At 41.8% G+C, this 113,491-nt stretch overlaps 6 protein-coding genes across 10 annotated transcripts in view; 3 read left to right on the top strand and 3 right to left on the bottom strand.

The window, feature by feature from the left end:
* Positions 1-1,298, top strand: part of LOC308121977 (transcription factor COE1) — a 93,995-nt gene extending 92,697 nt beyond the window's left edge. For all 4 annotated transcript variants that reach the window (XM_080483554.1, XM_080483550.1, XM_080483553.1 and 1 more), the window contains one exon: positions 1-1,298. This exon is cut by the window's left edge and continues 1,555 nt beyond it. The gene's annotated coding sequence lies outside the window, so the exon portion shown is untranslated.
* Positions 1,299-57,372: 56,074 nt separating this feature from the next.
* On the bottom strand, positions 57,373-63,388 carry htatsf1 (HIV-1 Tat specific factor 1). Of its 2 annotated transcripts, none has more exons than XM_080483561.1 (10): positions 63,015-63,388; positions 61,207-61,368; positions 60,046-60,280; positions 59,498-59,545; positions 59,217-59,371; positions 58,903-59,066; positions 58,682-58,778; positions 58,499-58,588; positions 58,238-58,375; positions 57,373-58,060 (listed from the first exon to the last, which is right to left on the bottom strand). In XM_080483561.1, exons 2-10 carry the CDS (start codon positions 61,366-61,368, stop codon positions 57,806-57,808), a joined length of 1,344 nt encoding a protein of 447 aa, XP_080339687.1. In that variant the 5' UTR covers positions 63,015-63,388; the 3' UTR covers positions 57,373-57,805. The 2 variants fall into 2 exon arrangements, with proteins under 2 accessions (XP_080339687.1, XP_080339686.1); XM_080483560.1 differs by lacking the exon at positions 63,015-63,388 and adding an exon at positions 62,413-62,649.
* On the top strand, positions 63,030-65,733 carry bod1 (biorientation of chromosomes in cell division 1). The gene is made up of 4 exons (XM_080483572.1): positions 63,030-63,262; positions 63,342-63,466; positions 64,595-64,809; positions 64,908-65,733. The coding sequence occupies exons 1-3, from the start codon at positions 63,113-63,115 to the stop codon at positions 64,806-64,808; spliced, it is 489 nt and encodes a 162-aa protein (XP_080339698.1). The 5' UTR covers positions 63,030-63,112; the 3' UTR covers position 64,809; positions 64,908-65,733.
* Positions 65,734-70,667: 4,934 nt separating this feature from the next.
* Positions 70,668-75,638, top strand: LOC308121987 (stanniocalcin-2-like). Its single transcript, XM_080483568.1, has 4 exons — positions 70,668-70,884; positions 72,117-72,259; positions 73,579-73,790; positions 74,630-75,638. The coding sequence occupies exons 1-4, from the start codon at positions 70,746-70,748 to the stop codon at positions 74,955-74,957; spliced, it is 822 nt and encodes a 273-aa protein (XP_080339694.1). The 5' UTR covers positions 70,668-70,745; the 3' UTR covers positions 74,958-75,638.
* On the bottom strand, positions 75,492-80,884 carry bnip1b (BCL2 interacting protein 1b). Its single transcript, XM_080483570.1, has 6 exons — positions 80,783-80,884; positions 79,653-79,745; positions 79,456-79,547; positions 78,972-79,079; positions 77,870-77,988; positions 75,492-77,743 (listed from the first exon to the last, which is right to left on the bottom strand). Exons 1-6 carry the CDS (start codon positions 80,864-80,866, stop codon positions 77,547-77,549), a joined length of 693 nt encoding a protein of 230 aa, XP_080339696.1. The 5' UTR covers positions 80,867-80,884; the 3' UTR covers positions 75,492-77,546.
* Positions 80,885-90,604: 9,720 nt separating this feature from the next.
* On the bottom strand, positions 90,605-110,242 carry crebrf (creb3 regulatory factor). The gene is made up of 10 exons (XM_080483548.1): positions 110,092-110,242; positions 103,092-103,342; positions 101,668-101,793; positions 98,502-98,677; positions 95,282-96,480; positions 94,904-95,101; positions 93,610-93,799; positions 93,371-93,444; positions 93,079-93,198; positions 90,605-92,351 (listed from the first exon to the last, which is right to left on the bottom strand). Exons 2-10 carry the CDS (start codon positions 103,098-103,100, stop codon positions 92,233-92,235), a joined length of 2,211 nt encoding a protein of 736 aa, XP_080339674.1. The 5' UTR covers positions 103,101-103,342; positions 110,092-110,242; the 3' UTR covers positions 90,605-92,232.
* Positions 110,243-113,491: the final 3,249 nt, after the last annotated feature.

The raw sequence follows: 113,491 nt of genomic DNA, 5'->3' as shown, positions 1-113,491 counted from the left end.
AAGTATCTTTATCTTCGTCCTGGTATACATTTAGATCGTTTAAGTTGGTGACAATAGATGCTGATACTCTTTCAGCGTGTCAGCATCGGGCCATGTCTTGACCTGAGACGACACAGACCACAACAATAGTCAAAGCCGAGCTCGCAGGTTATGTTTACAGGCTGCAATCAGGCAGCGTCTTCTGTGTGAGGACCTCTTTAAATGTTTCAATGCAGTTTGACTTCAGGTCCGAGCTCTGGTTCCGGTGTGGCTGCTCTGTATACTCGCAGGACCTGGATCAGCTTTCAACCACGTTGTCGCCGATGTTTGTCCAACCGTGTAAACTCAGATTTCAGTCAACCGACCATGTTTACATGAACTTTTGAAGTTCAGCGCAAGTCAGACCCGCCCAATAACTCGGTGTTTTAATAGATATCATGTAGACGTAGTGCATAAGAAGTCTTGTCAAAGTTCGTTAAAAGTTCAAATTTGCCTTGAGGTGCGTCTATGGATTGCCAGAAGATGTAACCGCAGGATTGATGTTTTCTCGTCCCATATGACAGCTTTGTATTTTTTAGCCAAAACCACACTCATACCTTAACGCCAACTTGTCTTTGTGCCTAAATCTCACCACTCAGCAATCTGACGCTCTTCTCTGAAATCAAACTGTCTAGATCAGACCGATTACGACCAAACTGATGTTGTCCTTTAATGACGAGCTGTTGGTGCAGTTATTATCTCCACAATCATTTTGAGGAAAAAAACAACACAATTGTTTTTTTGTTTTTTTTTTGCAGTGCAGCCCAGTGAGCCAGCGACAAGTCTTAAGCACCGTGTGTGTGAAAACTCGCTGATGGTGTGTCGTGAAAGTTACAGCTTCTCTTTACCCGTCTTAATTAAATCATAATGTTTATATTTACCAAGGCCCTGATATAAGACATGAATGCCTAAACAGTCTCACGCCACAGTTTCTGTCTTTTTTTTTTTAGTCACACATGGTGACACAGCAGCGGTGCCATGTTATGTACCTCAATCAGTTTCATTTAAATGTTATTTTCACAGCAGCAGCAAGAATTGCTGGCAAACGTGTTTACTCTTTGTGCATCAGTCAGGTTGATAACTTCATTTTTTTTATTTTATTTTTTTTAAATGGAATGAAAACCAAACAAGCATCATCTTGACGGAGAGGGATCGTTTGACTGGACGTTATTCTGTGTGGACAATACTGCTCAGAAGAAGAAAAAAAAAAAAGCAAATAAACAGTCCTCAGTGGTTAAAGAAAAAATGAATGAAAGTCAAACTGAAGCCAGAATAAAACAGCCTCAGCCGAAGCTGAATATAAGTCAGTAGTCAAACTTAGGATGAAAGAAGACGGGACTTCGTCAAAAATATTCAACACAATGTCGTAAAAATGGGGAGGGGGGGGGGAGTGACACCCAGAAAAAAATCTTCCTGAAAATGCTCAGATGTGCTCCTTGTTTTCTTTGTCTCTCATGTCAGGATTTATCAAGACATCATGTCTGTTTTTCTATTCTAGTTGAAAGCCAAACGTCCTCTGCTAATTTCAATCAAACTAAAATAAGCCATGGTGGTTTTTTTTGTTTTTTTAACCCAGAAAAGCAGAACGATGACTTTTTTTTTTTTTTATTCTAATTATTCGTCATGCTTGTTGTTCATATCATTGTTGTTCAGAGTTTAGCATCCTTTCGTTGCATTATGTAGATGTAGATTTTGTGCGTACGTCATTATGATTATCTGTGTTTGTCTTCCATGTGATGGATTGTTGAACGGAACAAAATTGCTCGATGAAGAAAAAGTTGCTCTTTCTCCTCTGATCATTTCCCCTCCTGCGATATTATCATTAATGTCTATATGTTTGCCCTGTTGTTTTTCTTTTCCTCTTCACCTCATTAGTTCTTGAGCCACCTATTTATTTTATCTCAAACATGGGTCTGCAGACCACTTTAAGTGTGGGAGTGCCTGTGAGCGTGAATGTAATGAGCGTGCGCCTCTCTGAAAGACAAATGTGATGTAAGCTGAGGGATTTTTTTCTTTTTCTTTTTTTTTTCTTCTGACAGTACATATATAAATACGTGTACAGGAAGGAGTAAACAGAGGGTTTTGCTGAAGGAAGTGAGATCCAAAGCACTTGTCTAACAACATAAATAACTTCTTTCGTGGCTTGTCTGCGTTCAGGCTTTACAGTGGAGGGGCGTCGTTCATACACACATTATCAGCTATATCAGTGTGGAGGGAGAACGTGAAGAGGAAACTACTGTAAAGATGATAATGTTGATTTTTTTCTTTTTTTTTTTTTTTATTATTGTTTTGAAATTTGAAGTGTAAAATAACTTTTTGACTCACTATATTTAATTAAAGTCCTTTCTTCTCTGTGAAATGTGTCTGGTCTTTGTTGCTTTCCTTCACACGTGTGAGGATTATATGCAGCTGATATGAGGGTAAAGGGGACACAGCAGCCTCAGCGTCTGCTGGGTTCCTCATGTAAACTCAGGTCTCCTCCCAGTTTACCTGGATTCAGTCAAACACAACCAACTTTCAGGTTGTATTAGTTTCTCTGTCATTTAGGTAAAACAACCTGGATTCATTTTAAATGAATGTAAACTGTTGTTATTCTTTCCTCCGCTGACCAAGGAAGGATAAAAATGCATTTTTACAGGAGAGTGTTGATAACTGGCTCCAAGATTGCTTCCATTCATAAAAGTTAAGGCCGTTACATATTCTGCAAGTACAGAGAAATATGTTCTCTCTGTCCCACTGCAGCGAGGACAGAATGACGTCCTTCTTTCCTCTTTTTCCTCTCAGTCTTGCTCTTAAAACAACTTTTTTTTTTTTTTCCTCATGTGGTGTCAAACAACTGTTGTGTGATTAATCTGTGGTGGCCAAACGCCAGCTACGTTCACTCGAGTTTCTATCTTTACAGCAGAAGTTCTATACTTTTGCATACTTAAAAGCATGTTGCCGCTATGGGCAGATGAGTTAAAGTTTGGCCCAGACACTTTACCAATCAACTTATCATGCAGGCCAGCAGGCTGCAGCATGACTGGGCCGTCTTGTGACTCTCTGCCAAGTCACTGAAAGACGACGATCAATAACTCTGACATAGTGGCCATCTGTAAAACTAAATATCACTTTAATTGTCGTATTGTGCAGCTTCCCACACATGTGAACCCGCAAGATTTAAGAGCTGTTGTTCCCTTTCAACTATCCCACCCACAGCTGTGGCTCTACAACTTCCGCAAATCACAATCACTGCAGCAACATCCCCAATATATTCGATTCAGGGGCGCAGGAAGCTGCAGCTGACAGGGAGGGCGAAATCAGAGTGCAGCCTGGACCGATCACGAACACAGACAGACAGACCAACAAGCAAATTTGAAAATGAAAGTTTCCAGTTTGTGAAAAGTTTTTGATACATAGGAGAATGTCCAAATACAGAACGGTGATTATCGATGCATCGTGTGGACCAGCAAGGAAGTGGAACGTCTGCTTCGGTTCACAATGGATTATTACAAGAGAAGGTGAAAATTTGTTATCAATATCATAACAACTCTGTCGCATCTGTAGCACGAATAATACAACCCCCCCCCCCCAATGTTGAGTTGTTGGATGGCAGTGTGAGCACAAACAGGTTCAGTGAGCAGCGAAGCTGGGATGTTGTATTTGAGCATTTCTCACTGTAAAGATGGAGACACTGAGCGTTTATAGATTTCGGCCCCGTCAACACGACCCAAAACCATCTTTTTTCTCCCCCGGCGTTCTCAATAAACCACAGGTCACTATGAACACGGTTCAACAGAATGTAGTGCATATGTCAGGCCTTTAGGGGGCGCTCTGCCTCACCAAATACACCAAAAATGCAGAGGAAGACACAGAGCTCACAAACACGGAGAAGAAGAGAATACTCCTGCTCGGGGGATAATGACATCATCGTTTTCCACATGTGCGCATCTTTGACCGTCCGAAAAAGCTGCGGCGTGTGGAAGATCGGCCAAAAACGATGTATTCTTTCGTGAAAGGGCGTTCTCGTGTGGACGGGCCCTTCGTCACTAACTGAGCCTCTTCCACATCTGTGTAGATAGAATAATTATCTGATCTAAAACAAACACTTATACAGAATACAAATAAACTGCTCTTAAGGTAGACAGGGCCAGAGCAACACTTAACTAAAACTAGCATGCAGGTTTTTGGATTTTGGGATCAAGAAAATGAACCTGAAGAAAGCCTGAACACCGACAGGGATAAAGTGCAAACTCCAACCAGAAAAACCTCCAACCTGGAATCCCGAATAATAAAACATTCAAAAAGAAATTTTTAGAAGAGGGACTTATGACCCATTTTCAATCAATTTAACACAACACAAATAACAAAGTAAGCTCCAGTCATACATCAAACTCACTGAAATGTTTGAATGTCTTACCTGTACAAGAAACTAAATTCTCTCTTCCTCAGTGGAAATGTTTAGTTCTATTCCTGTGAATTGTTGAGAGAACCCCCAGGCTCAGACTGGGACATATTGAGAAGTAAAATCAAAGAAGAAATTCATGCAAAGTGTATCTTTGTTTTTACCTTCCACTGGCAAGTCAAAGCATATTTGATAACATTGTGATTTCTTTACATTCACATTAAGTTGTTTTGCTGTATATTGGAACAACTATATCTTGGGTATTAGTATAACAATTTGTGAAAATGATTACACTTGTCTCAGCGTGGCAACTTTTATAATGTATTTTTTTGCGAATAACATAACTTAAAATTGTATCAGTTTTGACTGTAAAACTCGATAACTAACTATTGTTATAAGAAATGTATCAGAGTTACATATTTAAGCCATATGTTTTGAAATAAGTGTAACTTTTAAACTTTAAAATGAATTATATTTCATGAAATGATCCTAAATTGGTTTAATTGTCCCTAAACTAAAACCTTCGCTGTTCTGATGAGTGTTCCATAAACCATGAAGCTTTTTCTTTATTTCCTTCATCATTTCACTTTTCACATTCAATATCATTTTTTCTTTCTCAAGCAGGTCTGACGTTACAATAATGTGGTCATATGCAGTGTGTGTGTGTGTGTGTGTGTGTGTGTGTGTGTGTGTGTGTGTGTGTGTGTGTGTGTGTGTGTGTGTGTGTGTGTGTGTGTGTGTGTGTGTGTGTGTGTGTTCATCAACAGTGCAGGTTCTCCAGTGAGACCTGTTTGTGTAATGAGACAGATGGGCCCTGCCTGGAGTTTGCTATCAGCATGGCCACAGGCTGTGAGTGTGGGAAAGGGAAAAGGAGTGTGAGGTGTTATTCTCTTATTCCTAGCCTGCAGGCTTAATCAAAGAAAAGCCACAGATGTCTTATTGACACCAATTAGTTTCTCTCATGGTGCACACACACACACACACACACACAGACACACACACACACACACAGACACACACACACACACACACACACACACAGAGTCATACACATGTATTACGAGTGTGAAAACACATCCATGTTTATATTTCCTGGAGCTCATGTGAGATGAATTTGGGATTATTTGTGGCCTCTTTGCTCTCATTCACTGAAACGCACCGTTTGGATGGCTTGTTGCCTGCTGTGTGTATGTGTGTGTGTGTGTGTGTGTGTGTCTGTGTGTGTGTGTGCGTGCGTGCGTGCGTGCGTGCGCGTGCGTGTGCGTGTGCGTGTGCGTCCTGACGAGACAGGACTGAAGACATCCATTAGCTAATGGATCGCTCGTCTTGTGTCTTTTTTTTTTTTTTTCCCATCCCTCTTCTTCTTTTATCCCTCTCATCCTCCCATCACTGCATCACACTCCTGGTGCACTTAACCCCATCAAGAAAAAAAAATACGCACGCACGCACGCACGCACACACTCGCAGGCACACGTTTGTATTGCATTAGTTGAGCGGCCCTCTTATTGATGTGAAGCATACTCCCGCCCCTTACAGTAACCCCGAGCAACACAAGTTGAGGCAAAATCCTAAACCTCAAAACTTTACAGTCACAAAGTTGGAACCTCGGACTTTAAATGCCTCAAGAGTCACGCTGAACGTGTGGTGAGAAAGAAATCCCTTTATTTGTCACATGTACAGTGAGACTAATGTTCAGGGTCACTTTATGAAGAAACAGGCAAAAATAAGCCTTCATTCATTCGTTCATTCGTTCGTTCATTCGTTCATTCATTCATTCATTCGTTCATTCATTCCCTGCATTCAACCCATCATGAAAGAGCACTTGGCACCCACCGTGCAGGACCTGGGAAGCAGAAGAGACGTCTTCAAGGACCACAGTAGTGGGCTGGGGACAAGCAGCCTTTTGGACACATTCCCATGTGGTGTTGACATTGCACTGATTCACATTAATCATCTGGAGCCTTAATCAAATTTAAAGTTGTAACTTCCAGTTGTCCAAACCAAACATGAGCTATTTCCATGGTTAGTCCAACCATAAAGCATTTCTTCACCTCGCAACTGATTGTTTTCGCAGTTTTTGTCCCCATGACGACGTGCTTTAGAATTCAAACTTTGCTTACATGAACTGTAAAAACAAAAGGTTGAACTTTTTAATATAATAACAACAAAAGTTATCGCAGAAGGAATAATGGTAAATAGAATTATGTAAAGCAAAAATGCGTCTCATGTAATCTGAGGAATTCAGGAGGCGTTTCCCACCATTTTATTCAAATCAATGAGCTGTAAACAAAGTAGGGTCAGGAGTCATCTGAAAGATTTAAACTTCATCTAATCAAATCCTAGAACTTGATGCCGTACCTTTAACTTAGAGTAAATCGCATTCTGGATGTGTTTATGGTGAAGTGAGATTTCTCCGCAGTCGAACTCGGGTCTGAATCTGACCCAGTTTAAGACCTGAGTTCATTCTGGGAATTCGGCCACGTTTCTTCACCAATGACCTGCCTTATATTTGCTTTTGAAATGCTTTTTCATAAATGTGAATTATGTTGACAAACCCAAAGCAAAGAGCAGCAAGTTAAAAAATCAATCAATATTGGACTTAAAGAAAGTATTCAGGTATCTTTTTACTTTCACCCTTTCAATTTTAACAACCAATGGCATGTTTTACTTCTGACCTTTTAATGCTTTAAGCGTGTTAAACTAAATGGGACAGTACTGCCATGACAAAAAGCCACAAACAGCATAAAATACGTAAATGATAATATGAGACACTAATAGTATTTATCTAAACAAGTTACCTGTCTGTGCAGGGTACACCCTGAGACAGATCAACCATCCATCACAGGGCAAACACAGAGATCCAGGGTCACCAATTCATCTGAAGCACATATTTATGTGCTGATGGAGGAAACCAGACTGCATAGAGGAAACCCGCGAGTACTACCCACTCCTCCACCACGTGACCCCCACCCCCCCACGTACCACCACTGAGACCTAAAAGTGACCAGCTGATTGCAGAACAATGCTGCAGTGAAAGGCAGCAACCCTTTTGATGCAAGTGAAATAAAAGCTTCATCATGAAAGTCATACTGGGAGAGTGAGTTGGTGATACGCTCCTGCAGACCAAGAGAAAGGTTTTCCCGACACGTGAGTAAGTCCGAGAGGAGAATCACAATTTCAGATTCTACCATTTTTAAATTCTTTACTGGGCACTCTTTCAAATATTTTCAAATATATTTTGTTTCCCTCCCCTTAAATGGTAAAGTTTCCTTTAAAAAACATTTCTATATAAAAGTCAGTATCAATAAACGCCAATGAATGTTATTTATATAGAATACAGTATTTTGTGCAAAACTGACCAAAGTGAGATTATATTTCACAATTTAAAGTTTAAAAAAAAAAATCTTTAAAATGGATCAAATTCTAACGGGATGTCTTCAAAACTCTCTCAACTCTTTTATCATTCTACATGGTGTCCTCAGATAGTGTTACTCTCTGAAAAGAGATGCTTGATAACGTATAATATAAATTTAAAAAAAGAAAGAAACTTTCATCCTTTTTCAGATGATTTGCTACATTTCAGGCTGTTCATAATGGGTTCTGCACAAAGTACATCAACTGTGAATATTATCTGAATGTACTCACTACTTTGCTCTGAAATGAATGAAAGAAACTTGCGGTTGTTCCATACAAGCATCTTTTCACGCTGCTGAACTGCGATCAGTCCGGGGCTCCATGTGGCCGCTGAGGGGAAATGAGTTTGACTCCGGTGCTTTAAGTGATTGGGGGCGACAGTTTGTTTAAGACAGAGTGAAGGCTGAGAAAGGAAATCGTGTCGGAGGAGAGCATCAAGTTAACAAGATCAGAGGAGAGATCAATGGGAAAGAGGAGAAATATGAGGATGAACAGGAGACAGGAGAGGAGAAGGTAACAGAAATGGGTGTGGATGGTAAATGGAAACCTCTCTGAATGGAAATGTGATGCAGCTGTAGGGCTTAGCAGTCCAGAGATGAAAAACAATAAAGTATAAATGTGTGTGTGCGTGTGTGTGTGTGTGTGAGTGTGTGCGCATGTGTGTGTGTGTTAAAGGTTTGGCCTTTGCATTTGAATGAAGCATGCTGAAGCTAAGTATAGGCGATGACATCTTTTACTGGTGCCACTCCAAAACCACTTGTAACACATTTTCACACATGGTGAAGCACACTCACACACACTCACACACACACTCGCACACCCACTCACTTAAATGGAGGGCTTGAAATTGAGCTGGGACTTGAAACGAATACTCCAAACAATTATCTTTCTTTCCTGCGCCTCCTAGTCTATTTCCCCGTGAATATATTCACATCTCCCCCCCCCCCCCCCCCCCCCCCCCCCTTTATCTTTTCCCGCGCCTCCTCCCTTCACCTCCTCCTCAGTCACACATTATCACCTCCCTCACAGGTGAGGCTCTCGTTCCCCTGAGCTTTGGACCAAATGTGGTGACACAGCGATCGTACTTATCAGGACTGATTTATGGCAGCAGATGTTTCTCACATAATGTCCAGACTGTGGTGAAACACCATGACGGCAAAACTCCCTTCAGGAACACAGATGTGATATTTACTTAATATTACAAAAGGGCAGCATTTAGTCCATTTATCACATTGTCTACTCTTTGAAAATGTTTAAACACTTCTGTTTGTTCAGACCCTCATGTGTACACATATTACAATGAATGTGGACTGGAAATGTTTTGATGGAATAACTAACAGCATTTCTGATTTCTTATCAAAAAGAAAAAGAAAGAAAAAAGTCCTGTTGATAAAATCTCCCTGACCTAATTGAACCTCGTTGGCACCTCGACAACAGAGGCTCACACTTTGAAAACCTTTGGTCTCTTCAATAAAACTGCAAATTATATTCAAAAAAAATAGTTTCAAGTAAGTTTACTAAAAGTAAAAGAGCCCAAAATATTAAAGTTTAAATCAGAATCCATCAATAAGGATTTGCAATATGCAAGGAGTTCTTGCATTGATCTCCTTTCTTCTACTGGCATATTTATTAACAATAATCCTAAATGTAGTTTTTATTGATTGCACTAATCTGGCCAGTGACTCTTTGGATATATAATTTTTTTTTAAATCACATTTTCACTCAACATCCACCAATTTTAAAGAACAATTGTAGATTTGAACTCCGTCTTTCATGATTGTTTTTCTGCACATGTGCTTCACTCTTTCTGTTTGTCATATCTTCCCAATCATTTCACATCCGCACACTAAAGCTGATCTCGTTTGGCATTAAAGGTTTTATTCAATATAGTAACATACAGCAGGTATTTCCTCAGCTGAAACAACTGCAGCTGCGACCTGCTCTGCCACTTCATCTGCGCTTTTAATTTGGTTCTCTGACCTCATCACTTCCTGCCTGATGCCATCATCAGCCGCTGCCAGGAAGTCTTGGAATTGTGGATGCGGCCGAGGAATGTGTGGAAATCTTCAACGATGATTGAGTCTGATATCATCCTGATAATCAGCACGTGAATGAGGAGACACTTCTGGTGCGTGTGCCGATGATATCAGACTGTGTGTGTGTGTGTGTGTGTGTGTGTGTGTGTGTGTGTGTGTGTGTGTGTGTGTGTGTGTGTGTGTGTGTGTGTGTGTGTGTGTGTGTGTGTGTGTGTGTGTGTGTGTGTGTGTGTGTGTGTGTGTATTTTTCCCAGCAGGGTGTGATGTCATTCACATTTTGAAGTCTGACACACACACACACACACACACACACACACACACACACACACACACACACACACAGACCACCCGCCGTGCTCTGAGAGTCCAGTCACTGTGTGAAAAGCCAAATGTAAAACTCAGATGTTACAGTCATTAAAAAGTGTTCACCTCACAGAAACACTGAATCTGCCCTGAGCCGACCGAAGCCTCGGTATGAACCCTTTCTGAAAAACAACCGACAGAAAAAGAACAAAGAATACACACAAAGTCATGCTTGCTGCAGAATAGATGATGATACTGGATGATGAAGAGTGTCCAGAAGAGGTTTGGAGAGATTATTTCATATCACATACACTAAGAAATGGCATCAGTGAGTAGTTCGCCTACACTTTCAAGTCGGATTTGAACATATATATAGACAATAGCCACTCCTAATGAAAGAAAGGCGTTTAAAGATTATGGTCCTGGTACTTTGTTTTATCTGTTCACCAAGTATTGAACAAGCAAACTTAACACAGAAAGGAACCGCCAAGGCCGTCTTGCAATCAAGTTATCGTATTAACCACTGCATCAACGGGCTGTCCTATAATACCCCAGCATGTGCACGAAAAGAGACTTAAAGACCGGCTTAGATACCATATAAATGCTTGAATGACTCAGACTTTCAAATAAATAGGAGAGTGAAAGCTTAAAGGTCAACAAACAGTACACAGTAAACACTGTTTCTCCTGCCCACTTTTTGTCCTCAGATGTTTCTGTCTGTAACCTTCCTACAAACATTTTCTACTGTTATGTAATTGTTTAAATTTGTAAGGCTGCCAAATCTGGTGAATGTTGTTCGAAGCCAACGCAACACCAGCACAAATCAATGCAGGAGAGAGTAAAGTCACTCTGCACTGGTAACAAACATGAACAAAAACAAGACTGATGGACTCAAAGGCTGCTTGGTGTCTTACACACTTTGTAATCTTCATCACCTGCACATAGCTTCCAGTAAACGATGGAACGCCTTGGAATCAGCACCTTGGACAGCAGTCCCGACACTGCTTTTGTGTGTGTGTGTGTGTGTGTGTGCGTGCGTGCGTGCGTGCGTGCGTGCGTGCGTGCGTGCGTGCGTGCGTGCGTTCATTTGTGTGTCTGTAGCGCCAACTTTCGTAAAATATACATGAATTCTTACAGTTACGTGAGGACGGTTCATCATCTGCATACTTCAATGACCATTTGTGAGCAAATTGACACCAGCCTACCAACAGTGACATGACTGAATGACCTGCTCCAACGCTTGGCAAAAAGAAATCTATCTCATGTTTATTCCAAACAACGTGTTTGTTTTGTGTATTTTGCCCAGTAAATGATTCAGCTTAGTTTCCTTAAACTGTATTGGATGGGGTCTGTACAGTTTTATCCAAAATTTCACTCCAAACAAGAGTCTACTTTGAATCACCACCACCGCGTGTTATCTCGACTGACAATGAAAAGAAGCAAAAAAGACATTTATTTACAAGAAGTATGCATCACTTTAACCTCTCAGGGCAGAGCACACTCCTCCATAATCCTTTATATCTCTCTGAGTGGTGGAGTTGAATCCGAGCCAAGTGAATAATGCTTCTGCCCAGTCAAGACACTGTGTGTGTGTGTGTGTGTGTGTGTGTGTGTGTGTGTGTGTGTGTGTGTGTGTGTGTGTGTGTGTGTGTGTGTGTGTGTGTGTGTGTGTGTGTGTGTGTGTGTGAGGCTTAACTCCTCATATTAGCCCATTGTACACACACACACACACACACACACACACACACACACACACACACACACACATACATAGAGTGTTTTTGCAGTTTCTCCACACATAGCCAGCGCTGCCCTCTGTAGCGCTGCTCTGCCAGCCGAGTGCTCATGCAGGAGGTCCGCAGCCTCTCCTGGCCCCTACAGCGACCCCTGGGAGCCGCTCTCAAAAAAAGCCGCAGCTTGAACGTGTAACACCGAGTACTGTGCAGGGTTTGATCTCCTACTGTGCTCCTGCTGTGGTAAACACAAGAAGGCTCCACCAGGGATCGAAGACTTATCAATATTTCATCAGCCATCACTGACTTTAACCCTTCGGTGCAGCGCTGTGCTCTTTCAAACTTGCTGCCTTTTTTCATCATCGTTTACCTTTTTTTGGGAGGTTGTTTTTTTTCTGAAAGAATCAACAACTATTAACAGTTTTCCTCGCTAGGATTTCATTGACGATGACTTTTTATTGCATCTGCTGCTTCAGAATAAGTCTCAAATCTGGATTTACAATTGAAAATGGCCACTCTAACATTTGACCTCATCACCCACAAAAAAAAATAAAAAAGCAAATGGATTTTATCATTCAATGTCGTGGATCTGCTCAGTCTAAAACCATTAACCATATGAGAAGTGTGCAGCAGGTCACACGTTTCACACACACACGAGAAGGATCTGCAGAAAACAGTATTGTTCGCTGCTGTCAGCAGGACTGAGTCAGTTCAGGAGAAATCAATTGCTATTCCTCCAGTAGATGGGAGTTTAGTGAAATAGTAAAAAAAAAAAAAAAAAGTCATGCAACAGAGTGGTAAAAAAACCTTTTACATCCTGGTACATCTGCCTCCATCTCACCATATCCCCTCCCTGCTCTACTTGTACAAGAGTGGAAACAACAACTTTAACCACTGACACTAAAGCTTAGACAGAAAGAGGCAGCAGCTCTGGCAAATCTCAACTATTCATATTTCCATAACAGTAATACATGACTGATGCATTTATAGTAGTTATCATTACAATAGGTCATCTTCATACCTGAGTTACTTTTGTATGGCGGCGATTGTCTGAATAATTGTGTGAATGGGTGAATGAGTGAATGGGAGTGATCCATGTAAAGCATGTTGAAGTAGATGAAGTGGTAAAATATGTTATATAATGTCTATTTCCTAGAGAAGTGGTATTTTCACAACTTCTCAATTTGTGCTAAGGCTCAATGCCTGGTGCCAAAGAGCAGATTGCTATCAGGAGACACACATGCGCACACACCCACTCACACACATACACACACACACACACACGCACACCCACACACACACACTCACACACACCCACAGTCATGTCCAACTGGGCTGTTTTTCTAAGGGGTGTTTATGTAAAGGAAGTTGGATCCTCAAACTCACTGCATACTTCACATTTATGAGAAAGCTGGAAACGGCCAGACTGCTGATATGATTACACCAAAAAGCAAGCAGAAAAACACTCTCATACATTCTCATGTGGAAACTATTATCCTTCTCCACATCGCTTTCTTTTTCTCTTTATCTTCACCTCTTCTTCTAACCCCCTTTTTATTCTGACTTCCTCCCCCCCCCTTTGTTCACGCTCATTTCACTCTGCTCTGAGCCCCTTGCACAATGTTTCGGTGTGTGCGCTTGTGCGTGCGTGTGTCCATGAGCCCACTCCACCCATCACTCCACTCCCAGATGACATCAGAGGAGTGAGAACACAGTGTTTGACTGACAGAGACCAGGACAACCGTGCGCAGGACGAGAGAGAGCTCTCACGCCCTGGATGCTGTCATGACACAGTCATTTCTGGCTGAGCAGAGTCGGTGACGATAGAAGACACAGACATCAACCGCGGCGCACGCATACGCACACATACCCAGCCTGACTGCAGCCCCGGTTTCCAAACATTGCATCAAATTCCCAGAAATATGACAACAGAAACCTGAGAAGCCAGAGCGAGTCCGTCGCTGACCTCAAGTCCAATACTGACTGTGAAGTTGCGACTGAATGTGTTTCCAGCTCATTACGAATGGATGTTTTACCCCCCCCCCCCCCCCCCCCCCCCCCCACGATGACACAGAGTCCGACCTCCTAATATCAACACTTAACAGATTCTAAGGAGTAAAACGTCAACAATTTTAACAATTCTGTACACTTGATTAAAGGAGGCTCTGATTCATTTGAAAAAATTTGGTTTTCATTGTTATGGCAATCAAAAAAAAAAAAAAAAAAAGTGCTGTGATCCGGCTTTTTAGACTGTATTATATAGTTCAACTCTATTTGAATGCACTTGCTTGTTGCAAACGGTTACATTTATATGGCAACAAGCAAATGTCAACAAAAACATTTTCAACATTCATTCAAAACCTGATTTGTAAAGTTTATTTTCATCTTTTTAATACATTTCTCTGGGGCCAAGCTTTTGAAAGAATCACCATTAACAGGTTTGAGTACATTCAGTGCATCAAGTAGCTTATTTATTTGCACACTCAGAGTTAACCTGCATCATGTAAATTTAGAAATGAAAAAAAATCACTGTGAGTAAAATACATACGTTTGCTTTCCCAGTGCTCGCGGGTTATCCGACCACTGAATTGGTTCCCTTGACTTCTAAATTGAATTGTAAAATTGCGAAAAGGAACAAAAGTTGCTCAGTTTCCCCTAACAGATAAATTATTACCATAACTTTATCACATTTTATAGTTTCAAAACAATAAACGTCAAAAATATCGAAAGCAAATTCATAAGGTTGTGTTAACTTGAATTATCTACCACATTTTTATTTTTTATTTTTTTTGCACAACGTTGATATAACCAACAGTACGCACTATCGAAGGGTAAACAATGCTCACCGAATAAAAGACAGACGCAAATATATTGTTCTTGTAAGAAAAACCTGGGTCCTTTCTAAAAAACATGCTGTGGTCTGTCAGTGGCCCATAAATAGAATAGACTGAAGTCTATTTAGGAAAACTTTCACATTCGCAACACAATAGTCTGAGGTCTACCACACGTCACTACCAGGAAGGACTGCGACCAAAAGAAAGACAGACTCGGAGAGCCGAAGAACGGAGAGACAAAATAAAATGAAATCTGGCGAAGGCAGAGGGGTCATATGCCTCCAGGACTCGTGGGGATCCCTGAAGTCCCTCATTGTTTTCCTGCTGCGGTTTTCAGCCGCAGCGTCAGGTTCTGGTTTGGGTTGGATCCGATATGTTGCTTCACTGAAACATTGGCAGTGCAGCGGGACAGCCTGAGAATGCATCAGGGAGAGCACAGGGGGAGAAAAAAAAAAGAGCTGAGAAATGTTTCTTTGGGACGGAAAAGCAGCAACGTGAAACCATCCGAGTTCATCTTAGGGGAAAGTCTGTTCTTTCATTTTGCTCACACGCTTCCCTCTCTCTCTCCGTTTGTATTGGTTTTCCTCAAAAAGTGCCTTTTCTGATTGTGAGTGTCCACCTGGAAAGAAGGCGGGCCTCTCCTCGAACCGCCCTGCTGTGTGATTGGTAGTGAGCTGTCCTCGCTGATGGATTGATGGAGTCTGATCTCCTGCGGTTGGTTGAAGAGTTAATCCATCATTCACCTGTCCAGGTGCACTGCAGACATTTTACACACATGTCAACCTCACACAACTAACCTCTTACACTCACTTTTCATCTTTACTTTTTGCACCTAAAACCTTGGTTTTCTAATATATTTTTCCAATATAAGGCATTAACACAAATACTTCATATTACATGTGATGAGCAAATAATACATAGTTTTAATGTGTGATTATGCAGCTGCCTATCAGAATATGCCGTTTTTAGCTTTATAATCTAAAAATATTGACTTGCTATGGACTCATATGGTGACAATGTAACAACCATTCATAACTATTTTGTTTTACCTGCTGCAAATTGTCAGAATTAACCAGCACACGAGCTAAACAAAGTTTTTATGTAACTCACTCCTTCAAAATAAGCTGACGACAGCCTGTAAAGATGATTTTTATTTTACATCCTTACAGCATATTCATCACATTCATTCACAGCAGTCATACATACTAAACGATCAATCTAGTAACCACCTAAGTCACATTTTGAATAAAGCATGATAACAATTAGTTCATATAATTTTTGGTTTATTAATTTCTTTCAAAAAGAAAAAATATATAGAAATGTGTGCATAATGAGATTATTCCCTCGAAACAATGTTCACAAAAACTATAAGGCAACTAATAGAAAATCTGTTTTGAACTGAACAATAGAAAAAAAATCATTAAAACATAAAAAAAAATGACAGATTTAATATGTTGTCATCATTTGTCATGTTTTTCTTTCTTTTTTAATATGTTCACTTTGTTAGACATAATCCATTAAGTCCACTAATAAAGAAAAAAGCAAAAACTACAAGTGTTTTTGTTCTACTGGGAATGTAAATCAGATGTTGTCGTTTCCTTTTATACAGCCCAGAATAATCAGTGATACCAAAAGGGCTTCTCAGGGTCTTTTTCATCTTTTATTCTGTAAATGTTAAGAACTCATGACAGTTAAATGATAGAAAAATGAAAAAGAAATAATCATAATCAATAATCTTGCAATGTATTTTCCTGGATTCATATAAAAATGTATGTGATCTAAGTCTACCTCTTATTTCAGATTTTAAGCAGTTTACATATATATTTTCATGTGTCTCCACTCCAATAAAAGCACACTGGGGCGTTTTTGTGAGAAAATATACTATACAAACAAAACTGAACCGTGCACATGCTGTACATATTTTGTGGTCTTGTGAGTGAAGCAGGACATTATTGCTGCCAGCAGGCAGCTGCACTGAAATGTAAAGTCTTTTGGACACTAGTGTCCATCACATGGTTTACATTACCGTGTTGGAATAATCAACGTCTTATGGTTCAGAAGTACGGGCAAGTCAGCCCTGAAGTGGACAAACAGTTTTGGCCTGCGCAGCTGATGTCAGAACTCAGCCTTGCTTAACGTGATGGAGCAACTTTTCCTCGGCTTTCTTTGGCCTCTCTTGCGTTCCAGCTTTTCTTAAGAATGATTGCAATGAATGCTGATAATCCCACACCTTCCCCAGGTCTGAGATTTGTGCTGGATTACAAGTGCAGCTTTTCCTTTCACTTTTGTTCCCATCTGTATTGTTCTAATTACAGTTTTTGGGGTGAATGATACGATCTTTGTTTACACTTTTGCAGCATTAACTCATTTCAGCTCGATCCCAACCATGTTTACAAAAACTGAGAAACTGAACTTGTTTTGTGTTTTAAATTTGACACTGGATGACTTTAATTCCATTATATTAACAATGCAAACAGTGCCTGGAAAAAAAAAAAAAAAAGATCCTCTATTCCCCTTCTACCAACAAAGTTCACAAACTCTCCTCTCACCCTTTCACCCTCTCACCCTTTCACCCTGTCCTTCACTCTCACCCCTTGTCCGCTTCAATACATGTTGTGGATCAATGTGCTGAAGGCAGCAACACTGGTGGTGCTGCACAGAGACGTAGCGACCACACACACCGTGAGGGTGGTAATCCCACTTTCTGTGAAGCATGTGGAAGCTATTGCTCTGTAATGTGTTGTAATTGTGTTGAATTTCAGACAGACCTGGACTGCATTACTTACTTCATTACCAGTGTGTGTGTGTGTGTGTGTGTGTGTGTGTGTGTGTGTGTGTGTGTGTGTGTGTGTGTGTGTGTGTGTGTGTGTGTGTGTGTGTGTGTGTGTGTGTGTGTGTGTGTGTGTGTGCGTGTGTGTGCGTGTGTGTCAAAGGAAGTACACAGTTGGGTACAAGAAGCAAAATTATTATAAAACTAAGGATTAAATAAAATAATGGCTTTTTTTTTTTTTTTTGCAACATTTTGTGTTTGTTAGTTTCCTTCTTTCAACCAAAACTTCCAAGTCCAGTAAAAGTTTGGTTTTACCAAAATGCAACTTACCACTACTAAAATCAGTTACTTTATTTGTTACTGCTAACATCTGTGCGGTTGGAGGAAAGTGTTCTTTACGACAATCTTCACAATACTAAGGTAATTCCAATTAATTTGAAAAACGCATACGATGCACACAACACAGTACGTAGTTTCAGTCCTACATTGAGAAATGAACTTTCTCAGGGCCTTACATAATTAGTAGGTAGTTTGTAAAAAATAGCGGATGTATTATTGAACCTGAGATTCTCCTGTTTAGTTTGCTATGTAACATCACTACATTTCTATTTAATCACCTTTGCTGTTGGTGGCAAGGCTTTCTGTCTCCGCCTCGATCGAGGGTTAGACATTAGACAAGTATCTGTACTTTTAGTACTATCTATTTTTTGAGTGAACAACAAGCACATGGAAATGGAAATGAAGTGGACTAAACATTGTATCGCCTACACTTTTTTTTTTCTTTTCTGACTTGGGCATTTTTTTTTAATCAACATGTCCTGCACTGAACAAGGATTCACTACATACTCACCAGAAAAGATCCAGTAGAAACTGTGGGAATTGGTGAGAATGTGGCAGAAATACTATAATCCCACTGTAAATCCAAACACCCACACCTGCAGTCATCAGGTCTGATGACTATCCCCCCCAACCCCTCCCCCTCCGTGCTCGCTGCTCTGTAAACATTCAATCAGAACTCGGTAACGCAAAGTTTGTTTCTTGGACAAACTGTGAGGAAATGCAGCGAGTGAAAGTCAAATCCACTGGTGTGAAGTTCAGTTTGAAAAGGAGAGTCCTGCCAACCACCTTCCCCGGTCGTCACTGGGATCAGGCCTCCGCGGCGAATCGAGAGTGGAGCCTCCTAGTGGCATCGCTCACCAAACTGCTCAAGCGCTCAGCGGTGATGGATGCACCGAGTTACTGGCCGCACACTCACCATCATCCGTCCTGAGGAGAGAGCGGAGCGGCGAGGAAGACGGAGATGTAAACATCAAGAGAGAAGCACTGCCAGAGAAAAGCAGACAGTCAGATGGAGAAACGTCCCGTCTCTCAGCGCCCAGCGGCGAGAGATAAATAGGAAGGGCAGTCTGATACACGAGCTGATGAATGATTGAGCTAACACCTCCTCCAATAGCCTTCCCATCACCTTCCTCTCCTGCACATCTCCTCACTCCCTCTGTTTATTTATTTACCTCGGCGGAGCAGCGTGGGACCAGAGAGGAGAGGTGATGAATGGAATGGAAAGTCACACAGGGCAGCGGCAGCACTTGGACGCTGTGCGCATGAGTTTGTACTTGGATCCTTGTGAGAAACCGGCTTTCTGGCTTCTTGGAGAAGCGACATCCAAGCAACGTGACGTAACTCTGTTCAGATCATGCCCCTTGACTTGTTTACGGTTGGTGATTTGGAGTTTATGTTTTAACAACGGGATCGGGACGAGGAGGAACCAACAAAAGCCAAACGCCGAAGCCAAGCGAACAAGTGCACAGAGAATCCGTTCCTCCAACGAGTCCAAGCCGTTCTTCCACTGACGTCAGTGGGAAAGACCCCGAAGTTTTCTCTCCAAATGAAAAAAGAAAAAGTCCAAAACAACTTGTGGCCCTGCTGGTGTGTTTACTCAGTACTTTTCAAAACAATGAGGAGGCAATAAATTGAGGCCTGTGTTGTTGAAGACTCAAAGCAGAGTGATTATAGTGATGGTAGTGATATATTTAAAAAAAAATAATAAAGAAACCATGAAACCTCGGCCAATAGGAATACTGCATTTGTCTAATTATTCCATGAAACAAGTGAGATCGATGAGTTGACAAGAACAACGAGTCAAAACAAATCCCCACATCTGCCTCTGTTTCACTTTTTTTTTTCCTTTATTGGAAGGATGAAGAAAGCTGCAACAGTCAAGGCTTTTGCGCTTAACTTAAAACTACATTTGCGAAGCATTATTTGGTGAACTGACACCACATGTCGACATCCCAGAAACCGAGCAGCATGTAGCAGATATCCAGCTGCCCTCCTCCTGTGCTTTTCTTGTCTCACGTTAATGAGTCAGAATGAGAATTAGAGTTGAAAAAGAAAAGGCCTGGTGTCCAAATAGAAAACACAACATATGAGACAAAAAACATTAAAGAGAGTGTCAATGTGAGTAAAAGCATTACGGTTTTACTAATTGACGTTTCGGGGAAAATGGACTAAAAAGTGAAGATTGCAAAGCTGCTTTTGACCGTGGTTTTGTGTTGCAGTATCAATTCATCACCGCGACGGCACGAGGAGTTCCGCGTTTCATAAATTCATGTTTCTGCAGTTCTGTCAGGCGTGATCATTCACCTCTTTATTCCAGATCAACCCTCGTGGAGAAAAACTTAGCCAAGAACAAAAAAACGTTCATTTTACCAACTGTGAAAAAGTGCTGCTGGTAGACTCTTGTCCTTACTTGTATTTTCCCAGAAAATAAAACTCATGACAGTCGACTGCAAAACAGCATTGATTTTGCGATTCTGTTTCAGAAAGGTTTTGCATTTAGACGTTTTGGAAACGACCGCCATTCAACATGGAAATGCCAGAAACACTGAAAACGTTGGTGAGTTGGTGCTGTTGTTGTTGTTTTTTTGTAATACAACCACCCACACATGCACACAGTACGATCATAACAACAACAACAGTGTTTTCAAAGGTAGAAAATCACATGCATGTTTTCTCTTTTAGCATGAAATTCGCCCAGAATTTCACTCAATCTGGGGAAGAAATAAACTATATTTCATACTCATCAAGTCATCAAAGTTAAATGGTTTGTGTGTCATTTTGCACATCTCTCCGATTCTGAGTCCCGTTATTAGATCAGCTTACACGATATGTTGTATTTGCATCTACTTTTACGTGCACAAAGCTTTTATAGTCGGTCCCATGTCTCTTGATTGGATACGGGACTAAAGGTTTCCCTGGATGAACTGGTTGAGGCTGCTGGGGACCGAGACGTCTGGACGCCTTTGCTCTTTATGTTGCCGCTGTGACACCATGTGGAATAAACAGGAAATAAGTTGGCGGGAAAAAGCAGTGTTGTCTATGTTTTTATTATTATTATTTTTCCACTAGCTTTAAGACCTTGTGGACTAATGAGCTCGTGCATTTATGCTGAGCATGGAGGTGATGAAGGTCACTCAGGGCTCATAGAAAAGAATGGAAATTGAGATTATCACCTTCATAACAACTTCAAAACGTGTTGAATATCTTCTTTTTTCTAAACATGAGTCAACAACTGCCACATGGTATAAGACCTCACATAGATTATATTCTGCTTCGTTTGTGAAAACTTCTACGTAATTTTCACATGCTGCTCACTGATGCAAGAAAACTTCTCAAACCTTCGGATCATCTCCCGTCAATCCCGTCTCCCCATTGACTTGTATCGACACTTCCTCTTTACATACCTGACATAGAGGAAATTCCAGAAATCGACTATTTGCATTTGCGGGTTTATTGATGAAGCAGTCGACGTGTTACAAAGAATGTGTGTGTTTGTGAATGTGTATGAAGCAGATTTCATTTTTTTTTTCTTTTTTTTTTTTTTGCTTTGCTTGCGTATAAATGTTTACATGGTGCTGGAATGTTCTGAAACTGGATCTTCTCACCAGAAAGTGCCAACAACCACATAAATGTGCACGCATGCACGCACGCACGCACGCACGCACGCACGCACACACACACACACACACACACACACAGTAAAAAGAGTGGGAGGGAGAGGTTTTACAAATCTGGTGAACACTACTGGCTGGGTGTGCTGGTTATATGGTTGGTTAGATTCGTTTATTCTCTGCATTCCTCGTCCATCTGAAACTGAACACACACGGGGCAGAAACATCCTGCAGAAACGTATTCCTATTTCCCTCTCTCACACACACATACACACACACACACACACACACACACACACACACACACACACACACACACACACACACACACACACAAAATGGCATTATTGTAATATTGGTGTCATCAGTTTATAGCGACAAATAAGCTTATATAAGTTGAACTGACCTCCTATGAATTAAATGTTGTAGGGCTGCAGAGGCGCTACTTGATTCCAAACACCTCCATTCTCACACACACACACACACACACACACACACACACACACACACACACACACACACACACACACACACACACACACACACACACACCCAGGGCCAGGGGTGAGCACGCCTGCTCTGTTTGACAACTAATGAAGTAGGCCTCAAAGACAAGATGGCACTTTTCACTACTCACACACACACACACGCACACACACACACACACACACACACACACACACACACACACACACACACACACACACACACACACACACCACAGTCATTCATGACTGCATAACAATCAAAACAAATGAAAGTGGCTGTGAGGGGAAAACTTTCCTCATTGTCTGTTTTAATTTGAGTCTTATTTAACAAGTCGGGAATCAAACGGCGAGTAAGGGGGTGGGCGACGGGCAGAGGCGTCGCACAGAGACGACAACAGACGCTGAGAGGGGGAGAAGAAGAAGAAGACGACGACAGAGAGACTTCAGACTCCATCAGTCTGAAAATAGAGCAGTTTTTTGTTTCATCCGACAGAGAGGTGTCGATAATTAGGCTCTGTAAGGTAGAGTGGGGAGTGTGCGCGGATGTGTGTGTGTGTGTGTGTGTGTGTGTGTGTGTGTGTGTGTGTGTGTGTGTGTGTGTGTGTGTGTGTGTGTGTGTGTGTGTGTGTGTGTGTGTGTGTGTGTGTTCACGTCTGTGCACGTGTGGTGTGTGTGCAGACTTTTCCTGACAGTATGTGCTGAGAGCATTGTAAATGCAGGGGTAATGGTTGTCATTGTGTGACAGCTATAAATGGCCCTTTAGTTCTCTTCTCAGCACTACATTGACACACACCTCCTCTCACTCACTCTCTCTCTATCGCTCTCTCTCTCTCTCTCTCTCTCTCTCTCTCTCCCTCTACCTTTTTTTCACACACACATGCACACACAAACACAGTCAGCACCTAGACAAGTAAGTTAAAGCAAAGGATCTTCATTTTCATGTTCATCGATTTAATCATCATCAGCATCAACGCGCAGCAGCTCCTCCGCTCGAGGGAATAACTCTGAGAACAAAGAGGCTCGAGGTTCCCATGCAGTTTATGAACATCAGGAAACTAAGTAAGAAGACTGCGTTAACTTGTTTGACTGGTAAATTATCGCAAAGGCGTGAGATAAAAAAAAAAAAAAGAAATTACCATTTAAATTTTGTGGTGATCACATTCACTGTCAGGAGTACAATGCAATGCAAGTCAATTTCCAAAAAGCTTGGGACAACAAGTCAAATATGGTTTCTGAGAACTGGAAATTATTGATAATCTGTCCATCTTATTACTGCTTTATTCAACTCTTGGTCACAGGGTTCGCACAGGAAGAACTTGAAAACTTGCCTCGAACTCAAACCGTGGACACCTTAGCTTTGAGGAGCAGTGCCAACCACTACACCACTGTGTGGCCTTGGAAGTCATTGCACCCGGAATGTAAAATGTAGATTATATTTACACTTTATACTTTGCATAAACAACTATGTGTCTTATTTATGGTACATTTAGCAGATTTCATGTGCTAAAATTGCAAATGTAGTCAATTGTTGACATATTAAATAAATCTGTAGGTACTTTTATTTTGTATTCTCGAGGTCATTGTAATCATGACAGGTGCAATACAAATCAACAGTTTTATAAAAAAGTGTTTAAGGGATTCAAGGTAAATTTTTTCCTCATGTACGTTTATCAGAATATTGACCAATCATTGGGTCCTTTTTTACTTAATACACTTTAAATTAGTAAAATGAAAGCAAAGCGGAAACCTTGAGTAGAGACACAGGTGAAATTAAAATGAGCAAAAACAACACTGCATGAAAATGTGTTGTGTAAGATGGTAACTGGGTGGTGAGAGATGATAAACACAGTTATCCAAGCCAAAAGGTTAAGGGCTAATGTGTTGCTTTTGAAAAAGGATCCCTTCAAAAAAAAAAAATATCTTTGACTACTAAAATAGGCGTGTAACCTTTCTATCGCTCTCAGTGGGGGACGCTCACATAAACACACACCCTGAGCGAGGTCACAGTTCAGACAGCTGGATAACAACATTACAACTAATGGACTCTCATCTGTTTATTCATAAAGGTTTCCTCGCTCTCTTTTTCTTTGTGTGAACAAGTGCGGCGTGCGTGCGTGCGTGCGTGCGTGCGTGCGTGCGTGCGTGCGTGCGTGCGTGCGTGCGTGCGTGCGTGCGTGCGTGCGTGCGTGCCCGTGTGCAGAGCAGGCCGTTTGCAGTGGTTTCACATTTTGTCTCAGGGGACGCTGTGGTGACTATACCCAGAGTGCTCTGCTTCACAGGCAGACCTGTGTACGAGTGAGCTGGGAGCTTTATTACATTACAGTGAGGCACAGAGACCCGATTGTAGCGCAGCACTGTAGTTGTGTGCAAAGTGTGTGTATCCATACCTGCATATCAAACATGTTTTTGTTTCCGTGCTTCACCAACGTTTTTCTTCTCCCTGTGAATGCATTAAACAGATAAATGGTTTTGATTTGGTTGCATCAATCCTTCACAGTCATTTGTTTCTAATGGCCAAGGACAGCTGACTCCAGTTCTTTAATCATCAGCCGGTCAAAGGTGCCATCTAACACCCGATGATGACAGAACAAAGTGCTTATGGAAAACTGTGGTGCAGATAGAGAAGCCTACACAAACTGTTTTCTTGATGACCTCACCAGACCTCGACTGCTGAACTCCAGAAAGTCGGAAATTCTAACTCCTTGTTCAGAAAATGCAATCAAATAGCTATTTATTAAATGATGATTTATTTTTTTATTTGGTCTGAATTTCAAATAGGAACTCAAGATTTGTGAAAGCATGCTTACGCTTTTTTTTGTTGTTTATTTTTTCAGCAGAATGAAAGCACTTAATTCACATTCGCTCATTCACTGATGAAAAGAAGCCTGCAACAAGGAAAGCAGACACAACGTGGTGATCGCATGCAGAGGTTGGCATTAGAGTTTCAACATGCAATCAGAATTTGAGCCACTCCACCACCTGAAACGTCAGCAAATATGTTGCTAAATCGTCCTGGATAAATCTTGAAGAGGTTGCCCGTCAAACTCAGAGTCAGACAGTCACACGAACTCACATTCTTCTTTGCTATGAGGCGAGAGTGCTAACCACTACGCCCTCGTACAGCTCCCATCGATCACTAAAATGTTGCATCAGGTAAATAAATGGGTTGCAGCTGCCTTATTCCTTCTCCCATTATTCCCATTCGAACTGTTGACTCCAACATTCCAGCTGGGAATTAACCACTTTTAACTTGCTGACACTGTTCCCAGTTCCATTTCAGGGAAACATCACTGCCTGGCAGCAGAAAGTGTGAAAACACCAACAAAAACTGTTGGATTCATCATGATTTAAATCTCCGAGAGCTTAACTTGATCTGACACTTTTATAAGGGTCCAATTGTTGTGGTTGTTTCTGCCCTTCTAGCTTGAGACCTTCCTAAATGAAGTAAAGCTGATTCGCATTGCACTTATGAAGTCATTTTTATGTCCATTTGTTACTTGAATACTACTTAGCAGGTGGATAGGGTGAAAATATCAATAAACAAGAAAAAAACAATCTTAGATAGGAATAAACGGCGGAGGAAACAGTATTTCATGAGGCAGATATTCAGTATTGTTGTTTTTTTTTATCTTGTTCTCAAAAGCTGTACTTATTCTCACTATCATTCACAGTATCACAATCTGTTGACTTGTTCTATACAATGTTAAAATGAATAAATCCGAAAGTTCTTCAAGAAATAGTTGGATGATTTAGAATGTCCATAGTGCGCCATGCTTACATGGCGCACTATGGGATTTACTCCAACCCCAAGACCTCCAATTGGATAAAGAAGTTATGACATTGATACTCATATGCACCGTTAATTTTAATGATTGGCCTTTATTCAAGAAAGAAAAGAATATTTTATAAAGACTATGTTGTGGAGCAGAGCTCAGTTTAAACAGAATGACTTCCCCCGTTCTGATTTCACTGGCGGCGGCTCTGTTATTCTTTAGCTGGTTATGAAATCCGAATTGAAAATATTTATAAACTGTGACTAAGGGAAAAACGTGGAACTGCAGCCAGAATTGGACACCAAAATGTTCCTTGGTGCTATTTTCATCTCTGTGCCCCAGAATAAAAATGACTTATTCGCCCTGTGGGAGGAGCTTGTTCCCCCGGGTGACAGTAACTGTTCAGAGGCAGGTGAGCAGCGTGTGATAAAATGCTGACATGTTGTCTGAAGCTGCTCAGGCTTATCAGGAATGTGGGAAACAAGCCTTAATTGTTTATCAGCTCATTGGTCCACTATTGTTACAGCAGAGTTTTTTTCTGTTGTTATTTTTTTAAATAGCTGTTGGTGTTTTGTGGATTTACAGAAACACAGTGGAAGTTTACTGAAACAGCTCCCAGGCACAGAAAGCTATCTGTGTTTAATGGATTGACATTTATTACAAGCCCACTCTTTGGCCCCAAATAGCCTCGCTGCTGTTTGGAGCTGGAGTAAGTTAAGTTTTTCTCAGTTGCTTGAGCGGTTGTTTGGACTCTGACTAATGTGAGATGACAGGTAAACTGGTGAGCCCCGGCCTCATACCAGCACCCACCGCTGAGGCTCCGTGTGAGTGCGGGCGTGCGTTTGTGGCGCCGTGGGGGAGTACGTCCAGGCAGTAATCGGGTCGTAAACTCCATCAGGTTCTGTTTTCTCTGGAAGACTTAGCGGGAGGACCAAGGGGAAGGAGAAGGTGGGCGAGGAGGAAGGAGGCAGTAAAACTCTGGTTAGCTCTGTCAGCTCTCCTTCCATCAACAGCGAGCAGGAGAAAGAGGAGGGGGGGAAGGGGGGGGGGGGGGGGGGGGGTGGGGGGTGGACCAAAAGCCCGAGGACATAAAACATGCGCGTCGAAGTCAAACAGGTTGGCAGAGAGTGCAAGAGCAGCAGGACAAAGGGAATATATGGTTTCTTTGGGGTTTGAAAGTATTTGTAAAAATGTTTTATAGAACGTTACAGCCGTCTGTGGTGGCAGATGGTCGGGGTTTGACACATGTGACAATAAATAAAAATTATTAGGCTGAGCGTGGCGGGGGGCTTCTGTCAACCAGTCGCAGCCCTGCATAATCTCAGTCATCACTTGTCTCTAGTTTGTCAGTAGCAGCAGACACATGTGGTGCACGGAAACACACAAAGTCGCTGTGTGAGCGGCCGATGATAGGTTAAGGCCGCATGTGCATGTTTGTGTGTGTGTGTGTGTGTGTGAATGTGCATGACATTACGATGTAAATGGTCGGCTCGGTCATGATAAGCTGGGGCCACAGCAACTGTTGTGATGAAAACACAATTTAATTAGCTCCTGAACATAACCACACACACTGATATGTGGCTATTTTGTCCGTTGGAAAGTGGGGGGGGCATGCTTGTGAGTCCTTACTGGAAAGCTAATTGTAACTTGACCCTGTAATGAAGCCTTTCAGAGTTTCCTGTTGTGACTCTGTGTGACTCCAGCAAGGTTCAAACTCTTATCCGCTGCACAGAAACCCAAACAACGGAACAGCCATTCTGAAGCTGCAATGGCAATTTTTTGGTTCGTATGAAGTAGGTCTGAAACCAAGCACCACACTACTGTATGATCATTCCAAACAAATAAATCAGAAGTCAAATTCTTCATTATTTTGTTCTTTCTATCGACTGCATTAACAATCATTATCATGATTATTTATAGGTTTTATTACAGTTTAATTGCGTCTACTCACGGCCAAAATGTCTGCTCTGAAATTACATATATTCATCATGGTACAACATACAACAAAGCCTTGTTTTTATTCCATCCATCCATCCAGTTTCTGTACTTTTTTACTCTATTCGGTCTCTCTGGGGGCCTGGAGCTGATCCAAGCTGACCGGAACGTGTCGTCAATCCATCACAGATCACCACACTCATTCACACTCACACCTTAACCTCATATTGTTTGTACTGAGTAAAGCCATGCATACACAGGAGGAACATGCAAACTTTACCCAGAAATGCCCCCAACCAGACTGAAAACAGTGTTATCTTCGACATAGAGCACTCACCATTAAGTTAAAGTATGAACAGTTGTAATTGTTTTTGAAGAGTTATATATATATCTTTATGAATTTGTTGATTGTGTTCTTCTTTTTTTTTTACACAAATCCAAGTATATGACCATTATGTGTTTATCACATGTGTTGAAATACATGTGTAATATTATATATTTGAAGAATTGACAGACCTTCAGCCGTCCTCTATATTCAGGATTGTCGTAATCCCGGTTGACGATGAAGGCAGGTTTCACCGTGGACAGGTCACCAGTCACTCACAGTCACGCTGGAATAAAAAAAAAAAAGATCGAGACCATTTTTACCAGAGTCAGCTTCTCATACCGCATAATGTCTCTGTGTCAACTAAACATTGCAAATTAACAGGTTTACATTGTGATTGTGGTGTTACCTCCTTGTTCTACAGTGAAAGTAGCATGTACAAATAGCATTAACATAATTTAGTCAGATACCGTATAACACTAGTGAATAAGTGAGAGAATTGTATTTACTGGGCTCTGCCACTAAAGACTGCAAGGTCCCCTCAGACCCATTCCAGGAAGTGAGTAAGCCTGGTTTGATACCTGGATATACGCCACACATGATATTTGTATGGAAGAAAATGTACATCTCTAATACGTTGTCAATACCTTTGTGAAGGAAAACCGTCATTGCACTCACACAAACGTTTATATTCAGCATTTAAATGTTGTGGAACGTCCTCTGCTTGTTGACATCATACCGCTCACGGAAACACCCAGACTATTCCAAAGCGTTGCAACCAAGATCCCGATGGTGCCCTCGATCTCGATTCGCACTGGAAAAACAATCTTCGATCCGTTTCACACCATTTCACACTCTTCCTGTGGCTTGAAGACTCTTTCTCTGAGAAAGTCTGGCTTTTTTTGAGCTGAATGTTGACACTTTCGCCGTTCTTGATATCCCAGAAACCCGAAGATGACGTCAGTTACAATTACAGACACACAGTTTGGTGGCTGCAAATTCTGGTTCGTTTGTAAACAAATCGACTTTGGCGTGATCGATTTAGGCTACTGCGGGTTGGATATTTGTGGAAATGAGTGGCCATGGCCTTGTTTACCATCTATTGCTTTACTCTCTAGGCAGAAGTGATCCTTTTATGGGAAGTGTATTTGAAAGATTTTTTCTGGTAGAGTAACTTTAAGTTAGTCACATTCCCTTATTCACACACAAATGGCTGCCGTGCAAGATGCTCGTACACCACTGGGAGCAATTTGGGTTTCGGTTCTTGCCTGAGGACACTTTTGACCTGCTCTACTATGTCTTTGCGGCTCCAAATGCGATATTCCGCACACAGACTGTGAAAAGGGATGGAGCAAAATAACACACACTATCCATTTATTTTGCCAACTTTATTATGAGACATTTTCTGTGTTGTACCACCTTCCTCCATCAACACATCCATCTTTGCGTTTTATTGCTGGAGGGCACTCTGTGTTCTAGCCCTTTAGCCCATGGACAGGGTGAGTTGTGGGGATCAAACCACCAACCTTTGGATCGGAAGATGACCTCGTCTGACAACCGAGTCACCGCCACCCCAGCATTACAGTAATCAGTAGAATGACAGACCTCCTAATATAGCCCTATGATCTTCAGATTTTAAAAAAAAGTTCTTAATGACTCGAGATACAGAGATAAGTCTTTTACCTTTGAAATAATCAGACTCTTTAAATATAGCTTTCCATCGTCACACTGGCTTTATAATGTTGTTTATCCCATAACCTAAATTAGTCTTATCTATTTATTTGACAGCATATGGAACGCACACACTCCTCTGCACTGAGTTGCCGCCTTTAAATTTCGAAAATACACGTTTTTTTAAAACATTTTGGCCCACAAAGAAGAGAAAAGAAAGTAAACACATCTCCCTTCACTTCAGTTTTAAAGTCTTAAAATAATCAAAAAAAGCTTCACATTTCAGTGAAACTACTGACACAGAGCATACATACTTGCCTGAAGCCACTTTATCACTTTTCCAATCAATTCCTCACTTTCTTTGAGGCCTTAATGGAGAGAAAGAGACACCGACTTGCAAAAGACGTTGGCGCAGCCTTCCAGTATTGTCAGTGATCGCCTCGTTTATGGTAATTACTGTATATCAGTTTCCTGCAAATCAATTTGGTAATGATTTATTGTCTTCACAGAGGACATTATCGCCCCACCACTGTTAGTTTATCTATCTGCGGGTCAGCAGCTTCTCATAAAGATGTCTCAACAAAAGCCAATGCTTTTGGATGAGAAACAGCTAGTGCTGGTGCTAACCTCAGTTAAAAAAGAAAAACTTGTTGTAATTGCAGTTTGAATAGATACATGACACGGTAGTTGTTTTTAACCACACGATGAGTTGCTCACGCTGTGAAAACATTAAAAGTAAGCCCTGAATGCCGTTTTTTAATCAGAAGTGAAAATGGCTACTTTAAAAAGATAATTAACAAATGTAGGCCTTTTTTTTTCACGAGTGGTGTGAACAGTGGTTTTTGCAAGTCTGACTTCTCAGCTGGCAACTGTCAAAGGAAGTTTACCTTGGGAGATTCAGTCAAACACGATGGGACACATGGCAAATGTGAACGTTTCAGCTTTCAAATCAAACAGCGTGTCATTCATTCTTTGTCATAGGTGTTCGAAATCCAATTAAGTTTGTAAAAAAATCAATTTTCGCGTCTCCTCTTGTCCCCTCCACCACCAACCGCTGCTGTAATACACACTGATACAATAAAAATGTACACAGGCACAAATGCGCACACACTCCCTCATGAGATCTCACAGCCAGTGTTTGAAGCTGTAAAGATTGTCGGGACGCGTTTTTGCCCGAAAGCCCATGGGCCTCATTTTGATTTCTCATATTTAACAACTGAGAGGTGCTTTCACATGTTAAACAAGGTGTATATGTGTGTCAGAGACTTACAAACGCCTGATATCAACAGTTCAGAGTAGAAATAAAACATGTACGTTATGGCCTGTAGGTGTACAGAGTGACGGAGGAAAATGTGCTTTAAATAATGGAAAAGGGAGTGTAAGTATCTGCTGATAGAGGAAGAAAGAATATAATGAGTGCAAAGATGATTTATATGAAATTTAACACAGATAATTGGTGCAATTTTAGAACAGGGATAATCTCATTTCCTTTGTGGAATTTGTATTTGAATGTTCTCCCTGTGCATGCAGGGAAGCGCCGTGCACGCACATCTAAAAACCTGCACTTGAGGTTAATTGGTGACCCAAAAATGTGTGCAATGAACCGGATGCAAAGCGTCAGAGCTCAGTCTTCTCTCTGCCACATCAGGCGTAAAGAGACTCGTACCCAGACCGCAGCGTCACAGACATTTAATTAGAGATATCAGAAGAGCCCTGAATGACGTTCCGTCACTCATATTGTCTGTCATGCAGCCTCCAGACCGGTGTCAGCCGGTTAAACAGTTGTTTACTCTGCCCGTTAAACGAGTGCAGCTCTATTGATCGGTTCAAAAGGGCAGGGTCTGTATTGGTACTGCCACAGACGTTCAGGACTTTCACATCTTGGATGATGGATGGATTCGAACAAAATATTAAATTTCCATCACTTCAAGGAGATTACAGGCTACTAACTCCAAACAGAAATGACCGGCCAGGACTCCAGCCTTTTCGTTTTGAAGCCACAGTGCGAACCATTGTTACTCAATGTAAATATTGTTGGATCATAGACTCTCATTGTTTGAGCTATGAAACCACAACCTTGTTGTTTGCATAACTTACACAATATGAACCACATAAAAAGGTTGTTTTTTTCCTGAGACGTTTCAGGCAACATAAGTCTCTGACTCAAAGGGAGAAAACTTGACATGAACAGTTTATTTGAGAAAATCTTCAGCTGCTTCTGTGTGATATCCACTGGATAACTAAGGTCACATGACCCTGCGTGAATCTGAGATCAGCCTCAAGACCAACCGACCAACCTAAACAGTCTCTTTAACCAAATAAAACACATTTAGAAGTCCTGTGAGAGCTCCTTTTGATTAAAATAAAACCCACATTGAAAAGATCGGATCTGGACGTTACAGCTGCTCTGTGACCTATCATCTTCATTAGGGAGTCTATTCACAAAAATAATGGCATAATGGTCTGAATTAGTTAAATTCACGTTGCTCTCCTCACAACACACTGCCTTTCTCGCTGTGATTAAGGCACACCTGGTTCATGTGTGGCAGCCGCCCCTCACCATGCTGTCATTGTGGTTACTGTAGCTGAGGTTAAGACAACACAGTAAATTACAACAGCATGTACTGTTTATTTGGATAATAACAATGGATGAACTAAACATGTGTTGCCATGCATTGCAAGCCTGTGTTTGTGTGTAGGTATAATTGAGCAGCAGTTGTGTGTAATGGCTGTGATATTTATCATGGCTCTGAGGTCAGGTGCGATAACGATCTGGGTTGCCAGGTTTGGTCTCGGGGTTACAGGACATGGTCTTATCTGAAGGGCCCCCTCTGCACCTATTATTAAAGCTGTAATGACTGACCACTTACTGGGGCAAACCAGCGGGAGCTCCTGTTTTCTGGTTCATTCCCACAGTGGAGACTAATTCATCATCGCTCAGGTCTGAGAGCGTTTAGGTTTACAAGTAGCTTCACTAGTTGTGTATAGGTTGGAGCAACTTCGTGAATTAAAGTTCATCTTCGCTGATTATGAACATGAAGAACTTAAGCCACACTGTGCATCTTTTGTAATACAAGGTACAAATAGTGATGACTAAAGGTTGCAAAATCAAGCATGTGTTCAGAAGTTTGCTGGTTCGAATCACAATGCCGACAGGCTACAACTGTGGGGCTCCTGAGCAAAGCATTTATACTCCTGCTCTCCAGGCACGGCCCTGCAGCAGCCTCATCCCAGTCTGTGTGTGTAACGTTAACTATCAGCAGAATGGCTTAAATGCAGGGAAATTATTTCCTCAAGGGAATCAATAAAGCTCTTTAAATTTCCAAATCATATAACGTTCATATACTCCAACTCTAATAAGAATCTTTTATGTGGTTTGACAGTTTTATACCTACAAGGTATATATTAAATATGTGGAAACATTAAAGGTATCACAGATTATTAGCACAGAGCTTTTCTTTTTAAATACCTCTTCATTAAATACAGCCATTTTCTTAAATGTAGTAAGAAGTGAACTGAGCTTGCAATAGTAAAAGTATAAAGCATCATGGGATCTATGGAGTAAATCACCTGGGAGCATAAAACATGAAGAAAAGACCAAATGTTACAGATGAGTCTCTTGATGGGTCAGACTTCAGCTCATCCCCACATTACCAATTCCAGAAAGGCAAAAAGATTTCATAAAATGTAGACCACTACATTATTATCCCTCCCTCTTCAATTAAGCTCTTGTATGTTTTCAAACTGCGGATGAAAACCGGAGTACTTTGGAAAAAAACCTAAGAACGCATGGGCAGAACATGCAAACAACGCACCCCAAAGTGCTGATGCTGGTGCAAACTGTTACTCAAACATAATTATTATTGTAGTTATACATTCATATATGTAAATGTGTGTATGTACGTACCAGTGTGGGCTACATGAACATAGAACCATGTATATCTGTAATAGAATATATAGCGTTGAAGTGTTTATACATACATTAGTTATAGTTATGGTATAAGAATTTATTATTTCGTAAAATATGTTTTGTTGTATGTGTGTAAGTAAGTAAGTAAGTAAGTAAGTAAGTAAGTAAGTTAGTTAGTAAGTAAGTAAGTAAGTAAATAAATAAATAAATAAATATCCTGCAGCCTGCAAGTGATAAACATACTGTAGAAGATTTCAGTACGGTGTCGTACAATCTACAATCAAAGCTCACTCAGGGTGGCTATTATACACTTTTGTCATTCATACAAGACTACTGAGAATAAAACAAGTTGAGAGTCGGACTGACAATCCTAATCCTTTCTTCTCCCAGTGCACAACTAAGTGCAAAGACACCACGTCCACACAGACACGCCACGGCTTAAACACAGCAGTCTAATGGTTTCTATAATGCTTCTGTAACGTTCAGCAGGTCGGGGCCTGGCCAGAAGACCTTGTAAGTCACACTGTTGAACTTGGAGGGAGACTCGGGGGTAAGATCAGGTCCTGGCGAAGCTGAGGGGCAGCTGCAGTCGCTCATCTGCGGCCACCCAGGACAACGTCTATGTTTGAGAGTGTGCGTGTGTGTGTGTGTGTGTGTGTGTGTGTGTGTGTGTGTGTGTGTGTGTGTGTGTGTGTGTGTGTGTGTGTGTGTGTGTGTGTGTGTGTGTGTGTGTGTGTGTGTGTGTGTGTGTGTGTGTGTGTGTGTGTGTGTGTGTGTGTGTGTGTGTGTGTGTGTGTGTGTGTGTGTGCATGTTGCTGAGTGAGAAGGCAGGACAGCTGCAGAGATCTATTCATAGTGCACCAAGACTGATGTCTCTTTTCTGCTGAGAAAAAGCAACATCTCTCCATCACTCTGACTTATTTCTGTCACCTCTATGATCATTGTTCTTCAGCAACTTCAGCAGCAATCCCATCATCTGCAGGAAGGATGTAAAACACCCGAGAGCGGATCTGAGCTGGGCTGAGCTGGGAGGCCGCAAGACCCTCCAAAACTGATTCATTGGTGTCCAACAACTCCTATCCTGCCATTACATCTGTATTTTGTAAATATAACACTTTCAATCATTTTTGCACGAATGCTGGATCCATCAGTCATCACTAACCGCTGTTTGCGTGTGTTTGCTCAACTGGACCACTAGTTTCTATTGTATGTTCACCATTTTCTCAAATACTATGCACACATAGACTGTATAGTAAAGTTACACTGCAATTACATAAACCGGGATGTTAGTAAGCCTAAAATTACTAATATGATGATTAAACTTAAAGAAACAGGTCTTACCTACATGATCAGCTTCTTAAGACCTGAGAAAATATTAGCATCTGTCCCCTTGGGATTATTCATGACATTTTTGTGTTGCTGTTTTTAAGTAGCTGGATGTTACATTAATGTACGCCAGCCGATTAGGAAGCGCACTGACTGGACCGGTCACCAGCCCAACACATGCAAACACAGAAGGAGGTCACCAGTTACCATCAAACATGTTTGTAGATCGTAGGAGGGAAGTGAAGGACATGCAAACGTGACACAAAAAGGCCCTGAACAACCAAGAGTGCTAACCACTACACCACTGTACGGTCAGAAGGGCAACATGACTTCCCCTTTGTCACAGATGTGAAGTGTTGCATTGCTCATAAGGATAAAAGAAGAAATTGCATGATATTAACACACAGGGGATCGGTCACTGCAGGTCATGAGGCCACTGCAGAGCAAGTGGAACAAGCTGTGGAGAATCACTTATAATTTGTCAAATTTCTAAACTGTGAGAAGTAATTTGTTTGAAAACAGCAACTGATTAACACGTGTAGCAGACGAAGGGGCCGTGTGAGGAGTGGAAACAAGATTTTGGTTTGGTCTCCACCAATTCCTGTGGGAGATACGTTGCTCTTTAACTACTAAACACTAGACTGTGTTCACTATCTAGTGGCTAACTCATCAGCTGCTTAAAGCACAGGTGCACAGGTGCCATGGTTTGCTTCTAAGAAGAGGGTTGATGATGACAATGAGTGAGTCCATAAAATGAACACAAAGCAAAAATAATGCTAAGAGTTGAATCTGATCTATGTTGTTAGTAGTCGTCTTATATGATCAATATAACTTGAAACAGAAAAAGAGCAAGTACTGAGCACTCTCTCTCTCTCTCTCTCTCTCTCTCTCTCTCTCTCTCTCTCTCTCTCTCTCTCTCTCTCTCTCTCTCTCTCTCTCTCTCATCCTTCTTGTGCGTTAGGGTTGACACCCTACCAAACTTGGGAAAATGCTGCTCCCCCTGTATAATCCATCTGTCGTCCGGTGCTGCAATTTGATGGCCCTCGAGGGAAATTTGCCCTTGAATACTGACGAGGCAGAGGCTTTACTGCACCATACCCCACCATTACTTTGGATATTGCAAAACTGGGCCCACTTCCATTGTACCAGTTACGACTGGTTGCATCAGGATTCCTTTCTCTAAACACACAACATGTAATTAAGAAATGGGTCGTATAGATCCATCTAGCCATCCATCCATCCATCCGTGCTTGTTTCTCTCATCTTCTGACATCCTCTTTAGGAATTCCCAATGGTCTATAGGTCCACAACTGCTAATACACTCATTACCACCAGGACACACTCTCACACTCTCAAAAGCGCGCACACACACACACAAACAAGCCACAACTTGCCCAGCAGAAACACATTTAACCAAGATGCCTCAGGGGACAGCCGGAAGGTAGCTGGAGGGTAGAAAACAGAGAGCGAGAGAGATGGAGGGAAGAAAGGAAAAATGCAAACATCTGAGGTCACATTTCTCCTGGTGCAGCTCGCTTCCCTCTTTGATTAAAATTGATTTCAAGTTTTGTAACTGCGATAATTAGCTTAAAAGGCACTGTGTGTGTGTGTGTGTGTGTGTGTGTGTGTGTGTGTGTGTGTGTGTGTGTGTGTGTGTGTGTGTGTGTGTGTGTGTGTGTGTGTGTGTGTGTGTGTGTGTGTGTGTGTGTGTGTGTGTGTGTGTTCATGCAGGTCAACACACAGCATTTTGTCTTTACTCTGACAGACATCCTCTTGTTCATGTGGGCCACATTCGCCCATGTTTGGGCATCGTTCCCACTTCCTGTTATGAATATGTATGCGGGTAGATGGAATCTACCTCAAACTCACCGCAGAGGGCCTGCCGCATGCACACATATAAGCACACATACACACACACACACTACCAAAATGCAGTAAAGAAGTTTAGAATATTCTCCCGCTCTTGTGCAGAGCTGTACCAAAAAAGAAAATGGACAGTAATTGTATATTAAGACTCATTTAAAAATACCCCAAAAATGTGACGACAGATAAATGACTCTTAAATGAACTCAGAAGGAGTTTCAGAGACTGAAGGTGCACTTTCCCTGAAGCTTTAAGTGGCAGAAGGTTGAATGGAAGAAGGTCACACACCCAAACAAATCGATGACCTTTCAGTAATGAAATTAATAGAGCAAATCTGCAAATGCTACATAGTTAATGTATTTTTCTATATAGGTCTCGTTAGTGGACCATCTCCCGAAAGCCTTGAGGGAGCGAATTCATATTTGGAGCCCACATTTAGTCTGTTCCAAAGATGAACAGGTAAGAGTTTGGTAGCTGAAGGTCAATGTCACTCTGACCTGTTTTGTGTCATTTTGTCAACAATTCAGTAAAAGCTGCACCAAACACATTGCATTGCATTTCCTAACAGTCCTCACAGCAGCTTTTTGGTAGAGGTAATTGTACTTTCCTTATTGGTTACCACTTGAAAGGAGATAAAGGAGCAAATCACAAATAAAAGCAGTATAATGTTTCAATGAGAAACTGAATTCCATAGATAATCTTTGGTTGTAGTAACGCTTTTTCATAATACACCTACACCAATGGAAGGCCTTGTTCAATTGACTTTTAAAGGGGGGGGTGCGCATATGTAAGACACGTGAAAAATCTTATCAGCACATGCCCAACATCTTTTCTTTGCATAATTTTTTTGGATTCAATTAATAAGGTATGCAGACATGTGACAAATCTACTTAAGTACAGTGCCTGATTGACTGAGTTGGATAAAGCAGTAGTGAACATAGTTAAATGGAATGTAAAATTTCAATCATGATCTCACTACTGTAAATGCAGTCAAAGGCCAAACTGTCACAAACACAAACACGATCTACTCCACAGCTTGCAGCTGATATCCAAATAGTCTGTGCATAAACAATCTGGCTTTAAAATTCAGATTCGGATGAGTCATTCTGACACTTTTACATTTTGGATTGCATTAATATATTGATACCCAAGACAATTTCGTACACTATTCTCCTAATTAGCAGCGTCTTTTTCCTGTTACCCATGGCTCTGACTGCAGAGCTGTGCGGCAGCAGTGACTGTTGAGAAACAGCTGAGTTCAGGACACAAGCAGAGTGAGAAGAAAGTTGGGAACACCTCTGACATGTGAACACAGCCTGTGATGAGGTGAGCATCCGCAGTTTGTTGTCTTTTTTTGCCTGTGTGATTAGTGCTATGACAATTTCCTCATTTCACCTCAGCACTGCGTCACAACTCTGGAAGCATATAGAAGACAAAGTGTGCACATACAGACGAAAACCTCGGTTTAAATTACACACACACACACACACACACACACACACACACACACACACACACTCACACACACACACTGTACTGCTGTAATATGTGACAGTGATGCGGAGCATCATTACAGAGAGACAAAGCAAACTATTTTTGTTCTGCAAAAACAAAACAGGATTCAACACTTTGTAGCATTCTGTTCTGAGACAAAGTATAAACAAGCAGTATAATTATGGGCTCATTTTGAGACAAACAACCGACGTCTGCGTGGTTGTGTGTCTGTCTGCATATCTGTGTGCAAACTACGTTCTCTATCAGCTCTGAGATGAGAGGAAGAGGATGAAAGATACTCTGTCTTACTTGGCAGATGACAAATAAATGGCAGCGCGCGCGCACACACACACACAGAATGATACGCACACACATATGCACACAAGTAAAAATGCCACACAGGCACACACACACACTCCAAACAAATTTTTTTGAAAAGTGACAGAAGCCTCACACTGTCATTACACAGCTCAGGGCTGTCATTTTACTGTTTCTCATCAGTGCATCACACAGACCAAAAAAATGTGTTCACACGCGCACACACACACATACATGTACAAACACGCGCACGGCGCCAACATAGCAAGCTGACAAAATCATTTTAACACAAACAGTGTGAACGCACAGTCAGAGACGCACGAAAACCTCTTGTGTTTCGACAAAACAAACTGCCTTTTTAGCTCTGATGAAGCTCCAACTGCAAGTGCTAATGAATACAAACACAGATATGACGGATAAAAGGATGTGTGCTCATATGGGGTAATATTAGCATCAGAACTGTCACTTCTCTTCCCTCCAGGGAAAGAGACCCCAGAAGTACAAGTGTGATGGGTTTTTAGTGTAAATATCATATAGCATTCAACACTCTGATTTGTCAGGAATGTTTAAATCCACAAACGAGTGATTTTCACCACACAGATGATCACGTTTTGTGAGAGGCCGATCAACATTTCAGGACTAATTAGTGCATTGTTTGTTTCACTTGTTGAGGTGTTTCAAGCTCGTGTCATCAGTGAGCTTTCAGTAAATCAACAGTTCTCAATGAGCAATCGCAGCATCGGCGAGGGTGAGCCTGCCGCTCAAACACGGGCTCCGAAACGACGCTTTCAAGATTTCTTTACCACTTTTTTTTTTTTTACCTGGGGACCGCAACACGTTGAAGATATTCCTCCCTTTTGAAAAGAAAAACAGCAAAGAAGGTGGGCTCTAATGTTCTCTGCCACACTGAAAGTTTCCACACGGAAGGAACCTTTACATTTTTGTTTCATTTAACCCGATGACTACAAAATAACTGGATGAAGGTATAATGAAGTGACCGAGTTCAAAGCGCCCGGCCTCCTTTGATTGTTTACTTTAGTTCATTGCTGTTTATTGAAATTTTCTGCTGCAAAACTCACTATGCAGATATACTTTTTAAATGTGTGGTTAAACTCTATTTCAGTATCTTGTGTCTCACAGACACACTCAGTTGAAATGAAATGAGGGGGGTCATGGACAGAACCATACTGCCCCCTATTGTGTCAGACAGAGCAGGGCAAGGTATATATGATTAAATGTAAAGCAATGGGTTTCTCCCCTTATTTCTCAAGGCGGCTCACAGAGTGTTGTTTAAACCCACCAGCAGCAGTGAATGTACTTGGATACGTTGTAAACACCAGTGGGTTAATCTAGGAAACAATCAATTTCAAGGAAAAGTAAACAAAGTAAAATCCCTACAAATGAAGGTAATCTGCACCCTTTACTGTATGCCTCAACCTTCACATGACTGTGCTGCTCCTCACATGTGATATTATTAAGTAGTGAACACTAATGAAGAAACAGCAGCTTATGGCAACGGTCAGTGAATGTCTACCAGAACTCCCAATATTAACGTTCCACTTCCTGTCCAGGGGTCATTGCTGGCTGTACAAGATCCCCACACAAGTTTACTGCTATTAAAACGACAAAAGCTCCAACAAGATACAAATCAAGCACTTCTTAATTAATTTGTATTGCTTATATCACATTTTCTGTGGTTTTTGAAGAAAACTCTGGAAACTCATGCAAAGCAAAAGTCTCCAAAATAAATTTTTGTTTCCATCCAAATTCTTTGAAAGCTACGGATGAGGTAATGATTTTTCCTGGGTATGACATCCCTATCCCGACCACCCTGGTTGAGCATTAAGTCTTGACCTTGACTTTTAAATCCCTTAAGTAAGGAGGGGATGAAACCCAGCCAAGTGTATGGAGCAAAGCTTCACTTAAAGTTATATTTGTAAAGCGCATTTCAGCAACAAGGGGATTCAAAGTGGTTTACATCAATAAACAGGAATCATTAAAATCTGAAAAACTATTTCAAATGAAAGTTCAAAAACAATCAAAGAAACATTTTTTGAAAAACACAAAAATTTATACAGCACCGAATAAGAAGTTGATGCAAGTTGCAGTGACTTTATGTATGGTGGTAGCAGAACTTATAATATATTATTATCAATTTTTATTCTGCATGCTTTATCAAGCCTTTAATGCAGAATAGTAATTTAAAAAGCAATTACAGGCTTATGCTGTCTAATATGCAATAATTGGATAGAAAAAAAATGGTTGACTTTAAGTATTAGATAAAACCTAATAATCCCCGGAAAGATCTACAAGAGAACAGCACCTGCCTAAGTGTACTTCAACCAGTAGACCACTGAATAACTATAGTTTTATTACTCACATTAAAAACAAATATTCTAGGAAAACACGATGGTTGCTCTCCCACGTGATTGCTCTGTGTGACCCTGAGTTTCTCTCTTTTTATTCCTTTTTTATTTATTGGAGAGAGAGAGAGAGAGAGAGAGAGAGAGAGGAGAGAGAGAGAGAGAGGAGAGAGAGAGAGAGAGAGAGAGAGAGAGAGAGAGAGAGGAGGAGAGAGAGAGAGAGCGAGAGAGAGAGAGTATGGATGAAATATCGTAACCTCTGACAGATGAGCACCAAAAACAGAGACCTGAATTAGGAGATCGATTGATGCTGCATGGTTGAGAGAAAGATGGAAGGAGAAAGAGAGGGAGATGGTTAAGAAAAAAAACTAGTGAAAGCTGGCAGCAAAAGTGTGTGAGAGGTTAAAAGAGGAGATGGAAAAGTGGAGGAAAGGTTCACCACTCTTTCTCCCGCTTCCTCTCAATCTCTTTTCCAGCATCTTTGTTGGCCAGTTGACAACTCAGTGGGAGTCAGACAACCATCTGTTTATTAGTGGGGAGTGAGCAGCCCTCCACCTACTACTTTCTCTTCTCGTTTGTGACTCCTTCATGCTGCTTATCTCTCTCCATCTCCTCTCCTCCTCCTTCTTGTCCACCTCCTCATCCTGCTCCTCCTGAATCGCTTCCTCCCTATTCTAACTGTGAGAGAATGAGAAAAAGAACCAAACAGGGCCAATTGACAGACAGGATGCTAATACACTAATATGCTAATCCTGCTTTGCACTTGTATGCTATCTGTGCTGCTTGAAAGTGTGTGTGTGTGTGGTGTGCGTAAATGTGTGTGTGCGTATATGTGTGTGCGTATGGCAAGACCTAGCCCCTGGGTAATAAAACAATACAAAGAGAGCTTTAGGCCTGCTGGGCCCGCAACAGCACTTGAATACCAAATCAGCCAGCGGAGATCACTGGGGGAAAGGTGTGTGTGTGTGTGTGTGTGTGTGTGTGTGTGTGTGTGTGTGTGTGTGTGTGTGTGTGTGTGTGTGTGTGTGTGTGTGTGTGTGTGTGTGTGTGTGTGTGTGTGTGTGTGTGTGTGTGTGTGTGTGTGTGTGTGTGTGTGTGTGTGTGTGTGTGTGTGTGTGTGTGTGTGTGTGTGCGCACGGGAGGAGACAGATAGTAGAGGAAACGCAGCTTTGCTTCTCCAGTGGTGACCGTTGTTCAGTGACTCCTGCTTCTAAAAGTAGGAGAGAAAGTTTGTAACAGCTCTGGAAGCAGATGGATGCGTTTCTAAAAAAGCGAGGGCGTGGCTTAGTGAAGCAAAGAGGAGCGGGTATTTTTTTTATAAAAAGACAGTGAAAGCTATAGAAAGGATTGGACTGTTAAAATGCAACTTCTACCAGTTTCACTTCTCTGTTTGTCCACACACACACACACACACACACACACACACACACACACACACACACACACACACACACACACATTGATTTTTTTTTTCTTCTCTATCTCTTTCTGTGTCACACCCTCGTCTGTCAGCCAGCTCTTGCCTTAATGGACCATACACACACAATTACTACTGATTAATCTACCACTTAACATTTTGACCCCACTCAGGCAACACACATGCGTTCACACCCCACTTAACATTCTGGCCCTGCCTGGTATCACTGGCTTCTCAGGTACCCAGCATGCTGCACTGATGCTCCGGGGCAGCCCCGCTGAGACCACTGCTGTCTGAAGAGGAGAATATAAGTGTGTGTGTGTGTGTGTGTGTGTGTGTGTGTGTGTGTGTGTGTGTGTGTGTGTGTGTGTGTGTGTGTGTGTGTGTGTGTGTGTGTGTGTGTGTGTGTGTGTGTGTGTGTGTGTGTGTGTGTGTGTGTGTGTGTGTGTGTGTGTGTGTGTGAGAGAGAGAGAGAGAGAGAGAGAGAAGACCATGCCAGTGCCAGTCCCTTAGGGACTGCCATCTAGTGCATGTTCTCAGGGAGCCTTGACACCTTAGGAGTGGCACTACAGTGTGGCAGCCCATGCAGCCGGGGGGTCCGGGGGTGGGGGGGTGGGGGGGGTGGATGGTGGGAGGGGAACAGAGTGGGTCGAAATTGTCATCATCAAGGGGCGCAAAGGGAGGAAGCATCGATATGCTGGAAAATGGAAAAAAGATTGACTGAGGGTGGTTTTCACTATGTTACACATCACCTATTATAGACTCGGGGCAATATACACAACATTAAGTAAACCTCTTCAATCGCTTATTAATGCAGCCATCTAATCAATCGATCACAGGGTGGTAACTCAATGTATGTACATAGACAAACGTGGTAAAGGTGAAGTGCAAAGCAAGCACTGGGATGTGGAGGGAAGGGGCTTTAAGTGACTTTAAACGCTCTCAAGAAGCTTAATGTGGTACTCCTCACAGATGAAAACCACAAACGGAGGCCCCCTATTCACACAGACTCAACAAAACTGGACAATTCAATATTATAAAATGATGTCCTGATCTAATAAGGATTCATTTGGGGCTCACCGTTCTGACAGGTCAGTTTTGGTGTGAATAACATTAAGACTTGAAACCATCCGGTCTTGAAGCCGCTGCTCGGGCTCCTGTTGATGTAACCGTTTGGGGGACACGTCAGGCTCCTTAGTGCCAACTGAGCTTTGTTTAAAACACACAGAGCCAACATGACGCTGGCAATTAAACATTCCTTTAAGATCAAACTGTATCAATCTTCTCATTGACTTGATATATCAAAACAGTTCTGTCCAACTGTGTGAACCCTTTCACAATGTTTTGACAATAATTTACATATCAGTTTAAATGTAGGCTGTCCACCGGTGTGCTGTTGAGCACTCTTGCCTCACAGTGTTAATATCCCGGCTTTGAGTCCAGCCTCGTGGGCGTCTTTCATCATTCTGTGCAAAGTTTGAACGTTCTCCTTCTGTCTGCATGCGGTTTTCTGCGCCATAAATTTGACTAAATCCAGGTTTGTTTGTTTTTTTAAATTGTGATGCCTCTTTGTTGTGACTTGCAGAGCAGCAAGGAATAATCACTGTGGCAAAGAGCGATGAAGCCGACCTGGTCCTGTTGACCTAGAAACTTACTTTATCCTACTTGATGTGCTTTTATCTACTTTGTCAACATTCTATATCTTTTACAAGTGCAGTACAGAGAAGTCGAACGGTAAACTTTCTTACACCTGCAGCAGTGGGTTTTTTTCGACAGTTTACTGGTCCAACACACGCAACTCTCTCTTTTTTTTTTTTTAAATCGATATAAACTATTCACTGTAATGTGATATGTATAAAGCGCAGGGGGGTGGGAATAAAATGCAAGAAGCTGTGGGAATTAAATGATATAAAGTGAAAGAAAAACAGTAAAGAGAGAGGTGCGTTATATGGATGAAAGGTGTGAGTGTGTCAGAGAGGTAGTTGTGAGGGAGGAACAGATCAAGGTCTGCCAGGACCGCGAGGGGACCGTGTGTCACTGAGAGATGGAGGGAGGGTGTGAGTCAAAGAGAGGAGAGAAGCTAAGGGAAGGATACTAATTATTTCCACAGCACTGATGTTCTCATGATGGAAACATGAATGTATACGTCTCTAAAACCCAAGTGGATTACCTGGTGTTTGAGGACGGTGACGGCGTGACAGTTCGGAGGTGTGTGTAGGACGTACGCTGCATGGCTGAATGTCGAGAGTTGTCAGAAGTCGAGAGAACTGGGATTGATTTTGGTTTTTTCTTTTAAAAGATGAAAGCTGAATATAAATCACTCCTGACCCTACAATATGTCAGAGTGTCCCATTACTTTAAGCAGAAATTAAAACCTGAATATGTTAGTTTTTCTCCATAATTGCAGGGTTGCAGAGGACGGAGTCGAACCCAGAGGTTCCACTGTCCATCATAGCGCAAACATACAGAGAGACATAGTCATATTCACACACACAGTCACATTCCACAGTTTGGAATTGAACCAGGAACTGTAGTTCCTGGACTATAAGTCACACCTGAGTATAAAGCTGTCAAAAAAAAAATGTGTCATGAAAAGATAAGTAACATAAGTTGGACTGGTTTATAAGACACGTTTATTTCCATGCCAAGACATAAGTGCACCATCGTTAAACTGTTCCAAGAGCTCATCTGTGAATTTGTTCCTCAGCTCTGGCCGTCGCGCTTTTAGTTCACAATTTCACCATCTTTGCTTTCACCATCACATAACAGTGTCTGCTGCTTTGCTTCTGTTTTTCGCTGTAAATACATTTTTAATCTTTAGTTGAAATTCTGCTGTGTAACCCTTACTGGCGACATTTTTCCTGCACTGTCAGTAAAACATGATCGTAATGGAGGTGATCTTGGTGGTGCTGTAGCAGCATTCTGATGTCATACAGTGCCATCTAGAGGTCCCTGATGGTATGGACCACATAGTTTGAAATCCGAGTCGCTTCTTAATATGAGTCTCATGACCTGACGAACAAAGGAATAAAAAAATTCTATTAGAAGAAAAGACAGCCGCAGCAAATTTCACTTGTCACTACACCATTGGCATATCAGACATGCACAGTTTTGACACAGATATAATGACATTCTCACTAAAAGCTGTATGAAATACCAAAAAAAAAAAAAAAGTTGGATGAATATCATGCAGAGAACAAAGCTGACAAGTGTTATGGTATGTAATTTGTGTGTGTGTGTGTGTGTGTGTGTGTGTGTGTGTGTGTGTGTGTGTGTGTGTGTGTGTGTGTGTGTGTGTGTGTGTGTGTGTGTGTGTGTGTGTGTGTGTGTGTGTGTGTGTGTGTGTAGTCCACTAATGAGATATTGACTTCGTTGTGACTGTGGTACATTGTTTATCCTGCTTATTTATTTATGAGCGTTTAATGTGTGAGTTCAGCTGAGTTCCTCTGTACAGGCGGTGGACGAGCGCGGCGGAGACAGTGAGAGATCAATATGCAACATTACAAACGTTCGTCCTTTATGTTATTTTCATTTGGAAAACACAGATCCTCTGTTTATTTCCTTTTGCCACAAACCCTCACTCACTTATGATTGATGCCGGCGGTGCTCCATACCTCTAGATGTGTTGCAACCCACCCCCCCACCGCTCACGTGCATCACACCCCACCTGCCCCCCTCCCTCCCTCTCTCCTGGCTGTGTCAGCAGCAGCAGCAGCAGTACTTGGGTCTTTGTGTCTCCTTCATATCATCTTGTTAAAAATTAAAGTGATTCTACTTCCCTCTATCTTTCGCTCTCTCTCTCTTTCTCTCTAATGCTAATCTGTTCCCGGTTGGACCCGTATGCAGATGAGACGCAAATACAGCAAAGCCTGATGAATAGTGATGAGGCTGCAACACACACACACACACACACGCACACACACGCACACACACACACCTGAGCAGCCTTGCAATGCCCTGTGGTTTACCTGTCTGTCTGTCAATCAAAGCAGTGACCTAGTGAGGGTGTGTGTGTGTGTGTGTGTGTGTGTGTGTGTGTGTGTGTGTGTGTGTGTGTGTGTGTGTGTGTGTGTGTGTGTGTGTGTGTGTGTGTGTGTGTGTGTGTGTGTGTGTGTGTGTGTGTGTGTGTGTGTGTGTGTGTGTGTGAGAGAGAGAGAGAGAGAGACAAAATATGGACCGAAAACTTTTGTTCCAGACACAAATATTTGTTTATTTTGCCATCACAAAGTCAGGCAAATTTGATAAATCTGGCATTGCTTCCATCTCACAATAATGGGAACACAAACATACAAACCAGATGTTTAAATATGCTTATTAGTTGGTTTATATAAAAGTCTGTCAACTGTGAACCCAACTGAAGTGTTTTTCCTCCAAACATTGCTTTCCTCCCTGAATATCTTTAAGCAGCGAGGGGGGAATTCCCCCCCCCCCCCTTACCCCTCCTGGGAGACGTTTGGTTTCCTGCATCAGCAACCCCAGTTTTACTCTTCTTACATAGACTGAAAACAGCGGGAGGAGAAGTCCAACTGGATCAACATGTGATCGAGTTTGACTTAACAAACCAGTGTTTCCTACTGAAATGGTGCTGCCCTCACGTAAAGCATGCATACTAAGAGAGCAGAGTAAACTTAATAAATGGCCGCAGTGGCAGCTGAGAAATTGCTCTTGTGTGGCAGGAGGAAAGAGGGGGGGGGGGTGAACTTGGTGAGAGCCTGGAAGTGACCTGCCATCCTGTGGGACCTCGGTTACAAGCAGCGTTGTGTAAAACACCGTGGAATCACTTTACTGGTGCAGCACTACTACTTCTACTTTTGGCAGTGACGCATAACTTTATTACCGACCTTCTTGTGGTCTATTCATTCCACTGAATTGTGCCTTGCGTGGCAGCCGCCTGCATTGGCGATTGTGTGTGAACGGGTGAATGTGATTAACAGTGTGAAGTGCTTTGGGGACTGCTCAAGCAGTGGAAAAGCGCTATACTGTATAAGTCAAATCCATTTACCATTTGAATTATTTCTATCGCAATGGGAACTAAATTTGCCGCACAAAATAAGGACTTTATCAGCAAACCATACAAACACTTCAAAGAAAAAACTTAGAATGTAAGTATTGTACTGCCAAGTCAATCAAATCTAACCACAACACAATGGAAACATCATGTCATCATGGCGAGAGGGATGAACTGGAAGTTGACGTCGCTTCAGCTCAACATGAATATCTCGCTTCTGAATTTCTCTGCATGTTTTTTTGCTCATGATAAAGCCTCAATCCTTGAACACAGCCACCTGTTCTACACAAAATAGGCACATCATTTTTATCTTTGACTTCAGTAAATTAACACTTAAATGTTAAGTGTCACTAAAAACCCGACATGCATTAATCTTCCTTTACATAGTGTAACGACTGTGTGTGAATGCCCTCAAACAGGAATTATAGAATATTCATTGAGAACAATGAAGCAGACATCTCCTAAATGAAAGCAAAGCAGTTGTAGTTAATACACTTTGGCTTCAGACATGCCTCATCCTTGCAGTAGATTGGAAAAAATGTGCAATATGGAATCATTTCTGTCCATGTTTGAAAGCAAGTGTAAATAACTGCATTGAACTCAGCACTCCTCAATGTCGAAGAGGTTTTATTGCAGAATTTATGTCAAAACCCTTTTTCAATTTCATGTGTTTTGATCTTTTGGTCAATTAGTACAAAATGAATTGGTTCTTACCCTCATTTGAATAAGGCGGCCTTTGGATGGAGGGCACATTGTTTTTGTTTGATATCAGCCCGATTATAAAATAAGCAGAATCACACATCACTAGTTTAGTCGGGTGCACGTGTCATCCTCAAGCTGTGGTTACTACAATGAGGCGCAGCCTCTAAAACCGGAGTCGCCCACCTGGTGCCTCGTGGCCTGCAGAGACCATGTGAGAAGCCTGCAGGGTGTGGCCTACTGGTCAATACAATACAAACTAAAGTCTTCAAATGTCTTGATATGGGGAAAGTTTGAAAAGTCTGTGCCCTTGAAGCAGATTTCAGAGTAGATGTCTTCTAATCCTAAACATGCAGGACCACGGTTTGACACAACAGCTCTCGATATGACACACTTGATAGCCTAAAGCGCTGCTAGAAAGTCTCATCACAGGATCCAACTCCTTTATAAAGCTGCACACCAGGTGAAGAGAGATTGAGTGCCTGACATTTTCAGTTCCCATAGAGCACAATGCCACCTAGTTCTGTCAACTGTTACTGCGCTCGTCCTTCCTAGACCCTATAATAGTAGCGTGGACACACACACACACACACACACACACACACACACACACACACACACACACACACACACACACACACACACACACACACACACACAGCTGCAGAGTGGGCTGTTTCCTGTATACCGTTCTCAGTGTGTCCACATTACTGTTCCATCTGCACAGGCATTTCCTGTCCAACCTTGAAATCAGCCCCCACCCCCACCCCTCCGCCACCATGCACACTCATTCCCCATTTCCCTACATGCTCTGCATGTTTTCCGGACAAGACAGGCTTTTCTCACACATATATTCACAGGCTCACGCAATGACACACGCACACACAGCAACCTCGACATGTTTACTGGAGCCCTGGCAAGCGTCCAACTTGGCAGAAATCATCACGAGTGGAAGATAATTACGTACGTAAACCTGTAATCATCAGTTATGAAAACAACGGGAGGGATTCACAACATTGTTTTCATGATTAGAAGCTAATATACAGCACAGTCTCGCACTTTACAAGCGCCCAGAGCTGCTCGAACCTGCCACTTTTCACGCCGACGAGCTGTGATGTCACCAATCAGCAACCCAGCGCGCCTCAAAAGTGGCCACATGTGTTTTTATTCAGCAGGAAAGTTATAGCAGAAGAGGTCAGGTCGCAGATAGTTTACAATAATATTATTCATGTTGGGGAAAGTGGAAATGATCCCTGAAGGTGACTTCACTCTATTTACACAAGCATGCCCCAAATACACTGATATCACCAGCCTGTAAAACACACACACACACACACACACACACACACACACACACACACACACACACACAGAAAAAGAGAACACAACAAACAATAATTGCATGAACTGGTTTTCATAAGGTGATGGAAAGAACTGAAGCCAAGGTCCGACAATTAGCAAAGATTTTAAAAAAAAACAACTGAGGGCCTGAGGCGCAGTGTTAAAGCAGAGGAGACATAATAAGGGTCGACCGTTATGATTCCAAGTCACGAGAGAAGCAGGAACATTGTTCTGCCGTTCAAATATTCAATGCCAAGTGCTTCCTCGCTGTTGGATTACCTCTCTGCCTGTATTTAATACTCACTTGATGAGGAATATCAATTAAAATGTGCCCTAATAAAGTTGGGCAGCTCCACGTTAATGCTGCTCACTGTGTTTTAAGACCGAGGGCCAAAGAAAACAAACAACTGGACCCAGAGGAAAACTTCAAACTGTGAACATTTTGCAACGCGTAACTTTGTGCGGGTTAAAGTGTGTGCTTATGAGTGTGTGTGTGTGTGTGTGTGTGTGTGTGTGTGTGTGTGTGTGTGTGTGTGTGTGTGTGTGTGTGTGTGTGTGTGTGTGTGTGTGTGTGTGTGTGTGTGTGTGTGTGTGTGTGTGTGTGTGTGTGTGTGTGTGTGTGTGTGTGTGTGTGTGTGTGTGTGTGTGTGTTTTGATCAGAATGGTTGTTGTTTACCAATGTCTGGGTGTAGGAGTTCTAACCCAATACGTCTCATCTCCATGGATATTTTAGGTAAGGTGGTGGTTCGTACTTTCACCTCACAACAAGAAAGTTTCCTTCCACAGTCCAAACACACATTTGTGGCGACAGTATCATTGCATCATCGTAGTAGTGTCATTCAACACTGGCCAAGTGCATCAGTTTCTCTCTCAAACCACTTTGATTTGAGGTTTTCTAATCTGCAGGATTGTTAATCTAACGCTATTCTTTGTCATCTCCCTAGAACCAATATTGTTCCATTGCAGTGGCAGCAAATTGAATACGAGGACGAGAAGAAGTGCCCACGTCGAATCCATTTTAAAGTCTCGGCCTTGCTTGCCTGAAGAAATCATAGTTTTCTCATTGGAATTTAAAAGTCTTGATGGTCTTACTTACTACTATGAATTAACTGCAGGTTGAAGAAGGGAAGGTTGTATGTAAAGCGCTTGGTGCTACAGTTTTTCCTGCATGAAAAGTACCATATAATTTAATTTAATAATTAATTATTGAATTAATTAAATGCATTTTGTCACATTAAACAGCAGTACTAACCACTGCACCACTATGCCACACCACTTTAATCCTCGCCGACAGGGTTTTATGTCTTTGTTCTCGGTGGGATTTTAAAATAGCCTTTCCTGTTTGTGCGGCTGAGCTTTTAGTGGTCTCACTTTTTAGTTTTTACTCGTCTTAATCTAACAAATGCTTAAAACGTGAGTCAAACCCATGTGACTCAGAAGAGCACATTTAAGGTTACTAACGCGTGCCGTTCAGATTACCCCTCCACTTTCATCAAATCCTCTCCTTTATGACTGGAGGGGGGTGGAATCTATTTAACACAGATCATATGAATTTAAAACTACCTATTTTCAATACATAGGATTCTGGCAAAAAGGTAAATCACAAAATTTGATAATTTATTATTGGAAACAGGGTAGGAATAAATCCGTTTCACTTCTTCATACCCCTTTTCAGACTTGTTGAAGTAGATATATGTGTCGTGTGTGTGTGTGTGTGCGTATATAAGCATGTGTGTATAATTGGATATAGATTATTTATTGTGTTTAAATGTGTTTTTATATAATATAGATTTAATAATGTACATTGATGAATTACCATGAGATTTATATACACTACCAGTCAAACGTTTGGACACACCTTCTCATTCAATGTCTTTATGGGTACAGTATGTGTGTGTGTAAATATATGTTTATATTTGTGCGTAACTATACACATGGAGCCTTTGCTGAGCAACTTTTCTTATTTTGGTTGAAAAGTTTCATTTCAAAATGGTCTTTTGCTTTTACTTATCCATTGCCACATTAATAATTAGTTGGGTTTTATTTTTTTTAAGGAACCTATAGCGAAAGTCCAATCTTTGGATTGTGGGAGGAATCTTAAGAAAAGACAAAACTCACACAAACTCAGAAAAACTGTCTTTAAGTGCTCTGAGGCAAGTTTTCAAACCTCTACGCACTGTGTCTCCCTGCAGTGCACTTTGAATGTCTGAGAGCTGATAAAATATAGAATAATGTCCGGTTGTGATGTCTGTACTTGTATGACATGTTATAGTTTGATATTTCAGAGCAAGTTCAACTTCTGTTTTCATCGTCTTGTCTGGATGTAGAAGCTGGGATTCTTGCAGTATACTGTATTGAAATAAAAGTTTTAACAAATATATCTATATACATCAACTCAAGTTCCAGCAAAATGAAGCAGAAATCAAAACTGACTTCAGATTTAACATTGGTGCCTGCTTTGCTCGGATAAGTGCGGTTACCGAACCAAACCCTCGTGAAAATGAAGACACCAGGCTGCTTGGCTGAAACGCTGAAAGTGTCCCGCGGCTCTGCTGTCATGCTTTGCAAACTCTCTCCTGCAACCATCTAATCTACCACCGGCTCCTTCACGGGTCAAACTCACATTTTACATTTTCCCAAACCCACACACTAATAACAAACACACCCTTTTTCCATAAAAGATCAGCCTGATGTCATTTCAGATTTAGAGAATCTGCATCAGATCATCGTTGCTCCTCCACTCCCTGTTTTCTCTCCCTGCCTCCCACTCACTGTCTTCCCCCTCCTCATCCTCATCTTTTTTTTTTTTCTTTATTGCATTTTTCTATGATTGGGAACAAGTGTAACTGGCCAGAACTTCCTTTCTCTCGCCCTTTCACACACACACGCACACACACACACACACACACACACACACACACACACACACACACACACACACACACACACACACACACACACACACACACACACGCTCTTGATGCATGTTAGCTGTCAGGAGCAGGTGCTTGTCTTCAACCTGTCCTGTTTCATCAATCACATTGTTGCCCCAGGACTCCCCCCACCCCCCACCCCCCCCCCCCCCAAAAAAAACCAAGAATAAGCAAAGTAGAAACAGAAAAAAAAAAGAAAATGCTTGCTGCTTGAATTTCCTTTTCCCATGCTCTCTTTAGATCGTCTGTGTGATTTCATACGAGTGTTTTCTTTCATACAAGTATACTGTATTTGTGTCACGTAGCCTTGTATTTTCTGTCTGTGTTTCCAGTGCCAAATACACAGGTGTTAGGGTTTGTTTTGGGGTTTTTTTCTCAGCTCTATTAAATAGTTATTTGAATTTAGTCATAAAAGTAACAGCTGCTTTTGGGTCTGCTACACAGGAACAGTTAAATTAGTGAGTGTGTGGGTGCAAACGGAGAAACTGGGAAATTAACAGTGAGCCTGAGAAGTGGCAGAGAATCCGTCAGTATCAGCAGAGCGCTAAAAAAAAAACTAACAAAAAAAAAAAAAGCATGATCTTGTAGTCGGAGTAGATCACCACGCTCATCAATAATTACAACCTCCTGAAAAGAGTTTCAGGGTTTTAAAGCCTTGCTGAAACTCTCAATCAAGGGTCGGATGTAAGAATAAAATCAGGATGCAATGTTTTTAAATCTCATTATCCCACAAGTAAATTCGCACAGACAAGCATATCGGTCTTTAAAAGAGGTTTTAGTCTTGTTGGTGAAACTCCTCTATCATGGAGCCATGTTGTTGCAATGGTTGCCATATGTGGTTCCGCTACATCGTATGTATGACCTGAGAAATGCAGAACGTTTCAAAGAGAGGCTATGATAACTTTAAGCAACACGGCAGTTCAAGGTGAAGAAAGCGGGCGTTGTTTTAAAAGAATAAAATAACAAGTGAAGAAAAGAGGCCAGAGTGTCGCTGGAAATAACCCGGGTGTTTCCTCGCCTCTCTCATCTACAGTCTGTGATTTCCCAAAATCATTTTACACTGTGACTGATCAGACCACGCAACAGATTCACATTTTGTCTCAAGAGCATTTCAAATAGTACACACAAGTACACACTGACAGTTATATTGTACAGTGAACTTTGTCTACAGACACTGGTGTCCTGTTCCCGAGCCCATGCAGTGGGTTACCAGAGAAAAATCAAGCCTCACATCACTAACGTCCTATATAGAAGTTTGGGCGTGTTACACTTATACACAGATTTCTTAGGATTATTTAACATCCTGTTTTACACTTTTGCACAACAATTATACACTTTTGATCTCCCTTCACTTTATTAACCTGTTGCCACTCCACCTGGTTCGCTGTAAAATACTCTTCCAGTTATTTTGTATACAATTCACTCATTTTTCCAGCTTTTAAGTGCCTTTGTTCAAGCTTTTTTTCAGATGTATAGTTAGATCAAATTCAAATTTTGGAGTTGGGGTTGTAGAAAGTACACCATTCCATTTGGTAATGTGGTAAAACAGGGTAATCACCATTAAGCGAGTGACTCTTTGGACACATCCCTGCTCCGATTCTCCGTTCACACAGTGGAAGTCCCCCTCCTCCACGTGCTGGTAATGGACCGGACCTGTGTACGCGGAGCAGCGGACACAGAATTTCCCATGGCCGATCATCATCTCTGGTCATGGGTGCCTTCCACCCCCTCGGACTCGCCCACTCTCCATCCCAACCCAACAAAAGAGGGAAAACAAATCAAACAATTCACAGTTTCCCATTATTCTCCCAGTCGGCATATGGTTCCAATCAGCAGTGTGTACACTGTAAGTGTTTGAGTGAATGTGAGCGTTGCGTGACACCATGTGAATGTTTTTATTTTCCATACATTACTACTCAGATACAAAGCTCTTTGTTCACACTCTTTCTCCATCTTCCTGGCTCCTCCTTCCTCTCACGCCCTCTTCATCTTCCATCTCTCTCCTCTCCCTCTCTCTCCAAGCCCATGTCTTTGATTCTCGGGTTTAAACTCTCTCTCTCTCTCTCTCTCTCTCTCTCTCTCTCTCTCTCTCTCTCTCTCTCTCTCTCTCTCTCTCTCTCTCTCTCTCTCTCTCTCTCTCTCTCTCTCGCTCTATTTTAGTCCTGCTTTTCTTGGCTGCAAGTCAGACCTCAGGCAGACCTAGAGGTCTTTTTCCCAAGCGATCACCAGGGTGGACTCCAGGGAACAGAAAACATACACACACACACACACACACACACACACACACACACACACACACAAAGGCCCTGCCCTCAGATGCTCCGTCCATTTCCTCCTCTGCCTCTTCTCTCATGTTATTCTCAGTCTGCACCTCCTTGTTGACTCGCACACTGTTGCTGCGTCGCTTTAAAACTGCGCTGCAGTCACGGTTTAACAGAAGACAGAGAACACAGTGTTCACAGTAACGTCTTGTGTTCCTGGCCCACATGAACTTTCTGCACAAATTGTGCATTAAAAGCTTTGCGGGGTGTTTTCAGCCTTCCTTTATCCAGGTTAGTCCCTCTGGATTCCCGGATCTCATTTACAAGAGAGAGACCTGGCTGCGACCGCAGCAACTGCAAGTCCAAACAAATGCATCCACAAGAGCATCAGGGGTTGAAACCCTTCAGTGAATTTGATAGCGAGATTATGACGATCCGTAGTGTATTCTACAAAAAAGTATTTCCACAAAAACAAATGAAAAACTTTGCATAGAAATGGGGTTCATTTAGTGTGAAATATCAACACTGTAGTGCTTCAAAAAAATATTCAGATTACTATGAAAATTGTATATAGAGGAAAAACGCATGGCTGCAGAAAGAGAATATGCAAACTACAACCACTACAACATCATAAGGCCTCAAAATTGGGCCTTTACTAATATTTTGCAACCAAAACGTTTGAATGAAAAAGGAGTTCGGAAAATAAAGGTTAATAAAAATTAACTTGACATGATTTCAATAGTTCCAACAGCAAAAACTTAATATTTTCATGTGCGAGCAACTTTTTAAACAGACACTCATTAAATGATCTACCAGTGTGACACAACTGAGCTCTCCTGTATGACTAAATAGGCCTGGCCAAAAAAAAGAGGAAACAGAAGGATGAGGGCGCCATCTAGCGGCAGAGGGTTGCATTTTGAAGATATTGCACATTTATTTATTTATTTATTTATTTATGTATTCAGCCATCATTGTAATCACAATTTCAAACTTTCCCTTCTGTATCTAATTATAGAGTTTAGAGTGGAACCTCTATTGTCAGTCAGATTTGCTGAAACGGTGACAAAAAAATATTTACACTGCGACAAATATTGACATTTATGTTGTTTTCTTTCAGTCCAATCTGACTAAAGTATAAATATCAATTCATCATTCACGTTTAAAAAGCTGTGAATATGTTTTGCTGATTTGCAGCTCTATAAAAATGTTAAAAGCCTGTAATCTCATGACATAGACGCGATCGACTAGACTTTATGCATTTTTGGAAACGTGAAAATGAGCAAATCGGCAGAATCTGCAGCCTGTAAAGTTGTCTGGCACGGCATGGAAAGAAATAGCCACCATCAGAGTGGAATATCATTCAATAACTTCAGGTTTTAGTCTGTCAATTTCAAAAAAATGCAGTGACACTGTGTGTCCACTAGATGGTAGTGTTTTCTGTTGAGTTTAATGTAACTTTGGATAAAAACAGCAAAGTGCAATCATCAGAGGTTGGTTTGATTTAAGCTGGCCTTCCTACAAAAGTCTAAATTTGCAAATGTTCACATTGCACCTGTGACATAAAATTCAACGTTTCAATAGTTTAACAGCCTCAGCCGGTCTATTCTTTATTGGTTTTATACGGTTTGCTCATTTGTTTGTATGAAACCTTTCAATTTATATAAACAGAGGCTTGTTTTGGGCTTATTTCTCTTGATCTGGCTACACTGCTACAGTTGTGTACAGATTCTGAACAGTTTCATGCAAAACGAATTGGACCCCAAAACACTGCATGTTTGACAGCACAGACCAAATCACCACCATGAAGGCATAAAGAGTCACAGATGAACAGTAACAGAGTCCCAGTGAATGGATGAAGGTCCAGCAGCCTCATGGCCACATGATGAATGAATGAATTAAAGCCTGTGACTGATCTTCAATAACAAAGAAACTGGCACTCACCTTTTAGTCCATCCTATTGTCTTTCTCAACATAAAGTCAAGTTATGAGTGTTTGGAGAAGATTTGTTTTTTTAAAAAACAATTAACCAATGGGGATTTCTGTCACGTGTCCCCACACGTACAGGTATGCGCGTTCCCTCCAAAAGAAGAGGTTCTGCATTTCCCAGTATGCCTTGTTACAAGTCAAATTTAAAAACGAAGTCAGGGTAAATCAGTGATAATAACAGATTTTTCTTCATACATCATTTTTTTTAATTCAATTAAAACCGTTGTAATTGAAACAATTGTGATCGTTTAAAAACTGTAAAATAATAATTTACCAGGATGTTTGCAGGCAGTAAATAAATCTTAACCAAACATATTTCTATGTACAATCCAAGATATGACCTCTGGTTTTTGCATCGCCACGGAGGATTGAAGTCACTGGATTTCTATTATACGGCAATAATGAGGCAATCTGAGTGACCTCTTTTACTCTTTCTTTTTTCTGTTGTTCTTCATTTCACTTTCTTTTCTCCTTCTTGCCATTTGCTTTGTACTCAAGCACAAATGAAACGACAAAGTGTGCTTCATTTAAAAAAAAAAAAAATTACTTTTGAGTCATGTTATGTTTGTTTTTTTCATCTTGTCTTTTTTCAACTTTCCATTTTCCCACCTACATGAATACAGAAGCAAGAAACTATCATCAACAAGCCAGGAGCCTCATGTGTGAAATCTTGCAGCCGTTTCCCTTTTTGTGACCCATTCAGTTGGCTCAGAGCCGACAGCTGAAAACACCCATGTTGTATCCATGTAATTATTCTTTCTCAACACTAGAATGTCAGGTCGCCCTCTACTTCTGAAATAAAACAAAGCGAAACCGTAAAACCATGTTCTTATCAATACTTTATTTAAATATTTTCCACTAATGACTAAACATATTCTGTAACAATGTTGTGAAATTATGCTCACTTGGATTTGTGTCTTCATGTATACAATAATCTATCCTTTCTTGTTTTACATGACTAAAGAGGAAGTCCTGTGCACACTGAAGCCACAGAATATTGTTCCTTTGTCATTTAAATGGATTTTAGGTTTAATGTTATAAGCACAAAAACAAACTACACTGACCAACTACAGGCGGTAAGTTGTCCATGTGTATTTAGCATAGTGTTTGACCAAAATGATGAACATGGGGTAAACAAAATCATAATTTTATTGTTCTAAATTACAAAACAGCTTGACATGTCCAGATTAGTCCTCATATTTTATTCTTCTTCACAGTTCCTCGTGTGGACGGGGCCATCCCAGCTGGAGACTTAAGAGTTTTCCTCATCACTTCCTGCGAGGCTGCTGTCAGTCGAGTCCACTTCCTGTTCCTGCTGCTCTGATGAGGCCGTTTGCGTTTCGGGGCGCTGCTCTGTGGTGCTGGCCGGCTGGCTGTGCTCTGAAGACGAGCTGCTCTCTGCTGGCTTGGTGGCGTCTGTGTTGCTCTCCTGCTTTTTCTCACTGTCCCCTAAGAACGTAGCCCAACCTTTCAGCCGCTCCTCTCGCTCGCGCGTCGTCTCCTCCACCTACATCGGCCCAGTTCATGTGACAGTTTGTGAGAGCTCCAATTTGCTAAATAAATAATATAATATAATATAATATAATATAATATAATATAATATAATATAATATAATAAGACACCTTCAGGATGAACTTATAAGCTCTACAAAACTCTCCAAACACATGTGACGAGCACGTTTACCTGATAGTCTGTGGTTCCGTCCCAGAGCAGAGCAGACAGCTGCCGTCCTCCAAACCAGCGTCCGTTGAACGACTCCACACACGCGTCGGCTTGGTCTGGTTCCTTAAACGCAATGGAAGCCACACCGTCCGGGTGTCGCTGCAGCACAGATACACCCGTATACAGCTGGTTTTTATTGGACGCAAATCTTTAAGCTGGTTGAAGTCAGGGGGCCACAGGGTCGTCGGGGGGATCTTTTCTAAAAAAGGCGGTTGAACTCACGTCAAAGAGAATGACTTTCTTCACATCCCCGAACTTCTCACACTCCGACCGCAGATCGTCACGATACTCATTCAGCACCAGGGGGTCTTCCTGTAAAGAACAACACCACCCAGCCCACAGAGATGCTTACGGCTGCCGATAGGCCGTGTGTTTAAAAGTGTCTATATGTGTTTTTCCCCGCACCTCGAAGTCACTGGGGTGAAACATGTTCCTGATGATGACAACTTTTTCATGCCTCTTCCTCGCGTCTCCTTGCTTCTCCGGCCTCCAGTCCAACTGTCTACAGACACAGAAGCACAATCCACAATCCATGTCGTCTGTTAGAATATATGTATTTGCTCAAATTCAGCCGGGACGAGGAGTTTATTGTAACATGGGGAGTGAAATATAGAAAAAGGTTTCACTTCTGTTGCTGCTGCATCCTCTTCTTATAATCTTTGCTTTTTTTCTTCTTCTTGGTGGCGTCGTACTGGCCCTTTAGCTCGAAACGTGCGGCTTCCACGTGGAGTTTGTACCCTCTGACCTCAGACTCATCGATCAGACGCATCGCCAAAGCCACCGACTCCTTCTGCAGAGAATCACAAACACACTCAAGAGTCACCTCAAGGGGCTCACACAAGAAGACTGAAAAATAACTCCCAATGTTGATCAAAATGTTTATATTTCCTTTATGAATTCGGAAACTTCGGCTGCACGCGTAGCGTAAGGAAATCCGAACCTTTAAATAGCAGCACAGACCATCTCCCTTTAGATTTCCCTCTCTGTCCTTGTAGAGTTTAACCTTGTACTCCTCAGTGATGGGGTCTCGCATCACGATGCCACACTTGGACATCAACTCAACAAACTCCTCCGTGCTGATGTCGGGAGGCAGGCCTGAGAGGGAGGGAAAGAGAGGAGGGGAAAAAAATGAGTTGGAAGCGTAGGAAGAAAAAACAAAGCAAAACATGCCACTTGGAAAACATCTGCCTCCTTCGGTACGGAGATGCAGGCAATACTAACCAGAGACGTAGACGTTTGTGTTTTTATTGTCGTCAACGTCAAACCATCCTACAAAAGACAAAAAACAAACAGATGAATCAAAAACACTGATTGTATGAAAGTGAACAAAAAACAGCATCTAAATGCAAGAAGTTGATCAGATATTATTAATTAATTCACAATGGCTGGAAAAAGCATGTGAAACCTTTGGAATTTCTGTGCTTTTTTTAAATTAATTGGCCATGAAATGTGATTTAATTTTATAGACAGACAGTGTGGTTCTTCAATCATGCCATGTCATGCCATCATTGAATATATATATACCTCAAACATTAACAGTGTGCACGTAGGCTGCCCACTGGTACTTTACATCTCTCCCACAGTACAAACCCATGTGTGAGTCTAAATGAATCTTAGATGTGATGTGTGCGCCCGTGTTGTCGTTTGTCTCCCTGCGTTTGCTCTGTGATGCAACTCCGTCAATTAATGAAGATTTAGGATATTTCCAAAAGGATTCATTCATACAGGTTGTTGATCCGATTCACATACCCAAGCCAGACTCAGTTTACCTGCTTCTGCTTTCCTCTTTTCGCCTTTCTGCTTGGCTTCTTTGGCCGACGCCTCCTCCTGGTCCGGGTTTGGTTTTGGAGTGGGGTCTGCCGACTTTTCCTTTTGCGGTTTCTGGGCGTCTGCTTTGGGAGCAGCCGAGTCGGCGCCGCTCTGGGTCGTGCTGTTTGCGTCCGGCTGTCCCTCCTGAGTGAAGCCATAGTTTGCCTGGTAGGCCGCCATGAAGTCCTCCGTTATCTAGGGACAAAAGCAAAACCCACTCGACGTCAACACAGAAACGACACATTCTGACCACTGATGCGTCACAGGTGAACGGGGAAAAGACGATCAAAGGTGCGTCTCTTCAATCTTGTTTTCGGGTCCCACTTGGACATGCTGAGCTGATGGCGGCAGATGAAGCCACGAGCCGTCTCCTCTGGTCAGAGTGATGTTATCATACGGAGCATGTGGGAGTCCAGTCGGGAAAATAAAAGGTACAACGGTTGTTCCCTGAACTCTTTCATACAGGCGAATGTCACAAAAATAGGTTATCGCTGAATCATGATTTGGGTTTTTTAGTAAGTTAATCGTACACGTGACATGTAAACTAAAAAGATTTCAAGCATTTATAAAATTCTCACTGTGATAACAATGGTCTCAGTTTAAAGAAAGAAATGGAAAAAAAAACTTCTGATTTTATTAAATAATGTAATAGGTCTAAAATATTATATTTTCACCACATTGAAGTAATGATGGCAAATAATGATAATACAAGTTAATGAAAATAGAAACTGCTCACACACGACACCTTCTAATGAAAAGAATAAACCTGTCAATTTTTCAATGTGTCTAATAAATCTGAAATATATTAAAGGTTCACTGTATGAACCCAGAGGAGAAATGTAAACTTCTGTATTGAATTCAGTTTTTTTTAAGTTTTATCTGAATTGTACATGTTAAAAAGGACATTTTTATGTGATGTAATTGCACACATAAATATTGCACACACGATCACATTCCCACGACTGAAAAAGTACAACTACTTCTAATCAGATGCCACATAAAGGAGCAGTGAGTAATGTAGTTAGAAATAAAGTACTGAAGCTCAGGGACAGAGAGGCCATGAATAACATCACATCCTTTGGAGGAGAAGAAAAGTAAAGAGACGTAAACAAAATTCATACTTTCGGGAACCAGGCCTTCTTCTCCTGGTCCCAGTCGTAGACGGTGCCGTCCTCTGGATCAGTGTAGGTGAACGGGTCAGAACCATCTACATTCCTCTGGCCGTAGAGCTCCTGCATTCGCAGCTGTTCCATAAACTCTTTGTTGTTTGATTGACCGCTCATCTGTAAGGAGAATGTGAAGCATCAAACCACACAACCATCTCCATTCAAGCCTGCAACAAAATACGGCTTGTTGGTTATGTATAAAGCTTTGATTTATCATCCTACTTTGCGACTGTTTTTTTTTTTTTTTATATTTCAGAAGGTTTTTTTGGTGACTGGTGTCAAAATAAACAGCAACACAGCAACTAGACAAGTGAGATTGTAAACGAGTTAGTAGGTTCATAAATAAATAAAGAAAAATCCATGTTGGTCAGTCAGATTAATGATGGTGCATAGCCATATAAATGAGAGATAACTGCAACACACACAAAAACAAGTCAATTCTGCAATACTAAAGTTACATGATGCACGTCCTGTGTGTGTTCCATTTGTCAAGCAGGACCGTTTCCCTCTGCTCCACTGCTCTATCTCCATCACACTCAACAAGAAGCAAGACTATCTTCAGCAACTAGCAGCCTGCAGCTCCTCAATCTCATTCTTTCTCTGCAAGCCCCCCCCCCCTGTCTGCAAGGATATTTGAATGGTACTAAAAATGCATGCTGGACTAGAGATTTTAAACTGCTTGTCAAAATGAACGTGAACATGTGTAATAATTAATAATCCTGTAATAGACTGGCAATCTGTTAATGGTGTGTAACAACGCAGGTGATGCTGGAGTGAAAAAGTAAACAATGACTCTACTTTGATCATTTTCAGTTACACTAGCTGGTCCTGTGGCGAGAATAAATGTTTACCTAATAAAGGACCGGAACCTTTTGGGCAAATGACACAACAGACCCAGTGCAGCAGCCCATTGAACCGAGTGTGGCTTTCTTCAACCACAGCTCATTAATTCTGTCACACAGCTGCCTTCATCCATCACAATAAGAGCTGACAACTGTACTCGACGGTGGCCAGTAAGACTGGACATACATCTACACTCCGTCTTGAGGAGGACACTGTGGTTCTATATACATCAGGTTTATTCACCAATTCATTTCTGAAAAATCCCAGATTAAACGCTTAGAATGAGACGGTTGGGGTTAGCAGACATGCTAATGTTACCTTTCCAAGTCAAAAAAAAACCCCTCCAGATGATGAGAATGTAAACAGAGCGAACTCTCTTAGTCACACACAACCATCCAGGCGATCGGCTCCCTTTTGCAGTGTCTTTTTCTTTTTTCTAGAGGCTTAAATCTAAATCTTAAAACAGTCTTAAAATCTTAAAACGTGTTTTAGCGGCTGTTTTTCCCTCACTCTGCATTGACGCTTGACTGACTGAAATACTTCCGGGTCATGACGGAAACGCGCATGCGCAAATGGGAAGGGTGTGCTTGGTTTGAACGTATAGATCTACCGTGGGTCTACCAATTTTTATCCACAAGACATTGAATCACAAAGTAATTATCGTGATAAATAGGTAGAAACAAACACAAATAACTATAAAATATAAAACAAATACTAATTGTAATAGCTGTCAAATATATAGCGTCAGACTTATTGTGTCACTTCAAACCAGAAGTCATGTTGGAAATATTTTTTTATTGAATTCATTTTCGATTTTTTTCTGTTCTTTTTCTAAATGCAAGTCTGTTTACGATCGTGAAAACTAAAAGCAGTAATCACTCCGCCCCTGTGATTTGTAAGAAGAGATTAATCAAACGTACTTCCGGTACCGCGTCGACTCCACCGTTGTGTTAGCGTCCGATGCTAACAGAGAAACTCTCACAGCTCCACGCTCAGACGTTATTGGATTGTGTTCGGCATGGCGGAGGGCAGCGGGAATGTCGGTATAAATTCGGGTGGCCTTCCTCCGGGAGACCCGCAGCTCATTGCGATGATTGTGGAGCACTTAAAAAACCGGGGTCTTTTCGACGAGTTCCGTCGGGACTGTCTGGCCGATGTTGACACGAAGGTAAAGCTTCACTCTCACTTTAGCGGAGTTTTCCTGGCCGCTGCGGTTGTTTACTGAGTTGTTGTTGTTGTTGCTGCAGCCTGCCTATCAGAACCTGCGGCAGAAAGTGGACAACTTCGTGACGTCTCATCTGAGCGCGCAGGACTGGAACCCGTCCATCAACAAGAACCAGATGAGGAACGGACTGAGACAGAGTGTGGTCCAGTGAGTGTCTCCTTCGAATCCCTCTTTGCACACAACATTGAAGTCACTTCCAGCTGGGTGGAGGCTGGGTGCACCCTGAGCAGCCCATCAGTCCATGCAGGGTCCTTTCTATTGATCAAAAACAACAATCCCACATGGACAAGCACAGGCGACCAGTGTGCAGCATTGTAGGCTGAAGAGATGCTGCAGAGCAGAATACGCTCAATGTAAATTAATTAAATGCAAAGTGAATTAACGGAAGGGAGACTATTGTACCCATCTCTTTTTGAATTTCCAAATAGTATCTATATATTGTCTTCCTTTATCTCCAGTGGAGCACACCCCACTAAACACAAATAAATCCAATGAACCTCTTTATATCGAACTAATTCTCCTTGATTTGCTGCTTCATAATACTTATACAGTATGACCCACCACTCAGCTAAAACCTGCAACAATTTCACTAAAACGTTGTTCAAAAGTGTCAATCTGTTCAGGGGCCACTAACAATCTAATTTGACCTCTGTTGGCCACAACCAGTCAAATGAGAGCACATTAATCTATACTGCTGACAGCAGGATTATTTCCACTTAGTTTGTAATCCATAATAAAGTACGAGTGCACACTGGAAATGTTCACATTAATGCATTTAATCAAGGACTGCTTCCCTCGTACCCTGAAGCAGCTGCTTTAATTGTAGTTCACCACCAGGGGTCACAGTTTTTCTTTAGATTGAAGTTCATAAGTGGAAGGAGGAAAACTCCCATTTCCCACTGGAACTGTTTCTGAATGAGGATAAACTGGAAACTTCCCATCGAGGAAAGTGTGAGCTTTCTGAAAGCTTCCACCAGCAGATCTGGTGTCTCTCAACATGGCAGCGGTTTTGGTGAAAGATTATACGTGTACTCACTTCACACGATCAGAATCTTATTTTTGCTGGTACTCGTGGACTTCAAACGTGGCAATCCCTCTATACTTTTCCACTGTAAAGCTGTGGAGCAACAGGTGTGAGATGTGTTCGATATCGAAAATAAGCTCCTCCGCTTAGCTTCATCTTCACCTGTGATGAAGATGAATATGTTACCACCGAACTCTACGCAAGAAAAGTCCTCTCCCTGCCCTCATCGCTTGTATTATGTGTGTTTGTAGGTCGGGCATGCTGGAGTCTGGCGTGGACAGAATCATAACTCAGGTCGTGGATCCCAAGATGAACCACACTTTCCGACCAAACATAGAAACGGCCATCCATGATTTCCTGTCCGGGGACAGGAAAGAGGAAAGTGCCTCCAGCTCGAGCTCTGCTCCGTCGGAACAGGCAGAGCTGCAAGAAGCCCCGTCTGCTTCTGGACCCAAAACCCCCTGAGGTCCGTTAAAACAAACAAAAAAAAACATCTGACATTGATTGTTTCATCAGAATTTTAGAAATCCGCTTCATTCATTACAATTTTCTCTGCGACTGCAGGTGCCCCACGCCGATCCTTTAGGGTCTACAGAGAGTTTTGTGTTGCTGGGCTTCGCCTTCACTTTTGGAAAGGAGCAGCATGAAGAAGAAGCGAGGCTTGTTTCCCCGCTGCCTCGTTTTGATGAACTAAACCCGGGAGAGTTTCTTGGCGTGTCTCTTCTGCACGAGGCCGCAGATGGAGAAGATGCACTGTGGCCGTGCGGCGCACGGAGTCAATAAATACCGCTCAACAGAGTGTGTGTGTGCGAGTTTACAGAAAGTCTCTGATTCAGCCGGTGACACGCATGTTAGTAAATGTTTTTTGTTCGATCTGTGATGATCTTAAACCTTCGACTTCTACACTGACGATTTTTTAAAAAGCTAGAGACATGTCAAACATGTTACTGTTTTGTTTTGAGTGTTTTTGACGATCCGGAGGATCTCATGTTACAAACGTGTGACGCCGTCTCTGACTGGACACTCTGGTTAAGATCTTGGGGCCGCCATGACGGCTAAAGTGTGTTCTGCTAAGCTTTTTGAATATCCAAGAGCTTCTGCTTATGAGGAGTATGCATGGCAAAGCCTTTACAGTGAACACAGAATAGAAGTGAAAGGGTTAACTTCCATCAACGTGTCTGGATTCTTTTTAGGAAATGTCTTTCATTTATGTGGACTAATAAAAACTGCTTTAATTCAACTGCCTGTTTCATGCCACTCAGCAGCTTTTTTTTTTTTTTTTTTTAAAGTTCTTTATCCATCCGAATGTTTGTGGAATTGTTTGAAGTCTAGAAATATGTTTGCGATGCCATTCATAGCGTACCTGTTGAATAAACTGACCGGTGATCTGATGCCCTTTATCGATGAGTTGGGAGCCTGGAGACCAGGAATAAAACGCTTTGGTCATAATGACGGCCACAGAACGCCGCACCAGAGAGGCAAATAGAGACCGAGTGCTCAAACCACATGATTATATGAGATCGTCTAATGAAAGGAATAAACTCAAATGGTCTAAATTCATTTCTTAATACTGGAATTAAAAGTGGGTTAAATCATGTATGCAAAGATTCCTAGTAATACACCTGCATAAATGCATAATAGTGACAAAGAATGATTCATTCATTCATTCATTCTAATCTAATGATTGTCTTCAGACCGTATATCTCGGCAGTCTTCATCCTAATCGCTCTTATCGCTGGGATTCCCAGTTGTGGTGTACCAGAGGAATGAGTTTATGGAGAAGCTTCAGCCTCGGCTTGCGTAACTTTATTGATTTAACCTCTTGTTTTGGAAGGAGAGCATTCTACATGTCAACACAAATATGTGTCAGCGAGTGTCTGGACATCCCTTTCTTTTCTGTGTGTGTGTGTCTACTGTGTGAAGTCCAGCGGTCATCCATTCAGTGGAAAATGTTGGATGAAATAGATCTTGAAATAAAGATAATAAGTTTTTTTATTTCATTCAAAAGAAAAACACAAAATAAAATCAAAGCATCTGTCACAACATGCTCTTTCCTGTTGCCAGCAGGTGGCGCTATGTCTGTGAATGGATATTGGCATGTTGATTAGCGGTCTTTGATCAAATGTGTACATCTTTAGGCTCATTGCATATAGAGCAGAGTTACACACCATTTCCTGGTTCACGGTGAACCATCAGATTTTCGGGGCGCTACCATGGCCACGCCCCTTTGTCTCAGAATGTCGATGCCCCTTTTTCATCGGGAGGGATTGTTGTATATTCAGGCCAAACTTTAGGTCTCTTGGATTCACCCTGTAGGAGGAGTTCAACACGCTAAATGGCGGACTTCCTGACAATTTACAAAAAGGTTGCTTTTTGTGAACAACAGATTAAGAAACAAAAAAACAAAAACAAAAAAAACCTTCTTGATTGCATTGAAAAGAAGTGTCTCTAAACTTGGGTATAAAAATGTGATGGTCACATGTTTTGTGTTACATTTAAACCACAAGTGTTCTGCACTACGCCGTACAAAGTGAACAGCACATTATCATGGGAGGCATCCTCGAATTAATCTTTCCAACGGGAGTCTGATCCGTGTGCAAAAACTGACATGCTGAGCGGTAAAACGTTGTTTACGAGGCGATCATGTGAGAAGACAAGAGTAGGAGGTCCTGTTTGCTCAGTGATGTCTGTGCATTAGTGTACTGTTTTAGGCATTCGTGTGTATGTGTGTGTGTGAGTGAGTTTGTGTGCGCGTGTGTGTAGTGTCGGGGTGAAGGGTCGTTGTGTGGGTGGTCATCAAAGGTTGTGTGAGGGAACTCGTGGGTTGTTGTTTTGAAGCTCGGCGAGAATGAACGGGCGGAAAAGATTGCAAAAAAAAAAAAAAAAAAAATGGGAGGGAAAAAAAGTTTAACAACGTCCAAACACTCACCCCTGTAAGAGTACGTCTTCCCCGACTGGGCCCCTGCGTGAACACACACACACATAAACACACCCCGTCCTTCTACCTTGACCTCCCACCGCAACACACACACACGCATACACACACGCACACACACACAACCCATTCTAAGCCACATACACTGCAGGGTTGATGAATCCAAGGAGGAACCGGACTGAGAGGGATGAGGTATTTATTTGGCTCACACTGAGTCGCTGATGTGACGCGACCGCTCTGTGCTCTTGTGGATGTCAGGGGTCAGAGGTCATGGACGTTCTGGGGCAAAAAACATACACCAACAACAACTTGGCTGCAAAAGCTGAACATATAATGAAGAAAAATGAAAATGGACCTCAGATTGGGAGTGAGACACCGCATCTGAAAAAGTGTTGAAAACCGACGTTTTACCTGTACGGTAATGTTTAGTTAATGTATTTTATGTGTTTACAATCTTTTTGACTGAAATCAGAATTTTTGCTTTTGAAGGCCCAATTTCCAAATTGCATACAATATTAAAGCTGTTCCTGTTAATATCTAAAATATTTAATAAAAGTGAGATGAATTAAGATTTTTTCATATGAAGTGGATCTTCGACATTGCTGAGCTCCTGTTGAAACGTACCACACCGTCACAATTCAACAGTAAACCAGCTAAACTCTACGTCTGCAGACAACCTCTCACTTCTACAACATTTCTACAGGTTTCATGGCCACTGTAGGTTCCTTTCACTGAAACCTCAGCATCACAAGGTAGCGATCAGCACATTGGATGTTCCCAATGACTTCAAAATAAAAGTTCTGCCTGCAGTGCAACAGGATGCAGGACACAGAAACTGGATAGAGGTTTAATCATTGAATACATGCTTCCAGCTCATTGGAGTGGAAGTTACAAAACCTGAGTCGACAATAACGGCTCGAAATGTGACTTCATTTCTGGTCCAGATTTTCCTCAGTCATCTGTTTAACCGGTGCTGAAAATGTGGTTCTTGTGATTGCTGTGTTTGTTTGTTGGTCGCTGTCCACAATCTGAACTGGAAAGATTATTTACCAGCCCTCTTGGTTGTAATCACCCAACTATGAATTGACAGCCTGTTTGGGAACCCGCAGAGCAGTTTAAACTCTATTTCTCTGCCTTGAATATTTGTTACACTTGATTGCCGCTTCAATCTGACCTCGTTGGGATCAAAGTTTCCACTTCTCACATATCCTGGTTGTCTCAAGGCTGACTCTTTAGAAGCAATGTTAGAATTTCATATTCTTCAAAACAAATCATTTTCAATCTAGTCATAATATTTTTTAACCTTTATCGCATCCTTTATCACACTGCCAGGTCGGCATGACCTGGCAGTCTGTGATATAACCACCCGTAGAGACAGTTATAGACAGGTTCAATTGTTCATTTTTCATGTCCAAGTTCATTTCATCAGATAATACCGGCAGAATCTTCATCCCCCAGAAATTTATTGAAAACACTATGCCTAAAATATTTAAGACCTTGAGGCAGGTCAGTATGACCCAAACCGTAATAGGAAGGTGATCGAGGACACGTCGTTATGGCTGACTCGCTGCAGAACTCACCAATCACATTTTTTTCTGTTACTCACTGAAAATGATTAACCATGAAATGACTCAGCATGCGGGGAGAAAATGCAAACTCCCCGAACAGAAACCCAGCCCCCACCGTCTCTAGTCACATTCTCACTGTGAGGCGACAGCGTTAAGATGGTGAATAGCTGCGGCTCATCCATGAGGCATTTAGCTGCAGGACACAGTGTCAGAAATAACAATAAAATAAACTGCTGTAATGTAGTTTTGAGAGTATTTCTTTTTTCTAATGCATTTATACATAAATACAAATTACACCGGAGGTGTCCAGCATGCGGCCCGAGGGTGATAAGATGAAACTGCTGGTCTATAGTTGTAACTTGATGATGGGAGTGTTTTCAGAAGTGATGACTGAATGGCAGATGGCAACGTGTTCAGAGAAGAGAAATCAGCGACAGTGAAACAACCTCGTTGTTCTCGAGGCAGCATTAGCATGAAAAACTTTATATGACGCCGTTTGTTTTTTAATCCATGATAAAGAAACAGGTTTTTTTTACCAGCAGGAGTCTGAAGAGTGGAAACCTTATTGAATTTCAGATTGCTCTTGAACTAAATGGGTTTGACGTCCCTGATTGGATGAGATCTGCAACATACATTCGTAATTCTAAAAGTATAGGTCACCACTGAGTCACAATTTGAATTAATGCTCAAACTTTTTGAACTACTGTTTTGTGACCAATTACTTTTGTTTTGGATTAAAACTTTCCAACATGTGTTTAAACCTGTGGTAGCTTCCCTGGGGGGAACCACCTAGGAGTAGGGGGTCAAAGGGGAGCCTTTTCTTTACAGGTTTTTTGGATAGTTTTTTTTACCTTGTAAATAAATTGGTTGAAGGTTATACTATTCTTTATTTAGAAGGTTAACGCCATCTGTAGATGAGAGAGAAGGAGAGAGAGAGATGTTATTTTTCCACAACACATTTTGTAATAACACACATGGCTTGAATTGATTCAGATGCCTGTTCCAGATAACAGTTTAAAGATATATTCAGGGTAGTTTTTGAGAACATTTTAACAACAGCACTATTATTTGTAATTGAATGGATGATTAGTTATAGTTTATTTGACTGCAAATCTCTGGCACTCCTTCCACTTGGTAACCATTTAAATACATTTATCACAGTTTATAAAAGGATCTTATCCAGAAGTGTCAATGTTGCATAAGAGTACAGCAGATCTGGAAGACAAACATGATGGCGAGCGAGAGAGGGGTGGGGAGGTGGTGGGGAGGTCAGGAATGTGGGCTTCAATAACAATTTGGAAATCGTGGCCCACATCACGTCCTCTGCTCCGTCCCTCAGTCCGGGTGCGTCTGATCGGTTCCTGGTTGCACGTCTCCTCTCTGCCAGCAGAGCAGCTGCTATCACTCAGACACAGGCTCGACTGGCCGCGCGGCCCGCTTCGTTTAATTGACTGTGGATGTCTTGAGTGGTTGACCTTCACGCAGCCCCGCGGAGGAACAAGAAGATCTTATAAGAACTTTTTTCAACATTTGAAACTTCTCTCTCTCTCTCTCTCTCTCTCTCTCTCTCCCTCTCTCTGAGTGTGACCCCATTCTTCTCTCCCCTGTCCGCCTACCATTCTCTCATCGTCGGTTTATTCATAGTTTTCTGCTACTGTGCCTCTTCTCTCCGTATCATCCACGGTAAACTTTCAGCTCCACATGTGCTGCGCGCTCACGGAGCTGCGCTGTGATTGGCCGAAAGGGCCGCAAAACTCTCTCGCTTGAGCGCGCGGCTCTCCTGCGGGTTTATAAAAGTGCAAGCCTTCATGTCGCAGCTTCAGTGTGTGGTGGAAACTCCTCCGGTGCTGCGTGACTTCTTAACCAAACACACAGAGACGAGTTGAATTAACCTCCGGGATGCAGCTGAATTCGTGGCTCGCGCTCGTGGCTCTCGTTCCCCTGCTGCTGTGTCAGCAGGTGCTGGCCGTGGAGCCGCATGACGTCCAGGAGAAACAAGCCAGCCACGTCAAAAGACGCCTCTCCCTGCAGAGCACAGGTGAGTCATGCCGCGATACCGGCGTCTTTTTTCTTTTTTATAATTAATTTTCTTTTCTTTTTTTTTGTGGGTTTCAAGCTTAATGGAAGCACAAAATCCTCACTTGCGCATCCTGACAGTTCAAATCATAGCTCTTACTCAGGTGTTACGTCGAGTTCTGCATGGCTGCACAGTTGCATCCCCCTTGTGGTTAGCGCATGCAGTAAATCAGTGTTTTACTATTTAATTCAAATAGATCCAAACAATGCGCGTGTCTACACACGCAATTAAACACGTGGAGTTGCCAAACTTTGCGTCGCATCTCCTTTGTTTACCTTTTAAACCAAAACACACTCCACAAACCTTATTTTGGTTCGGTGTGATGCAATAGAACAATAAAACAGAATTAAAAAAAAAAAATGACACTTTAAAGTGAATTGTTGTTTCACATATTTTGGTAAGTTTGTTTGAGATGAGTCACTATTAAGTCAGCAGCACGTTGCTCGAGCGCGCCAAAAAAGCGCACATTATTTCACTTTCTTATGTGACATAGTTAAAAAAAAAAATAGTAAACGCACACTGTACTTCTGTATCTTTGCATTCATCAGTGTAAGTAACGGCAGCTATACGTCTGGACATACAGCAGTCGTGCAGAACTCGACATGACAGCGGCCGTGCGTCTGAGCCGCTGCGCCCTGGACTGCGCCTCCTGTGCGCCTCCTACTCCTCCTGCGCCTCCTGCTGAAATTCAATGCACATTCCCACTGCTCCTCTGGGCCAGAGCCGATGTACAGGCTGCACCAAATCTCCAGCAGGATAAAGGGGGGCTGTAACAGGAGAAACATAATAATAGTGCCAGAGGCCGGTTATAGGGATTAAGTAGACACTCGATAACAAGTCATGGACTAACAATTCACACATGCAACTAGGACCATTTTATTTCAAATGCATTGGAATTATTTGACTTTTGAAGTATATTGTTTACATTTTTAGGTCAGACTTTCTGACAAAGACATTGTTGTCTGTCACCAATGTAGGGCAGCTTGATCTCATGTTTAAACAAAATATCAAGACAGTGAAATCTATATTAAACCAACATGTGATGCAAAACAGAGCAACTTCAGAATATAATGGAAAGTTCCTGACTACAGCAGAACGTGTTTGTTTGCGAGATTCATTCACTCCTGTCCTGTCATTGTACTAAACTTTATCCCCCATCCTCCTGCTTCTCTCTCTCTGTCTCTGTCCCTCAGTGGAGATTCAGAGCTGCCTGGTGAGCTCTGGGGATGTAGGCTGCGGCATGTTTCAGTGCTTCAACAACAACTCCTGTGACATCCAGGGCCTGCACCATATATGCTTGACGCTGCTGCACAATGCTGGACGCTACGACTCACAGGTGAGGATCAGCACCACAGTTTGACTTCATATCAGACACATACAAACATTGTTTTAAGTGATTTGATGGCTCTCAGGCCTCAGATCATGACATTGAGGTCAGCAGCAAACGAGGGCAGGGTGGGAGAAGACATGTCTGGATGCATGTTTTTATTTCATTTAATCCCGTCAGTCATTACAGTCATTTGTGAGGAATGTGTCTTGTATACGGAGCAGGGGAAAAGTTATGCATGGCCGCACCAGTTACAAAACAATCTGAGAGGGGAACTGAAATGAGAGAAGGAACAGCTTGTCCACTTTACTAGAATAGAAATGCATGAGAAAATGATGCAAGTCTGCAAGTGTGTCTCCAGGATGGACAGGAACAGTGGACCGGGTTCAAGACGGATCATGGTGGACGCATAAAAGTCGATTGATTGATTTGAAATTGACAATCGGGTTTGTCAATTCTCGGTATAACGTCCAGCTAACAGTCATTTACACCATTATGTCCAACGTACAGTCCCAGCGAACTGGAGCCGATGCAAGACAACAATGGCTGAAGTCATGGTACATATTGGACAGGTCACCAGTCCATCACAGTCACACCAAAAGACAATTCAAAGTCACCAATTCCTCTCTGACATGTGTTCTGGAGCGGTGGGAGGAGAACATGCAAACTCACAGAAATGCACCGAAAAGCCCCCAATCCTGCACCTGAACCTGGACAAATCCTCGCAAAGAGTCGCTCTGCATCAGGAAGTCTTCCAACATAACAGTGAGGAGAGATGATGCTGGAGAACATTCCACTATTTGCTGAAGTGTTGCAAACTGAATATTCAAGTGTCAGAAATTCAGCAGTCCTACTATCTGATGTGGCGTCTGGGGGGAAATCAATTTGCCCGCCTGTGCCTGACAGTCTGGATGCTGGTGGCGGAGCAGTGTGGCGGATGGCTAATGGGAAAGTTGGAGGGACTCCCTTGACAAGGTTGAAGGATGAGGTGGTGATTGGGAGGTGCGGGGTTACAGTCACAGGCTCTGATAGGCAGAATCGCTGTTTCACGGTGATATTTAAAGAGCAAGAACCAGACAGTGACTTACTGTAGAAAACTAATACTGTCAAGATAACTGCACCCAAATTAGTGATGTCAAAATAGAAAATGTAGGTGATTTTGTCAGTGAACTATTAGAGGCTTCAGTAGTTCAGGATTATGCTCAGAGATGAGGTTATAATACGTACTTGGCTGTTAAACACAAATCACGTGCATCTCTAAGAAGAAGAAAAGCATCATGTCAAATGAAGCCGTGTGTTTAATGCTCCTCCTCTTCCTCACCTCACAGGGCAAGTCGTTTGTGAAGGATGCGCTGCGCTGCATGGCGCTGGGACTGCGTCAGCGCTTCAGCTGCGTGAGCCGGCGCTGCTCGGCGGTGAAAGAGATGGTGTTCTCGCTCCAGAGGGAGTGCTACTCCAAACACCAGCTCTGCCTGGCCCTGCAGGACCACATGGACACCATGGGGAGCCTGGTCCAGTTCCACCTGATGTTCCCCTCAGGGTGAGACAGAGGCGCTGAACACGAAAAAACCTTTATCAGCCATGAGACTAACAATAACCCACGTGCTGACAGTAACCACTGTTCACCACAATTTTAACATTTCACAGCAAAGTATTTCTTGAATCAAGCGTGAAACATGCATAGTACAATAGAACATTGCTCTGCTGGGTCGGTGCAGGTCGAATGTAATTCATTTGTGCGGCTTTGCATCTGTGATTTCTTCTTTTCTTACATTGATCCTCTAAGTTATGGAAGCGCTCAGGGTATAATGACTGTCGGTAATCCCCAAATAACAATACAATACTATTAATATTGAGGTTGGGGCTTAATTCCTCAAAATATATGGGGATTCTGCTCGAACGGCAAAATATTATTCAGTCAAATTAGAGAAGCATTTATGTATTTAAAAAAAAGGGAAATCCACATAATTTTCTGCCCACGTCTGTATAATTTGTCTACATCTCTCAATTTTACTTTTTGTAAAATATGCTGACACAGAATTCAAGAAACAAGTGGTTCCTTACCAGGGTTGGACGGCATCACATGAAATAACAACAAAGATTCTCATTTGAATTTTATGGTATTGTGGAATTGATTACATTTTTTGTTCTGATCTTGATCAAAAACTAATTTTATATAAAAATCCAGTCTAAATCAAGGACTTAACTCGACGTTGTGCAGTCTCCTCGCAGGTGTTGCTCCCTGTTTTCCACATGGTAACGTCTTTAAAGCAGCAGATTCATGAGAACTCCACTATTTTCGGCTGCTGTGGCGTTAAAGACTCTCTTCTTCGTCTGTTTGCGCCAGTATTTTTACTCAAAGCCTCTAATACCTTTCAGGCCTTATGTGGAGCTGATGAACTTCCTGCTCAAGTGCGGAGACGAGGTCAGGACGTGGGTCGGCCGGCGGCTGCGGGGGCAGTGCGAGCAGCACTGGGGGGCGCTGTGCAGCAGTTTTGCCGGAATCTGCCCCGTCAGCCAATCGGACGCTCCGCAGCACACCACCTCGCCACCAACCACAGAACCAGAGGCCATCACAGCTCAGAGGCTCCCGGCGCGGCCGACCGGCGGCGTCCACGCCGAGGACACGAGTGAACCTCTGCCGATAGAGAATGTGACGGCGCCCGGCCTCACGGAGTCCGAGAGATTTAATGTCACCGCTTCATAAGACAGACAGGCTCAGTCACACTGAGGTGCAGACTGGGTACGCGGAGATCATGCACTTATTAGTTATGTTTTAGCTATAGAACGAGTGAAAGTAGTGCTAGTTATAGTTTTATTATTCAGTGTCGCGTTGCCGATGAAAGCAGCGCAACATAACTTATTTAATCGGTTGTGTTTTCCTAGAACATTTTCTTTGTGCAAAAGGACAAAAAAACCAAGCATCTACCTCACTTCAGCATCACAGCAAACCGCAGTGGCTCCATCCTTCAGCCAAGAACATGGACTCAGCCAAGTCGACACGACAGGGAATTTATAGCTCAAGTGCAGCTGATGGCTCCAAGTCAGGATTCTACCTATTTAAGTCTGTTTTTGTATTTATGACGATTGTTGTGTCGTGCGCCGTATTATTGACACGTAATCAGGTGCTATGTTGTAGACAGTCCGTGGGAAGAGAAGCACTCTTTGGTCATGTTATAGATATGTTTGCCTCAATGTTCTACTTCTACTTGAACGGTCACATTTCACACAGACGCCAGGATTTAAGACAGTATTTTGTAAGGTTTTATTTAAATGGCTCTTCTTTCGCAAATTTAACAGAATTTAGTTGGACTACAACGATATCGCCTGACAGGAGAATAAGAGTGTGTTAATTATGCCAGGTCTGTAATAATAAAACAGTTCTCACAAGTTCAAGTGGTAATGTAGTAAACAGCCGCTCGCCTGCAGCATTGCCACAAACATAAGACATAAAAAAAACACTACAATTCTATTACATTCATACAAATTGACCTTCAGTTCAACATTCACTGTGTCAAACAGGACAAACACTCTTCAAAGAACCATCCGGTTGGTGCTTCAGCGCTGAACATCTGAGCGGAGAGGAGAAAGGCACAAGGTAACAGGAACAGCGTCTTTGGAGCAGTTGTCCACACACACACACACACACACACACACACACACACACACTGAGATTGCAATTTGACAAATGGTAAACAAAAGGAACGTTATTGCATACCGTGGCCTTGACCCGAAGAACGTCTGAATGCCAGATTAAGTATTACAGGGACAGTTTGTGCTGAAGTTCAATGAGGTACTCCTAGTGAGTGAGATGTGAGTAAAAGAGGATCAACATGTCCTCAGGTTAGAGAGTCAAACATTAAAAGTAACCGAACCACCCAAAACTCAAGTTATGGATCACATTTCATAATTCCGGTGTTTTCACCCGTGGGTAACACTGCTCAGCTTTCCGTCGTGGCACCTTTTAGTGGATTATTCTCTAACACAAATAGTAAAAATACAGACTGTAGGATTTCAGTGAGTTAGGAAATGGGGTTCCTAAGAGTTAGGAAATGGGGCTCTCAGAAAAACAAACTGCTTCTGTGGCGCGTTTCCATTCTGCAGTAATCAGTATTTTTCAAAACTGGTCCAAAGAGAGCAAACCAGTGAACCAGGGACAAGGCACATGATTGGTTAATTCAGTCCCGATCAAACAGACGACCTACTTCAGCTCAAAACTGCAGGAATTAAAGCTGGCCCCGATGATTATAGTGAGCAAAAAGACAGAATATCTGGCAAGTGGTCGTGATGTCATGGCTGATTGGTGCATTTTTCCAAGAGGCAGGAGAAAAGAAATGCCACTTGTGTGCACTGGGTGGCAGTAATCTAAGATACACACTGAAGTTCCAAGTCTGACCTTGGCCAGAATGTCTGCTGCTTCTTAGGAAAAGAAGAAAACGTGGCAAACTATTCAGCTTGTACGTTTCTCAGCAATATTCCGATGATTATTTCCAGGTTGTTTCTCAGTAAAGGCATTACATTCTGCACCTTTAAAATCAACAGACTCTTGTATCTGAGACAAACTGTCTGTTCTGCCAGGTTAAATAAGTGTCTTTGGCCATGACACTGGTCAGTTTGATCCCGCCCCCACCCCCAAAAAAATGAAAAAGCAATCAGACCAGATAGTACATCTGTGAATGTCTCCTCAGTTAAACATGCACGTTTGATTTGTTTGAAAATAGGTTTTCACTCCAGGGGCTCAATAGGTTTGGTTGCTCGATCTTTGAGTTACACAAGAGGACCCAGGTCCTACCACACGTGAGAAACTCCAAACTTCCCCTTTAAGGCCTCAGCCTGCATCAAAGTGCTTTTCCCACAATGAACAATCCAGCAGTGACGTGGACGTGAACCCACTTCTCTTCAGGTGGGGGAGCCGACAGGATCTTAGTGAAACTTCCTCCATGACAGACCGATGGAGACGAGCGTCCTTATTTGTAATCAGGACAAATGTTCACACTGAGACCACACTGACTGACAAGCCACAGAGATGAGGCTGAGAAGAGGCTGAAACCGTTGCATTCCTTCCAGTGTGAGTATCAAACACCACATTGCAGCTGGAGCATCATCGTATTGTACGATGAGTGTTTGAAGCACGCTGAGGCTTCAAACACTCTTTTTTTGACTATACAAGGAGAATTGCTTGAATTTAACACCCCCTCTATGTGCAACAATTCCAGTTTTAGTGCTGCTTCTACGTCCTAAACGTCTCACAAGCCCCTGTGAGGAAACGCGGTCGAGTTGGCTCAGAGGCGCTCTGCTAAATAAAGGGGAAGAAGCGTTTCTTGAGTATGTAGAGGACCGTGGCGAGGAATAGTGCCAGTGCGAGGAAGATGAGCAGCTTGTCCGTTAGCTCCCTGCGATTGTACTTCAGGATCAGCTTTCTGCCCAGGTAGATGGTTCCCGTCATGCTTTTAAACTCCTCGTTGGTTTCCTGTACTGTCCTGGAGGACGTGGCTGAAGTAGAGGAGACGCAGAAGGAAAGAAGTTGAGAGATGGAAAAAAGACGGGGCACATAAAACTGCAACTGCAACACACTCTGACAAAGATCTTAAGTGGCGAGCATCTATTTATTTTTTTTACCCAGCGTGCCGATGGTGTCCTCACTCTGCTTCACCTGTTCAGCCATCATCCTGCTGATGGACATCAGACTCTCTGTGATGTTGCTGCTCGTTTCCACTAAACTTTCTTTGGTCGCCTTCCTGAGACAAAAACCAAAGAAGAACGGTTCAGCGTTCAATTTGTCTGATAAGCTGGTTCAAAGCGTTTAGTTTCACCAGGACACCAACTCTAAACATCCTTATGTTTGGGTTAATTTACATCACAATACAGTTGGGCCATTAAACCTGAGTAGTGACCGATCACTATTTATCACAGGTGAGATTTGTGTTCAACGATTTTTGTAATCATATTTTGACAAATGAAATAGATGCAGCTGTAGACAATGTCAGCTGTAGTTTCACATTAGAGCAGTAGATTCTTTTTCAAAAGTGCACAAGATTTTGATCACAAAGTAAAGTTTCTATTTTTTTTTACATTTTTGGTTTTGCTTTTTAGTGTGAAGAAAAAAAGAATTAAAATTTTTTCCACTTCCTGCAGTTGTCACACTGTGTGCTCAGCTGCTGAAACTCACCACAAGTGGTCTCAGGCTTTTGCTTAATGAAAACTAAAGACGCAAATTGACAATAATGGTGGGAAGTTTCAAAAATACTCTGACTTGAGGTTGAAAATAACCTTGTTTCTTTTGAGCCATAACAAAGTTACATTTGAACTCAAAGACGCACCACAAACGTAATGCCCACCAAAGTTTGGTTTAGTTAAAAGAAATTGTCAAAAGTTATTACAAGAACGATGGAAAACTGCTCTAACGCAACTGTGAATTGATTGTGGCTATTTTTAAACTTTCCTTGAGTATCAAGTAATCCAGTGTTGGCCGCAGATCTGCAGGTAAACACTGCAAACTGGGATTGAACAGGGATACTTGTGTGAAACCTTTAGTGGTTATAGTAACCAAAATACAAAGAAATACACCCACAGTACACAAAAGAGTTAAGTTATTTGACACCAGGTCACAGCTCCTTGACTGTGTTAACATTTTTCTTAGTGTTACTGAATCCTAAAGGCACCAAACAAAAGAAAACGCAGATTCGATGTGAAGCATTTTCACCAGCTGACAGGTACTAACTTCTGTTTGGAGTCGTGGTTTTCTCCACTGTGCAGCAGCTCGTCCTTCTCCAGGTTGTCGATGGCCAGTTTACAGGCCAGGTTTGCTTTCCTCCAAGCTGTCTGGTTACTGCAAATAGCAGAAAAGACAAAGCAGAGACCCACTTTGAGAAACTAAACCACTGTCTTAGTTTTAATTATCTCATCTGCTCAATAGTGTTGGGTTTCTGCTCTAACTCCATGACTCTGTCAAACTGCGGTCATAGTAATAGTAATTGTAATAGTGTATATGAACTGAAAGGAATACAGGTATTGTAGTTTGGCAATATTGTCAAACATTACCGTCTTAATTAATAGATACAACAGGTAACAGATTACAGACAGATTATGGACAACATAAGCATCCTAAAGGCTTTACAATGAAAAATGTCGGCCATATAATCAGTGCAGATAAACTATTTTCGCCACATCAGTTGAATTGTTTCATGTCTCTGTGTTCAAAACACCTCAGCATTTGTCGTCGCTGGCTCTCTGTCTCTGCCTGGATGGCCAGTCTGTCCAACTCACTGTCTTGCTCTCGGGCCATCTGCTCCAGATCCTGACAACAAGTCACAAAAGAATCATGATGCACTCTTTAAGCTGAAGCAATTGGTTAAAGTAATTAGTGTGATGCCAGAAAATGCACACGAGGCGGAGTTCTGACCTGTATTCTCAGCCTCAGCTGGTTGAACTTCTCTTTGACCTGAGAGTTGAGCTCCATGAGAGCTGACTGAGGTCCAGGACAGTCCCTGATGTCCTGAAGATAAAACACACACACACACACACATACACACACACGGAAAAAAAATCTAAATATGGCATACAGTATTCATGATTCATGAATATAACAAAGTGAATAGTGTGTAGAATATCCAAACTGGACCACAATTCAGAGAGGTATCCATATGAAATGTAAACATCTTTCATGAAATAAAACCTCTTTATTATTTCAAATGGCAACGTTTGCTATTAATATACTAATTTGTCTGTTTATGCTAGAGGTAGCTTTCATTTGGATTAGATAAAAACTAATATTCCAATTTGATTTGATTGGATTTCTTGATTTTTACTGACAAAACACACTGGTGCAAAAGGTTAGTTTGTGTGGTCACAATATCAACACGACATTATCAAATATTAAGACACATGAAAGCAATATAGCAACTTCAGCAAAAGGCTTTCAAGAGAAGCCATTCGTTGTTTGCTGATAAGCTGCAGGGTGAAATAGTTTTGGCACATCCAGTATAATTCATGTAGTATTGTATCTCTCTTAAGGCTGCTCTAACCACACATTAGGCACGGATATGTTTGATTTCATCGCCTTTGACCAGTTGTATGAATAGACTATCAGAGCGTGCATTAAAAGAGGGATAATCTCCCTGCAGATCCTCATGGTGCTTGTTATCAGATCAGAAGTTGTGGTAAATGGGATTCCAACGCTTTATTTCACTTTTCCAACCAATGACTTATTGAACCGTGACAGATCTTTACAGCCAGTGCTGTCACTCATAGTTAATTTGTCCACAACTTCAGATCTAAACAGAACAAAAATCCACACACCCACATATATACAGTCAAAAATATTACTATAAAATCATGGTTATTGCTTCATTTATTGCAGTGAATTTGAATAATAATGAGATTAATCTGTGGCTCCTCGACGGCTGCTAAGCTAGCATTAGCTTTACGTTACTGAACTTTCGCGTCTCGTGTGTTTAAATGTCACATCAATACAAAATAGAGATGGTCGACATGCGGCATAGAAAAGTTACTCAACAGGTTTTCTGCTCGTACCTGTATGAGGGCTTTAATTTCCAGGTCATATTTGATGATTTCTTGTCCACAGATTCGGACGTGAACGTCAACAGAGGACGCCATTGGTGTTTTTGTACGGCGAGCGGGAGGTCAAAAAGAAAACGAAAAGCGAAGCAAAAAAGGTTTCCGCTTCAAATAGATTAGATTAAAATTTTGTAAAACACTCAAACAGAAAATCCAAATCCCCGGATAAAATACACTACACATTGCCACAATTATGGGAAAGACAAGTGACTGGACACGCTGTTCTGCAGCCTTCACAGTCCACAGTACTGCTTATTAGTGTTGAGCAGATCAAATTTGATCAAATTGGTGAAAATATTCCTCTTTTAAAATGACAGTGACCGGAATCATTGCTTCTCAGATGTTTGCAGATTGTTGTTGAAGTAGGTAATATCAACACAGTCATAAGACGTGAAACTGCTTTTTAAAATTTGATAGAGAAAATAACCCGAGAGAATGCCAGTCCAAATGGAAAAGTTTCAGTCGTTTTGTTTTTAAAGCTACCAACAGATTTTCTTTTTACTACTTTCATAATTTCAAATGCTGCATAAAACCTAATATCCTAATATTGATCATCTTTTTCTTTTACGTTGCATCACAAGAGCATTGAACAAAGTAGCCTCTAATGACTATCTCCAACTTCCTTTCGATATGTCTGTCATTATGTTTAAAATTAGTCTATATGTTCAACAAATATAGTAACAAAATTAAAAATGAAATATAAATTACATTATCATCTAAGCATCTGAAGTTTACTCTGACTTCCCAATAAAAAGTATGTCTTTTAAAATATGGTAAAAATATTCAATATGTAAACTCATTCAATTCAATCAAGTAAAATACAAGGGTCCAGCTGGGGGTGCTAATGGTTTTTATTATTTTGATAGTAAAATCAATACATAATCAGACTAACGTGGTTACAAGCAAAGCTGTAGTACCAACTCCTGGCTGATACAACAGAGAAAGAATGACTTAAAAAAAAAAAATGTGAGAAAGAGAGAAAGAAAACAAAGAGAGGCACAATAACACAACAGAGATTCAGGGCAGGTGTCCGCAGGATGTCGTGCAGCAGAGACAAAAAAACTGTCAGAAGCTCTGAAACAGAACGAGCTGTTACAGTACAAACCAGAAAACAAAAACAAAAACAAAAAACAAAAAAAAAAAACGGCTTTTACATTTCCATGCCTGTGCATAAAGCCACTCACTGTGCCTCCTCCATAAGAGAAAAAAATAAAACGCAACATAAAACAAAAAGTTAGTCAAAACAAAAGAATAAACCCAGCACGACATTTATTACACAACATAAATATAACAACTGTCAAGATATTGTATTTGAACAGGCATATATGTGAACTACAAATATAGACGTCGTTGCTAAAGAGAGGATCAAGTTAGTTTCAGCAGGATACACTTTCTGCAGGTTTTGCTTCTTTATGAAATTATAATCACCAAGAGATCTATTATAGAGCACTTAGCAATGAAGTACAGCCTTCCTACTGAGACTGGGGAGAGGAACACACACAGGACTAACTACAGAAAGATCCCATGCTGTTGATCTAGTCAAATAAGTTACCATACAAGACCAGAAGCATCGTTACAATGGCATGTAGCTGAGGAGCTCAGGATGATGGATACCTCAGACATCCTCTACATGTTAGGACTTGTATGGATTTCCTAATAAATCTTCTCACTGTTGTTTTTGTAAAAGTTGAAAGGAAACAGAGAAAAGAAAACAGAAAGGTTACTGTAGGATAAACATTTTCTTAGTTATTATAAATGTCTCTTGCTCCGTGCATTTTGGCAAGTCTGGAAGGAGATGTAAATCACTGCAGTGTTGGATGATGAGTTGGACGTGTGCAGAAATAGAAAGAGGGGTTTTGTTTTGTTTTTTATTATTGAAGGTGGGTTGTTGTTGTTGTTGTTTGCTTTGATAAGATCAGTCTGCAGAAGAGGAAACAAAACCCTCGCCCCTTCAATCATTGCAGGGGAGGGTGAGGAGTCTCTGCCCACCAGCCTTTAGTGACCCCCGACTAATCTCAGGAGCTCCCTGACAGGACTACTGCAAACCAAAGCCCTTCTGAAACGAACATTTTTTTTATTTTTTTTTTTAAAAAGCACCCAGAGGGAGTGAAACATCTCTGATGTATTTCTTCAACAACAACCAAAAAATAAATAAATAATCAAAACTTAACTTTTTTTTTTCTCCCTCCAAAGTCAGAGACTGCGGACAAGCCGACTTCCTAACCTGATGAAGTTCATGAGCCTCAGTCATGACGGAACGACAAGAGTCAAGGCGAGCTTCAGTTTAGTAACTCAATGACTTCAGTTAAAGGCTCGAACGCCACGTCTGACCACAACAAACCTCCAATGACATGAGGCGCCGTGAGCCCACAGACAAAACTCAAAGTCACAATGAAAGTCGTCCTGTTTACTGTTAGCAGTGTGTTAAAACTCAACAAAATACATAAAAAGCACAATTACGTTGAGAAAGTACATTGGCATGTACTTTTGAAAAGTTTTGAACAATTTCAGGTTTAGTTTATGAAAGTTTACAAAGTCTTATCGTGGAAAAATGATTAAATTATTCTCAAATGAAGTGTCACTGTCAATTCTTTTCAGGCTCAGAGATGAAGGGAAGTGTTGCCCATCTTTACCGAGTGGTGGCAAAAAGTAAGACATGGGGACCTCTAGTGGTCAAAGCTACTATAACAGAAACAATGTCTGGAAACAGAGCAGAGAAGGTGAGGCACAATCTTTGTCCTGATTTTAACACAGTGGTACACATGAAGGCCCTCTGGTGGTGAAAGTGCAATTAAATTAAAAATATGCAATATGATGAAAATAGTAAAACAAATAATCATATAGCTGTAATTATCTACGTTTTGGCTGGCTCTCGTTATGAGAAATAAAGAAGTGCTGGAGCTTGATGCTCAGGTTCGAAAACTACTGATCTCGAAGATAGGTGTTTGATCCCTGAAATTATTCATTAGACATTTTTAAAGTGATACATAGATGTGTGAAAAAGTACTTCAGAAAATGTTCTTCAATCGTAGTGTTTTGACAGTAATATTCCAAATGTGTGACACATTGGTGAATCTTGTCTATGATTAGACGGTCATACCTAAAAGTCTTCGGCCACTATAATGGCAAATAGCTGCTTTGCATTACTTTCTGGTCATTGTCTTAGTTTGCATTAATGGTGTAGGGGAAAGTTATATATTTTGTAATCTGGCATTATTTGTCCAGCTGATAAAATCTTTTTGCATGTGTTTTAGTTATTTAATGTTTGACGGTTTCATTGTGACTTTGATTCATGTCTGTGAATCTCACGGGCCCCACGATAAAGCCTGCTTCAGGTTTAAAAGCTATGAAGCCTAGCCCAAAAAAAAATTGTCTCTATTGAATGTTAAATTAGAGGACTAAACAAATAAATAGCAAACAATTTGTATGAACACTGGGATCAGAGAATATGGCAAGAAAAATATAATTTAGGAAAAATCATTAACTGTGCAACATTTGACAGAGCATAAATATCAAACCAAAATATATATATATATATAAAAAAAAAAAAAGAAAGAAAAAAAAAAAAAAAGGTTTTAAACACACAAGCAGGACAGCGGCCATATAAAGATACAACATTCAAGATCTTTCGGGATCCTGACGACCAGAGTCTCCCTCTGTGAGTCAAACAACAGGAAAAGCTCCACCAGACGCTCCCGTCTGTCTGTACGATCCTGCCGAGGAAGACTAGTCTACATTCATCAGCAAAGCAGCAGCAGCAGAGTTATACCTCGCTATGTCAGCATACAGCAGTGCAGCAGTCAGAAACACAGGACTGACCGGAGTCAACGACAGAAGGAATAATATGGCTAAAACAGCTACTGAACTCAGCCATGTTAGCACCCAGCCACTGACGGGTTAGCACCACGGTTTGCCTCCATGCTCAGTTTTGTCGCTTCTTTCGCAGCCAGCGACTCAGTGCCAACACTGACTTCAAGGAGGGTCTGGCACTTCATATGAGCAAAGTTAAGAAATCAAAAGTCTTTGTTTTTTTCTTTTTCTTTTGTGTGTGTCTGTACATGTGTTGTAGTTTTATTTTCCCAACACAGTGCACCATGTCAAAACCATAGAAGAAGAAGAAGAAGAAGAATGCCTCGTAATTGACTAAAAGCAGGCCCAGGTCTCCCTCTGTCTCTTACACAGTGGAAGTTTGCTCTTCTCTACACAGACACACTGGCGGTGATAGCAGCAGCAGCCAATACAGAAAACACAATAACGTGGCGTAGTGGGCAGAGAAAGAGTTTAAAAATAAAAAAGAACCAGGTTTCCCAAATCCCGTCATTTAACTTTTTTTTCCATTATCAAGACAAAAAGTCGCATCTTCTACCGTTTAGTAAAAGTTGATTATCATACAAATTGTACTGGTTCTGGGTTAAACTGGGATTTTCCTTTCACGGTTGGAGTGGAGGTGAAGGTTTTTGGGAAACCCAGCCCCTTGTTTCTGTGGGGAAACCCCCTCCAGACTGACAAAAGGTGCACATTTGTGTTCTCATATATTTGATTAAGGCACCTGGTTCAGCAGGCATCATATTCAAAATGTGTTGGTTTTTTTCTAACATGTATGTGTAAAAACCAAGTGCAAGGTGAGTAATGCTGTTGGTCTTTCGATGGTTGTAGGAAATAAGGTGCGGAAGAAGAACGGGGTGGGGGGTGGGGTTTGGGTCTTATTAATATAATGTGAATCTGAAGTCTCTTTGTGCTCATTCAATAGCAGCAAGTATGAAATTCATACAACTGAGAGTACAGAGAGCCCGTAAAGCCATGCGACAACTTTTTGTGACGGTGAGGAGCCTATTTTATTGATTTTTCTTTTTTTCTGACCATCCAGGCGAATTATTTCCCACCAGTGAGGAACTTCAGACGTCACTTTGTTCTCTCAGAGCTACGCGGGGCAATCGGCATGCAGAAACATAACTCCTGCTACATTCTGGGGAAAACACGTGGAAAGTAGTAAGCGTACAGCCTCTGACGCTGAGGTGTCTTTACAAGCAAAAAGGGCAGAACCAGGTGGGTTCCAACAAAGACCGGATACATGTGAAATGACACATAAGAAACTGTAAGGCAGACTCTGACATTCGACATCACAGCCAATAGAAGGACAAATCATTGAAAGTTTTGATTTCTTTATTACCCCACTTGATTTAGGACAGTTGGTCGGGCTTAGTTTACAGATACATTTTGAAGACATTTCCAGGAACGTCCACTGTACTGTATGTATTTTGGTTGTTAACATATGAGGAAACATGAGTTTTCATTGAGAGTTGTCTTTCATACCAAATAATAATACACTCTCTTTTAGCTCATATTTTGGTCTGCACCACCTTCTGTAGGGTATTTTAGTAGCTAACTGTTTGATCTTGTTAAGTAATTTGCCACTATAATTGTTTATTTTATATTTGCTGATAAACTATACTACATGATAACTATCTAAAAAAACATAGTTGAAAGATACCACAAACTCCTCGGATTATTCATAATGATTAATTAAAAATCAGTCCAGATGTCACCTAAATGACAGTTTTATGATGTGTTTACCTTTTTAAACTTGCCCCAGCAGTATACCACAAGGTGGGGAATAGAGACACAACACAGGAGTGTTTTCTACTAACAGCGAGGAGAAACAAAACTATAAAAGCCAGCCGTAGAACTGACTGGTGCTAAAGTGACTCTACGCTGGCATCCAAGCTACTACACAGGCATGAAACTAATTTGACTTATTACCCCTTTAAATTTGAGCAAATATCACTGAATGATTTTTCTATGTGAGATGTTTATGGTGGGGTTTTTTTTTGCCACTCAAAATCGATCAACACAACAGACTGAATACCAAACTGCATACAGTACAAATAGAATGAAACGTGAAGGTAGAAGATGACTGTAAAAAAATAAAATCTCCATAGTTGTCATCAGAGGATTGTTCTATTTAAAAACATGTTGCATTTTCCTAAATTTGTAATTTAGCCAATTTCTTGATGCTTTTCCCCCCAAAATTTGAATTCAATTTAACTGAACAATAAACCAAACCACTTTTATCCATCTTACGCAACACAAAGAAGAAAAAACTTTTAGACTTTGGGCTGTGGTATCAAATCGCAGAGACTGACTTTTACAAAAGCAATCATGGTATGCTCAACAATAACCATCACACGTCACAAGTCCGTGATGCAGATTCCCTCATTCTGCTGTCGTTTGGAGCAAAGATCAAATTCAATCTTTCTCCGATTGGTCCAACAGCAAAACTCAAGCCAAGAATTGATGAAAATGATGGAGGAGCTGAGAGGGGTCTGCTCTGATGGACAGATGCCTTTTTTATTGAATTTTTTTTCTTCTTCAGAATTATTGTTATCAGCACCATGTGACAAACCCCAGTCGGATCAGAGCTGGAAATCCCTCAAATCCTTCATGAGAGGAAGATGTTGCAGATTGTGTGACGTTCAAAGACCAATTTAAGTAAAACGGGGAGTGTTTGTGGTTTCCTGTGACAAATCGGTTGGCCTTTGTTTTTTTTCGTTTGTGTACTGAGCATTGCACCATATTGATTGACATTGATAATTCATAACACACACGCACACACACACACACGCACAGTATTTTGTACAGAGTAAAGAATAGTGACAATAGTTGGAATACATAAATATATTTTCTTTAGATTTTATATGTCATCACATATGTCAGAAGAACGATATTACCCTGATTTGCTGAAGAAGAGCGTTATGGATCCACGTATAGCCTTTTATTGGACAAGAGTAGCACAAAGTTACACACTCTATTAGCTTAATAGTTGACTGTATAGGATTCATGTCATCAAAAATAAAAAGAATAAGGAATAGTTTTACTGGCGTGGATTTTTCACTCATTTCCTCGACTCTTAAAATGCCACAGAGTCTCCTGGTTTGAATGTAAAGTTGCACAGCTTGCGCCTATCTTTTTAAATGTAAAAACCTGTGAGGACTCTTTCTTGCACCAGCCTCATAAAAGACAGCAAAACACGCACGCTTCTCTCTGTCAGCCGGCCATCGACCAGCGGCCCTTCAACCACTGTTGACCCCCTGCCAGACGAAAAATCATATCTGAAAAATAAAATGCTTCAATTATCGCTGCAAACCTTTTGGGGCGGTTTTTTCAGATATGTTTCACTACGTCTGCTACTTCAGTCAAGGTTGTTTTGAGCCAATCAGGCTGAATGGTTTTGTGGTTGTTATTGTTATTGTTGTTGTTGTCGTTGTGTTGTTTACCAGATGGGCAGAATTATGTCATAAACCTTAGGTGTTCCCTTTGGCCGCAGACACTTCTGCCATGTCGTTATTTGAGAGTATGTGTAAGTTATTTAAGAAGGCAATAAGTGTCCGGATTGAGTTTCCATTTGTAATTGGCTTGCCATACAGTACAGTGATATAGTAACTTCCCCCAAGGCGGCCAGGAACAGCGTCTTTCAAGCAGGCTCTTCCGGGCCGCCCCAGGCTAAACCTCTCCTCATTAAGTCACAAGTAGAAATCAGTTTACAAATGATAACAATATAGCTCTCTGAAGAAATGTGTCTACACTGTACATCACCCTGAAGAGGAAGCCAAAGCAGAATCAGTTTTTCCATAGGAAACCTCTACTGAAGGCAAATGAATCATGACGCCAAGGGGGTCAGCATCAGGATCAACGTAGGGGCCCTGGAATCAAAACCCTCGTTTTTTTGTGTTTTTCTTTTTTTTTTTTAAGACCACAAACATACAAATCATACAGTCACCTGACCAGGAAAAAAACACCCATCCTGTCAAGACACTGGGCCTCCCAAAGCCAAGTAATGATATGCTGTCATACGTTGCCTACATATCATTTCGTGGCTCCAGAAATGTGTAGATCTAACGCCTCATCAGGCCATGCACCGTAAACCGATTCCTTGCCAGTTTATAGACCCAGCCGAGCCGGGTAATACACCAATCCTCGCAAGAATTCATCAGGTACACTTGCAGCATTCACACCAGGCCATTTAGCAGCAAATGGAAGAAAAAAAATGCTTTTCTTTTTGTTGTTTTTATCTTTTTTGGACAAAGTGCTTTTGTTTTCAAACATATAAGATAGTATTCTATACATATATCTAACATTTAGAAGGTACATATTAACTTATAGTCTATTTACAAAAATGAACCACTACTAAGAAAATAGCTATGGACGGTCGGAGAGAACAAGTCATTAGGCTACAACTAGTCTAAGGAGTCAATTAAGAATCATGGATACTCATCATTCTAGTTTCAGAAAAAGCACCATTTCTCCCTTTTTAGACAGAACGGAAAACAATAGAAAATATATCTATTTAAAGGAGTAGCACGAGCTGTTATCTAATCACACAGCACAGACATTGCTCTGTGAAGGAGTCCTTTCTTCACTTGAACCTGTTTTCCACCTCACTCAACTATTTGCATTATCATTGTCTGCTAACTGAAGGACGTCTGATTGAATTTTGGAAATTTCCTGGTAAGGCATCCTTTACAGCCTGGACATGTAACTCTGTGTTACTCTCTGATGCTGCGACCAGTCAGGAAGGATTTATGATCAAAGGCAAGAAGAAGGCAGGCAGACAAGGGACGAATTCAACAATCCAACCTCAAGAGCTGCGACGTCAAACCCAGGAAATACAAAATTCAGCCAGCTTCGCGGTTAAAGAGAGAATAACAAGTGAGGCCCTAAATGCAGGAGCACAGTGCTGAATTCACATCAGTGTGGGACAGACTCTAATGGCTTTGGCTTTCTTACAGTATCTGAGACAAATACTGTCGCTGGTTCCTCATGCCTCCACTCCTTTGAGGCTTTCTCTGGACCCGCCCTGTCCCGGCTAATCTCAGCACTTCCTCGTCCTCTTTATAGACCGCTGGAACTAAAGCGAGGGCCTGCCGAGCTCATTTTTGCACAAATGCAATCTTAACATTTTAGATCTGACTCAGTCAGTAAAGAGAACAGAGAGGTCGAGTGTTTGTTTAAGACCTTTCTGCTCTTGTTTTCTTTGCATCTCCTCCTCTGACTAGAATACCTCCAAACCAACCGGGGAAACTAGCAAGCAGCTAAAATACAAAAATATAACAAGAACTTCTTTTTTTTTGTGAGTTTTGTTTTTTTTTTTCTTCTAACTTTCTCGATGCAAGGAGAGGCTTTAGAAATGTGTCATGCTTTAAAATGAATCAATTGTCATGAAAAGTGGCATTTCACCATCGATAGATATATCATAATGTATCTATATACAGTACTTTTGAACACAATTCAGTTAATATCTTGTTGATAAACTAGACTTGGTCTACAGACAGAAATCAAACAAGTGACACAGGAACAAAAACATTTTGGTTACTGTTGGTGACATTTTGACAAACAGGCAAAAATGTAACGTAGCTTATCTACCGGCGCTCTGGGGTTTTGTCCTAGCTAGCGCTATTAGCATAATTAGCATGTGGAGGGAGCAATCGGTTCAGGAATGAAGTGCTCTCTAAGCGACAAATCTACTGGAGAAGCCCACAAATGGGGTTAATCTTCAGATTGAAACAAAAACAAATAAATGTTCCTTTTCTGTACAGAATTGGACCCAAGCTAATTTCACAGTTCTATGAAGTTCCCTGACCCTCCCACATTTCTTACATTCAATACGGCGTCAGGTAAGCTGTGCAAAACCTTACTTTAACTGGCTGGTCGCCATTTCGTTGCATGTGTCTTTGGTACAAAAAACAATCAAAATATAGTGTGCAAATTTCTTTTTTTTTTGTAACTCTAAACAAAAAATATCTGTCAACCCCCCCCAGTTCCCCAAAGACAAGTACCAAAAACCAAAAGTAATCTATTGCAGAGCCCTCCTATATACACAGACTCTGTGGCATCACGCAACAAAAGCTTCCTTTTTTTTTTTTTTTTTTTTTTTTTTATATGTACATTCAGAATATCTTCAAACGACACAAGAAACCTCACAAGTGTGACCTTCCTCACACTCACTAAGAACCTCCCTCAGTGTAAAGTAGTCCTCTCCTAGGCTGGACCTCAGGGAGCTCTGACCAATCGCATAATCTCGTTCAACCCCTTACACTCACACTCACACTCACACACACACTCAGACTTACAGACACACACACGCACACACACACACACACACACACACATACACAAGGCACAATGAATTGAACTCTGATCAAACACTAGTATGAACACACCAAACTGTTGTCATCAAAATGCCTGGTCATATTCTACTGTACAAAAAGGGGGAGCCATTCGCTGGGAGACATGGTTATATACAGTTTCCATGAGGAGATGGATCACTGTTTATGTCGCCTCATCACCACCGCCATCATCTACCTCACAGTCTGTCTTGATCCCACGCTTGGCAAAAACGCTGGTTTCACTCAGTCCAGTTATAACCAGCTCAAGGCCAAAAAAAGCACCGTGCTACATGGTCAACCGCCGCCTGCTGTTTCAGGCAACCGAATTAGCCACAAAGTTTTCTCCTGCCTGCAACAAAGCTTCAAACCAGCAAAGATGTCTGTTGCTTAAACGTTCCAATCAAAACGATAACTATCAGTTTCTACTGCATCTTTTTTTGTTGTTTTGTTTTGTTGAAATCCTCCATTTTTTTGGGACAACAGCAGAGCCGACTGGCAAACAGGTGATGGCATGAACATATTGAGGCCTTCAATACAAAATATTTCCTGCCACCCCGAAACGCTTCGGAGCACGCTGCTTTTTTTTTTTTCTCTCTGCAGCTTTCTTGGCTTCCAAATACTTTTTTTTTCCCCAAAGTGCTTTACTTGAATGAATCAATTTGAAAAAAAAATGGAGTTCTCTTTTTTTTGTTGACATGTGAGGCAATCCTCTTTTAGGAGAAGATAACTGGAACTTCGGTCGACCTTTGACGGCACCTGACGCGTAACAATTCCTCTTTTGTCATCGAAACCTCAAACGAATCGCGCAAACGTATTCCAGTGGTTACACTTGTCTGTCGCAGCCCTGGAAGCAGCCTTCCAACTGAACCAACCCTACACAATGCTATGTTAAACACATCTAATAACCACCAGTGGATTTAGGACGTGCTATTTGCTATACACCTAACCATCACTCGATTTTAGAGGTGCACTTCCCAACAAGAAGTTCACAATGGGTTGGGAGACGGTGATGCGCTGACTCCGCACGGTGCGTGCAGAGACAGAAAGCTAGGGTGTACGCCATACGGGTGCATGGCAACAACAAGCACACATACATACACACGGCAGAGTGGTATGTGTGTTTGTGTGACTAACAATGTGTGTGTACTCTGGGTTGGAGGGGCATGCAGAAGGGAGCATAGTTACAATGGGACAGCGCGGTGGTAACATTGAGCCCACTCCTCTCTGTGGAGCGTGCTTTGTCTAGATTTTGGAGGTGGGGACTCGCAGGCCAACCAGTCCACCGGTGGGATCTCCGCGTCCTGTGTTCTCCAATATCTTGTTGACGAAGTCCGAAGTCTGCCCAGCAACAGGGGATGGCACTGCATGCACACACACATTCAGAAACAATTGGCGTTAGCAAAGACGTTATATTATGAAGTGCTATCAACAGTACACATCATCATTTGAGCCTGTTGTAACCATGGTGAATAGAATCAGTTTTATTATGCGAGTTATATTTAACATTTTAACCACTTTTAGATAAACAATGCACTTAAATATCTTTGAAGAAGACCCTAACTGTCTCTGTATTATTGATGGTTTCTGATGTGTGTGTGATTCATACGATGCAATTGTAAAGGAAAAGACAAATACCTGGCTAAAATCTTTACAACAGCACCAAAAAATGTTATAAAATCATGCTGGATCAGAAACAATTGGATGAAAATGATCAGAAGATGAAGACACTGACGCCTTTTAGACTGAAGAGAAATAAATACAACACAAAATGGGCAAAATTAATAAAGTTTAAAAAAAAATTTGAAAAAGTGGGTGGATTGCATTACACGAGTGTGTTTAATTTATTGGAGAGCTGCGGTAAACAAGTGTCTGAGGCCCCGATTTACATTAGCTAATAGGAGGACTTTTGCTGCCTGTCAGGGGCAGTGAGTGCAACTCTTGTCCTCTTTTCTGTGCTTGGATTCTGAGCAAGAGAGCAAGTGTTTCCAACTTCACTGCCATGGGAGTGTCTAAAAAAACCAGATATGTGCACACACGCGTCTTTTGCCGAGTCGTCTGCTATAAAAGACTCGGCCGTTCGATTCTCACCAAGTGTCTCTTGGATGAGCCGCTCCAGAGTGTCAGTCATGTTGGTGGGGCGAGGAGAGGAGTCCTCCACTCGCACGACAATCTCCTCCTTGATGGCATTGATGACGAACAGCAGTCGATCTGCATCAGAGACATGTGTTCAAACACAGAGACATTTTGATTCATCAAAAGATTTGTTTTACAGCGACAGCAACTAAACCAAGGTAAGACTAATGGAGAAGCTCAGAAGACTAAAGCTGAGGTTGTTGAATTTAAATAGAAAATGAATAAAAAACCAAAAATAACAACGTACCATACTCTGTGCTGAGTCCCCAAAGCTTCACCTTGTTGGCTTCGTACTGGGCCTTCTTTTTTAAGCGACAAGCTCTATAACACAAACACGCAACAGGGAAGAGGACATGGTGGACAAATTACTTCCAAATCACGACAGCAGCCATACCGTCATAAAACCGTGGAGGTCAACCTGATCATGCAGAAACCAGCTGCGCTCCTCTCCTGTGTACACAGCGAACATATGGACGTGAGCTTTACCTGGACGCCAGCTTGTTCTTCTCCTTGCGGGACCGCGGCCGGGCGGTCAGCGGCAGCTCGCTGACGGGGGTCAGGTCGCTGATCACCTTGTTCAGCTTGCGGAGCTCTGTGCCGATCTGCAGCAACTTGCGTGGATTGGGAGTCAAGTCCTCAACGTCTGTGCGGCGAGACTTCTTCAGCATGTATTTTCCTTTGGCAGAGAGTAACAAAATGAGGCATCAGAGATCACGCATAGATCACATTAAATGTCTCACCAGGTAGAAATGGGGCTGAACATATCTTTATTTACACTCCAGCTCAATGTGGCGTGTGTGGTAATCCTGTATTGGAAACATGCTTTTATTTTCTATTGGTTATAAACCATTAATCAAGGTGGCATTTAATTAAAATAGGAAGGCAATAATAACAGATTTCCTTGCACCTTTTTTCAGATAACTTTGCCAATGAGTGAAGAAATTCATTTTCTGGTTCACATAACTTAACTTATTTCTCACAGAGTTGATATTTTCTCGCTACCACTGTCTATTTTTTTTTTTCTTCACGTCTTTACAGTTGCACGTTTGGCAGATGTAACACGTCTGGGGTTGCAGAATTTAGATGTATAACAACTCTGTTAGAGCAAAAATGGAGATATGGATGAACTTTGAAAAGCCACAACCTTCAAGTGCTTATTTGTTCATCAACCAAATATGCAATAAAGTTCAATCTCATCAACATCAAGCAAAATAAATACATTAACATACAAAAGGTTCATATCGAAACCGAGATGAGAGAGTCACTTGCGGTCAGTAGCATTATTCAGAATTACAAGCATGTTACCTTGACCTGTAGGCCACCATTGCCCCTCTTAAATGTGGAGAAATGGTTGGCTTTCTGATTTTTGTCACTAGTACAGAAGCACAGTGTATTCTTGTAATGAAAATCATTTATAAATAACAAGATATTGTGAGTTTGTAATACATTTCAATTGTGAAGACATACGCTCATCTGAGCCTTTTTATCTGGACAACTGGAGCTGCTTTAAACTGCAGCGTTGCTGCAGCGTTTGCACAGCTGCTGTTGTGAAAAATGGAATTGTCCCCGTCCAACTGAAACGATTGCACTTCATGAGCGTATGTAATGAAATTTCATGCCAAGAAGACGATAATCCACAAGACCTTCTACTCGTGTCAAGATTCTTACAGCTGCTTTCATTTGTGGGTCTCAACAGGAAGAAGTGCTGCCCTGTGTGTGTGTGTGTGTGTGTGTGTGTGTGTGTGTGTGTGTGTGTGTGTGTATATAAGTGATTGTGTACCATGGAGAGGCCCGTTCTTCTGGTACAGGTTGCTCGGCAGCGTGTGTCTGTCCCACTCAGACGGCTTCAGCATACGTTCCTGTTTGGAGGGGGTGAGCTGCTCGCTGTACTCCCAGAAGTAGCGGCGCTTTCCTCTCTTCCGGCTGGAGACGCCCGCTGTTAGGCCTTTAATGTCCTCCATCATCTCCATGTCACAGCCTGGTGGAGGTGGAAAGGAAAAATAATAGAGGAGGCAGAAATTTCCAGCAGAAAAAAAATAAATTAAAGGATAATTAAAGTTTTAATAAAAGGCTCACATACAAGTTTTAATGTAATAACCAATGATGGGAAGGTAACAACTTGATAAAAAAAAAAAAATAGATAAGCAGTCATTTTCACCTGGCTCAGAGAAGGCGTCACTCATATCATCGTCCTTGTCTGCTTCGTAGTCTTCATCCTCCTCCTCCTCCTCTTCTTCCTCCTCTTCTTCCTCCTCATTCTCAGACAGCTCATGCTCGCTGCCGAAACCCTCATCATGGTCTTCGTCGTCTAGCTCCAGGCCATCGACTTCCTCCTCCTCTTCCTCCTCCTCCTCCTCCTCCTCTGCTTCTTCCTCATCCTCTTCCTCCTCATCCTCCTCCAGCTGGGAATGCGCCCTGCTGGCTAGTCTGCTACGCGTCAGAAACAGGGAGTAGTTGTGCTCTTCCTCTTTGCTCTTCTCCGTGCTCTCAACAACCAGGACGCCGTCGCCGCTCGCCCCTGCCACGCTGTCGCTGCTACCCAGCCCGGAGGTGCTGCCCTCCAGAGTCTGGCTGGCCTCTGCCAGTTGAGGCACGGTGGGAGACCACCCAATGGGAATCTCTCGCTTCACAGTGCCCTCCGTCCTCCTTTCAAAGCACACCAGGCTGCAGGGCTCGCCGCCGGCTGTAGCTCCGGCAAGTCCCACTGAGGCGGCACTTGCTGAAGTGGAGGCCTTCTCATCTTGAGGCTGGGCAAGAGGCACAGTGGGGTCCGACCTCTCAAAGTCTGCCTGAGAAGGCCCGTCAGCTGGAGCTTTGCACACGGCACTCACGCGGACTTTAGCCTTCCGCACAAAGTGAGAGTTGTGAGAAGCTGGGGCTGCCATCTTTGTTCCCCGCCCCAGAGGCTTGATGTGAGCTTGGCCGTGGTCCTGGCTGAGGCTAAGGTAGGTCTGGGTCTTGGCCATCGTCTCAGTGCTGGAGGGCACAGGTCTGGTTGCTTTCTGGGAGCCTTCGGCGAAATCCGGCAGAGGGCTGCAGGAAAGACGAGAAGAGGCGGTGGAGCTCGGGGAAGGCCGCATGGAGCCGGGGCCAGATCCTTGGCCCGGGACCAGCACTCTCTTACTGTGACAGGAAAGCTGGGGAGGCTGCAGCTGAGGCTGAGGGGCAGGCAGGCTCAGGTCAGCAGCAGGGTACAGCGCCTCACACACGGGCTGTGAATCCTCACTGTTAAGCTGGGCGAGTGTCGGTGTCCGACCAATCACTTCCTCATCCTGGTAGGGGCTGGAGAAGTCATCCAGTCCAAGGAAGTCCACCTCTTTGGTGCCCCAGATGTCACAACTGGCCAGTCGTGTATATCTGTGGAGCGCGGAGAGATACAGCTCCATCATTGCATTGTTATGACATCCTAATAAAATACAGCTTTGTTTAAAAACAAAATTTTTAACATGATGTCGATGCTTGATGATGTCAATATTTCATCTATTATCTTTCTGTCAGAAAAATGCAAAATGTATTGTGCTTAAAGACCTGCAAATATTTGAAATCAATTAGCTGACATACAAAAATGTTTGTATTGGCTCAAGCATAAATACAATAGACATGTGGCTCCCCCCTCTGAAAAATTTGACTTTTTTTGTGCTTTGTCCAGTTTCCAATGAAAGTGCTTTTTCATATGCAAAGGCAAAAACATGCTAATTTCTTTTAAGTTTATGTTTCCGAGTACACGTGTAGTGTGACTGTGTCTGTGCTTGTCCTGTGATGGACTGGCGGCCATTTCTGTGGTGCTCTGTATAAATGTCTAGAACTGATTTAAATCTCATCGTTATAGATTTGTCTTGAATTCTGTTGCACTTACAACAGATGTTACGTTTTCATGAATAGAATGAACTTCTTTCACTTGTATGTTGTTACGTTTTCCACATTGCAACATGCACGTTTTCATGTTTCGTAAATGTGACAATAAAAGTAACAATATAAAGAGCAAATAAACAACTCTTTGAATTAGTTTTTCACAGGTGAAGGTAACCAGAGGGCAGTGAAACCTTTTAACAACACAGCACAGGAACAGAGACGAGAATAAAACCGAGAGCTCAGAGGGTGTCTCAGAGCTTCATCTGCTAGTTTTAGTTTCGACGCCCACACAGACACCGTCTGCTTTAATGTCTTAATAGGAGGAAGCTTGCTGGTTGAATAAAACTGCTGTTTGGTAAGTCTACAGAGTGTAGTATGATTCCTGTGGACATCACAGCTACCAAACAGTGATGTGGTGACAAACAGTGAGGGCTGCAAGTCATTAGCCCAAAAATACGACATTTTTCTCTGTGTTTCACTTGAAAATGAGATCTGGGCTGCAGATTTCCCAAATGCTGCAACAGCCACCACAATTCTGCTCAGTTTCATTAGCCTTCAGACTTCAGAGGCTACTGCCAGCCATCGGCTGACACTCAACATTTAGGGGACAGGACACAAACTATTTTGGCAGCTCAGCACAGGAGTCGCTGCAGGACAGACGGAGCATCACCCAAGACCCCAGGAGACTGCAGCAGCCAGCTGCTATTGTTGTTTACTGCCCTCTCAAACCACTCCCTGTCTGCGGGCGAAACCACTACCTGCGTCAAGTCATCCACTATTGTCCATGGCGGCCTGAGAAGATCAGACTGGATGATTATCACCCCCACCCCCCCACCCCCGCTACAAAATCCTACAGGCAACTGTCCCATCTCATAATGCTCAGAGTCTGACTCTGCATCTGGCTGCTGCTTTCCTGCAGTTCAGAACAGTCACATCAGTCACGATCAAGACAATGTTTCGGTGCCTGCTAAAGAAAGAAAATCTCCAGTTTAAGTTATTTGTCAGTGTTGGAGCAGCATTCTGGTGTCACATTCGCTTTGTAGCGAGATGATCGGGAGTGTTTTTCTGTGTTAGCCATGGGTGGATGGATGAATTTTCAGACATTACGCAGAAAAAAAAGATTTTAGAACTGTTTTCATTTTTATTAGTATTAACTCATATGAACTGTACTAAATTACAAAAAAAAAGAGGTAATGAAGTGGCTACTTTATAGGAGCATGAAACTGGACAATTGGTCTATGTTTTCTGCACGTGATTGGAATGCCAATTTGTATTTTTTAGTATATAAACAAGACGCAAGATAATGCACAGTTCTCACAAATGTACTGCAACGCAACTACAGCTCCATAGTGGCTTACGCAACCTTAAAGAGGTGAAACGATATGCCACGGTAGTATCTATTTGCAATAAGCTTTTGTATATGAGTCAAATAAAATCTTGAGTATGTTTTATGTTTTAATTGGTAGATGTTGTTGTTTACCTTGGTGCAAATATGAGTTACCACAAATAAATAAGTAATCCAGTACCTGGTGAGGTCTTCCCAGTAGGAGTCCCACTGTTCGAATGCTGAGCTGCTGCAGACCGTCTCACACTCGCCAAGTCCCATTAGCTGATCCACGCAACCCTCCATCTCCTTTCCTCCATCGCCTACCCCGACAACGCTGTCGCCGCGGGGGCTCTGTCGGTGGGTCATGTCTCTGTCCTGCAGAGAGGCGCAAACAATAAAGGCAAAGCATGCAGTGAGTTACATGATGTTCCGGTTTACTTTTAGTGTTGTTCTGCTGTTTTGTTCCAGACTTTTTAATCACTATGAGGAGTTTCTTTTCACAGACATAAAATAGAGACTACAGCCAGTTGAAGCTATTATGAAATTACCACACTCACTTCATAGTGAGAAAATGCATGTTCTACCTGTGCATGAGTGAGATTTCTCTGGGTACTTTGCTTGCTTCCGACTGTCCAAAAACGTAACTATCAACGTTAACTAGAGTCTGTGAAATTGCCAGTAAATGAGAGCCTGTTGTTGTCCATCTCCCCGCATACTGTATACCCTGCGATGGACCGGCAGATGTAAGTTGTTGTCACCTACAGTCAGCTGGGATCAGCTCGACCCTGAGCTGGATGAAGTTGTATAGACAATGGACAGACTGAGTTAGTTAATGTCAGCCTAAATCGGAGGAGATACAGCTAGAGCGTACTTTAACATGGTAGAGTAACTACTTCATTGATGTATGCCGCTGGTGCCATCAAGTTCAACAAATGAAGAAACATAAACAGATAAAGCAAAAATTTTGCACGGCTCCCCTCTTGATAGTTATCTTACAAAGTTTGTTTGTGTTTCACTTCCATGGGAACTTGTGAAGAATCTTTGGGCGTGGCAGCAGGTATCATGTTGATAGTTGTGTTATTTGCTGCTCTATATGGTTTTAACTAGACGTCAAAGCAGCAGTCCCGCTGTCGGCAAATTTTTAAATTCATTACAGGCACCAGACATTATAATAACTCTTGAGATGATAGGACATGGTTTTTAAGCCACAATCCAGACTATCACCAGATTTGCTTATCTATCTTCTGGAACTGTCCAGAATATCACAGTGTGTCTGCACCTTTAAAGACAAAGATTACATTAAACAGTAAAAATGAACGCTTCTCAAAACCACTACTGAAAATCTGAATATTTTAAAAGGCAGGAATATGCTACATGCTTTGGGTCAATCCCAAATGAGCGATGAGTAACTTAATTAATATCACAAAAACAAAATCTGTGTTGTTCAGCGAGAGGCATTTGGAAACAGACATTTTCAGAGCCGTACCACCACAGACCGTCTGTGGCCAACTTCTCATTTAGAAATTTCATGGCCGCTGTCTCCTTCGGCAACACGGCAGTGTAACTGTTGCTACGAGCTAACTAACAACCAACAGAAACAGAAAATGGAATGACGGACAACAAAATTCTCTTTCGACTTCCACACCAAGTTTTGTTCCTGCACATAGATACCACTTGAAAAATAGCTAAAGTCTTAGTTTTCTTCATTTAATTCCTGATATATGTGGACGACATACAGAATAAGATGGTTAGTCTTGCGTGTTGAAACACTTTGTAGCAGTTACCTCTGATTCGCCGGAGGGTGACACGGTGCAATCAAACTTGATAGTGTGCAAAAGTTTTCCTGCTGATAAAGTAGTAAGACTGCTAACAATGCTCAGTCTGCAGGAGTCTTAAGACACTGAACCTGTTTTGATCCTCAGCTATCACTTATGACATCAGCAAAGAGACATTTGATTGGCCACAAATGTATTATGCAGCAGCTCCAAATAGTCAGCCACAATTGTAACGTCAGTCTGCAGGACAGGGACCAACAAAAAATAAAAAATTAATTCCTGCAACAGATGGTGCAGCCCCCCACAAAGCCCAGATCTCAACCTCATTGAGTCAGTCTGGGATTACATGTAGAGACAAAAGACCCCGAGACAGCCCGCAGAGTACCTTGAAAAACTGTTTTTAAGTGTAGAGCTGGTGCTGGTTTAAAGGCTTAAGAGGCGGTCACACCAAATAAAAACACTAACTGCACGACAGAGGAAGATGACAGGCCGGCCTACACGACAGCATCCCGTTAATATGTTACCGCGGGGAAAGAAACTGAGAGTACAGCCGTGAATCATAATTGTTTAGTCGACAGCGGACAGCAAATTGAGGGAGACACCTGCAGCTGACAGCGTGAGCAATGACAGGAGAGATTTCTGTTTCAAGCTGCCTCACATCACCTGCCTGCAAGCCTCAGCAATTAGGCACGCGCCTCATGGGTGTTAAAGCTGAGAAGGTCACATAGCAATGTTTGTTTATAAGTTCACAACCTCTGTCAATAATATAACCAATAAAACATCCCGAGAAAAGGCATAGGACTGAAGAGTTAGTATGAAAGATGGAATAAATTAACAGACTGAAGGACACGATGAGCTTTCAACTTCTATCTTCAATATTTTTAGTTTATACAGTTTGTGTGACGGACAAATATCCTAATAGTAGGGAAAAGAACTGTGATTTATTCTTAAGTGTTAGTTGGGAGCTATACACAGTGAACCGGGTAAGTTAATATTGGTTGTTGATATAGGAAGGGGTCTCACTCCCATCGAGATAATTACATTTATATCAGTGGCATTGCACAACAGTTGTGAAGAAATTTGTGCCAATTCACACTCATATTAACAGACAAATGCTTCTGATATGTGCAAAAACAGTCAACACAGAGATTCCCTACTATTTGAATCAAAGTGCAGAATTTCTGACATTTAACACTGCATTTTAATCAAACCTAAACAATTCTAGTAAATGGATTTCTGAAATATCCAGTTATGACAGTCAGCATTTCTGTTTTTAAATGCAACACAATGGAAGTGAATGAGTTTTAAGTTATGAGCACTTGAGAAGATTACTCTGCTCATGATGAGTTGCAATTTATTTTTCTTTTTTCTTTTGGGTTGACCTTTAAACTTCATTTAGATGCAGCAGCATGAGCTCAGCGTGAGCAGCTGAAGCTGATGTAAAACAAACACTCGTTGAGCGGATGTGCAAGAGGACTGATGTTTGCAGCGTGGTGCTCGCCGGAAGACCGCGTGTGTGGGTGTGTGTGTGGGTGTGGGTGTGTGTCTGTGTGTGTGTATGTGTGTGTGTGGGTGTGTGTAGCCACTCACCAATTCGTACATGAAATCTGGGTCAGAGCTTGTGGCGAGCAGCTCAGTGCTGGTCAGGGCTTGGTCAGCAAAGGAGTAGTTCTGAAAGGCGTCCCCAAAGGGAGGCTCCATCCCACTGACGCTGGGCTGCAACACAACCAAAGACAAACAAACCAACAACTGAAATGAACCAGCAAATCACATAACAAATCTTTGGCGTTGCCTTTTATCTCTTCTGTTTTGGACCATTCATTCCCAGCGTGCGTGTGATTTCTGCTATCAGATTTTTGTTAAGTGCAAATAAGGAACAGGTTTATGTGGGCAAACAGGGTAAATGTGCTCTGTGATCAAACCAAAGAGTCCTCACTGTTGAAAATGTTCAAGAAGTTCAGAGTTCAGCTGATTTGCTTTCCTTATTATATCATTTGCAGAGCATGCAAAGATCGTCAGTCCAATGATAAAGTCTGCACTTTTCACACAGAAAGGAAAACAATGATGTAAGGTTTGTGTACACACACACACACAGAGAGTCACTTCATGGCTCTGCTCACAGGACACCTTCACAGTGCTATGCTGTATCACTTGGAAGGACACAACACAACACATTTGAAATACTATGCTACACATATGTTGTTTTCCCATCTTAGACGGTTCCACATCGGCTGCTGTGGAAGCTACCGCTGCTCCCCATGCTGATTGAACACGTTCACAATAACCGTGCATCTACCAAGGTGAGCGATGATTAATGGGTCTGTGGGTCACTGTAAAAAGGGTGTAAGACTGAAGCTCCTGAAAAACTGCAACCATAATCAACCGTATCTTGTTGTAAAATGCTGATTCAAAATCAACTGCTGCACGAACAAAAAGAGCAGAATCATTTGGAACTGAAAAATTGAGACTGAGATTCACTTCGGGAGCTGACTGTGCCACGTTTCTGTTATTTTACCACCACAGCTGAGATTAGAAAATATATTGTGTTCATTACCAACACCTTCTGCACTTATTACAAGGATTCTGAAAGGACCGCATCTACATATTCACTAATTTATTAACTCGCTCACTGTTTGTCCATCTGTCCTCAGCAGCTGTTTTGATGCAGCATCCACAGACGTCACTGTGAGCCGGGGTCAGTCACTCACCTCTTTGTACTGTGGTGGACAGTTTTTTCTTTCTTTCATATTTCTCATATTGTCTGTCTGTCTGTCTGAAAAGCTCCATTGTTTCCACTGTTGTTCACAGGATTTTCAGATTCTGGTTTTGATTGTGTCGTGAACAGAGCAGTTCAATCTCAGTTTTAAAAGGGACTCATATTTCAAAAAAAAACAGTAACTCTTTGTTTGAATGGTGCTGAATCGACAAATGCTCAACCACAGGAAGCCACTCTGTTGCTCAGTCACATCGGAGAAACCCTGCGTATCGGTGACAGTGAACGTTGTCCTGCTTACCTGAGGCATTGCCAGGCACGGCTTATAGCTCCAGCGGTGGGAACCTCTGGGCCGCCTGTCCAGTCCCAGTGGTGTGAGGCTGTCCAATCAGCACGATAAATTACTGCTGAGGGAGACGATCACAAGGGCTGGCGGATGATGCCGGTGAGACCAGGGTGAGGGTGAGGGTGGGGGTAGGGGGGGGAGAGGGTGAATGACTGGGCTCAACCTGCTTTGGTGTGGTCTGGTACGGATCTCTGTATGCTTCAGGTCTGTGGAAAATAAGAACAGAGCAAAGAAATATTTAGAGTCACAAGAAGCGGAAATTTTAAAAAAAACAACGATGTGGCAGATGCACACAGGTAACCACAGCTGCTGAGTTTGTGAACAGCTCACACACACATTTTGCAATGTAGTTCAATTTCATCGAAAGGGGTTAACGAACACTAAAATATATCTTCAAAAGTTGAAAATGACAAAGAGATGCTCGATCAAAACAAATCCATGCTGTGACTTGATCCAGAAATCTGACATAAACAAAGAGCCTGTAAATAAATAATAATCTAAAAGACAAAGCAAAGATACAAATGCAAAGTGAACAGCTAAAATCTGTACAATAAATCCATTTTTGTTCCTCTTCTACATCGCTCTATCCACCTCAGAGTCACAGGGGAGGTTACATCATCGACAAGTCATCATTCCATCAAAGGGTTAATTATACAGCGAGACAGACACACATTCAAACCTACTGGCAGCCACAGTCCTCATTAACCTCCAACTGAGTGACCCACGCACAGGTAGAATTTGCAAACTCCAAACAGAAGGCCTTGCAACGACTCCAACAGAGGATATTCTCAGTGCGAGGTGAGATTGCTCACCATTACACCACTTCGCTGCCTAATTAAGATATATCGTGGATAAAGAGTATAAATCGAGAATTCTTTGTGAGGGTTATCTGGTGTCTTTAATGAAACGTCACTACAATTGGGTCACCTAAATTTATTTTCCTAATACTAATGTGGGGATTCAAAAGTGGGAGCTAAATTTAAACACAATTAAATGTGTGATAGCAGCCAGCAGATCTCAGAAGTTCATATCTCAACACTTGTCGTGCATGAAGTGTGTTGTTTTTATCCCAGACAGGAAGAGAACAAATGAAAACCCAAGACAAACTCTGCTTACTGCAAAGTAGAAAGTACACTACTAAATACAAACAATTTAAATGATTTAATGTATCACGTATTGGCCAATACAGAGGACTCATAATCAGTTATCACATTAGTTTTGAAATAAATCCAAAGTGCATCAAAACTTAATTTTGGCTGTGTTATCTATAAACTGTCACTGTAAATATTGATAAATGTGGAGCAATTATTCCCTACATAAGTATTAAATTGTTTTACTTCATCATTACAAACTATGGTTCGTTCTGAGTTTATTGTGCACTCTGTATTGTTATTCATTTTCTCTTGAGTAAAAGATTCATATTTTCATGCCAACGTCACCGGGTAGCTTCTGAAAGTAGGCCCTCCAAAGCTGCAACAAACCAACTGATTGTGCGTCTTTTTGCTGCGTTCGCAAAGGAAACATATTAGGACCTGCGCAGAGACACGACCCCAGCAGTAATCAGCTGACAGAAAATCGCTCACCAATCCCTCTCTGTTCTGCGGTTGGGGGAAGCACATCACTTCCTCTTGCATGGTGCTGCTGACTGATTCAAATGAACTTCTCACCCCAAAGCTCTTTGCACAGACACAGGAAGTACCATAAAACACAGCAGTACACGCTACTGGTACAGCTGCGGCCGTACAAGCAACACCTTTGCAAATATCGCAGCACGCACATGCAAACGCAAGTCTACGCATGCATGCCCGCTCTATCGCCAACACTGTGTTTGGATGTTCCGCCTCCGAAAAACAAATGATGTTGTTATATCTCGATGTGCACTTGCTTCCAGGGCATCTGTCTGGTTTCATTCGCAGCAGAATGAAGAAACATATGGCCTGAGCACAACAGCAGCACCCAGCATCAATCCTGACCCCGCTCACTCACTGAAGAGAAACACGACGACTGTTTCCACAACCAGAGACTTCACCATCATGCAGAAAATGAGCCACAGTACTCCGCTCACAGCAGCTCCAAACAGTTCTCCAGCAACACAGTTTAATGTAATCTAACTTACTGCTCAGCGGCTGACACAGGCTATGATGCAGAGCTGGATATTTATGATCTGTGCTCTGCGAGCATGACAGGCTCCCTCCAAAAAAAGACAGAATGCCGAGTTTCTCCCACAGACTACGGTCAGACTTGAGGAATAATATTTTTTTTTAAACTGTTTTCTTTCAGTTCTTGCACTCTGAGCTTTATTTAACAAAGTAGCCGGCAGTGTTTTATTCTGTGTTCTTGCAAATACAAAATTTGAAAATTCAAATTTTCACTGGTTTACTTTCTTGACCCCTACAGTGCTGGAAACCGATGCTCGACTGGACCCAATTTCTGCTGCATCATGTTAACATCTCAAAAACTGTTGCATCAGATTTACCAGGGCAGCTTCTGCCCATCCAGCCCCGGTGATAAAACACAACCCTCACACTCAGTAATACGATTGACTGGAGATAATGCTGCTGTGACTGACTCAGAGGCTACATCCCTCAATTATCGCCGCTCACATGCTAAATATATCAAATGGCCTCTTGCACTTTTTTTTTAGAAAATGTGTTTTTCCTCTGTTGCAGCTTCTGTTGACGAGTATCGTTAACAAGCAGGGTGAGAACCTAATTTCTCCAGACATGTATGGCTTCCTCCGTTCATGTCACACATGACACTGATTGCAATGAGCTTTCATCAAAAACTGCTTCTCTTAAACAGAAACGAGCAACAGATGGAGTTGAATAAGTGAAATATCATATAAATATGTTTGTTGTGGTTATAACAGTCTGCTGATCATTTCGGCAAGTAGCAGAAAGACAAAAGAAGGCACGTCTCACAACTTCAGGGCGTGAACAGAGAAAGGCATGTTGAAACGGAATAGATGGATGGATGACATGATTTTCAATTTTAACAAACTGCCATTTATGTATGAAATAAAAGATTACGCTGTTTAAAATAAAAGGAATGTTGCAAACAAAGACTGCATGTAAGGTAACCGAAATCCTTTATATTTTCAACATCAAACACAAAGCGCATTTCCTCCACTACTCTCGGTTTTCCAGATCAGAAGATGTGGAGTTTAGTTGCGACTGTAAACGACTGCAGTCCCAGTTCCACTATCAAGCAAACAGCTCACATTCTCAACCTCCCAACGTTGGACGTGGTCCAAGTAGGCCAATCAGCAGTGTCTTATTTGGAACGAGTTACCTACTGATACCAGTCGCTGATCCCTGCAGAGATAACAAGCTGGAGATGCCAGCCTGTTTACTAAAAAGGGACGTGTGACAGAGTCACAGCAAACATAACCAAAGGTCATGAAACCACAAGTCCTGAGTGTTTTTGTACAGCAGTGGCAATCAGAGAAACAGAGTATGGATGCTCAGTGAGAAACTGTGCTTAAAGGTTGGGGATTAAGATTATTTATTCATGTGGCCACTTATGATGAGGTGGGAAAAACCACAAGTGGCGAGAGGGAGCCTCAATTTGATTGATCTGTCATCGTTCCACAAAGGAAAATGTTTACATTACCGATAAGATCATATTACATTTGCAATTTTGAAAAAATATTTCAGATACAGAAAGTGTGAGCGGATTGCCGCAAAATATATCAAAAATTGCAAATTAATAGACACCCAACAAAAGCAAATAGTTTTATCATTGTGCTTCATTTTAAAATGCTGCAGCTGAAGCCCGGAGTGCTCTTGTGCTCAGGAGTGAACTACACTAATCAGATGTAGGATTATGATCACTGAGGGTTAACTGAACAACAATTGTCACTTTATCAGGGTAAATGTAAAGGGGGAGGGGCATATTCTGCAGAAAGGTGACATTTGCAAACGTAAAGATTTGAGTGAGTTAGAAAAGAGTCAAATTGGAATGGCTAGATGACTGGGTCAGCACATATCCCAAACTGTAGCTCTTGTATGGTGTTCTATCAAAAGGGATGCAGGGAATATTAAACATCAAACCAAAAACAGGGTTATAAGCAGCCCCGGCTCATTATTGCAGCAGTTTGAGCTGCAGTAGCTCATCTGGTGGTTTGAATCAGTTGGGCCAGCTTTCACTCACCACTGTGGATTAGTTGATAGATCTTATAAAATGGTGTCAGAATTCACTGTTGCGAGACCTACAGTATAAATTATGAGTCATAATGTTATGACTCAGTATACATGTCAAAAGAAAAACATCCTGCTGGTTTCCACTATCTTCAGTATAGATTGTTCTATCCATCACCAGCTCTGCTACTCAACCCACTCATATGTTTCTGTCCAATCCCTCGGCTTCTAGAATGCAGAGTAGCTGCTGATCGGAAGCAGAGTCAATGTGGTTGGAGTGCAGATGACCAGCAGAACAAACGCGGAGTGAAACATCACTGAATTCATTTTCAGCAGATGTTTTGACTAGTTAAACACAGACAGGTGGGGTTAATATTGCAGTTAATTGTTGAGCAATGTTGCAATAATATCTGGAATTAAGCCACCTGGGCTTTTCCAGCTGACAGAGGTCAAACTGTCTGCTGTGAAGAGGGTCAATCAACCTGATTCATTTGGAAAGTGCACAGGAATGAGAGCAGAGTGAGGCTCATGAAATCATCAAGAATCAGGTTAAAGGAACCGCAACGATTAGACACTTGCTCATAAACTATTTTGATGTTGTGTAGGTATGCCAAGATGACATTTTGTTTTCCCCCAAACACTTTAATTACAACTGCTTCAGTGTGCCTGTTTCCACCAATTCCTGCAGATCTTCTCACCAAACCGAATTTTGTTTTTCTAATTTCTAACATTTTAGACTGTACTTCAGAGTTTTATATGCCAAACACTCAATTGACTAGTAATCAACAGATTTATAATGATTATCCATTGCAGACATATAATTCAGTGAGACTTACACTAAAAAACCTGTGAAGATAAAGCACGAGTAAAATCTCACTGTTGATACCATTCAAGCAAACACAACTCTCAAAGACAAAGTATGAAGAAGTATCATGAGCTTAGATGTAACATGCCAAAGAGCCTTGTGCAAGGAAACCTTTGGATAAAGATTAACACATGAATCATTAAAATTTGTGGGGGAAAAATGGGGTTGGGTATTTACACAGAATCATGCCAAGCCTCCTTTACTTTACCATTTCCACAGTGCTTTGAGTGATGGATTAATTACAACAAAGGGACTGTCTTGTGTGTAACAGGAAGACATGATGGTTGGATATTACCTCCGGTTTAAACAAACAAAAAAAAATGTGCACAAAAAATACATAAGGGGAAAAGTGGCTGACTTGTGAATTCTATGTGGTAGCAAAGACTGTGTTACTTAGTGCTTCACTGCTACAAAGGCGTAGGTACAGATGGCTAACTTGAGTGCCGATACTGCTGATGAATACACAATGACCGATTTTTATAAAAAGCTTTGAGGTAAAAAAACCATTATAGAATCAGACATCATATCAGCAAAAATGCAATAAGCTATCAGTTTCATCTAAAACATCTTCTAAATAAGACAGGAAGTCTCATCCCTCCATCTTTTGGAGAAGTGCAGCAGTTGAACACTACAATCCTTATAATATACAATAAGGAAGGTCAAGTTTACAGATGACCCGACAGAAACACAAATAAAACCATAAAATCCACCAGCATCTCTCTGCACTGAACACAGAGCCTCCAAAGCAAAACAAAGCCTCAATCTAACTACCAGTGCCAACACCCACGTAATCCCACGTCCCTATTGGTCGAGCGGAAATGACGTCCCGCCTCCAGACGTCTCTGATTGGCCGCTGCGTTCATCAATCACCTTGGCAGCTCCATCATAAACAGCCCCTTTTCAGTCTAGGTTGAGGCAGAAGATAAACAACTTGGAGGCCTACATGCCCGTGGCCTAGATAGCAGCATTTAAAAGATATTTAAAGTAAAATCTAGCACTTGCCACAAAACCTGAAAGCAGCGCTCTGAAAAACATAAAAATGTGCCCTTTTCAGTATTCACAGCGAAGAAAACACACACAATCCGACGTTTCTGTCTGCAGATCGCCTGATAAACTACAAAACGGGATGTTTAGAGAAAAATCAAAACTAATCTATTCTTCCTAACAAATCAGTGGTTGTAGTGTATCCTCAGAGGGGATATGAACGAGTTATTCGCCTCGGATCACATAGAAATTTCCAGTTGTATCGAGCTTTTTTCCATCAGCCCTGGGTGTTCTCGGTGTTGGGGGGCGTGTACCTACCGAGACGTGCAAAAAGTCCGTGCTGAGCGTTTCTCTGGCCTTTTGTGTGTTAAAAACCACAAATACAATTTAAAACTGGTTAATTGTGTGATCAAATATCATATATGGGAAGTGATGCATAGGTTTAAATAAAATTACAGCCAAGCAGCGTCATATTTAGAGTTTAAAAGTACAGTACAATGGGATCTTCTTATGTAAGTGCAGTTTTTTACCATCATTACCCTGCTTCTGAATACGATAATCAATTAAATGAACCAGAGGGTGATTAATAATACCAGTTGGAAGGTTTTTATTTGACAGCTTTCACGCTGTATGACCGCAGTTTGTGTCCGCTCGCGATAAAGCGGACCTGCGTTAGTAGCTTGATAAATTGCCATTTGTGACCACATTTAAGAAGACATCTGGCTTCGAATTGCCCATAGCCGGGCTTCTCGATGCGGAACAGGCGAGTGTTTGTCTCCTGTTCACCCGCAGCTCGGTCAGTATGGCCTCCGTCCGTCCGCCCCCTTCCTCCTCATCCCAGCTGAAGCCCGACACACAACAACAGACCTGCCGTTAGCTCCACGGCTAATCCAGCACCGCGGCCGAGAGCCCTGTCCGCTGCCCCGCTAAACTTCCCCGCAAACGGCTCGATAACGGTCCTACTCACTGTTGGGACGCCCACAAATGCGCCTCCCGTGGTGTTGGAGCTCGCCGTCGGTAATAAGGCTCCTTTTCAATGGAGTCCGCACGCTGTTGAAGCTCTCTCGGGTTTGTTTTGTTTTTCTTCTTCCTGACGGGTTCCTGGAAAGCGCGTGACTGCCCAAACACGTGGTGCGCCGCTCGTCCAATAGGAGCAGGGCTCGAGCCTGGCCGAAAACACTCCTGCAACATTTCTACTGAATCAGAAATTTAGGCTCAAAGTTACAGACATGGAGGAATATTCGGAAAACAGGGCCCTGGGCACAGACACGAGAAGAGGCCCCACAACTTCCTCAGATGTCAAATTTATCTGTTGCTTTGTGTGTAATTGTTTTATAGCACTTTGAACATGGATCGGACCTCTCCGATTTGTTTGTATGTTCTCTCTGTCAGTGCTTGCATTTTATCTGGACACTCCCATAGTCCAGAAACCATTCTTTGGTGGTAATTAGCCTGAATGTGAGTAATTGTCTTTCTGTGCCCTGCTGCTCCAGCACTCTGGAACCCTGAAATAAATCAACTTTTTTGTTTTCTGTCATTTGCGATTATCTAATCTCTCTTGTGTTTTTTTTTTTTGTTGTTGGTATTTTCCGTGGTTCATAAATTTCTCCACAAAACATTTTGCCTTTGACATTCATCTTTACAAACAAAAAAAAAACTCAAAACGCGCAGAAGCACGAAGGAAGAGAAACCTGCAGCCTGGACACTCCCGACACTGACGTTTATGTTGCCAGTTGAATCCCCACAAAACATCGAAACCTATATAAATAGTACAGAGATGAATGATTGGTCTTTCCACCATATTACAATACACACTCTTACTAAAATCTTACCACTAAACACTACTCTCCCGAGGAACAGGGAAACAGAAAAAAGAAAAACTTTTGACATGAAGTAAACCAGTCAAGAACCTGAAAAAGGAACCATACCCCTTAACGTTATACAAAAGATGGCCTCACTGGTTTAACATACCTGATCCATCTTTCCCATCTTTTCAAGAACACATTTTGTTCTGCTTTCATCCATTTACTTGTAATGGCCTTCCTGTCGGCCGCACAAATTATCTGAAATAGATATTCATCCTTAGAGGAGAAGTTATCAGGTGGCAGAGCCCCGAGACACAGAGAAACAAACTCAAACGGAATGTCTGTCAAAAATATGCTCTGAATAATTTTATAAACCTCCTGCCAAAAAGGCAACAATACTGTACAGGACTAGAATATGTGGAAATGATTTGCCTCTTGGCAGGCACACTGTCTCCAACATGCATATCAGTTGGTATAATGAGGTTTTTTTTGCACCGGTGTTATAAAACATCTAATGAGGCTTTTCCATGCGGTTAAGCCATTAGTTACCCATCCCGGAAACCTTGTGTCCCAATTTTTGGGCACAAAATCTGGATCAAATGCACACCATCTCAAAACTTTTATCACCTCTTTTAAATGAGTTTGAGCTATTACCTTCTTCCACAGCCTAAGTGGCAAAGCAGCCCAAGAGTTTTCCCATTTTCTTTAACTTGTTCCTCAGCTCCTATATATATATTGCTACTTGAATCAGGAACTCCCTCGTCATATCCTACTCAATCTCCTTCCAATAAGCCCTGTATTCTGGATTATGACAAATATATTAATGGTCTCAATTGTGCAGCCGTATAATAATCTTTCAGACATGGGAGCACGACCCCCCCCCCCCCCCCCCCTTTTTTTCTTTTGCTAATTGTAAACTCCGATATTTAATTTTTGGTCTTCGCCATTCCCAAATGTATCTCGATGTGAGTTTATCCCACGACTGAAACTGTTGGGTCAGACACATCTATTGGAAGGGACTGGAAGAGATGCAACCGTTCCCCTTTTTTCATGGTTGTTTTATTTCCCTATAATAAGCATGAAATACACAACGCAATTGTGTTTTGTTCAGTTGAAACCAAAAAGAAAAGACACCCTTTTTAAAAAAAAAAAAATGAATCTCACAACCCAACTCCGGAGTGTTTATAATAAAAAACAATGGTCCGTAAGTAATAGAAGTCTTACATTTCAGTCACAAATAGCCCACAAAGACTTCATCTTGTAAATTTCTTTCTGATAATGAGCTCCTGGAAAGCCTGCAGGTGTTTGTTGTTTAAATGGCTTTCTGCTGTGCATTGTAAAATATTTATGTGGCAATGCAGTTTCTCATGTTTAACTTTGGATAATTCTACAAACGTGTTGGCTCGCAAACCACTAAATTCTCACACAATTTAAAATTTGATCATATTCCATTTTTGGGGAGTCACTTTGTGCTGTTATGACCTCGTTAATGCATCTTCTGATATCATATTCTTTGTAGCAGCTCAGCTTGTGAATTTAATTTCTCATTGAATTTGGTTCATTATTTTTCAAACATTTTGTAGCTCTCGTGTGTGAAAGGTGCTTTCAGTTGAAACGGGTTTACTTCGTTATACGAAAGCAGTGTGTTTTGTGCGCTATTGTTTGCTCTTGTTTTGAAAGTGCCCATTTCACACGTTTCCAGTTCAACATTACAGATTGCAAATGAGACAAATAAACAAAGGCAGCAAACACATGGGAGCAGAGGAACGCCAGCGGGCAAACATGCTTGTTACTGTCCAAGCTTTTGCATCTGTTGGGCCTTATGGACCCGCACAATGTGTTGTCTGGGTAACACACAATGTAAAAAGAAAAAAGTTATTGGAATGCAATCTTGTTCACTCGATCATGATGATAGTGCACTTTACACTAAAAAGGGTATATTACAAACGAAACATTCTAAAAGACAAATCAAGCAACTAAAGGATGTGATGGGTTTGGTTCAAACCGAACCAGGAAGGGATTTGTGAGCCAAGGTTAAAGTGACCTAAGGCGTGTGCTGCATGGGACTTGTAACCACCACCACGTCAACAGTGTTTTAAACCCTCTGCAAATAAACAGCCATCGTTTTCTTCTGGAAACAGCCCACAAGACTTAAAGGATTTCAACACAACAAGTTGTGTCCAATTTCTCTGAGATGAAAAAGGATGAGAAGAAGATGCTTGAAATGAGGATTTGTGACTCCGAACAAGACGTGTTTTTCTCTTCAGTGCTGGAAAAAGAAACAGACACGGTTCAAAAATGTCACATGTGATAATAATATGTTTCATGATTATAAAATAAATGCTACAACACTAATCATCATCATATAACAAATTAAAGAAAACAAAATATTGTCACAGTCAAATAATGTGTGAAAATATAAAGAACAATCATAAAGAGTGTTTCTTCTTTCTTATGTTTCAGTTTGAGCTCAGTAATAATATTAGAAGGACTATCTGGAGGACTGTTTGTATCTGTGTGCGATAAAACACTGTACGTATGTGGTATGTGAGGAAAACAGGA

Source organism: Lipophrys pholis (genome assembly GCF_963383615.2).
Source record: "Lipophrys pholis genome assembly, chromosome: 16".
Classification (NCBI taxonomy): domain Eukaryota; kingdom Metazoa; phylum Chordata; class Actinopteri; order Blenniiformes; family Blenniidae; genus Lipophrys; species Lipophrys pholis.
Note: the sequence above shows the minus strand (reverse complement) of the source record. Positions and strands in the feature narration are given on the sequence as shown.

Excerpts from the sequence above, each read along its gene's own strand:
- htatsf1 (XM_080483561.1), bottom strand. The coding sequence starts at position 61,368 with ATGAGCGGTCAATCAAACAACAAAGAGTTTATGGAACAGCTGCGAATG. Across the intron at positions 60,281-61,206 it reads AGAAGGCCTGGTTCCCGAAA|ATAACGGAGGACTTCATGGC; the intron begins GTATGAATTTTG and ends TTTTGTCCCTAG. Across the intron at positions 59,067-59,216 it reads GTCTGTGCTGCTATTTAAAG|AAGGAGTCGGTGGCTTTGGC; the intron begins GTTCGGATTTCC and ends GATTCTCTGCAG.
- bod1 (XM_080483572.1), top strand. The coding sequence starts at position 63,113 with ATGGCGGAGGGCAGCGGGAATGTCGGTATAAATTCGGGTGGCCTTCCT. Across the intron at positions 63,263-63,341 it reads TGGCCGATGTTGACACGAAG|CCTGCCTATCAGAACCTGCG; the intron begins GTAAAGCTTCAC and ends TTGTTGCTGCAG. Across the intron at positions 63,467-64,594 it reads CTGAGACAGAGTGTGGTCCA|GTCGGGCATGCTGGAGTCTG; the intron begins GTGAGTGTCTCC and ends GTGTGTTTGTAG.
- LOC308121987 (XM_080483568.1), top strand. The coding sequence starts at position 70,746 with ATGCAGCTGAATTCGTGGCTCGCGCTCGTGGCTCTCGTTCCCCTGCTG. Across the intron at positions 72,260-73,578 it reads CTGGACGCTACGACTCACAG|GGCAAGTCGTTTGTGAAGGA; the intron begins GTGAGGATCAGC and ends CTCACCTCACAG. Across the intron at positions 73,791-74,629 it reads CACCTGATGTTCCCCTCAGG|GCCTTATGTGGAGCTGATGA; the intron begins GTGAGACAGAGG and ends AATACCTTTCAG.
- bnip1b (XM_080483570.1), bottom strand. The coding sequence starts at position 80,866 with ATGGCGTCCTCTGTTGACGTTCACGTCCGAATCTGTGGACAAGAAATC. Across the intron at positions 79,080-79,455 it reads CAGCGACGACAAATGCTGAG|TAACCAGACAGCTTGGAGGA; the intron begins GTGTTTTGAACA and ends TGCTATTTGCAG. Across the intron at positions 77,989-78,971 it reads AACCACGACTCCAAACAGAA|GAAGGCGACCAAAGAAAGTT; the intron begins GTTAGTACCTGT and ends TTTTTGTCTCAG.
- crebrf (XM_080483548.1), bottom strand. Across the intron at positions 96,481-98,501 it reads TACTGGGAAGACCTCACCAG|ATATACACGACTGGCCAGTT; the intron begins GTACTGGATTAC and ends CGCGCTCCACAG. Across the intron at positions 92,352-93,078 it reads GCTCATCCAAGAGACACTTG|TGCCATCCCCTGTTGCTGGG; the intron begins GTGAGAATCGAA and ends GTGTGCATGCAG.